Here is a 144,179-nt window from a genome sequence, read left to right on the forward strand (position 1 = left end):
TTTTACTATAACAATAAGAAATTGTCCAGCATTTATCTACATAAGAAATTAGTTCAAATTGTAGTAATAATCTTGAGATCACCTTTTAGTAACATAGTCTCTCACAGTATTATTGACTCATCCTTGATTCACCATTTGTTGGGTGAATCCTTTGATCCATTTTTCCAAAAGAGGAAAGGAATTTCACTACTACCGTTGCTATTACTATTTTCTTATTCTTCATGTGGTCAGTCATCACTAATTGTGAAAATGCTGCCTTCTGACTTAGTAAATCTGTCTTAACCAGTGGTACTGTGTTCTAATGGAACATGACTCCTAGACAAGAGAGTATAAAAATTTGGGGCAAATCCTGGAACAAAGTTGGGGTGGGGGTGGATAAACCTAGAGATGCTTTCATGAATCACCCCCAAAGGAATAATAACTTTAGCAAAAATGAAAAACTCAGACATTAAAACAATTTGTTAGACATTTACCATTTTATAGAGATGAGAATTATTAGGGAGTTTAACCAAAGGACATTATTAATGAATGTCATAGGGCCTGGAGAGAGGCAGGTAAGAGACAGATGGCATTAAGGAGACAGCTAACTCACCTAGGAGGGTTCACAAGTGGGTTCTGCAGCTGAAGTCTTAGAAGAGCAGAGGCCAGCAACATCCTGAAAACCAAATAGTCACATCAAAGGTGACTGTTCTTCCAAATGTATAAATACCAATTTGCATCCTTTCCTCTTACAGGTACTGCAATATTTTACCTGGTAAACACCTGTCGGTATAATTGGCAGGGGTTATTAGAAGGTCTTGTCATTTCATTAGCCATTAAGACAGCTAACAATAAATCCCAGCATCTTAACAGTTGTTTGGGTTTTTTGCTTTGTTTTTTGTTCTGTTTTTGTTTTTATTTCACTGAAACTGTTTTAGGTCATGAAAAAATTCTACCAAAATCTTCCAAATCTTCAGATCTTTTGGATCTGACAGGTGGAATAAAGTTTCAAAGCACATCTTCAGGCCTCCTGGGGTGTTCAGTTCAGAAAAATCAAGTCACAACAAATGTCTTCTTTCTTATACAGCTTTCTATTGTCAGATCAGGGAGCTGGAAAAGGTCATGCATCGAGAAGAAGGTGAAAATTGGGGAAGTAGATAAATATTCTCTCTAATTCAGGGCTGGTGAAATTAATGTAATATTGGCTTCAATGGGCAGTTTCAATCGCTCTTGTAACTGTCCTCAGAGATATGACACAAGCGGAAACTGAGCTTCTTGAAAATAAAGAACATAGACGTTTGATTTTTTTCAGTGCTTCTTGGAAAGAATTCAGAAGTGCCTCTTCAACCAATAGTAGGTAGGTTTCTAGAAATCTCTGCATTGGGGAATTCATAGTAAAGACAAAGTACAACCTATATATAGAAATGAAACTTGTTGCTAATGGGTGTGCTATCTAAGGACCAGTTACAGGGAAATGTCATTTTGTTTGGTCACTAAGGAGCTATAAAACAATGAGGTTTGTTTGTAAAATAACAGTAACAATACTAGATGATACTTACATATTTAAGTTCCACACAGTGTTCTAAATACATTTAATTTAATCTAAATACATTTAATTTAATCTTCCTAATCACCCAGTGAGGTAAGTACTATAATTATCATCATTTTACAGGATAAACTTAGAAACAAAAGTTCAACAACTTGCCCACGGTCTCACATCTAATAAGTGGTGACACAGGCAGCCTGGCTCCAGAGCCCAGGCTTTTACACAATAAACTCTATCAGATTTTTATATATAAACAATGGTATATATTTTTGAATATAAGGAACACATATTATTAATAATGGAACATAAGGAACACATATTATTAAAAATTTGAGAACGTGAGAAATGGAAGAAAAGAAATGGAAGAACAGTGCTACTAACCTCACATAATTGGACTTTAAACTCTCTTTTTTTCAATAATTCCTCGTTGTTTCCTTTCCATCTTGTCTTTTGTATGGACTATGTTTTGTTTACTTTTATCTTCCACGATTATTTATAAAACAGATATTCTGTTTCCCATTCAACTCGTACCTATATTAAATTGTTCACAATTCACCTTAAGTGCATTCTTACCTAATGATTTAAAAAGAAAAGCAAAACTTGTAATGCTTTCTTAGTTTTCTCCATGTTCTCTTTTCACATTGTGATCATAAGTTAGACTCTTTATTAAAAGTTTTAAAACCTCCTTTTCAGGATTATTTTATTGAAAACATTGTTTCTTTAGTAAAAAAAAAAATTCTAGCCATCAGCATCAATTCTTAATTCACTTCAATGTTCACTATACTTTATTCATTTATTACTTTGTCTTTACCTTCTATGTTAAATTAGCACTAATCTTTTTCCCTGAAATTTCCTATTCTTGAATTTTTGTACTGTCTCACCTCTTAGTGATCTGGAAGCTATCTCTTTGCAATTTTTACAGAAAATAATCTGACACCTTGCAGATTTAAAAATGTTCTTCTGTTGTTTATACATATAAGCCAATAATTGGGTAGGCATAAAACTTGCAGAATCAAACTTGTTTCTCTTAAAATTGTGTAGAAATTGAACTATGGTCTTAAAAAAGTTCTTGTTCTATATTAGAAATATGAAGGCAATCTACAAGAGCACATATATGTTTTCCTAGATACTTGCAGGAATTTTGTTTGTCTTAGAAATTTAAAAATTTACCAGCCTATGACCAGACATTTATCTCTATTCCTTAGTTTTGCCCAAAAGAAACCTTACAGTGTCACTGTGGCTTTTACATGTAGAAAGTCTTCTTCTGGTACAACTTTGATTTTTACTTCTAATCCACCTGCTCTATTTTCAGGTGGATCATTTGACTCATAAATTTTATTTTATTCATAAATAAATGAATTATTTTCATCATTTTGTTCATAAATTCAAGAAATATTTATCTAACACTAACAGTATATACTGTGTTAAGCACTCTGCTGGGGTAGGATTACAATAAGATGTTTATTGTTCTCAAGGAGCTTACAATCTAAGCTAGAACTCCATAACTTGCCCATTTTCCTCTTATCCTTTTAACTTTTATTCATTTTCTTTGGATAGTTAGACTAGTTATGAGGTTTATCTTCTGTATCCCTCATTTCTACTTCTGCAAAACAGAAATTTCACTTACTGAATTTTTTATTTAGTCACAATCTATTCTTATTTTTACCTGTTCTTGTTAAATTAAAAACAAAAGAGTCTGTCCTGCTATATTGTTATAATTGCATTCCTAAGACACCTCATATTATCAAAAGGTTATTATAAAAAACAATTATTTCAAGGAGAAAAGGGGCTAGGGGCTAAACAGTTTGAAATGCACAATAATAAAATAATGTTTACTACAGTAATTTTAATAAGTGTGCTTTTAAATCTGTTTTTAACTCAAATTACAACTAATAAATTTTTATTTCAAAATCAATAAATATAGTTCTCAACATTACTGACCAAGTAATGTTAGACTTACAATGTAAAGTAAGACCACATTTTAGACAACGAGTTCTTAGGACCATGAAATAAATTATATTACAGTTTGTAACTGTCTAAGGTAAGGAAAGGACTACAACACCAACTGAGCAGCCAGCCATTCAAACAAATCTATTCCAATTATTTTTATGGAATAATTTTGCTTCCACATGTAAAACTCTAGTTCTAGACAGGCCATCATGTTAAAATTAACAATAGCCAGTGAAATGCAAACGATATATCTTAATTTATCAGTGGTGTTATCTCCAATTCCATCTACAGAGGAAAAGCTCCCATGCCTTCAATGTACTTCCATGAAATTCCCCTTTCCTTATAAGCTTATGGGGCCAGCTTCTAGCACTTACCAAGAAAGCAAAGGAGAGAACAAAAAAGGAACAAAGGAGAACATTTTGTGATGCTTATATATTTCAAGTCATTGGTGCACAAGGCCCAAGAAGCCATCAAAGGGAAGTCTTATGTTTGACCATTAAAATGCAGTAATGCAATTCTGCCCAGGAGTAACTTTTACTCTGCTATAGCATAGGAAACTCCCAAGGTATGTCAGGGCCAGCAACACTGAAGGCCACAGAAACATGTTACAGTATGAATGTGACAAAGTAGACTCTTCATTCCTTCCAATATCTAGAATATGCTTATTTCTCATATTTTTACTGTTGATGCATAAAATTCTTCTACAGATGGTTTTAAAGCCTTTAAAAAAGTAATTCGGTGGAAGAGTGTATTCATATATTGCAGCTCATTCAGTGTCTTTGCAGAAGTCCCCCAAATTGGAATCTTGACATATGCATATTGGGATGAAAGAAAAAACCCAGCTTAAAAACAGTTTTGTTAAATGTCTGTTTTTCTAATTCAATGAATGATTTAAAAAATTAACTTCATTGTTTTTTAATTTACCATCTGTTAACTCAATAAATATGAGTTCTTAAAGTTAACCTAATTGTCTTGAAATTTGCTGTTTTTGAAGCTGATTAAAGTTATTTAAATTAATTTTATTGTATATTCAGACTAGAACAAGGCATGTCTGCATTTGGATAGATCTTGGCTAATAATTCACAAATAAATTTGCCCATTTAAAAAACGGACTAATTTTGTTTATGGTCCTTAATATATATCAGTCAACTTGCAGAAATACAGAGATGCTGAGGTTAGATAACCAAAGAGATAGTACATCAATACATCAAAATTTGTAGCCATTAAAAACTGACCAAGTACAAAATTTTCATCAACTCTGTCTCTTGTCTAATAAAGAGGAAACGTGGAGTTAATATCAACTAGAATTCAATTTCTTTTCACCCTACATTCTCATAGATGAAAGGAACTGCTGTGTTCTTTAAACATTGTCCTTCCTCCGGTCAGTTTATTGGATTAAGGGTGGTCATGGACCCAAGTGGACCGATCAGACTCTTCCTTGAGAATTGTGAAAGACAGAAAGATGGTCCTGTCTCTGGATGGCTCCATTGGAACATCCATGGCTTGAGAACAACCTGCAACCATGTTCTGCTATGTAACTGAGGAGAGGAGCAGCTGGACAGTCATAAGGAAGAAAGCCAAAGAAGAGATATGGAGAAAGAAGATTGACTGGGTTCCCTCTAGCACTTCAGGACTTCTGTTCTGTGAGGCTGCATTGCACCCCTGACTTTGGATTCCATGAAAAGCCCCAGTCTGTTTTTCCTTTTTTGCTTGAGCTCAGAGTCAGCTTCAATCACTTACAAGTCAAAACGACTTGAACTAATGCACAAGAGAGGAAATCCTCCTGATGGCAATGACTGTTTGATCATGGATTCCCAGGCTTTATTCCTCCCCCTCTTTCCTTTAGATGAGGAGAAACTTTTTTATTTTAGCATGTAATTTATCTATTTTTTTCTTTTATGATTATTGATTTTTTTTGGCTTCTCTAAGAAACCTTTGTCTATCTCCAACTTACGTTTTAAAACATAAAGCTCTACAAGCTTTAGGGCTTTAGCTTCCACATTTATAGCTATAATATGTTGCCAATGAATTGTTGTGTATGATGTGAGGGGCGGATCAAGGGTTTTTTGTTTGTTTGTTTTCTCTATGGATGTCTAGTCATTCTAGCACCATGTGTTGAAAATACTTTCTTTGGCATATTGGGTTGCTTTGGAGGAGATGAAAATGGGGAGGGAGGGCATGGAGAGGCCATCTGAAACTAAACTAATGACTTAATAGTAAAATGAAGAGGTAGACATTTTATTTTGCTAATCTTATTAATGAGTTTAAGAAAACATAGTAGCCTCTTCACTTAACAAAAGAATGGGCTGACAGTCCATTTATTAGAAGTCACTTTTTCCATGAACTTGCACATAATGCACCTAAAACATAACTGATGACCAATAGTTAACTCAGTTTTCTGTTCTATGCTGTTGCCAGCTTAACCCTTTACACTGTTGTATAATGTGCATCCATTCGTGTTCCAGACATTAACTGAGATCTAGACTAGGACTGTATCCATTAGACGGAACAGACTACATTTGCCCAAGAATATTAAATAAAACCAAACTGAAAACCAATTCAAAGTAGGATATAACTGTTGGCCCTGCTTGTTTGTCTGTCCTACTTTTTTGCACCGTAAGGGGAGCTTTTATTGTCCTTTCATTTGCGTAAGCCAACTTCCAAGTTATCTCAGGAAGATCTTAGAAGAACAATATTATTGTGTTTGAGATGACCCCAAAGTGTGAATGATTCTCAAGATCCATTGATTCTCAACGTGCAAGTCACAGGTGAGCTGCATATAAATCATCTTCATGGTGCACATAGAAAATGCTTAATGTTGGCCAAAAACGCTGGGGTAAATGGTTGAGGCAACTGGCTGAGGGACCCTGACCATCGTAAGCCCTTCCCAGGCGCTGTTGGGTCACCTGAAAGGTTGAAGGCCTCAATATCTTGGTACACTGGTCATCCATTTGTAACAGAGCAGTTGGCTTATTCTCATCTAAGTACTTCTAGGAAATGTACAGTAGTGGATGGAAATCTACAGTTTTGACCAATAAGCATCCACTTTCCCTATTTCTGGGAAATTATCCCCAATGTGTCTTGGAGAACTCCCAGACTACCTGATTTGGGTAGTGTGGCTAACACTCTCAAATCCAAGATGGGCATGTGACCCAAGGCTGGTGAGTTAAAGAACTGCAGCCCCTGACCAGGGTGATCAGTGCAGGTCTGGGTACAGGGTGCAATTTGATCCAGTCACAACCAGGTGTAATTTCTGGAAACTTTGAGAAAGAGGAACGCTCTTTGTGCTGGGGTTTCTATGTCAGAAGAATGGAAGCCTGGAGGGAGTAGCTTACTCTAGTAAAAGGACAACCAACCTGAGGATAAAGAGAAAACAGAAGAAAAGAGGACCAAGAGATAGTTGGTTATTATTTGAGCGGCTAGATCTATTTATGCCTAAAGCAGTCCTTACACTGTATTTTCCAATTTATGTGAGTATGTGTGAGAATATGTATGTAGCAGGGAGAATAAGCAATGAAACAAACTTTCCTTTTTGAGTTGGATTTCTGCCCCTTAACAGCCCAAGTTTCTCAAATCAATGTGGATTGCTGGATCCCAGCGTATTTTTTCTACCGAATCTGAATTTATAGAGTTGGAGCCAAGGAATCTGCATTTTAAATAAGCATTCTATTTAATTCCGAAACACTAAAGTTTGAGATCTACTGTTCCAATTTGATGGGTTAGGAAACTGAGACTAATAAAGACTAGGTGTCTTTCCCAAGATCATTCAACAGCATATATTTACTCTAGGTAGGTGGGAACGATGGGTGGGAAGACATAACAAACTAGCTGATTAGTTATAGAATCAAAACTAGAATTCAGTTATGCTCTTGTCTTCCTGGTGACTTTGAGCTTCCCAAGCTTCTGCTCTAATACCTTTCTTCCCTATTCCAACATACTTTTCATCTAAAATAGGAACATTGGGTAGCATTCACAGTATATCAAAATAGGAGGTACTTTAACAATCTTAGGTCAGTGTCACTAGTGTGGATGGTCTGGAATTTGGAAACATTTCCACCAAGGCGAAGGAGGAGAAGGGACAGCAGAACTAAGCAAATGCTGTCTCCAGGCAGTCCTCCCCCCTCCCCTTCCAAGTCTCAAAGATTCTTGCTTTTGTTAAAAATGCATGCAAGGGGACTTCCCTGTTGGCGTAGTGGTTAGGAATCCGCCTGCCAATGCAGGGGACACGGGTTCGAGCCCTGGTCCGGGAAGATCCCTCATGCCTCGGAGCAACTAAGCCCGTGCACCACGACTACTGAGCCTGCGCTCTAGAGCCCGCGAGCCACAACTACTGAGCCCGCGCGCCTACAGCCCGTGCTCCACAACAAGAGAAGCCACCGCAATGAGAAGCCAGCACACCTCAGCGAAGAGCAGCCCTCCCACTCGCTGCAACTAGAGAAAGCCCACGCACAGCAACGAAGACCCAATGCAGCCAAAAATAAATAAATTTATTAAAAAAAACCACAAAACGTTGCATTCAATTCTAGTGTATGTATAACTGTTTTAATAGGAAAAGAATTTCTTCCAAAATCTTTAAGTAAAAAAATAAGTACTCCAGAAATAGAGGCCATCATTATTCTCTGGCTTTGTGTGCCCCTGGCACAGCAGCAAATCACCCAGGAGGGACTTGCTTCTACCCCACTTACATTCCAGTCAATTCATTTTCTATTCTTGTTTAGATCCCAGGATTTCTTTTCTACTAGAATCATAATGACAGCAACAACATTAACAAAAGAAGCCATTGTTAGCCTTTATTGAGTACTAGCTGTTTTGAAACCCTGGGCATTTACTCTCTAGAGGAGGTGGGTACAATTATTATCCCCATCATAAGGATGAGGAAGTTGAGGCAGAAAATTAGGAAATTTGTTCAAGGTCAAACAGGCAGCTGAACCAGGATTAGAATCCAGGCAGTCAGACGCCCAAGGCTGCTTTGCCTATATCTATTCATTTACTATCTATTCATTTACATGAAGTTCATGTAAAATATTATGATTTGCTTATGCTGCTCCTTTGTCTTCAAAACTCATGGTACATATAAAACTGGTGAACTTTATTGTATAGAAATTATACCTCAAGAAAGCTGAGTTAAAAAATGACAATTTGTAGAGCAAGCTGTTAAGAATTTAAAGATTTGATTGCCCGGTGAATTGAGTGGCTTTAAGAATCTGGATGTGCCCATGGGAACAGAACCTACAAGAAACCAATCACATACCTTATGAGAGAATACCTAGCGTTTCTAAAGTTATACAGGCGTTTATGGGAGAGTGTGGGGTGTTCTTGCAGACTGCTGACTGTGGAATGGCAGGCAAGTATGGTTTCAAAGCAGGAAAGGAGCTGGGAAAAAGGAGGGTTTAGTGCCCTCAATTTTTTTAATTGAAAAATTAACATCATTGAGACAGTCTTAGGCACATGGATATAGGACAGACTCTGTATAATATATACAGAGTATATATATATACAGAGTATAATATACTCTGAAGGACAGTAATAAAGAATTTGGCTTTCACTAGAAATGTACATAAGCTATACAAATGGGTCTCTGTAGTTCCACAGAGCCTGAGGATAGTTTTAGGGCCCAGTACAAAATCCATCTGTTTAGATGGCATTCCTCAATAAGGTGGAAAGATCAGGAAGTTTAGTCCCAGACAATACATATTCTGATGCCTGCTGATCTTTGTGTCCTGCACTGAATGATTTACGCATTTTAAAAATCCAATAATATGTATCAGAGAATGATACAGAAAAATTACATCTGATCAAGAAAAGATCATTGTGCATCCATGTTGCTGCAAGTGGCATTATTTCGTTCTTTTTTTTTTTTTTTATTTCGTTCTTTTTTATGGCTGAGTAATATTCTATTGTGTATATGTGCTACATCTTCTTTATCCATTCATCTGCCAATGGAAATTAAGTGAAGTAAGTCAGACAGAGAAAGACATATCTTATGATGTCACTCATACGTGGAATCTAATTTTAAAAAATTGTATAAATGAACTTATTTACAAAACAGAAACAGACTCATGGATTTTGAAAACAAATTTATGGTTACCAAAGGGGGAATGTGGCAGGGAGGGATAAATTAGGAGCTTGGGATTAATGTATACACACTACTATATACAAAATAGATGAACAACAAGGGCCTACTGCATAGCACAGGGAACTCTACTCAGTATTCTGTAATAACCTATATGGGAAATGAATCTGAAAAAGAATGAGTATATGTATAACTGAATCACTATGCTGTACACCTGAAATTAACACAACATTGTAAATCAACTATACTCCAATAAACTTTTCAAAAAGTCATTAAAAAAAAGACTGTTTTGCTCTTGAAAAATAAACAGTCTAGCAAAGGAAGTGTATAACATAAGGAGTACTCAAAATATGTGTCCCCCTTCTAAAACTTCAGTTTTCTTCTCTTTCATTTATTAGCTCTGCAAATATTTATTGGGTACCCCCTATATACATGGGAAGTTGTGTCCTATAAAATGGGCAGTGTTATAAAGGGCTTTGCATCATCGCTCAGATGGTTATGTGGTATCAACTAGACCCTCCCTTCTCCAGCCTTTTCCTATCCACTCTGCCACCTGAGTGACCTTTCTAAAGAGATCTGATGGTGTTACCCCATCCTTACAAGCTTTAATGACTCCCTGTCTCATGAAGTAGGAAACAGGCGACTGACTGGGGGTCCTTAAGCTGATTTTGACCTGTAGATGTTTTCCCTCCACATGGGTTCTTTAAAATGTGGATAAGTTCTCAACATTTAAGATTTCAATTTTTCATAGCAATCTGAATCAGTAGCTCCACATGGGTTCTTTAAAATGTGGATAAGTCCTCAACATTTAAGATTTCAATTTTTCATAGCAATCTGAATCAGTAGCTTCTCTTTAAAAGCTGGAAGATCTGACACTTGGTATGATTGGCCTTCACCATTCCATTTAGGCAGAGAATCTCTCTCCTGCTTGCCATTGTCGCTACCAGCGCTTATGGTCTTTAACTCCGTCTGCTTTGCTCATTTACATTTGTGCTTGGACCAAGGTAATGTAAGAGTTTGCAATCCCTTGATGCCTAAACTCAATAGAGTATGTCTTCAAGGTCCTTCACAATTTGAAGCTCTTTGGTTTCATCCTTTGCAAAGACCCCATGTTCCAGCCACACTGGATTCCCTGTAGTCCCCTAAATGACAAGCTTTGTCATCCTCAGTGCCCTGACTCCTGCTGGACTCTGCTTGAAATATCTTCCCTCCATCTTCCTTTTCTGCCTAAAGGAATCTCATATATCCTCAAGACTTAGTTCAATTCCTCTATGGAACTTTCCTCAATCCTGCCGGAGAGTTATTTGCTTCTACCCAAGTGTTCCCATAGCACTTTGTGCCTTTACTAGCGTTGCAATTCTAATAGAATTCAAAATTCAAAATTCTTTCTGCATCTATCCAATTGGAAAATGTATTTCTTGAAAAGGAGGACTCTACCCACCTCTATATCCCCAACTCTTAATAGGGTGCCTGGCATCTAGTAGGTACACGATGAATGGTTACTGAATGAACAAAAATATGGATGAATGAATGAATGAGTGAATGCATGAACGAATACTTCCAAGAGAATTTTTTTGTGTGTGTCACAAGATTGTGACATTTAAAATAAGTAATGACTCGAGACCAAATTTCAAAGTTTGATAATGATCATGACATCTTCTGATAACAGTTCTTAAAAGTTCCTGTTCATTGTACCCTTTCCAGGAAAACAAGTCTTGAGAAAATATTAATAAATGTATAAAGAGTGACTTAAAACTGATAGGGTGCCACATTTTGGTGGGGGAGGGGTGGGTTATAGGGCTGCATTCAGAGAGTGGATGGTGAAAGAAACCACAGCATGTCTCCCTTTAAGCTGGTGGACTCTGGCAGCGTTTACCCTGAGGAGTGGAACATTTGGGCCACAAAGTGGCAGGAAGAAATCAGTTAGCTGGAGGCGATCATGTGGACACAAGTCACCATGAATATATCAGTTTTTAGAGCTGTGTACCATAGTTCTCCACTTTGGGGCACAAGGTAGGCTGCTCTATTGGGCCTTGTTGTGATGATTCCATGGAGCCATGTCATCACTCTTGGACAATGAGTTGTGTGTCCAAATGATGTGTGTCACTTCTGGCCGCAGCATTTAAATACCAGTACGAGACTCTCCAGAGTGATCTTTATTTTTACCATAGCAACATGAAACATTCAAGGTGGCAACTGTTCCATCTGCCTGCGACCCTAAATGAGGAGACATGGAACAGACCAGTAGACCTGCAGTGGACTCATCGCATAACCAAGAAGACAACCTTTGCCATTATAGGTCACTAAAAATTGGAATTGTTTGTTACTCTGGCATAACGTAGCCTATCCTGACGAATACAATAGATTTGCTCTGTTGTGCAGCAGGTGGCAGAACTAAGACTAATGGCTGGAAGTATTAGGAAGACCGATTCTGTGCAATTTAAGACAAAGATGTCATAAAGTGTACAAAGAATTAACTGCTTAGGATGTTATTCATTCACACAGTGTACACTGAACTCTACTCTGTGATAAGTATTCTGTAGATAAAATCCTTGTCTCTGTGGAGGTAAGTGGTGAGTTTCCCTTCACTCAAGATGTTTGTATTGATGGTCCCTAAAGTTTTCACTCAACAAATCGACTTTAAAAATGCCTTCCAACCTGGAACTTCAGGATGTCTATTTCCTCCGGTCTAAAAAGGAAAAAAAAAAAACTATTTAAAAAAAATATTCCTTTGACTCAAACCATTTACTGATCTGCTGAGTTGTCTTTTCACATTATAATGTCATTTTCCCAGCAAGTAAGTGCCTTGCAGGCCAAGACTGTTTAATTCTTCCTTTGCATCTTTCTTATACTATTTAGTAGGTAATATTTTACTGTCTGTTCTCCTAGGAAGATAATGAGCTTTTGACACTAGCTATTATTATTGACCAATTGATACGTTTCAGATTTAGTTGTCTTTCAACCATTTAAATTAGGTTTGGACTTGTTAAAAAAAAAAAAAACTAGCAGCACAAACGTATTACCCTAATAACTTTCAGGCAAGATGATTTTTCCTTCTGAGAAAAAGCCTTAGCCCTATACTATTGAATTTGTGGCCAATTACAATATTTCATTAACTTATTAATCCAGTAAGTATTTAATGTATTCCTACTATGTGCCAGGGGACAGGGTTTACATTGCGTTTACCAAGATATGTCATTTCATGCAGTGTACCCATCATTACATCACTCTACATCATAACAGTGACTATGAGTTCTCTGTATCAGACTATTTCCCCAGGGGAAAGCAAATTCAAAAGGTTGGGGCAAAGTGTTCCCTTGGTTTCATGCAGAGGACCATATCACACCTTAAATTCTGGGGGCTTGGTTGATAATTTGGAGGAGTAGATGAGTACGTAAGAGTGTGTAAGGGAGGAGAAACAATCCTTTTTTTATATTTCGATTTCTGCTAAGCTTCAGTTCAGGCTTTCAGAATTGGAGAATCAGCTTCCTGCTTCAAGAAATTGCTAATAAGCAGTAATTAAAGACTGAGAATTTATTCTTTCCATTCCAAACCTGATGTAATTCCCAGATGGAGATATTGGTACTCGTTAGGCAAGTCAGCATTTTGGTAAATGAAGGCAGGAGGATTTGGTGTCTCTTGGACCCTGTGGAGACAGAAAGTGGTCCAGGAAGGAAAACTTGTGTTTTATTTTGTTTTGCCCATTGCAATCATTTATACCTTTTTGCTTTAGAACCAGAAGCTGAGGTGGGCATCTGTGTCTTAAAAAAAAAAAACAAAAAACGAGGGGCTAGTTCTCTTAAAGAACGCTAATTCATGAACTTTCTACATTCTTATGTCTTTAGAATTGTCAACTCTGCATAAAATGACAATCAACTGAAAAAGATGGATAAATTCCAGTGAATTCAATACCCATTGATAGAAAAGAACAGGCATATCAGAAACCAGTGTGAATACAGGCAGTATTATCCTTTATTTAGAAAAACCACACAAAAATACAGCACAGTTGATGTACCGTCACCAGGACTTGAAGGCAGAATCAACCACTGTGTAAAAGGTAAAATAAGAGGGCACAGATATCAGGATTTTCCCAGCGTGCTTTATTCATAGACATCTGACAGAAGAGGACCTAACAGAGCTTTGAGGAAAAACTGAATTCTCAGCTCACTGCCACTTTCCAGGAACTTCACTGCAAAACAGTGCTCTGCGCTGGCGGGATGGAGATCTTAGCAATATCCGTCCTGCTCCCATAGTTTCCTGCTCTCTAAATACAATTATTTATGGGGTCTTAATAAGAGAGCGAGCCTTGTGTGAAAGGAACTCAAAGTGCAGCTTCTAAAAATACACCGAGGCGCCTCTACCGTCCTTATTGTTACAAACTGACGTTTTGCAGTTCGAGCTTAACGACTACACACACACACACACACACACACACACACACACACACACGAAGAGAGAAAGTAAAGACTGTGTTTTTTTTCTTTCTGCAATTCTCTTAACTTTGAGTAAACAGTAGTAATTTTCTATTGTCATACTCAGTGCGCATTTCCCAAAGACAACACAACACAAAAGACCTGTTAGCTCCCTTAGAGCTGGGGGTAAGAACGGCAGGAAAAGAAAGCAAAGTTGACCGAGTTCCAGTTTCTCCTTAGCCTGGGGTCCTGAATCTCCAGTCACCTAGATCTTGCAGAGGTGTTTGGAGTTTCACTCCCCTTTTGGAAAGGTTTCCTCGCCCCTTCTCCTCTCCGAGTCCGCTGTCATTTAATCCTCACTTGCCCTTTTTGCTTCCCGCTTTTTGGAGAAATTGGACCTCAGTTTAGGCGTCTTTTGCCAATGGGTTGAAAAGAAGTACGGCTGCCGACGGGAGGATATTAAATAAATGAGCAGGGGCGCGGCGTGGGGGATCTGCAAGAGGGTCCCCTCCTCCTCTTTCCGCCACGTGCTCCGCAGTTGGGGTGCAGCGCTCCTGGATGGGGTGCTGATCGGGGCGAGGGTGGGGTGAAGAGAGGTGCACCGAGCAGGCTGGAAGGGAAGGAGGCCCTCTAGGAAAGATCGTCTCGACCGAACACTGACGAGAGAAAAAAGCTGGCCCACATGCCCCTAGTGGGGAGCGATCCACCCCACGGAGGCTGGCTTGGGGCGGGGAGGGGGGGGTGCGTCGGGGCCTCTCACCTGACTTCCTCCTCCGCTGGCACACAGCTACAATCATCCCCTTCCCGCTCCCCACCCCACCCCACCCCACCCCCCAGGCAAAAAAAATGCCCAGCCAAACAACGAACAACAAGAGGAAGCCGCAGGCGGCTGGAGGAGGGGTGCTCGCGCTGGGGGCCCGGGAGAGGTGTGGGGGGGGGTGGTTGGCGGGCGTCAAGAACCGCGCCGCGCACAGCCAAGCGCTCCCCCAGGCGCCCACACTTACCCTCGCGGCCGAGGGTCCGGTCTCCGGGGCCGATCGCAGCGCGCGCCCCTCGTCCGCCCGCGCCCCTGCGGCCCGCTGCCCCCCACACCCGGGCCGGCGCGCTGGGAGGGAGCCTGGGAGCGGCGGCGGCGGCGGCGGCGGCGACTCGGGCTCGGCTCGGCTCGGGCTCCAGCGCGCCCAGTGTCGCCGGCGGTCGCCGAGGCTCCACCGCCAGGGGGAGAAGCCGGGGTGGGTGCTGGGGAGGCGGGCCGGGCCCTCGCCGCCCCGCCGGCCAGCTCGCGCCGCACACGCTCCTCGGCGGCGGCGGCGGGCGGCGGCGGCGGCTACGCGGGGTCCGCCGAGCCCCCGGGCGCCGCATGCCCGGCCCGAGAGCTGTGGCTGGATGCGCGCCCGGGTTGCTGCGGGCTCCCGCGTGGGGCGCCCCGGCCGCCCCGGTACGCCTCCAGACTGCGGGCGCCGAGACCGCCTAGCAGAGAGCGACTCCCGCCGGCCCCTTCCCCCTCCCGCCCCCGCCACCGCCCCCTCCCTCCCCCCGTTAACATCTCCTCCCTCCCCCCCCCTTCCTTCCCTCGGCCCCGCGCGCTCGCTAGCTCGCTCCTCGCCTCTCTCTCCCCTTTAAACGCCCACTTCGGATGGGAAAAGAAGACAACTTAAAGTCAAGTTGCAATTAACTTCCGCGGCAGCCGCAGCTCCGGCGGCGGCGGCGGCACCAGAGGCAGAAGCCGCCGCCTCGGAAGTCCGACGCCGCCGCGCCCGCCCGGGAAGCTGCGCCTGGTCTCGGGCCGTGCTCGACAGCCACCGCAGCCCCCAACGCCCATGCCTGAGTGAGTTCTGCTCCTTTGCCTCTCTCTCTCTCTTTTTTCTTTTTGGCCCCTACTCTTAACCTTTTATCTCTGTCTTTCTTTTTTCGGAATCGATCTAAACTTCACCGTAGCGCCCACCCACCCGCGGTGCCCGTCGTTGGGGCGACTCGGCTCCCCTCTCGTGGGCGCCCGGGGACAGGGGTCTTCCGAGCCCCTTCTCTCGCGCGCGGCCGGATCCGGAGGGGTGGCCGGGAGAGTGAGGGAGAGCACCCGGGACGGGGGACCTGAAGATGCCATTCGTTCTTTCTCGGGGTGTGGACACCCTCACACACACCTGCCCGACAGACCCTGGCTGAACAAACTCCTTCAGGTCATCGGTAGAACCCCTTTGGGAAGAGAAAAGGGGGATCGAAAAGACCGAAGGAAGCACACGGGGAAAGGGAGACCCTCTCTGTGCGCCCCGGGGCCGGGCTGGCAGAAAGGTGCCGGGCGGAGTAGGCTGGGGAGTGGAAACGTTCCCCCCCCGGATCGCAAGTTAAGCTCAGCATCCTTCCCCGGTCCATCTGCGCCTTCCTCCGCCCCCCGCCGGCGCGGCTGGTTGGGAGCAGTGGCGGAGAGGGGCCTGGGAAGTTTGTGGCAACTCCTCCATCCCGGAGCCACTCGGGCCCCGGGGTGTTCAAGTTGGAGCCGGGAGTTTGAAAGGGGCGGCAGTCCGCGTTTCGAGCCCTCGCCGGTTGTAGTGAGGTCGGTCCTGAAGGCGCTGCTGGAGGGAATGTGGGTTCGGAGTTGGGCTGGAGGCCGGAAGAGGTGCTGCCCTCTTTGCAGGGACAGAGACATCACAGGTGCGGCCTCGGGGTCCGCGCCGTGTCTCCCTCCTGCGGCCCCGACCCGAGCGTGGCGGCCTTCTTTGAGCGCTCCACTACCGAGGCTCCCGAGGCGGCGGAGCGTGGGTTTGGACCACCACGATGAGAAGGACAAAGCAGGCTGGTGGCAGGTCCGGAGAGTGACAGGCGCGTACCGGGGAAGTCCACCGAGCTGGACTCTTGGGGGCGACCCCAGAAGACGGAGAGGGGCTTAGGGCTCTTGTTAGAGATTTTGGCCCTGACCTTAATTAGAGCGTAGCAAATTTCACTTACAAGCGTCAACCACCGGATCGCCCCTCAAAAGTGCCCTGGTTGGCAGCTTGGACCTCTGCGCCTTTCCTGGGCGAACTTTCTCAGCAGCATTCCGGATTTCCAGGCAAATGCTGTTAAGATTTGGACTCCACATGGTTGTAAAGAGACAGAAAAGCTAAAGACGTCCTGTTCTCAGGAGAGAACCTTTCTGCCCCGACTGGCTGGGGGTCCATCCTGGGAGGCCAGGGGACCTGAGTTTCCCAAAAGGACAGAAGAGGGGGTAAGAATGAGTAAAATGCGACTTGCTGGGTGTCAGGATTTGTCCTAAGCAGTCCCTGAAATCTACAGTGTTTGTACTGCTGACAGAGTAACTCATCCCGCTGAAACTTTCTTGAAATTTACACCCAATCTAAAGTGGATTTTTCTGAGATGTCAGGAATTAAGATTTATTCTGTCGTCCAAAGTAGCTGGGGGGAAAAAAAAAAAAAAACTAAGACTGGAGAAAGCCAAGGTTGAGGTGTTTGCTCTAAAGACCTTTAATCTGCTGTGTGGTACTCGTGCTATGATTTAGCAGTGGTCCTTTATTTCTATTGCATATTATTTTAGTAGAACAGTAGTACATTCGTATACTGGCTGCTCCAGTCTGCTGGCAAACATTAGCATTCAGGCTTACATTTTTGACAAATGTGCAGACAGGAATAGCATGAATAGGCATCTTAAATATTAACAACCTAAGCATCTGTTGTGAAACAATTTTAATATATTTACTCTGTTTTTCTCACATTGTTAGAAAAGGTTATAATAAGCGCATAATCTCAACTTTAGTTAGCAGGAGTAACTGGCTGTATCTTTCACTACCTCTCCAAGTGTTTAACACAATCACCAGACATAAATACTTTAACTAACTCGGTTAGGCACATTATTAAATACACTTTAGACAATGTGTATTCTATATAAAATGTAACAGTAGCAAAATATGTATCCTATTTGTGCACATTTTAAATGACTATACATTTTATAAATATACCAGGCATGTTTATTCTTCATCTCCATTTGACACTTATTACTTCATATTTTTCCTAATGGAAACAATATTTTAAATGTAGAGTCGTTCAGTCATATGTAATACATAATATGTAAACAGTAGCTATAAAATACAAAGCATTGTTAAATTTGAGTATGGCTGCATGTAACAAGATTATACAAGAGAAATAAGAATCACTGCACAATTTTGTATTCCTTTCTAAATAATGAATACAAATGATGGATGAAAAAAGAACAAATAGGGATTTCCTTCCTAAAGTACTAGTGCCCTAAAATGTGGGGGGTGTGGGTATGGGGGGACAAGGGGGGGGAATGAAGGGAGGAAGCAGAAAAAAAAAAAGATCAGCAGAGAAAGAAGACTTAAAGAACTTCCAAAAGTCTGAATAGTTATTTCCAGAATCAATGCATTCTTCATTTTCCCACAAGCTGAAATATGTAATAAATAATAGTTCTTTGTATGTAAAAGTATTCCAAAGGAATGCCTTTTGTTCAGTTGTTCTAATAAATTAATATATTCTTTGGTTGATAATCTACAAAAGGAGTTCTTTTGTCTCTCAGCATCTTAAACAAGAACAACAACAAAATGAATAATGGTTTATTTCTGCAAAGAAGCCTGTTGCCAAGCTATATGAACCTGCGATTGAATAAGATGATGTGCTGAGTGATGGTTAGGCAAGTCTGCATTAAATTAGCAAAGACTGAAATCTCTGGGAGAGAGTTTCAATGATTTTTTTCATGTGACAGGTTGCGGATTGTAAATTAGGCCTAAAAGGTCAGGTGACAGGCACCTGTTCCTCATTATTGTTAAAACCTTTTGGTTACAAACACTGTTAAGCTAAATACAACATGGATATACAGCAGGGACTCTATAAAGCACTCTGGTGGTTTTTCATCTGCTCTGTAAATTTCCAAAAGGGCCATACACAGATATGCCCTTTACACAAACACGTCTTTTCTTCTAAGACGTGTTGTCTCGGATGACTCTTGTGTCATATTCGTACCTGGGACTGATGAAGTATATAAAATAAATGCATATGACGGAATCGATCTTCAGACTCTGTCTGGACCTGTTATAGTCAGATGCAAAAATATTGGGTTTTTTTGCATTTGACTTTTACAGTCCACTGATTAATGATCAGAATTTGTTCAGGTTTTAAATAGAAACCTCCCCAAATTACCTTTTATACTTTTTAGATAAGGTAAGTTCTCATCTTAAATGATGCCAGGAGATATTTGGCTTTGTGCTTATGTATAAGGAGAACCTGAGCTGCTCTATACTGTCAGAGCTTTGTGGTATATAGAAAATGGGAAGAAAACCACATTTTACATGAATGCTGTTAGGAAGGGTATCATCATTTGCTCTTCATACTTGCCACTTCTCTCAGGGGAGTTCAGTAATCTTTTGATTAGAATTAAAGAATGTGATCGGATTTTTATGAATGGTTTACCTTTAGATATCTCAGAGAGCAGAAGAAGCATACATATTGAACAGGCCTAAGTAGCGCACAAGGCTGCAAAATATGAAAGTTGCCAGTTGCTTTTAATTAGCAAAGGAGGAGGATTTTGAGTAAATTCGGTAACTGAGATGATTGAATTCTCTATTTAAATATGTTCTTTGTCTCTTTTGGTTTGGTATAGTTTCTGCTTATTATACTAAGTAGTCATTTTTAGCATTTGTGATCAGATTACAGAACAGTCATCCTTCTTGCGTTTCCAGTTGGTTTTCAAACTCCAAAACTCCGGGATGCTTTTAACAAATTGGTTTACATTTTGACAGAACAGAGTTAAGTTAATTAATAGATCAGGCACGAACATCCTCCACGGTAGGGTGTATTTTCTGGTAAAATGAAAGTTGTGCTTCAGCACGATGAGCATCAGGCTTCAGTAATCTGTTCCTCGTGTGGAATGAACACTTCCTACTTCAAGCTAGCAGGCACCTACTGTTTATTTACGCTGCATTAAACTGACAGCTCAGCAATCAGAGGAAAAATATTACTTACCTTCCTGAAGTAAATACCAGTTTATAGGTTAGTGCACGTACTTATATTCCTGTCACCACTAAATAACGGCTCTGTCTCCACTTTAACATCTACCTGTACTATAATCCAGGGCTTTAGACTCTTCCTGGTTGGGGGTAGGGGTCGAGAGGAGTTTTCTTATCATTTCCCAGTGGCTAAAGTTTTAAAAAGAGTCATTTTATCTTCTCATTTTTTTGTCCTGCCAGAATCAGTTGAAAGAAATATTATACATTTTTCCTTTGCATACTTCAACTATAATATCCAAATCCCCAAAGAATCCACATGCCACTTAAAATAGTCATCTTAGAGCAACCTCAAGACAAATATGTTCAGACACATTCAAGTGTACGTTTGCTAAATTAAACTCTCTACAAAATTCCAAAGAGATAACTTCAACTATTTGATTTCTTAGATAATAACTTTGATAAAGTGTCTTCTATTCCCAGCCGTAGATGGAATGCTTCAGGTTTTAAGGGAGGTCTGCAAATATGAGTATAAAGTGGGACACATTGATTGATTGATTAATACTGTTAACTTTCCTCTGAAAATATTCTTGCCTCCTTTGTCTTTTTGTTTAATCTGCCAACCTTGAATTTCAAATTTTTGACAATACTAAATGCATTTGTTGTTTTTCTTCTTAAGTTGAAAGCCCGTTCTCTTTGGAGACCCCTGGAAACTTCAAAATACTGTTAACGTTGAATCCCAAAACTTATTATTAACTTGAGAAAGTGCTTGTTTTCGAGTATGCTCTGTAAGTAGCTCTTACGCTCATCCTGTACACACGGTTGTTAATCTCTTATCACATGTTCCATTGACATCAGAGCAGAATGTGGTCTTAATACAGCATGTAAATCAAATCTGTTACACAAGGTTCTTCTCTTTCTCTCCCAAAGAAAAAGTGTCTACTGTGGTAATTTATATATCATTCCTAAGTGTTATTCTCAATGGTAAGTCTATTTCAACTTGATGTCTTCATAGAGTGTGATCAACACACATTATTTAGTACTTTTGAACTTATGCCAACGGTACCTTTTGCTGTTTATTTTTTTTTAAGTCTTTTTTAAGATCAGATATTTCATTTCAGAGTAAATAGATACAGATTGTGTGTATATATATTCAGGGTGAGATTTAGTAGCGTAGCATTTCTCCAGCATATTGGCCTATTTTTATTCTTTCAAGTTATTCTGTATCACTTCCACAGTTGTTGCTGTCTGAAGGTTCGTAAATAGAAATTCTTATCACCTCTTTCAATGGACTCTCAAGGATGTAATTTAGCTTATGCGGTGATCCAGTTTAGTTATGAGAGATGAAAATTAGTTAACCGGTACGCCAGCATTTATGTCCCTAGATTCAGCTGCAGTTTATTCAGTCCAGTTATTTGATATTTGGTAGTGAAGTGTCTTGTAATCAAACATTAAGAGTTGGTTCAGTTTCCAGTGGAGAAACGATCTTGCTGGATAAGACGTTTAACTGTGCAATGTTTTATTACACTCATCACTCCCTTGAGAGCCTGCGTATTGTGGCACGAGTTGTGGCTGCATCTTAGGGGTGCAGGTCCCCCACATGAAGCTGAGATGCTTGCAGAAGAAACAGACGTCAGGCTGCACTTGGTCCTGCCTTTGCTCGGATGTCTGTGGACCTGCATTTCCCTCCACCCCTTCCTTGGCACCCCTTCCCCCCAGGTGTGCAGGAAATGGAGGGCGTTGTACCCGGTGAAGTGGGTGGACTCTACCCAGAGCTATGACCTGATTTGTGACGTACCCTCAGAACTGCAGTAATGGTCCAGCTGCTTCACAGGCAACTGGTAACCACCTCATTTGGTGATGCTTCTGCCTTGCTAGCAGTGCCAGAGAGAACTTCGTCATTGTCACCTCGTCAAAGACTACTTCTTGAGAGCTCTCTTGTAGGGCTAGATTCGGAGAGCAGCCTCTGATATTTGGAGGGTAAGTGGCAGAAAAGTTCCATATGGGGAATCAGGGCTATAGTAGCCTCAGGGAGAGACCAGCATTTAGTGTCCAGGGGAGGTTTCTGTGTTGGGATGTTGCTTTTTCTCAGCGAGAGATGATTTGGGACCAGATACCAACAGAAATTCTGCAGTGTGAATTCTACTCTGGGTGGTGAAATGTGGTAGAAAGCTCCCAGGAGAAATTACTAGATCTTCTTTCCCTGAGATATTTAAGGAAAAGGTAGTCAGTAATCTGTGAGAGGGGGAACTCTTTAGATGCAGTTTTCCAGGAAGCTGGGCATATAGTAGAGTTGATTGCTAGAGGTTCTTTTCTGGTCTTACTCCGTGGCTTCTGATATGCTGTTAAGAGCAAGCAAAAGACAATTTGGCCTTTTAATGTTTATAATGTTAAGGACTTTAAGGTAAAAGAGGTTTTCTGTTGTAAATACTTTATTGTAATAAATACTATAAATAAAATAGAACCTAGTATATGCAGATATCTTTTAAACTTGAGATAGTCTTGAATATAGTGTGTCCATAATTAGCTGTTTGATGTTGAATGCAATTGAGTTTTCCTTTTCCAGTGAACCAGACAATGGAAATCACTGGGGATTAACAACAGGGCTATGTGATCATTCTTGATATAGCAGACCTTTTTTTCCTGTTCACTGATAAAAATATTTTATCAGTAAAGAAAGCACTCAGTTCAAATGCTTACAGTTTTAAATTTTAAAAGAATATCTAGAATTAATAAAATAATCCAAGTGTTTCTCACTATATTTTCACCAACTGAAATAAATGATACCTAGACGTTCTAATAGTAGACAGATTTCTCCAGGCTGTGAGAGGTTGGAACAATAGTTTAATAACTGTGCTTTAAAATTCTTTTTTTAGAGGTGGGCTCTCTTTGGGGTGGTTTAAGAGGACTCAAAAACAATTTAGAACATTATCTTAAAAGTTTAAAAATGACAGTCTTACTTTGTAAGGAGTCATTGTATTTTAATAATACTGTACACATATTAGTGTTATTGGAGCAGTAGACAGTTAATTACAGCCTTTTCTGAGACATGTTAACTGTATACTAACAGTCATGTTAAAAAAGCATGATGTATACTCTTACATACAAGCTGCTGCTTGCTAGACTCTTTTCAAAATAGTCTTTTAGAATGTATGGAGTCAGATTTTGGGTCCAGAATTATCAGAATGTTTTCTACTAAAGCAACTTTATTTTAAAACTTTTCACTGGGATGTAAGCTTTTCAATTTTCTTCTTTTTTTTTTCTCTTTCTTTCTTTCTTTGTAATTAGCATTGGCTTGATCATTTTTGCCAGTGGCTTTAAAAATCAGAGTCCCTCAGTAGTTTTAGCCTTCCCACATTGTATTTTGAGATGTCTACATTTTTGTTTTGTGATGACTTTGGCCAACATAAGCCATTAAAAGCTTATTGAGTTGATTTAGCACCTCTTAGTACTACTCTTTGTGGAATCGTTTTAGTCACTGTTTCTTGAGCCAAGCTATGTTTTCTTACAATTCTCTGTAACCTGATATTTAAGATACGTTTGAGCAATTGATCATAGCAGTAGTTCTAAGAATATTTTATTTTCCAAATCTAAAGCCTAGGTTTTTGCTTTGGCTTCTGGTATGGCAGAACAATGCGTGACTGAAACTAGTGAGGTTTAAAGCTGGACTGAGCCTGCCTTAGACAGTTATATCAAATTGGTTAACTATTTGAACTCCCTTGGTGAATCTGGATATGTTAACCTTGTAACCAATACAGCACTTAAAAATGCACTAGGATTCCCACTTTACAAATTTTTAGGTGCTGCCCTTATTTATTTCTACAAGGTATTCAACTACAAGAAAAAAATTCAACGTAAGGTACATGTCTGTGTTATAGAAAACAGTAGAAGCTTCGCAGTTAGCGTTCTGTCTTGCGTGGAGAGCACTCGTTAAAGATTTGCTAAATTAATAATAAAATAGTGAATTTAGCTTGTGCTGATATGGTTTAATGGGAAAAGACTTTCCTCTCTAATTTTCTGTTTTTACTCGGGTTATCTGCACACTTAATCTACACATGCCCGTGTTCTGGATAATTGAGTGTTTTTTTCTCCCTGTGCTCTGTCATTTTGGACAGTAGCACTGGGGTTTGTTTTATCCTCACTGACCTTGAGGATGAGGCAAAGTCTGTCTGATTAGGTTCATGGTCCTTTGGTGTTCAGCTGTGGTAACAACAACCTATTCTGGTATAAGCACAGAGCACTCCCTGGAGGTCCTTGCAGTTAGGCTACCATGTAATGGTTTTTCTGATATTCTGGGGCCAAAAATACCATGTGGCCCAAGTCTGATTGACCTCTATCTGTTCTTTTCTACAATAATGATTTTTTTCAGGACCCCACTGGATAAATATCAGCCATGATTAATTGCATAAATAGATATATTTTTAATTGTAGCTGTATCCATTATTTTAAAATGTTTTGAGAGTTAGGGTATTTATATTAATGAAGATTTCACTCCATTCCTTAAGGGTTGTGTTAGATGCATCTAAAACATTCTGAAAAGTTCTGGCCATGCTATGAAAGTTATCTTTAAAAAAGACACTTCCTCTTTAAATTGATTTTCATGTGTGTGGCTCTTTACAAGACAGTGTTAGTTACACAAAGAAAAGTATTCCTGAAGCAGTACACTGCTGTGTGACCTATTCCATTATCATGCACATTCTGTCTCTTTAAAAACAGTCTCCTCTATTTGCCCTATTAATTGTTGATATGTTGCCATCCACGAGACAAAAATTAGAGCTGTAATTAAATAATCATGTGATGCTCCTTTAGTGCCAGTGAGAGCAAACTCATTTTTCCAGGCCCTGATGGTCACTGATTATTGTATTACTACCGGCTTGTTTTTTTTTTTTTTTTTTTTAATGATTCTCTATCTGTAGATTACCTAACTGCTGTCCTTCTTTGCAAAATTAAAGAACATAGAGAACATTCAGCCAGTTAATTGGCTGGAGGTCCTCAGGGATGTAAGGTAGACATACCTTTTTTTGCTTTTGGTCACCTGGTAGGTTCTTTGGGGAGGCTACATCAGTGGTGTGGTTGCCTGCCATTTCATTTACACTGGTGTTTTGGCTGGGATGGAGGCATATGGGGAATGCCAGGAGAATTACAAAAGGAGCCGGGTATTAAAATTCAGAAATGATTAAAATTGAAATAAAAGGATGCTGCTTCTTTGCCAGTACTCTGGCAGTCATAATGACACATAGAGATTAGTTTCCACCTTCATCTTTTCCTTCTTTTTCATTTCCTCTTGTTTATTGTTGACACATTGTCCTTATGTCTGTCTCCCGTCTCTGTATCTTTTTGCACTATTGTGCATTCCTAGTTGTCCCTCTTTCCTTAAGCATGGAGAAGCCTACTTAACCTTATTATAACAATAACAGAATAGGTTATTAATATTTAATATGCACATGATTAAAATTTCTCTCCCTTAAACATAGGTCAGCTGTATTATTATTAACTGGCATGTAATTTTTCATTTAAAATATTCTTATTCTGCCCTTGCTGTTTCTGAAATGTAGTCTACTTTACTGGTGATTTAATACATAATGTTTAGAAAACTGTGGTCGGCTAGTGAGAAAAGAACTTACCAGTCATGGATAATCAATTATGCATGAATTCAGATGTAACAGATGGAATCTGGTGAGTTAAAGTTTCCCTTTGCCTTAGTGGTTTTTTTTTTTTTTTTTAATTTGTTTGTTTGACACCTGTCTCCTATATAGATAAACATCTAATGTGCATGTGAGAAATTTCCTTATATATCTCTATATTCTCTTTAAAGTGAATTTGATTTTTAAAATTGAATTTAAGGGCAGAGAATTTCTTTTTTTTTTTTTTTTTGTGGTCTTAAAGATGATCAGATTCTTTTCCAACACTTTGTAGGTACAGAACTGGGTTCTGCTTGGCTTATGAAGGGTAACTCTTCTACTTGGTAGAGGAAGAAGCAAGACCTGAATCTAGGGTTCCTACCTTTTCTCCGCTTCTTTTCCCACTATGTCATTTATCCTTTTTTGTAGGAGTTGCCTAATGATAGAACACTATTACACTAACTCTGGGTTTTAAAGAATTTCTGATGAAAATTGTGGTTGTCTAGTTTTAAGTTGTGTGACATTCTCTTGTATGACATGCAAATAGTATCTGTGAACATGTATATCATGTTATGCTATATGTATATCATACGTACATTTATTCATACTAGGTTGTTGGCCAAACAGTTGGATTTTTCAAATCTATTGAGAATGCCCCAAGACTTGGCTTATATCTGAAACTACAGCATATGCCAGCCACAAAGATGCCTTTACCCTAGCTTGCGGTGTTGTAAATTCTTAGTGACAAAACCCCTTTGTGCAAAGTGAACCTAAAAGTTAGTTTTGAGAGTCTTGTTACCTCCACAGAGAGATAAGTTTAATTTTCATTAAATATGATATGAATGTGTAGTATTTTTTTCAGTTGCACAAGTAATGAAACAGTGGGTATTGTCCATCTTTAGAGCAATTACAGTCTCAAAACAGTTACAAGCTGGTCCCCATCAAAAATTTTCATAAATATGCTGTTTGTTTCTCTTCCAAGTGTATTTATATATAGATAAAAAAATACAAATGAAAATAGTCTTTACAGAATAAACAAAAATAAATGATTAAAAAATAGCCTGAAGGCTCACTAGTTCTGTTTTTAAAATTATACTGCAGCATTATTTATCAACTTTTTGCTTCATATCAGCTGGGAAGTTGCACGTGTATTTATAGTCCACGTTAGTTATCTAATGAATTAAATTCCACAATAAACACACTAATAAAGAAGGCCACACCTGCAAAATAGGTAACTGGATATGCTCTAGCTACAGTTATGCTGTGAAACTATTTTTTAGTATTTTATTTAGGCTTTTATACCCAATAAGTATGTAATTTTACTTTGGCTTTACTATGTAATCATATTCCTTAGTCATGCATCAGAAAAATACATATATATATAGGAATGAACTTCAATGAGATACAATTTATATATGAATTTCCAGTACATTAAAAATAAAACTCCATCATTAATATAAAAGTCCCTAATATAAAATCAGTAAGAATAGATGATAGGAAACAGAATATCAGACAATATACTGGAAAAAAAAAAGATGATATTACAAATTATTGCATGCAGAAATAAATACTTCAATTGTAATTACTATCACAAAAAGTGACTGATAAAAATAAATCTGAGCGCCTTTTGGACTTTTTATAACAAAAAATATACTCTTTTATTAATAAATAGGATCTAGAATCTTTATATAGAGATAGTTTATAAATTATTACATTGACTACATTTATACGGTTGTTTTACCTCTGTGGCTGGACTGCATAAAAGCGTCCTGCAGATGTTCCCCTGGGACGGTCTACTGTTTCATGAGTATAGTTAATTTTTACTCATTTGAAAAATATCCAGAAAGAATGTTTGGATATTTGAATGTTGGATATTTGGAGTGTTTGGTTTTTGTCTATCCTTCCTCTTTTGCTAAGATACAAGAATATAGAAGAACATCTGAAAAGAGAACCATTTTCTTGCCTCAGAGGACCATCAGATTACCTACTTTGGGTGAGATCTTGGTCTCTCATTATCAATCTATGTTACTTATCCCTGGGTCAGGTAATCATCATATGAATTAATTATCCAGCATAGACTGCACTGTGCTGTCGGCGGGTAAGGACAAAGCAGTGGCGTGTTGGCATCAAGGAGGCAGTTGTCAGTGTGTTGTAGCTTATTGTTTTTCTGTGTGGCATGATAATATACGTCTGCCAATCTTAGGAATAGATGAAAGATTGTTTTGCTTAGTTTTGTTGTTTTTACATTTTTTTAATTGAGGTAAAAGATATATACCATAACAGATGCCACTTGGGCAGTTTGTAAGTGGACAATTCAGTGGCCTTAATTACACTCACACTGTTTTGCACCCAGTGCCACAGTCTCTTCCAAATCTTTGCCGTCATCCCAAAGAGAATGTGCTTTAGTTTTGAATTACACTTCTCCTTCGCTTCAACAAATTTCAAGCATTATAGGGGTATTTAATCACTGTCCAGGTGTGTTGCACTTGTTTCTGGTGGTGGCTTTTCTTCCCAATGAACAACCCCTGTCCACTGCTTTGTGGCGATGGGCACAGCGGTACAAAATCAGATGTTGCCCGTGGCTGGTACTCTCCCCCAAAACAATCTGAACCCGGATTCAGGTCTATTTTAACCTCAAACTCTTTTTCCCTTTAAGTAAGCCGAGAAAGATTAAAATAGCATTCACATCACTAAGATTTGGTTGATATGTCTTGGCTAAATGTTGATTGGGAACAGTTCCTGTTTGACTTCATTGGAATTCAAATCCCCTGAGCTTCCTGAGAGTACCACACAGCAGCTAGGTGCCCTGCCACTAGCTCTTGGGCACAGACAATGTGAACACTTCACTTCTGCTTAAGTGCAATGACTAAGTCTAGAAATGAGTTGAACAGTTTTCAACTGTTGCAAAGGGAGTCCCACTCCAGGTTGAAATTTTCTGGGAGAAAAAGCCTGCTGGACTATGTTGAAGAAAAAAAAAAAAAGAATTAGAGAAAACTGGGATGGTTCTGGCTGCAGTAAATAATAGACTGATTTTGGAACTTTACTTCCACGTGTAATTTTGTGTTTAGTCGCTTATGTCTGTGGTGATAAATCATATACTTGCACAGAATTTCTGGCACCCCCCGTTAAGTCTCTCGCAAGTGCGCAAATGCTAATTTGTCATGGTTCCTCAAACAGCAGACTTTTATTCACCAAATCGATGATCTAATAGCTTGCCCCCTACCTTTTTTTTGTTTGTTTGAAGCAAGTAGCTTGCCTGCACATATATTTCTTAAATTTGGGGGTGAGTGCTGGTTCCTAGAAAAGCCTTAACTTTCCCAAGTGACCCCAGGATCTTCATCTCACTTGAGGATGTCCTAGCAGGTATATTTGATTTCCTGTCTTCAAAACATTACCTAATCCAATAGATGCCAAACTTGGCTGTACACTGGAATCGCCTTGGTAACTCTCAACCACCGCATACCTGGCTCCTACCTGTGGCAGTGGGGTGCAGCCTGGACATCTGGGTTGTTGAAGTAGCTCGCAGGTGATAACATGCAACAGATTTGAGGAGCCACCGAACTAACTTCTGATCTTGCACCTGGCTTTACTGCCCAAGATTGCAAGAATCTTTCTAAGATGCTCACCAGCATTCACTTGTAAGAGCAGTTCCTGGATTCCTTTCCCTGAGCGGGCAGGCACCGTGAGACACTCCTGGAATACAGACAGGAGTCCACCCTCAAGATGTTGACAGACTTACACTTGGGAGGGGCAGACATGTAAATATGAAATGCCACACTGGAGGACAGGGGCTGGGATGGGGCATCGAGAAGGAAGTAGCTAATAGCTGGAGGAGGCTTTGGACAGAAGAGGTACAATCCAGCTGCATGTTAAAGGATGTGGCAGAGGGAGAAGCGGGAGGGCGGGCACTCAGAAGCAATGGGGAGAAGACAAGGCAACCTGAAACTCTTAAGTAATTTGGTAATTTGGCGATAGCTACATAACTATGTGAAGGTCTAAAGAGCATTGCTTTTGGAACCTGGCCCCCTCCCTACTCAATTTTGGAGCTAGTTCTAGATAGAGACGCCAGTTTTCATGGAATAATTCATGGAATTATTACCACTGTCAAGGTTATGCTCCACACTGACATCTATGGAAGGAAAGGTAGCTTTTTAAAGAAATTTGTCCAATCAATTCTTGCTTTAAAAAAGGTAATATTTCTGGGTGAAAGGACCCGATAGCCCATCAGGTTCTAGAATCCAACTATAATGGCTGCTCACTTCCCTTAGCCCACTCTCTCCAAACTAGCTTAAACATTGGCCTTTCTTTGCTTAGCTTTAATGCTCACCTTTGTCTATTAAAACCATAATCCAAATGACCAGTGGGTGTTTACATCCACCTTAATTAGGTAAACAACTTTTTATCACTCTCAGTCTGACTGTAACTGAAACCCCATGTATTAGGGAAAAAACAAAAACAAAAACCTTAGGCCCCCTATTTAGAGTTCTTTATTATTTCTCCTTTATCTCTCTGGAAATATATTCAAGCCTTTTGCTATGATTTTCTGCAGTACACCATTATTTGTTTGGTGTTTGGATACCCTCCCGGTTTGAGTACGTATCTACATTAAAGCTTCCAAAAAAGCCATTTCTAATGGCAACTATGCTTATTTAACGTGGGGGTGGGAGAGAGGATGGCAAGTGATTCTGTGGTTTTTAGCTTCACCTATGAGCTATTTAAATGTTCATGGAAAGCAGCATTTGGGGTAAATGCATATTATTCCAAATGTACTCAAGGATCCTTTCACATACAGACAGGTCTAGAAAGTTGTCTTAAATCTGTGTGCAGCGGTACCCAATTCTCATTCCATGCAACCTTACAGATCTATGGGCTCATTCTAAAATGGAAAATGGGGCCTCCCTGGTGGCGCAGTGGTTGAGAGTCCGCCTGCCGATGCAGGGGACACGGGTTCGTGCCCCAGTCCGGCAAGATCCCACATGCCGCGGAGCGGCTGGGCCCGTGAGCCATGGCCGCTGAGCCTGTGCGTCCGGAGCCTGTGCTCCACAACGGGAGAGGCCACAACAGTGAGAGGCCCGCGTACCGCAAAACAAAAACAAAAACAAAAATGGAAAATGACTTCAATTTGGACATGATTAGAATGTCTGAAAGCCATTCAGCACCTCTAAGACTCCTCCTGGCTAGGTCCTGGATATACTCAGTCATCTTTGATAGAAGTTCTCCAGATAAATGCTGTCCAATAGAACTTTGTGCGATGGTGGAAGTGTTCTATAATCTACACTGTCCCATAGGATAGCCACTAGTCACATGGGGCTATTGGACACTTGATATGTGACTGAGGAACTAAATTGTAAATGTTACGTAATTTCAGTTAATTCACATTTCAATGATATAGCCACTTTTCCCTCTGCTAACTCCATCTCACTTCCGCAATCTCTAAAAGGAATTGTCCTTGCAATTAGCAGTGGAATTTGGTTGCAAGTGACACTGTGAGCGTTTGGCTCTCATTTATTTATTCAGAATGTAAATATTGCAAGGACGCTCTACAAATCCCTGGTGATAGGGCAGTGAGCAAGATGCAGCCACTGCTCTCATAGGGTTTACAGTCTAGTGTGGGAGATATTTATTAAGCCAGTAATTATCCACATTGTTCATTGATGATAACTGTGACAAAGGAGAATTGCCAGAGGCTATGAGAGTGTAAAATGGGGACCAGACCTTCTTGTAAAATTAGTCAGAAAGTTTAATCAAGAGTTCTGTTTATTCACTAAACGCGTGAGCCGGCTTCCCTTCCCCAGGTTCAAGGCTAGGTCAGGCTGACTGCAGGACCCAGAGCTCTCAGAGTAGGGCAGCTACCATGTGCCACGCCATGACCTCCAGAGATGCGGGGTCTATCTGATTCAGCTGCATACACACACGCGCGCACACACACACACACACACACACACACACACTGCAAACTTCTGATGATGTCAGTCACAGATAAGATGTGAGAAGAAGGGTGCAGATGTTTACAGGATATTGCATTTCCTCTCCTATATATGTTTTGACAAAGTTGTTTGGGCTCCAGCCCCAGTTCTTTTTTCCTCTCTGCTCTTACAAATTTATATTTGGTCCATTCAAGAAACGATGTGGAAATCAGTCCTGACATCCCAGACAGACAAAATGAGACACATGACAGCAGAACATATGGCTCAAAGAGACATCCTTATATGGCCAACACAGACCGTATTCCCAGAAATTCATATATGGAAAACACCACCTGCAGCTAAAGCCAAAAAACAAAGAGTTGACACGACAAAAAGAGCAATATGCCACGTAAAATGTGCTGTTTTAAGAGTGTGGAGAGATAGCCAACAGTATTTGAATTTAAAAATTTGAAAAAAAAAAAACCCACCATGTCCTTAGAAAGTGCTAATGGTGGTAAGCACTGCTTTGCTAACACAGTCACTGGCGGAGCTGTCATATCTTAAAAACGTTCAAATTCTAAATACTTTCTCTGTTTATTACAAATGTATGTGCTATTCAGAACTCCGAATGTGTTTTAATGCTTTCGGATATCTGCCTGTACATTTATCTTAATATGTTGCCATCTGAAACATGCAGTAGTCCTTTTATTATTCAACTTTAAAAAAAAATCTTGTCATCTGTTAAAATATTTTATCTCTGCTACCTTTGTGTAGCCAGTCTGAGTGCCTTCTTCTGTGATAAAAAACTGATGCACTGTTTTAACCGTACACCCACAAGTTAAATAGTTCATGTATTTGACTTGCAATATTTCATGTTCTTGAGGTTTTCTATTTTCATAGCTAGATTTATTAAGTTTAACTTTATTCAATACTCTCTTGCATCTTTGCTGCCAAATTTAAGATGCCTGTGTAGAATAAAATTGATGCCCCGCTATTATGATAGTTTATTTTCACATATGCCTGGAAAGGTGGTATTTTCCTAATTACCTTTCTTTTCTTCTTCTTTATTTTAGAATGAGTATTCTAAAGGGGTAGATAATATATAGGAAGTTCATCAGTGTACTGTATCACTTGGAGGACATAAACCTCGGTGCCATTTTACTTATGTCATTTCTTATATAGTTCCTAAATAAAGAAATTATTGCTTGGGGAAAATTAGTTATGTATATGTGATTAACAGATTTGTAATTGTACTATATTGTTTTTTTAAAAACAGTAAAGTCATTATTAGATGTCTTTATCCTCATTTATTCTGTTTATCATTTTCCAAGGCCACATCCGTCCTTACTACACATTTTTATGTTTTGTGTTTGAGAATTAGCTTATAATTCCTGGATAGAAGGTGCTATTCAAATTTAAAGATTAATATTTGAATCCCCACATCATTAGGAGGCTAAGGCAATCAGGAAACTTTTTGTCTTGTTTATTTGTGTAAATAATGGGATAACCATCATTTACAATATTTTATGCCAATGTGTCTTAATATTGATATTTTCAGTCACCCTTTTTTAGTTTCCTTTTCTCTTTGCTCAAATTTTGTTTTGCCCAACAGCTGTCTTCCTTCTCTTTCTTTCTTTTTTTAAACGTTCAACTTGAGTTGCACTTGCATGGATAAATGATTTTTTGCAGTCCACTATACTTTTTCTCTATTTTTAAATTTTGCTATTGTTTGTAAATTTGTACACTTGTGATGCTAGAATGCACTGTCCCTACTGAAAGAAAATCAGGCAGGTTTCAGGGGAACATGTCAGGCATCACCAGCTTGAAGCAACTATTAAAATACACATCTTGGAAATTCCTAATTTGACCTACCATATTGCAAAAATCATTGTCATTCTAAGGATAATTGAGTGTTATCCATGTTTTTCTTTTTGAATATCAAACATTAAAAAAAAAGTTTACATCCATCCATCCACAATACCAACTCTGACAGCAGTGCTGTGTTTTGCCATGTTTATATATTTCCTTACTGACTGTATTTCTTATACTTTAATTAAAATACCCGCCTCCATACTTCCCCACATTTCAACTTTTGAAAATATGTTATCATTTGAGCTTTTTAGTAACGATTGCCTTATGTTTATTTTCTTGTTTAGGATGCTGGGTTTTGTGTTTTATTATCACATTCTTTTGCCCTAGGCTTGGGTTTCTATGTGCCAAGATTTCACTGTTGCCTTCCTCAATTTTCACTAACCTTTCTGGTTTTGTGGGTGAAACGTGGGTGCCATTAGAATGATATATTTTCATTGTGTTTCTCCTAAACTTATCCTCCCTGGGAGGCCATTATTTCCTATACTTTATCTTCTGCTTTACCTTCTGCTTTTCTGAGATTTCTCATGTACACACTAAGAGTGTATTGGTAGTTTTAAAGAGCTTCATTTGCATATTTTCCTCTTATCTCGGTACTTGTGCTAACTTGTTGCTTTTTTTATGTGTAACAAAATGTTTCTCTGATTTTTCTCTTTTCCCTCCTAGTCTATTCTGAAAAATGATTCTTATAACATTTTTGTTTTTGTTTAATGATTAACTGCCTTCAGGGTTCTAAGATGTTAGTACTAAAACCTCTCTATTTTGGGCATGACTGTAATGTTCTTCATTTTTTTAGGAACTAGATTTAATAGATTATCTAAATAAGAGGATCATACTTATGTGCTAATGACCATTTATCTACCTGGGTAATTCACAGTAGATTACAGAAGTATTTATTGCTACAACAGAGGTTCTTACCCACCCCAACTTTCTTGTCTTTCGCCCGAGGTAAATTAAGAATGGTGGCATGTGTTCTTTTGTAATAACTAACTGGTCAGGTCTCTTTCAAGTAACCCAAATTTTGTTTCACTCGGCCACCGTGGGCCACGTACTTCTTCCTCCAACGTGTTCCCTGGCTCAGAAGGGACGGAGTTTTGAATCTACCTCTGACTAGTATAGAAAGGCTCTTACTCATCTTTTTTGATCACTGTCTCTTAATAGTTTAGGATTCCCCCACCTTTGAGGATAAATAGTCGCCAGAGCGTTTCAGGAACCCTGGCCTTTATTTCTCTGCAAACGCTTTATGCACCCTCCGCGCTTCTCCGGAGAGCTGCACCTCCCGATGGTCCCCTTCGGCCACTTCCTTGAAGTCCCCCTGCCTCGGTGCTCGGCGCCCGTCACCTGCCCGCCCGGGCCGCTCTCCCGCGGGCCGGTGCGCCCTCCCTGCCTCGCCAGTCCCCAGGGTGCCCGCCCGCTACGCTCCCGACGTATTCCTTTCGGTGGCTTTTGTGGCGCGCGGGTGGGGTGGTTAGTTTCCCCCGGCCCTACCCCTCTTCTCCCCATCACTTTCCTCCCCCGACACCCCCCGCCGGCCCTGTTCCTCCTCCCGCCCCGCACCCGCGCACACCTGCCCCCGCCGCCTGCGCGCCCAGCGGCCGCGGCCCGGGCAGCGCCCCCCCACCCCGGCTCCTCCTCCCCGCGCGCCCTCCCCGCGCGCCCGGCGGCCGGCGCCGGTCCGCGCGCGGCGCCCTGTTATTCTGGGTATTGTGTGTAATAAACGTCGGGCCGCCTCACTCTAATCAAGCTCATTACAAATTCTTGCGCGCCCGGGGCCGGAAATCGTGCGCTCCCCCATCCCCGCACTCATTCACTAGTTACTTGTCTCGCTGCTTTTTTAACTCGCCGCCCCCGCCCCCTCCCCCAATCCCGGCCCTCCAGCCCGGGTTTTAATCCCCATCCCTTTTCCGCCTGCTCCGTGCACCCTGCCCCCCCCCGCGCCGCCTTCCTCCTCCTCTCCCGCCCCCTCCCCCTCCCCCGCCGCCGCCGCCACCGCCGCCGCCGCCGCCGCCGCCGCCGCCACTGCCGCCGCCACTCGCTCGTTCGCTCGCTCCCGCTCCCCGGACGCGGCGGCGGCGGAGCCGGCCCCGCTGGGGAAGGGCTCGGGGCGGCGGCGGCGGGCGGCCCGGAGGAGGCTGCGTGCTCGGGGCTGGGGCTGCGAGCGGGGTGACTGTGTATTAAAATGAGGAGGAGGAAGAAGAGGCAGCCACAGCGGCGGCGGCGGCGGCAGCAGCAGCAGCAGCGGCGGCAGCAGCGGCGCGGAGGGCTGCAGCGCGGCCGGACGCGCGGAGCCGAGCGGGGCGCGGCGGCGGCCACCGCGCCCGGGAGGAGTCCGCTCCGAATTTGATGGGGGCAGCGCCGGCGGCGAGGGGAAGAGCGGAGCGGCCCCGTCCGGGGACCCGCACCCGCCCGCACGCACACACACCGCCGCGCGCGCGCCGCTCCCGGGGCCACCCGGCGACCGCTGGCCTCGTCGCCACCGCATTAGCCGTGGCCGCCCTCTAGCCCGCCCGGGGGCCCAGGCGACTCCGGGGGGGCGCCTCCCACCCACCCCCAACCCCTCCCCTTCGCTTTCGGGAAACTCCTGCTCAGTTGTGTCGGGGTTTCTGGCTTCCTTTTCCCCCAAGTCCTAGAGCCATTGTGGAGCTCGTTGTTTATTTACCTCGGACTCCGGCTGAGTGAGAGCTCGGCGACTTTTTGGGGGGAGGGGGTGGGGAGTCGGTGGCGGCGGAGGCGGCTGGGGTGCCTTCCGATCCCCCCTCCCTTCCCCCCAGCCCTCTTCCTCGGCCTCACTCTCTCGGCTCCCCAGACGCTCGCAGCCCCGCGTCCATGGGCAGGGAGGGGGTCCTCGGGGCTGTCGTCAGCGAGGGCCGAATCAAAAGTGGCATTTTAATGCCTTGCCGGGGCTTTTTCCGCGACCTCCTGCCCCCCACCCTCGCGGCCCCCCGGTAGATGCCCTGGTCGGGGGCGCGAGGCTGTGGGAAGAAAGTTGAAGGTTTGTTACTATCAGGCCCAATTGTTGGGGAGGGGGAGGGGCGGGGGGCGATCGGAGGGGGGGCGAGCCGGCCTTCCCCTCCCTGCGTTCTCCGGGGTGCCTGGAGAATAAGATTACAAGTGACAGCCAGAAGTAGACTTTCTGTCCTCACACCGAAGAACCCCAGCGAGCAGGAGGGAGGGAGGGAAGCGAGGGGAACCTTTCTTGCCTTTCTGGAGACCTTGTCCGCAGTGATTTTTTTTTTTTTTTTTTTTAAGAGAATCCCCAGTCACCACCTCGTCTCCCCAGCACCGCCACAGTGTACTGCTCTTAAGGGGTTTTGCTTTGTTTTTACGATTTCCACCCCCCCCCCCGAACGAATCACTTGTCAGATCAATTTTATCTTCTCTCTCCTCCCACTCTCCCCTCCTCCCCCATCGAAAACCCCGTTCTCTGAGGTTAGACATTTTACAAACCATATATGTTGTTTTTCGAATTGTGATTTTTTTTTTTAACCCCTTTCTCCCATGGCTACTCTTCCAGACGTTTATCGGCCCTTCCCCCGCTTAGGGGGGCGGGGGTAAGGGAAGAGAAAATAATACAATTTCAGGGGAAGTCACCTTCAGGTCTGCTGCTTTTTTTTTTTTTTTAATTAAAAAAAAAAGGACGTAGAAAACATCATTCTTGAACTTCTCTTCAAGAACCCAGGCTGCAAAGGAAACCTTTGTTTTTGTTATTTATATGCTGTCAAGTTTTGAAGTGGTGAGTTTCAGGTCGGTTTTGCTAATTTCACTCAGTAAAACTGCAGTGTTTCTGTTTCTAGATAGTACTTTGCTTCTTTGTCTCTTTAAAAGGTCACAGTGAAAGCTTGGCCTGGATCGTGCTGGCCATATGGAATGGATAAGGGCACAATCTCTTAAAATGTGATTTTGAGGTTCTGTGGGCCGAGGGAGGCGATCCAGCACGGAACTCATTGAAAAGGCTCCCACGCTGCAAAAAATAGATTCTTGAAACCGGAATTTCGGGCTTGGCTTTCTCTTTTCAAAGGAAATAATTGCTGTGTCTGAGTTCACTGTTTATTTCGTTGATTATCGTATATGGACTTCGTTTATGGACAGGGAAATGGGGTTTTGAGAAAGTAGCCTGCTTTCAATGCGCCAGCCAGACGTTGCAGTAAAATGGGTTGTTTAAATGTGTAACTTAAAAGAAACTCTTCAGCCTGGCATCTGGTGAGACTGTAGTTAGTTCCCGTGCTGTCAGTCCAGCGGGCCCCGTGGAGGTTGCTCTTTGCAATCCCAAACTCAGGTTTGGTGAACTTTAGCCTTGGGCGTAGAGTTTAAATGAGTAAATTGGGCGTTTTATGTGCATGTAATTTTGCTTTATAATTAGAGCTTTTTATAAGATGACTGAGTTTGATAGCTGCTTATAGGTGGGTATTCATTCGAAGGACAATTTTGCATGACCTATATGACGTTTTGATTGTCAATACATTAACTAAATTATCATCTAACACTTTACAGTTTATAACGCTGTTAAGTCTCATGACTACTTAATATGTTTTGTAGCATTAACTTTGATGCTTTTATCTACTCCCCCCTCTTTTTTTTTTTTTTTTTGCTCTTAAATTGCCCCATGGGTTAAGTATTTTCAAGTCATATGTTTTAAAATTCATCTTCCGCTCTAGGGTAAGGCAGCCAATTTCAGGAGAAGCAGCTCTGTACTGTAACCCATATGAAGCATTATAAAGCGTGTTTTGAATAAGTTAATAATCACCACTAATTTTGGCTTTAGACTACAGTTTAATATTAGTGGAAAAGAGTAATCTTGATAAAAAGTGGTTAAAAGAGGCACATTTATTGTTAATGAACCTCATAACCAAAAACAGATGGGACCTCGATCAACGGTAGACCTTTGGTCTCAGTGTGCCACCCTGGAGTACAAGGATAAATAGCCATTATTTCTCTAACTTTATAGTTCTTCAATTGACATTCTTAAGGTTGCTTTTAAACCTACAGATTATCATTGCTCTCCCCTCCCCATCACCTCTTTCCTTGATTATAATGGACAAAGTAATCTACAGTTAACAGAGGGGGAAAAATAAATGCTTACAGAAAGGCCATGCTAGTAACACAAGCTCACTTTCAAATCTGGATCTGAGTAGCTTCTTCGGTATAGTGTGTGTGTGTGTGTGTGTGTGTGTGTGTGTGTGTGTATATGTATATGTATATTTTTTTAAGGGAAAGATATGTCGAATTACCAGACAGCTGGAGAAAAGTGATAATTCTCATATTGTCTCTGGTTTTTCTATATATGCTCCCCTCTCCCTTAGTGTCGGTGAACTCAGTACTTCAAGTACCATGAAAGTTCATAAAAGAATTCTACTCATCTGTTCGTATTAATGCTAGTTAAAACTGTATTTTAAAAGTGAGTTTGATAATGTACTACTTACTTTATTATAAGCAGTATGAAATTGATGTCCAGTGTATAATACAACTGAAAATAATTGTTAATTTTTTCTGAAGTTAATTGAGATGTTGACTTCTTTGCATGCTGAGATTATTTTTGAACACTGGCAATTGTGTTTTACCGAAATTATCAAGATTTTTTTCAAAGCGAGTTTAGCGCTTCAATCTAATGTGTGTATTATGAAATATTTTCAAAATTTTTGCTATTTAAATTGTTAACAGCATTCTATTACTAAAGGACCCCGAAATATTAACCCTAAGACATGTGAGTTGTAACACTTCAGTACCGGGGCTATTTGAAGAAATCCTCCACTTCTATCCATTTGCTTAGGGGTGGAATGATTCAGTCACATGTTTGAGACAAGACTTGACTAAATCTTTAAAACAGGTCATGTAACTCTTGATACTTTGACAGTAGAAAAGTTTTTCTACAAATTAACTGTAAAGCCAATAGAGAGTTTCAAAAGCAGAAGTTTGCTACCTTCTTTTGAGGTGGTGTATACGTATGTAGATATATTTTCTTAATGAGAATTAAACTGCATATAAAAATATAAGCAAAGACATCAGATCAAACTAATATTTTGGACTGTGATAATCTTTCCATCTTTGATTAAAGTGTTGTTATTGTGTTCTGTATTAAGTTTCTAATTTTTTAAAATTGGGACTACATAAATACAATTTATTTTCTCTTTAGCTATACTTGTAAATTCTTGTTCTAAAAGTAAGCCCATTCCACCCGCACCCACCTCCCCAGTTAGTTTTGCTGGTAGGTGACAGATTACCTTTTCGTTCATGTGTGTTGGTACAATTTCCGCAAATTATTCTGTTACCTTGAATGGAAATATAATACTGTGATCTAGAAATAGAGTAACGTCTGCATTATATGTCCAGTTAAGCAATTTTACAAATAAGAGAGAAGCATCCAGGGATAAAACATATACATGGTGTTATATATACAGAGAGAGAGATGTGGAGACCCCCACCCAATTATAACATGTCTTCTTTTTAAATTCTGGCAGGTGATCTTTAGAGAGTAACTGAGTATGGATCATTTGAACGAAGCAACTCAGGGGAAAGAACATTCAGAAATGTCTAACAATGTGAGTGATCCGAAGGGTCCACCAGCCAAGATTGCCCGCCTGGAGCAGAACGGGAGCCCACTAGGAAGAGGAAGGCTTGGGAGCACAGGTGCAAAAATGCAGGGAGTGCCTTTAAAACACTCGGGCCATCTGATGAAAAGCAACCTTAGGAAAGGTAAATACTTTCAATACAAATCCTGGAAGGCTGCAAGCCCTGCACCCAAGGCCACTTGGTGTCCGGGTGGAGAGGCAGAAGGCTTCTTTGTTATGTTCTTTTCCTTGATTCTCTTTCTGATCTGAAGTTAGTTACATTTATGGCTGTAGGTTCAGCCACGTTTGAAAGTGTAGGCTCCGTGCCTGAGCAGAGCATCTTACTCCCCTATAGACTGGAGTCTTCGGATGTTGTGGACAATAAGAACTGAATTAAATGTCATTGTCGTAGTTACACGAGACTTCCATCGAGAAGATGTTATTGTAGTAGAGCATACAGAGTTGGCAATTGCTGAAACTAACCCTGAGTAAGAAGAAGACATGTGGGACTTCCCTAGTGGTCCAGTGGCTAAGACTCACGCTCCCAGTGCAGGGGGCCCAGGTTCGATCCCTGGTCAGGGAGCTAGATCCCACATGCTGCAACTAAGACCCGACACAGCTAAATAAATAAATAAATACTAAAAAAAAAAAAAAGAATAAGACATTTCCATTGTTTGAGAGCCAACCTAGCTTTTTCATAGGATTACTGGTTGTAAGGCAGTTTCACAGATAATGGAAGTCTTCTGCAATATGATGTAAAAGTTTTGTGATGTTGGGTTTTTTTGGTGGTTTGTTTTCTTCAGAGCAAACTCATTATTTAGTAGCGAAAAACCTGAAGATTCTAGTGTCTCCCTCTTGCTGTAATTGGGTATTTTTGATAAGAGAAGGGCAGATCTAGGCAAGTTTATAAGGAGAGGGTATGTCACTGTGTGATTCCTTTCTACCAATTTTATATTCCATTGATGCAGTTGAATAACTTTGCATTCAGCACTGTTGTTTCTATAAATCATTGCCTCTCCTGGGCATAATGTGTGGGCCTTAGAAGGTCTTTATTTGTCTCCGAATAACTGTGTATAGGATTCAGATTTTTCTTACATTTGCTAAAGCAGAGGATAAAAATGCCATCTTGTAGCAACCAAGAATATTAAGTAGATAAAGTTAGCAGGCAGAGGAATTTCATTGTGTTTGATGCATAACATTTATCATACAATCATTTATTTTTTCCTTGGTTTGGCGAAAACAAAGAATATATTGATCCTGAAATGAACAGACACAGCAGTCCGTATTGTTAGATCTTTATCTATTAAAAATGGAAAAACAGCACTTCAGCAAATTCTCTGGCCTCTCCTCATGATTACCCTATTTATTGATTGTTTGCCAAGAATGTATGCATCTTAAGAAAGCCAGGGTAAGAGCATTAAAAATATAATTTATTACGGCTTTTTCAAACAGAGTGCATTAATATTGTACTGCGAAGCACTGGGGCTCTATAAAAAAGACTTTCTGACGCCTGCAAACATGTAAGTTCCATAAATTCCTAAATAGGAGATTTCAGCTGTCTCTGGTATTATGTGATATTTGCACAGCAAACTTTAATGCCAGGACAGTTTTAGACAAGGATTCTACAGACTTCACTGCTCCTTATGGCAGACGTGCTGTTTACACAGGCTCATAAACCTTCAGCAAAAGCTCCTAAGACTGCCTTCAGGTTTAAATCATGGGGTATTTTTAGCAGTCAGCAGTGACCAGCGCACTCCCCTTTCCATGCTGGAAGGTTATGAAGTTGGTGGAGTTGGAAGCCTCGTCCAGCGCTTACACAAATAATCAGTTCAGAGAAGTCCCCTGTTCAGCTTGACTCCCAACATCCGGAGGACAATGTGACAGTTTGCTGGAAGGTTTAGTAGCTAGATTGGGAATTAAAGGCTACTGTTGTCGCTTTATCAGTAGCCACCTTAATGATCTTACAGGGTCCCTCTAAATAAAGTCCAAAACAACCCTCATATATTTCAACAGTTTGAAAAACCTACAGTTATTTCATAGGTCTCAGGAGAAGCAAAGAGCAGAACAGGTCTGTATCATTCTATAAGAGGAGAAATCAATGTGTATGTTTTTGTTGTATTAGTAACCCAATTCTTTGAAGACTTCAGGACAGGGGGAGGAGAAACCAAAGTACAGTAATTTCACTTCCTGCTCGAGTGCTTTTTTTTTTAAGCATTGCATTCATAGTGACATTTTAAAAATGCAGTTTAATTGTAGAAGTTTCTCTGCTTACTTCAAGCAACAAAATTCCTACAGCCTTTTGGTGGTGGTGGTAGTTTTTTTTTTTAATCTTCTTTTTCAAGTGCAGGGTTTCTGTTTGACAGGCGCTAGATAAAAAGTGGGGCCGGGCTGAGAAAGCACACCTTAAGAAAAGGGGTTGGAGGTTTTTGTTTATTTGTTTAGAAGGTTTTGCCAAAGTACCTTCCAGCCAAGGAAGAAATCACCCGTTTGCATACTGCTGTTTTTGCTGTGGCCTCCCCCAGTCTCTTTCTGATCCCTGACGGGTTCCCTCTCTGGTATAAAACAGCCGAACGAGTGACATGAATATCGGCAAGCTCCGCAGCTTGTTTTTCATCCCTAGCCTGTTGGGTCCCTCCAAATGAGTCTGCGAGCCTTTCTAAGTAAACCTAAAGGGGTTTATTTGTCAGAGCTAGAATCTCTTGTGAACAGTTCACTGAAGCTGTGGGGTAGGTGCATACGTAGAAAAATGTAGCTGCTTTTACTGCCGGCTTTGTTCAGCAGCAACAAGCAAAGAGGGCGTTTTTAAAGGGCATCCCTAGTGTCAGGAGGAAATCCTGATTTTTATCTGTGCTTGGCAGGCACTCGACACCTTCAGAAGTTGGTTGGATTCTGTGAGTCCAGAGGGCAGAGCTTATAGAGGCATTAATGTGATAGGACTAATAGGGGATCCTGGGTGCCCTGTTAAAGTAACCCTAGTCATCATTTATGCTAAAGCTGATACCCTCCTGGCAGCTTGCCACAGTATAGTTTAGATGCATCTGCTTTTAACCCTTTTCCGTGTATCTCCGGAAGTCTGACAGTACGCTGCGTAAACACCTCGAGTACTACCACGTTCCGTGATTTCTGTTTCTAGAAACCTCTTTGCTAACAGTGGTGTGGCCTGTGTTTGTTAATCATCTGGCTACTGAGTTATTACGTGGGATTACAGTAAAATAAAGAGAGAACACCTCAAGTCTATGCAGATTCCTGTATCCTAAGATGCCCTGATGAGGCCAGTTTCCTCTCCTCTCATTTTTATCCCATTTGTTATAGCAAAGATTGTTCATTTTAAAGACATGTGGTTACTGTGATATCTTCTTAGTCAGATAGATTAAAGGAGTAGCCATCAGAGTAAAATCTCATTCATCTACAGTATGCACATATTGAAATCGTGTATTTTCAACATCAGTTTGGTTAAGTTTTGTGTTTCTTCTATAGACTCGTTAAAGTCAAGGTCTTAAAAAAGGAGGAAAATGCTAATAATTTTATCGTCAAATATAATTTGTTTGGATACAGACAATGAACGTTTAATGTTAACAAAAGTGTGTAGGAAGCCCAAAGGTGGGTTCTTTCGAGGACAAGTGTAGCGAATTGCGTTTGCACACTGGGTGCCACTCACAGCAGATCAGACGAGACCCTGGCTCCTCTCTCATCAGCCTTATGATTTGATCAAAAAGGTAGTTCTGCATTAATTGAGGTGGGGAAACACACTGTTAAAATTAAAGCAGAGCCCAAGTTACCTCAGGGCCAAGTTCACATTCTGTTTCAGTATTTCTCTTACAACTTAAAAAAATAAAAATAAAGGCAGGTGTATGTGTGTGTGTGCGCGCCTGGATCTCTGTGCCCTGTCTGCCTTGGAAACACAGCCGCCCCTTCTCTCACTGTGTTGAAGATTTATTTTCACGGCTTCGTTTTTCCTCCCCCCAGACTGTATTTCTGAAGATCGTTGGTTTGCGTCTCTTTTTCCTCTGTGTCCTTGATAGGAACCATGCTACCGGTTTTCTGCGTGGTGGAACATTATGAAAATGCTATTGAGTATGATTGCAAGGAGGAACATGCAGAATTTGTGTTGGTGAGGAAGGATATGCTTTTCAACCAGCTGATTGAAATGGCCTTGCTGTCTCTGGGTTATTCGCATAGCTCTGCTGCCCAGGCCAAAGGTAAATAATGCAGACGTGGGGTTGGAAAAATTGCTTGGCATCCTTTGTTTACCTTGCAGAGAAAGCAACTGAATATTTCCATTCAAAAAACTGTAGCCTGTGTGTTACATGGGTTCCTTCTAGACTGTGGCTTTAAAAAATTGGCTTAATTCAGTTTGGTTTAGTTAACACACATTTTGCTCATGTGGAATGTTGAGGTAGTTTTTTTTTTTTTTTAAATTACTTCAGCTGAATCATTAGTATGCTTATTGACCTTAATAATCTGCTCCACTGAGGACCCACAAGGAAGTGAGGAACGTATTTGAGCAGATGGACTGTTGAGAGTCAATTTGCATTTATGACTGAATATCTAGTTCTGTTTCTTTTATTCTGTTTCTGATGGTTTTATGGGCTGTAAAGTATTTTTCAATGCTGATTCCTGTTGCAGTAGAGAATCTTATCTAAATCGTAAAACCATTTAGAACTGGTTCAGCTATGTCTTATTAGAACTTCCTGCAAGTTAGGAAAATGTGGCCTCTGCCTAGGTTTTATTGATGGGGTTTTATTTCCAAAATAATAAACAACCCCACCGTCATTTACATAATTTCACAATTTAGAAAGCTAAGCTGTGAATATTTTCATTGACCTGCCTTTTAGAGGGAAGGGAATCATTCAAACAAATAACAATATTGCTTGTGGTGGGGGGCAATTAAAGAAGAAAAAGAACAAACCTTCTACTAGATATGTTATCTGAAGGGTAAAATAGTTAGTGACATATTCTCTTTATCTGGAATAGGGCTAATCCAGGTTGGAAAGTGGAATCCAGTCCCACTGTCTTATGTGACTGATGCCCCTGATGCTACAGTAGCGGATATGCTTCAAGACGTGTATCATGTGGTCACATTGAAAATTCAGTTACACAGGTGAGTCAGGACAGCAACTCTAGGGCAGAACATTCTACTTACCTGATCATCTGAAATAAAGCATCTCTGGTCACCCTTCAGTTGTGATTTACTCTGTGTTTCAGAAAGGTTAACCCAAATTGATTTTGTTACTTTACCCCTTCTGCTTTATTTTCCTAACTTCAATCTGTCATTAAAAAGCAACCTTCCCCCCAAATGCATCGATCTGTGCAGGTTATCAGACGACAAGACTTTGTATGTGCAGTGGATTAAATGATGCATTACAAGAAGGCATTTTACATAAAGTTTACTTAAGAGAAAAATATTTTTGCATATCATGAACAGTGCCATCTGTGTACATTTTGTGAAAGAATGCCTTATTCGCTATTGCCGAGCTCTTCTTCGTTTATGTATACATATATTTTTTACCATTTTAACTCGTATGAACAGAGTCCTGAAAGGAAAGTGTTCCCACGTTCCCGTGTTTCACCATGGCTCGTGAGAAAGCAGCACACCTTAAATTGTCTTCCCAAGCACATCAGAGCAGGAAGGTAGAAGTAACGTGAAAAAATAGCCACCACAGGCAGCTGATGTATAATTCATGCATCGATACAGCAGATGTGTTGTATAAAGTAATTAACTAATCGGAACAATCAGGAGACCGAGAGCAATCTCCAGATGCATCTGTTTGATGCGCAAAATGAAATCTGTCTGTCTTAAAGGAACGTTCTGCAGCAGGATGCGATCTGGTCATAATCCCCTTTCTAATCTGTGTCTCCAATAGTTGCCCCAAACTAGAAGACCTGCCTCCAGAACAGTGGTCCCACACCACCGTCAGGAACGCGCTGAAGGACTTACTGAAGGATATGAATCAGAGTTCCTTGGCCAAGGAGTGCCCCCTCTCACAGGTACTTGGCATTGCCTGTCCTAAATGATAGGACATTGTGGGCAGCCCTAGTTGGAGGTGTAATAGGGTTCCCTAGTCTAAAGCAACTGGCATCGGAAGCAAGAATCTCCCCAAAAGGCAAAGTGACTTGACCGCTGGTGACTTTCAAAAATATGCCCTATTTGTCCTGAACCAGAGCCTTTACACTTTTTCTCCCTTGGGGAAAAGAGCGGAGGAAAAACAGCTCAGCGGAACTCTACACTAGCTCGGTTGTAGATTCCTCCTCTGGAGTGCTCTGAGCTTGGAAGCTACATTGTCCTGAGAGCCTTTATTTAAGGGAATAAAGGTGGTATGACTTCCAGGCACCCCTAGGTGAGTGGGAAGGGCATTGGAAGTGTTAATGTTCAAAACTGCACCATGCTACCTCAGTAAAACAAGAGTATAGTATAGTTTTTGGATACTTTGTTCATTACCAAAAAAAAAAAAAGAAGAAGAAATAGCATTTAGTAAAAAAAAAATTTTTTAAGTAAGAACAGAAAACAGAAATCTCTTCCCTGTAACTAAAGATTAAATAGTTATTATTTATCAGGATTTTGTCACCAGTTTTATGGCATTGGTTTACCCCCCCCACACCCCAGCTTTTTTTTTTTTTTTTTTTAGTGGGATCATATGTTTTCCTCTGAGATGTCTGTCATACCATCAGGAATTTTTGAAATGAGACAAAGATTTTTTTATTATTGTACTCGAGTTTTTAGAGTGAATTTTGGTAGAGGCAATTAAAACTCTACTGAGAGATTGCCTCTGTTTCTAAATGTAAAGCCAAACATCACTTTTGATGATGCAGAGCTGATTTCAAATAAAAAAGAAAGGATGCTGTGAACCTGCTCTTCATGGGCTGCTCATGTGGTCACGACGTAACTGTGTCGTAATGTCATCTCTCAGTGCCCACACCAGTGAAGGTCATGCCGCCATAGAGTATAGTTGAAGTGCTGGTCTAACTAGATTTTTACTAAATTTTTAAAGTTTTTCTTTCAATGCAAGTTTTAAATGTAAGTGTGCATGTTAGTCTGTCAGTCATTTGGACTTGAACTGTATGAGTGCTGTAAACATTTCTGCAACTGAGATATTCTCAAAATGTGTTTCTAATGTGATGGCCGTGAAGATACGTGGGTACCTTTGGAAGGAAGGTTGTGGCCTTTTGTGCTGCCGTTTCATGGAACCTCCATGTATTGCAGGTTTGCTGCGTTACAGTCCATCAGCTTTACTTTGTTATTTGTTAGCAATTCTAGGAATGAAGCAAATGAATTAAGTTTACAGTTAATGATGGCTTTTTATATGCTTTTAAGGTACGCTATGGCCACAGGTGAAATATTCTCTGGTGTTAAGTGTCTGTTTCTTGAAAATCAGAGCAAAGTCTTTTTGTCATTTTAGCTGATCTTCTCTATCTCTCTCTCTCACCCTTGGAGTAGGCATGATGTGAATTTATAACCATCGAATAAAAGTAATTTAAATTAATTAAACACAGTTAAATCAATAGGATGATATAATGAAGCAGGTGACTTACCTCTGGGGCTTTGGATTTTGCAGACAACTCCAGCTAGTTTGTCACTTAGTTTCAGCATTTGAAAATTTGAAATGTCCTAGAATTAAAGGCTGGTTTATTTGTTTGTTAACTCAGCGTTAAAATACATATAAATACCCAGTATAGGAAACTCATGTATCTTCATGTTACTAAGTGTCCCATTGATTTGGAAAGGCAGAGATTTAAGGCATTTACTGTGAGCCAGAGAAGAGGATGCTAGTATAAGTATTTATTGAAACAGGCAGTGAGAACTAATTGTTAAATGACATCAACATTCAGCCAATAAACTCTACCTCACTATAGCTTATAAATACAATTGTGAGTTTACTTAATGTTATCATGGGAAATGAATTAAATACAAACTATTATAATGTTAAACAGAATTGACAAAATGAAATTCAGGACTTGGTTTTGGAGTCAGACATGGGTGAATTCCTATAGAGAGGCCTCGAGAGGAACATGTATGCCTGGGTAGCTGGGGACCCTGCTGTCATCCTTAAGTGGTGAAACTAGGCTGTAACTTCAACATCAGTTGTAATTACAATCTTCCTTTCTTAAAAAAAAAAAAGAAAAAAAAATTTGTAAAAGTATACATCGTTCAGCAGTGGCAGCAAATATTTGAAATTAATTTAATATTTAATATTATGAAAAAGTGCAACTTGTTCTCTAAATGAGGGGGTTATTTTACATTCTGCTGCATCATCTTCTATTTCTCTAGAATGAATTTGTGAATCTGATGCTCAATTCGGAATGTTTTAATTATGGACTATTTTCCATTTGCCTCTTTATTTTCTCTTCTGTCAGAAGTTATTAGTTAGAGGAAATGCAGACACGCTAAGGCCTCAGCCCCAAATATATGCTGAGCTTGGTAAAACTGCTCTTTTTTTCCTCCCTGGTGAGATTTGGTGATGAAGATGCTGTGGTGAAAAATGCCTGGCAAATAATAAATACAGCCTCAGTCCTGTACAAAATGGGACCTAACACCAAGAAATGCTACAGCTTAAGACTTTTTCCCCTCCTGTGGAGTTGTGATTCATTCACGTGAGAACTCTTAGCATACAATTCAGCATGCCCATTTTGCTGTACATTAAGGACTTGGTTTTGTTTAATATGGTAAAATAGCCCAGTCTTGAATATGGCCATTGGGTCCCTAATGATATGCTGAGCAGAATGTCCACCCTGTGGGCAAGGAGATTCCCTTTACTGAGGAGTGGCCAGGAGGGAAGGGGAGGGGCAGCCCCAGGAATTTGCCTGTGGTGTCCGGCAGGCCATGCCTCCAGTGCTCCCAGGAGGATTGTCCCCTACTTGCAAAGAGCAAGTCCAGTTTGCACTTACAATCTTAGAACTAGAAGATGTTATCTTTCCCAGAGATTAAAGTCAAAATGCTGGTTAGTGACTGACCCCCAAAGTCCTTTCCCAAGGATGCGTTTTAGCATGTTGATTTTAAAATGAAGACTTAGGTTTTCCTGCAGTAATGTTTTCTTGGATAATCTTTGCAAGGTTTTCTCTAGCCGCAGAAATTCCATTAAGTGTGCGTGGGGTTTGATTTATAACTCAGACCTTTATTTCTGTGACTGATTTCCTATCATAAATCTGCCCAAATAGATTGACATCCATTTATTGTTTTTTCTACCACGTGTTTGTTTATTTTTGTAAACTGTTCTAAGGCATAAGAAACCCTTAGCTCATTATGGATCTGAGGTTGGGCGCTGTTTTGTTACTCTTGCTTTTTTCAGTGGATGTGGTTAGGTAAGGTGGGTGTTGTATTCTGACCTGCAAGTAAGGAAGGGAGAATAAAGTCTGACGTGGGGATAAGAAAGCTTATGGTCATGGGAACTTGGAGGGTATGGATTTGGAAGGTCAATTGGGATCTGAAAAAGTAAATATTTTGATGTACGATAAAAATACATTTCATTTTGATTTAAGTTTCCCCTGAAGTTTTAGAAATTGAACGTTAGATAAATATGTATACATTCAGTACAAGGATAGATTCGTTTTGTTAAAAGTATCGTAAGTAAAAGGTCAGTTATTACTTCTGCCAGACTAGCGTCTTCCTTCTAAAAATGTTTAGGTCACATATTCCTAAGGGATTTTAATCTGATATATGTGCATTTTTACCACCCTTCCCCACCACACACACGTTCACATTTGTGTACACAAACACACACACGCTCACACATCACCACTTTCATATTTTTAAGGTGCTGGTTCTTTCTGTTTCATTTCTCACCTGGGAAAAGTAGCTCCAAGCCCGAGTCCTCCATAAAGTGAGAACTGTCATTTTTATTTTCAAGTAGCAAAAGATATATAAAATGAATTTAAATTCGAACGTTCCATTTAGAAGTAACGTGGAGAAAAATGATATTTTGGTTTTCCTTTTTCTGACAGCATCTAGGGGTGTAGAATGTGTCAGACTTTTCATGAGGTACTGGCAAAACAGGCGAAAAAAGAAGCCACCTTGCCCTGCTGAAGCTTGGCGTTTAACCATGCCCATTCTCTGAAACTTGACAGTCATTTCCATAGACATTAATAAACCCCTGTGTTCAGCTGGTTTTCAGTCTGTATTATACAAAGCACCAATTTAAAAAATCCCTATCTTTTAGGATGTAGATATATATATATATTTTAACTGCACTTTATATTATTGTTTTCATAATTTTTGGGCCAAAATGACGTCTGTAAAAAAATTCCAGTAAACATTAATAATCACATTTTCTCCAGAGAATATCCAACATCAGTATTCAAATATTGTATTTCAGATGAGAGTCTAACCTATGAAATTTATTCACATATTCATATATTTGTTCATTCAAAAATATGTATTGACAGTCTGCTGTGTGACAGGCATTCTATTTCCTATGGAGTAATAAGGGTGACACATCTTAGTAGTTGAAATAATAGTAACTTTCATTTAGTACTTTTACAGTATCAAGAGTGTGTCTGTTACCCTAAGTGGTATATGGTTTTATATCCCCATTTTCAGTTAAGGAACCCGAGCCATGGAATGTTTAAGCAAGTCTCATGATTACGGAGTAGGTGAAGCAGAGGGGCGAGAATTCATACCCAGACCCTGTGAGCTTAATCAAGTATTCTTGGATGGATGGATGGATGGATGGAAGGAAAGATAGATAGATAGATAGATAGATAGATAGATAGATAGAGACAGAGGCCTTTTTAAAAAACCTTCCTCCAACTAATTTGATGTTTTATAAAATACATTTCTCTGTAGTACTGATAACTACTTACAGTTTTCCAACTGTATTTATTCTTACTGCTGAAAGTTTTCTTTAACGTATGTTTTGTTTTTGTATCTTTGATTTTGTCATTCTTACATTGACTCACTTTAAAAATACCATCATGCCCCTAATTTAGAGTATTCGAGGGTGATTTAGACCACGGGGACTGATTCCTGGGATAGTCTGGTATTTGGGAGGTTCCAAAAAGTTTGACTGTAAGAACTCTGTTGGCAGTCACTTCTCCCCGTCTTTACATCCTGTCCGGATCAGTAGGTATAATTGCGCTAATAGCCCTTTGTTTTGACCCCCAAGACAACCTTAGATATTTGCATGGGAAACAGTGGGCAATTTCTCGAGTCTATGTGAAAATATAGACCTTAGTCATTCACTGGCTCAGTGTGATGACCAAGGGTATAACTGGCAGCTCTATTTAAAGTTTCCTGTTTGAGATGTGCTTGTAGGATTTTGTACCTGCCCCTTCCTAGCATAATATTGTAAATCTATTGTAAATCTTTCATTAGATATCATATATTTTGAGGAAAAGCTCCACGTAGGAGCTTTTCTTTCCTCTTTTAAATGGCAAAACTTTTCCCAGTTTTTACCTTACTGCCCAAGGGAGTCCGAGGTTATGAATATCTGCTTTGCCAGGCATGGAAGTACTTGATCCTAATTGGATTTTATTACTACTTTCAGCAATTAATGGCGAGATCCATAAAGGAAATGGTACACCAGTCTTAAATGGGCAGTTGTGTGAATTACTAAACTTACATCAGATTACTTTTTCTGTCACCTTTTTTGAACCAGTTATTACTTCACTCTAGTACCTCTTTCAAATTAGACAGTGAGATATCTGTTCTGTGTTAATAATGTAATACGTAGCGTCTACAATAGACGTGTCCTCCAAATTGCAAATTTGCTTTTTTGTGTCTCATCTATCAGGCTCATTTTTAGCCGGTTTATATACATAAGGGTTTTACTGTAGCTTGATATTAGTTCCCTGTAACCTTTCAAAAAAGCCAAACTTAATAAAGCATTAACTTCAAATGGATTGATCTCAGATATTTTATGGCCACTATCTTTTCACAAGAATAAAACATAAAAGAGTTTAAGCCATGACAGTTTAGAGGGTGCTTTGACAATGTGTAAGCACTTCATTTTCACTTAATAGATTTTTACCTATGCTTTGTTTTAGATCTGAACAGGTTTCCTCTGACCTCAAAATCACTAATGCAAGGAAAATTACCATATCATGAGTGCATTTCCCCTATTTTTTTCTGATTTGCAGAATAATAAATACTGCCAAGGCTTAGGAGTAGACATGGCCTGAGAGAAAGCCTATTAAATGCTAGTTTCTAATTTTTTAAAAAAGTTAACCAAATCATGCTAATCAATCAGATTTTCTTGCTCAAACAGAGCTAGTTTTAAAGTGCTTTTGGAGTGTCTTTTGTCGGAATGACTGCGTAAATTTCAAGTTGGGCTTTCTCTGGATTTGCTTTTTAAACCTGTTTTATTTCATGTCAGATTTTGGTCCCCAAAAAACTCATAAACAAACAAACAGAAAACCCTAAATTCAGAATAATAAAAACAGATACTACACGCACCAGATTTTTTCCTCTTTCTTTGGAAACTGCTTGATTGTAAGGTGCTCTGAGTATTAAAAAGCATAACAGAGCCTTTAACGTAACAGGAGAGAGCGTCAGCCAGCCTCCGCAGTTCATTGCCAATTGAAATAAGGAACGCTCTTGCTGTTGGGACTTTTAAATCTAGACTTAAAAGTTATTTGTTCTGCTTAGCATTTTTAAAATGGTTCTGTTAGGAACTGTATGTGCTTTAGTTTTAATTTTAACTCATAATGATTGTAAAGCACCCTGGGATCCTTGCATGAAGGGCGCTACAGAAATGTAAGATTGTAGTGGGTTCTAATATGCAGTATTATTATGGGGTGCTGGAGTTCCATTATGGACAATTCAGGAGGCTGCAGAATTCCGCATTGTAGAGAAGGTGGCTGACTTAAGAATCTTTTTCTTTTCTCTCATTCTTACTCTAAAACTTCATCCTCTTTAGTCGTCTTTTTCTTTCTCCTTTTCAAAAGACTATTCTCTTGTATGGCAATATTTCCCCATGAAAATGCTAATCTAATTTAGTTTACTCAAAGAGGTTAAAGAGGCAAATGATGTTGAAAGTTAAGAACGATTAAAGCTTTAATTGTTAGCACCGTTTGAAATCATATTCTTATCTAGATGACAAGACAGGGTATTTCCTCATTGGATACCACCCGACTGTCCTAGGCTTGTCCCATTTTACTATCAATCCAGCGCTTATTCCTATGCAACTGAAAAACGTGGAGCAAACCAAAACGAGTATTAACTTTATGAAACGTCACAATAAATATTTCCCCAAATGTGTTGAATCTCCTCGATTATGTTAACATAGGGCAGAGCTGAATCTCATTTTCTTTTTATTTCTTAATGGAACTATCTTTGGAAGTGATATATTTCATCAGCCACTGCTCTTTGCCATCACATAATTAGTAAGCTAATAGCACTCGTTCCACGGGAGTCAAGAATGTGAGCTCTGTCGTTACCGCTCTGTAAATTCAGGCAAGTGACTCTCCACGCCTCATTTTTTAAATCTATAAAGTAGCAAGATAATAGTACCAATTTTTCAGGATTGTTAGGAGAATTACATGAGTTAATACTTGTAAAGCATTTAGAACAGCGCTCAGTTCTAAAGTACAGTATACTTGTTTTTCTACAGCCTGGGGATTGAGAGTTTGAAAGGGCACTTGTGGGTCTAAGAAACTTTGTTGCTAACATAGAAGATTTTGGTACAAGTGTCACTTTTTATGGAAACAACCAAGAACTTTTCGTTTGTGAAAAAATTAAAGGGCCGTTTTATAACTAACTCATTCTCACCTGTAAGGAATGCTTTTAGCGCCCTCCTTAGAATCAGTATAAAGGTCTGATGCATCTTAAAATGCAAGTGGGGGAAGACTCAAGCATGATGCTTTAAATAAGCACATTTGAAAGTTAAGCAGATGTGGTATCTTAGACTGGACAGTGTCAAAGATGCCTGGTGTGGACTGTCCTCTGGATGTGAGTTTTCCCAGTGTTCCTTCCTTTAACTACCCTCCACCCCCCACTCCCTACATCCAAGTCTCTGTCCCTCCTTTATGCCCCCCACCAATAGCACTTTGTACTTTGTTTTGTAATTATCTGTGGGCTAACTCCGTTCTCTGAGTACACTGTAATTGATGGTCACAAAGGGTCTAAGTTTTATTCATCATCACATTCAGAGATCTGACACATAGTAGGATCTCAGGAATATTTGTCAAACCTAAACAGACTCATAGAATTTTCATCATGTTTATTTCGTGAGCTTATAAACTATGTCAGTAGTTTTATTACTAGTATTTTATATGTAGTCTTATCTATAATATCCTACTTTACAAAATATATTTCCTATTACACTTAATTCTGAACTTTTAATTTACCTTACCAAGAGCAAATTACTTCTACATTTTCCTCTAAGAAAACCTACTGATATTCCAAGCTGTCCCATATTTTTGCTTATATTGTCACTGTTCTTGAGTGTATGTACAAAACTTCTATGTTTATAAGCAGAACAATAGTCTTGGGAGGTACAAGGGACCCAGAGATCTAAAAACTGCTATAAAAGACCTAATTATACGTCACTGTTAAGCACACTCTAACGACATATTTCCGTGCACATTTAAAATTTTTCTTTTATAATCGACTATGTATTTCAGCTTGGCTGATAGGTTTCATTTTGTCTCAATTGCGTTATATTTGAGATCCATGCTTTTCTAATATTAGTCTATTTATTTATGTTTGTCTATTTCTCATATTTTAAAAAAAAATATAAAGCGGGGGGAATACCAATAGCAGAATCAAATGATTTATAGACCAAGATGCTGACACTGCCAAGCTGGAAATGCCAGCAGTTAAGTACCACCCCGTGTTAGCTCACAATGTCTCTCCCTCAGCTGAGGTTCCAGAGGCCACATTTGGCATTGGAGACTCCGTTTGGGGCTATAAACATCTAGTGTGTAAAAGTCAGCGGTGTGAAGGTCCAGAATCACCTGAATTTAGAAAGAGCTGCAGGTGGAGATAAGTGTTGAGCCATTGCAGAATAGGCCTCAGGGGCTTGGTCTGTCCACCCTTCTGCAGGAGGCACCAGCTCAGCCTGGCTCTCACGCACCCGGTGATGGACTGAGCTCCTTACTTCATGACGGACAGCCCGTCCAGCACATTTTTTTTTTACCATTTCACCATAACTCCCAAAGAGGTGATTACCAGTATATGGCATTTTCCTAAACTGTAAAGCACTTTCATAATACTGATAGAGGTGAGCTAGGTTAATTTGATTTTTCTCTATGACCTCATCCAGAGGTGACATTGGTTTATGTTTATTTAGTAGACGTGGGAAATCTTGGCTAACAACTAACAATTAATAAAACACAGAAATCAAGGACATGACTTAGCCCTCAGTCTCCTGTGAAATCTTGGATCAGATCTGGGTGTGATCCACTGCCCACGCAGTGGGCTCCCAAGGGTTTGTGCAGACCCAGAAGTTCCAAGCCTCTTTTGGGGAGTATATATGTGGGGAGAGCTTCCATCGGTTTCATGAGACTCCCAAAGAAAGTCTTTGGCCCCATAAAAAGCTAAAAAGCAGTCTTACTTTTCTCCCCAGTTTTTAGGCAGTGTGGCTTAAAAATCTAATAGCGTTCATACAAGGAAGGAAGGGATATAAAATCTGTGGAGAGTTACAGAGTCTAATTCTAGTATTTACTTTTGGAAAAATGGATTGTTCAGACTACTTTAGTTTTTTTTTCACTCTGTGGCTTGAAGTTTCTCAAAATGCTTTATTTAGGACCTCTGGAATTTAATACAAATTTGGTATCTTTTTCTGCTATTTCTAAGTACAGATATGAGAAATTTTAATCTCCATAGAGAATGGGAGATTTAACCACACAAGGGCCATCAGAGAAAGAAGAAGCAAGCACTCCCAGTGCTCAGGATTTAGAATCTTAGGAAATGATTTTTGCTATAAAATCAAATAAAACTCATTAGATTTATCTAATGAAAAACTTACGAAAATTCTGTTTGGAGTAGCGTAATGTTTAATGATAGTGAGTATATTTTTAATAATCATATTATAAGCAAGATACCGAGGGACTCCAACCTTCCTAAAAAATAAAACTGTAGTTGGTAATGTCTGCACAGTGAATGCATGATGGGTATAACAATCACATCTTCTTTAGTCACTAAAGAAGACCCTGTAGGACCTGTGTCTGGGAATGCCTACAGATCTCATAGAATCTTCATACTGTTAGAAGGGACCCTGCAGATTATCTAGTTCATTTCCCTTCATATTGCAGATGAGCAAACCTAAGCCTGCAGTTAGTTTGAAATATTACATGCCCTTAGTAACAGTACGCTTTTTAGCAAATATTTTCTAATTTAAGCTCTTTACCAATGTATTCAATTCGTTTGAATAAGAAGGTTTCAGTAGCATTAAGAACGATCTAGATGATACTTATACAAAAAGATAGAATAGAGAATCTGGTCAGAAGATATTATCTGGGCCTTATGTAAAATTAATTATGCGGAAAAGCCATACGAACTGTGAGCCAGCATTTCCTTTAAACATGATGAATTGGCTATTTAAACCATTACATAAAATTCCTGTGCTTCGAAACGGTCACATTTTCATCTTTAGGAAATGTAGTAAGAGAATTAAAACAGAATTGCCCAGGTTCTCTTTGTGCTTCCTTTTGTACTCCTTTGGAGCTTTGTACCGAGTTTCTATTTTTAGCACGATACAAGGGTGACTCTGTGTGACGATGCCATTTTCAAGGCACCGGGATTGATCAAGATGGCAAGAGCGTTAACGATGGCAACTGGAGTTTAAGTAAAATTTAGAAGTGATTAGTCTCTTCTCAACAAATTGAGATGCCGAGTATGCCCCAGTTGTATCTCCCAAGAGAATAGCTTAGAAAGCAATAAAGGATCCAGAGGGAAAGATTTGGGGAACGTAAGCTAACATCACAAAGAGAATGACCCTTAGAAATCCTGCCATTTGCTTCCCATAAATTGAAACCCAATTCCCTTCCTCCCCTCCCTCAATACCAGATGGGGACTACCTGTGAATTTTCAACAAATTCGTTCCATGTCACCATCTCCTATGATGCCTTGTTTGTAGTATTTGATATCCTGTGGGATGAAAAGAAAACCCCATTTACTGAGAATCCCTATTAAAACAGTGTTTGAATGTGGAGTTGATTCCATTTGATCTGAAGTTAAAATTTGACCCTTAAGTTTCCCACGCGCATCTAAAAACCTGCTGTGAAAATTCAGGCCATAGGCAGGCCGGACCTAGAGAAAGGGGAGGGCCAGCCGAGTGTGTGAAGTTACACTTGTCAAAAAATAAAAATGTAAAATAATAGAGAGCCAGCAGTTTGACAGATTGTTCAGTAAATGCTCATTTTATTGAAAATTATAAAAAGGTGCTTAATGTCTCTGTGCCATTAATACAATACATAAAAAGGTTACTGTCAAGATTAGTGTTCCAACCCTGAAAATTAACTGCGGGGCTTTATAAAGCATCACTGTTTATCGCCTGAGAAGTTAAAGGTTTCTGTATATACATTCTGCACGCACGGACATTTATTTCAGAAAACAATTATTTTAGACTTTATGCCAAAGACATTAGCAGTTATGTGCTTTCATTTAAGACATGGATGTACCAGATATATATTACAGACAAGGTAGAACCATGAAAAATCGCCTTACAGAATTAAACCTGTGCAAGATGATTTCCCTTGTGTCTCTGGAGTATTCCAATTCAAAACATACATTCCTTCCTACAGAACAAGATATTCAGATTCCTTAGTTGAAATTAATTAGCATTCAGAAACCAGATAGCATGTTTTTGGGTATTCATGAGATCTCTGTTTGAAAAAAAAATGTTTTTAACTTGTAGAAATGTGTTGCAACACACAGATGGGAAGAAAAAGGAAAAAAAAATCTCTTTAGCAAGCACTGTGTGTAAAAGGAATATTACATTTTGCACGCTCCTGATTGCTCTGTGTAAACAGTTTTTGACATCTGTCTTTATAGTTTTCGAGGAGAGGAAGACTTTGTTAAAAGAATCATTTTTATACAGCAGTCCCCATTTCAGTCTTGCTTTACCTGTATTATGAAAGCAGATGGTCTGCATGTCTTTTGAATATTTATAACTATCAAAAACAATCTCTTGCTATTCACCCTTAGGCTTATGAGATGTCAGGACTGTTCTGGTTGAAAAAAAATCATCTTGGGTGTTTACAGAAAGAGGATTACATTAAGCTGAAATGACTATACATTTTCCAGTTTAATATTTGTCCATCAGCTGTTTAATCGTATTTAGATAATTGTGTAAATAAGATGTTGTAGCTTTTGCCCTCTCTGCTGATGGAGCCTGAAAGCTTTAAACTTGGGTGAACCACCATTTTGTAGAGGTTCTGGCACCTCTTCCCACCTCAGTCAGACCATCCACAAGTCTTTAGTAAGTTTTGATCATGATATCACAGTCCTGTTAAAAAAAAAAAAAAAAAAATTGTGCACGGAAAGCCTGTATGGAGATCCCATGAATGCTAGGGACCTGCTGGCTTCCGGTACAGGCTGTGTAGTTTATTAGAGTGAACTGTAATATGCAAATAGGGTCCAGCGCTCCAATTACCCTTTAAAGATGGCATGGCTTTCTCTTTCTTCTCCATGAGCACGCAGCGCTTTGAGGGTATTTTGGAAAACTTTTGGTATAGTCGGGGTTAACTGGTTTTTAGACTGGAAGCTGAGCAATCAGAGATAACAGATTTTGCTGTGGTTGGTTGATTTGGCAGAAAAGCATGAACAGTTTTGGTTTAAATGATTGAATAACCTGATTAGCATTGTTTGGGGGTGGGTTTTTTTGTTGATGTTAAAGGCACAGCAAAGCAATTTTAAGGGTAATCAGATCACTGCCTTTCCCCAGTTGATGAACCGTTTTTTCAGAAGGCCTCACCTCTCCCCCCAACCTCTTCCTTGGCTCCTAAGATGACCAAGGAGAAAAATCAAAAACTCTCTTCCTTTGGTTTTCTAAATGTGTTATAAATACATACTTAACAGTGTACGTCCTATTCTAGCGGGGGGTTGACAAGATAGAATATTTTGAAAAAATTATGTAACTTCCACCAATTCCTTATGGGTTTGGGGGTTGTTTTTTGCTTTTCAAATGCAGAGACCTGCAGTATTTGAGAGCAAAGGTTCAGAATGTTCTAACCATATCGAAGTCAGGCTGTAGAAAAATTCCACCCTTACCTTTTCACAATTAGAAAGGTTATAAATAATGTATTTGGCTGAAAAGGAAGCTCAGCCTGTGGCAGATGGTATCATTCTAGAGAACCAGGGTTTCTGTGAAGATGGCATTCTTTCAGATCGGAACTCGAGCAGACTCTCAGAAAGAGCCGGAGCTCCTCATAGGGCGCAGACATGTGCTTTATGGATCTTAGAAAAGCTTACAACTTGGCTCCTAGGATGAGAATATTGTGTCACACTGGGGTTAGGAGACCCACAGCCAATTTCTGCCGACTTCCAAACTGTATTTCCTGACGCTGGAAGCTGGGGCCTCTTCCTTGGTTTGTGTTCCTGGGTAGTGTTTGAACTTGGGATTTACACAGAAGGAGTTTTATCAGCCTGGTTATTTTAGTCCCTGAACGTGGATGCTTTCCACAGACTGGCCACCAAATAAGAAGACTTGTCAGGCAAGCCGTGCCCTTTTCCCAGTGCTTTGGAGAAGCTCGTATAAATAGACACCCAGAGATCTGGGAGAACACGAGCACTGAGCTCGGTGACTTCCAAGACATCTGTGAGGAAGTAGCTTCAAAAACCTGGAAGGGAGCTCTTGCAAATTCAAGAACAATGGTTCTTCAAACTCTTTGAGTTTGCGCTTGACAGCTAAAACTGATGGATCGAAAAGATTCCCTGTGACAATTAAACTAACATTACCTTTGACCTTTAAGAAAACAAAGAGAGAAGAGGACTTTCTGGTAGCCTGCAGTAATGACTTATTTCAGTGACCTTTTATCCATCACCAAATAGGTTGCCCAGCCCTGTGATAGGTCCAGGCTATATGGAGATAAGCCCCAAGGCTCACCCACCTAGTAGGAAACAAACAGCGTGATGGGTGCCATAGAGGTTCTATGTACGGGATGTTTGGGCCATCAGGAAGAGCCTTGCAGGAGTCCGCGCTGAAATTGTATCCTAGGTGAGCAGCTGTTAGCTAGAGATGGAAGAGGGCATGGATCAAATAAGTCAGAGGAGTGGTGTGTATCTTCCTGATGTCAGCTACCACCTGGTACCTACTGGCCAGCTTTGGAAGATACCACCAAATTGGAATATCGAAACAAATGGAAATGGTCTTTTTCATTGATGTTTTCCCTTGTTACCCCTTGACCCGACTTGTCATTGAATCATTTAATTTGTATCCTCTTTGTTCTTTCATAAGAAAATTTCTTTGACTTAAAATACATCATTTGAAAATTGTATCTAAGACTCATATGTTATTTAAAGCATAGTCTTTCGACTGATCTGAAATGTGATCACATAATAAAAGCCAATGAAGAGGGAGGCAGAGGGTTGTCATAGTAATTAACTTCTCTTAAGTCCATACTCCGTATGTTCCAGGCTCTGTGCTAATTGTATCACATTCATTGTTTTATTTATTGTCAGTCCAAGTGGAGATAGTATGTCTCTTCAAGTCATTATTTTTCTAGTGACTTGTTCAGTTCTAGGCACATAGCAGGAGTTCCATAGATAGTTCCTGGATGAATGAAAAAAAAAAATGTCCATATGAATAGGTTCTCAGAACAGCCCCAAGAGGTGACTGCTGCTGACATTCCCGTTTAGTACTGGGAATTGTAGTGGTCAGTTAATCTGACCGAGGTCACACTACCAGTGTGTGATACATGTTGGACTTGAATGCAGGTTTAGCTCATTCTGCTTCATCAAATGAACATTTAGTGTGTATTTAATACATGCCAGGCATTTGGGCTGGAAAGGAATACAGAGCCCCAGGACCCCCATGGACTCATAGCTTAGTGAGTAATCTTTTTAGTTAGTGATCTTTTTAAACTACATCCTTTTGATTGACAGAAGAATCCCAAGCCTCTTTCTCAGAAACATGGATCTTCATTTACCTACCCCTTATCCATCCTCAGCCCGTAGGAAAGTATTATCAATCTTGCCTTTCTCTTCTTTGTATTATCAAAACAAGAGGTGTTTCTTTATGAGTTTTCCAAATTTAAGATAGAGGACTGAATGTGATCTTTCAAATACCATGTGCCCCGCCAAGATTCTGAAATCTCTCTTCCCTGCCTTTAAAACTCATAGACCTAGTTAGATGCCATGCCTAAGCCTTCAATGGGGATTTTACCACAGGGAAAAAAAATGTCTCATGCAGTGGCTGCCTGCACAGTTTAGTTGGACATATCACTGCATATTGTTCCAGTAAAAATAGAGGTGACCCCAAGTTACCTGAATTATGGACTATTTCCCGGCCCCCTAAAAGCACAGAAAGATAGAGAATCTAGAAAGTTGCTTCGGCATGTGTCATAACCTGTGGATTAGCCTTTTGACTTATGTCTCACTTAGGCTAATATTTACGTTATTCAGCGTTTCCCTAAGCCCGCACCACTTGACAGAGTAGAAAGCATCCAGAAAGTCACTTAAGGACAGAGCCTACCAATTTAGGGTTAAACGAGGGCAGGGGGAAGCTTTGATGAACACGCACATATGGATATTATTTTCCACATATGGGTAATAATGAACTACATAGCACTGTTACATATGGGCTCTAGTTTTATAAAAATATTTCAGATGTTTTTTTTTTCTTTTTCTCACACATTGTATATTTTTCTTCCTCCCCCACCCCCATATATTTTCCACTCTTGCTCTACTGAATCACATTAAGTTGAAATGATCTGTTTACATGTCTCTTCCTAATAGACGGTAAACTTCTTGTAGGCAGAGGCTGTATCTTATCTGCCCTTGTATCCCTAGTACCAGCCAGGGACGTAGTAGGTGCACAGCAAAGAGCAAATCTCATAGATGGAACCATTGGCAAAGTCAGGTAGCCTGGACATTTGTCAAAAACCTCAGCAAAACTTTGATATTTCAGACTTTTCTGAAAACTAAGACATAAGCTACATCTAAAATTTACATGTACTATTATGTTAACATTTAAGAATCTGCCAGCATGTCTAAGTTGAATAGTAATAATTTTTTAAAAATTGGACCAAAGTAGAAGAACATGGGCTATCACCCATTTGCAGAATCACAGTGATCCATCAGCCGTCTCAGTGGTTTTGTTAGTGTCTGACTTTATTGATCGATCATTAATAGAGGAAGTGTGATTGAAGCTGACGGATTGTTAACTGGATCAGGTAATCTTCTGGGTCCGGTTTTGGCAACCTTGCTAAGTATCTTTTTGTACCTTGGACTGAGGGACTCTCTTAGTCTGGATTAATGGCAGAGTATCGTGAGCCCATTAAGAATGTCTTTTTAGAGAAATGTAAAAATGACTATCCAGTAGAAAGTGTCAAAAAAAAAAAAAAAGAAAGATATCATAGTGCCTCTTAGGAAAGATAGCCATGTTTTACATCAATAATGTAACTCCAGCTTATCCTTCACTGGAAGCTCTTCAAAGGTCCCCAAGGTTTACATATTACAGGAATGTGTGCATGCTACAAAATTAACACTGATGACGGATGTCAGGAGAAACAATGATAATCAAAAGAGCTCTACGTTAGAAGTAGCTTAAAGAAGGTAACAATGTAAAAATACTTTTGTCCCCAAACTGGCTTTTCTGCTTGTTCCCCGCCTTCTGTAAACCGTTTTCACCACAGACCACCTGAAGTCTGAAATGTAAGTTCTCATGTTTCTACACATAGGAGTGGAGGACAGATTGGCTCTGCAAAGTCTAATTATTCCTACGACTCAATGGGAAATTAATTTAGCCACTACTAGAGAATATGAGTGTTGTGGCTGGAAATAACCATGACCAAGTCACTGAAATGACCAGAACCAAAATTTCCTGGGAAGAAAATACTTTTCTTTGTTGAAAATGAGTTTAAAAAAAAAGACAAAACTAGTAATACATCAAGATCATTGTCTTTCTTCATTTTTCTGTGTTAAACTGTTGACTCCATTTTCCAAGCTTTTGTTATTAGAAGCAGGATGAAGACAAGTGACAAAATAGGGCGTTTTCTTTTTTGTGGTATCCTTGAGAGATGAGTCACCATGAAATGCATATTTTAAAAAATGATATGGTTAGTTTGAAATTCAAAACCCAAGCCTTACTATATATGAAGCTAGCAATAAGATTGCAGCATATGTTTTTCTTCTGTTAGAGGATCTTTGTGAATAGTTTTTCTCTTCTTAAATGTGGTCAGTCAGCCTTGCAGCAGTGTTAATTTACCTCCAAGTGAAACCCAAATACCATGACTGGAAAGTGCAAGGGGTGTTTCCCAAACTTTAGTGGGCACACAAATCCCCGGGGATCTGATTAAAATGCAGGTGTTGCTTGACCAGGTCTGGAGTAGGGCCCAATATTCTGCATTTCTAATAAGCTTCCAGATGATGCTGATATTATGGTCCCTGGGCCATCCTGGGAGTTGCAAGGATGGAGAATTTAGTCACCAAACCACAAAGTGGCATTTATTTATGAATTACAATCAGAAAGTCATCTCCAAGTATTTGGATTTATTGGGATCGGTGGAAGTTTGAAGTTTGTCCTCCCAGGAACACGTGACATTGGTGGAGGTCCCATACATACTAGAGCAAAGTCTGTGGGTGTGATCATTTTATACCAGTCTCAGTGGACTGTTGCTTTCTACTTAAATAAAGCATTTGATGCTCTACTTATTGACTTTGAAGAAGTCATGGCTTTAGGCTACAGTGTGAAACAAAAATGTATTGGTACTCAGTTGATGAAAAAAAGTTACAGTTTCCACAATTGAAATCATGTCCGTGTTCTGTCTTGTGCCGCTGTGTATTACAACTGTTTCCATCCCCCTCTTCATGCAGAGTATGATTTCTTCCATTGTGAACAGCACTTACTATGCAAATGTCTCAGCAGCAAAATGTCAAGAATTTGGAAGGTGGTACAAACATTTCAAGAAGACAAAAGATATGATGGGTAAGCAGAAAACCGTTGCAGCGGTGGCTACATACCATTACGTGTCATTTGGGGGTTTATCCAAGTTGCATGTAAAGCCAGGTCTTGTGATTGCCCAATTAGAGATCAATTTAGAATGTTTCTTGGAGGGTGGGGAGTGGGTCTGAGTATAATGAGATAATTAAATTCAATAAATGTTTGTGTTTAAATCAGCCCAACTGACTTGGTTGTCAGACATGCAGGAGATGGAGGCGAGGTGGGGTGGGGGGGGGAGCTGTCATTTTTTAACATCTCAGTGAAGACCTAACCAGGCCTTGAATAACTAATATTGGCTGTGGGTTCTCTCAGAGATAAATCATGCTTTTATGTTTTTTTTTTGAGTTTTCTTTGAGAGAAAGGGAAAGTGCCAGTTTTTACACCCAATTTTTGAGGATATTCAATTGTATTTATAGTCTCCACAGTTGAGATCAAGTGATATTTACAGCTGTTGTCTCCAGCCCCCCCAGATAGGCACTTTGGTGAGCCTATTGCTTTACCATCCATAACCAAAGAACCATTGCATCATTTCTAGACTCTCAATGCCATGGCATCCTATCTTAACGTGTAACTTTAGGTCAATATTTGTTACGCAGGAAATACATTAAAATTATCTGCAGTGTGAAGTGACAGATAAAAGTTGTGTGTTGTACCCTACCTAGCATTTAGATTATGTCATTTCTCCCTGTTGAGTTTGTTAGTGTTCGTTAAAGCAAACACTGTGATTAAGGTTAATGTTTTAATTTCTATTAAGGTTTTCTTTCTTGTACCTACCAAATACAATGTTTTAAAATAATATAGGAATGGGATGTTTAATATGCATAGCATTACGTTGTGTTTTAAGTCTGTTTCTGTTTACTTCCATTACATTCATTCAGTAAAACAATAATAACTTCTCCTGAAGATTTTAAGAGGCAAGAGAACCTGAATTTTGAGCCTGTTTTAGCTTTTAATATTTGAAGCAAAACCATCCATCTACCAAAACAGATTCTTTGCCGTTTATAGCTTAGAGCTGTAATGAAGACAATGCATCATTTTTTGGAATAATTGCTTGAATTACTATTCCCTGTGAATGGCCCACTTGGGCTGATATCACTGGTAGAAATGGAAGGTTTCTTCCCCAATGCTTAGTTATATTTTGCATATATCAGTGACTATAGCAATATGATAAGTTACTCTAAATATAAAGCCTGAATATTTAATAAAAAGAGAAATGATGATTAAAATCAACCCAGAGTCCACACATGGGAAGCATGGTGTACTATTTATTTATTTATTGGCTGCACTGCACAGCTTGTGGGATCTTAGTTCCCCAACCAGGGATCAAACCCGGACCCCGCAGCAGTGAAAGTGCGGAGTCTTAACCACTGGACCGCCAGGGAATTCCCGTGGTGTACTATTTAGAAAGACTCCCCCACTGACCATCCTCAGCCTTTCAGGTCAAGAGCATCCAAGCAGTCTCTTCCCTGTAGCAGGAAAGCAGTTGACACACTCACTATTCACTCTCAGCCAGTCCATGTGAGGGATCTAGCCAAGGGAGAAACATTCGTCCTGTGTGGGTGGTAATAAATTGCAAGATGGTGACAGTATCACCATTGCATCAGAGTGACTCCCTACCCCTTCCTTGAAAGATTGTCATAGCATCTGGTGGTCACAGCTTCTTCAAGAAGCATTTGGGTCTTAGCAACACTGGGTATGCTGGCTTGCGATACATTAAGTCCTTTGCTTCATTCTAAGAAATATTTGCAGCTATACCCATCATCTAACATGATAGTTAGAATTCAGCAAAACAGGACATGTAAGATACCCAGCCCAGGGTTCAACATGCACTCAGTTATCATTACTGATCATTATGACCACTTTTATTATTTATTATATTGATTAGTTTTCTATATTAACAGCTAGGTTCAAATTGAACGTAAGTAACATTTGTGTACTTCTTTTCTTGCAAACTTTTTGCCTGGAGTAGTAACAGTTAATGTATATATTATGAGAAAATACTTGCATATTTCTTTTTTCTACAGTTGCATGTGATCTTTTTCTAGCTCCACTCACTCTTTCTAGTTGCCGTTAAGGAAATAGTGTTCTTCTAGAAGCTATTTGGTTTTTGGGGGGCCGCATGCAGCACGTGGCTTGCAGGATCTTAGGTCCCCAACCAGGGATCAAACCCAGGTCCTCAGCCGTGAAAGCGCCAAGTCCTAACCACTGGACTGCCGGGGCATTCCCTAGAAGCTATTTTAAAATAAATGTTGCCTTATAAGAAGTAAGAGTGAATAATCGTTTGACCCCCAGACTAGTCACATAGACTTTGAAAATAATTGATTTCTGGCCTTAAATCTAAACCACATTATAAAACTAGAAAGCGTTATCCCCCTTTCAAAGTTTGTGCCATGGTGCAGAGGACAAAAGTAAAAGCATAGCCAGTTGCATTCCATCTTGAGATGTTCTTAGTTTCCTTGGACCTTGGGTGTGCCCTGTGCCTTCTGTCTGTATTAGGGAATGACCAGAGATCCTTATCAATGCAGATCATTGTTGGCTCAATGTGATTTTCCTTCTTGTCCACTTCAGTTGAAATGGATAGTCTCTCTGAACTATCCCAGCAAGGTGCCAACCACGTCAACTTTGGCCAGCAGCCGGTCCCAGGGAACACCGCGGAGCAACCCCCGTCCCCCGCGCAGCTCTCCCACGGCAGCCAGCCCTCTGTCCGGACCCCTCTTCCCAACCTGCACCCTGGGCTCGTGTCAACGCCCATCAGTCCTCAGTTGGTCAACCAGCAGCTGGTGATGGCTCAGCTGCTGAACCAGCAGTATGCAGTGAACAGACTTCTAGCCCAGCAGTCCTTAAACCAACAGTACTTGAACCACCCTCCCCCTGTTAGTAGATCTATGAATAAGCCTTTGGAGCAACAGGTTTCCACCAACACAGAGGTGTCTTCCGAAATCTACCAGTGGGTACGTGATGAACTGAAACGGGCAGGAATCTCCCAGGCAGTATTTGCACGTGTGGCTTTTAACAGAACTCAGGTCAGTTTTGTTTTATGTGTAAATGGTTCCTCTCTCTCTTTTTCTCTTCCTTCTTTAATCCCATCTATACTAATGTTTATGCTCTTACTTTGTACTAACATTTTTTTCCTTCTCTCCCTGTGGTCATATTGTCTGTACCTGGGGGTGCCTACATTTTATCATTTCTCTGCTTATCGTAAACCTCTTCTACCAAGAGAAAGCTGTGTACAAATCGATCCTCATTCAGGGGCCTTGAAAGAATAAATATCGAAAATATTTCAAACTGACATTACCTATGCTTTTATGTAATGGAATTATAGACTGTTAGTAGCAGATTGAGAAAGGTTTGAGGACTTGGTCAAGGCCATTTCATTGGTAGGGCTCCAGGCTTCTAGCCCACTATCCGCCTTTCCTAGACCAGGGATCAGCAGACCTTTTCAGTAATAGGCCAGATAGTAAGTATTTTAGTCTTTGAGGGCCATAGCAGCCATAGACAGAAATGCATAAAACTATTTACAAAACAGGCCCTGGGGTAAGCTTGGCCTTGGAGGCCAAGATTTGCATATACCCCTTGTGTTCTCACCTTTGTCCTCCTGGGCAAATTCCTGTGAAGATATTATCAGGAAGGAAGATGTTTAGCAGGATGTGGAGAAAGGGTGATATACAGGAGAAGACCTAAGATAAAAGACATCTGAAAAGCACTAAAAAAATTGATTCCATTGGGCTTCCCTGGTGGTGCAGTGGTTGAGAGTCTGCCTGCCGATGCAGGGGACACAAAAAAAAAAAAAAAAAAAAATTGATTCCATTAAACACTGAATGAGAGAATTTTTTTAAATGTCTTTATTTTTTGAAACTAGTATGATATATACATGGTGTTTATTACACACACACACACCCTCCCCAGAAAAACCCCAGAAGAACATGTAACTTTGATTAGAATGAGGACATTATGTCCTTTTAACTTTTCTTGTTTTGCCACTGTTCTTTCGTCAATTTTTTTTTTTTTTGGCCTGACTCATACTTTCCTTTTGTATTTAAGTTATTTTGTTTATTACATGATTATAAGAATAAAATCCGGGGGCTTCCCTGGTGGCGCAGTGGTTGAGAGTACGCCTGCCGATGCAGAGGACACGGGTTCGTGTCCCGGTCCGGGAGGATCCCACATGCCACGGAGCCATGGCCACTGGGCCTGCGTGTCCGGAGCCTGTGCTCCGCAACGGGAGAGGCCACAACAGTGAGAGGCCTGCGTACCGCAAAAAAAATTAAAATAAAAAATAAAATCCGGGTACAAAAATATCTAGTATTAATTCCTTGCTGGCAGTTTCCATACCTAGGAGAATCCCAGCTGTGACTTATTTTTGGCTTGCCTTCACTGGATTGAAACTTAGGAGGCCTTACAAAACCTTTAACTCAGTGTTTGTTTTCAGTTTCTTTAACTGTTTTTTGTACATCATCTGTCTGTGTTTAAAAGGGTGGTTGCAAAGTTATTTCTCAGGTTAAAATTGTATGGTTTTACCTAGTTTTATTAATATATCTTTACAACTTAAAAATGTGTTCATTATTAGGTGGTAAATTTAATATGACACCTCTATTCAGTTGGAGGGTCATTATTTTTAAAAAATGTTTTAAATGAATGGATGAAAGGATCAAGTCAGCCTTCTAGCTACTCCTGTTTCTGGCAGCATCCTTTATTTTTGTAAATAGCGGTAACTACCGGTACTTCTTAGTACTGGGCAAAAACCAGGCAGGTCTCTGCATAAAAGTTGCTTGTTGAACTGAATTGAAAGCCCACAAAGACAGCACTGACATGGACACAAATGACTCACAGATTCAGTGGAAAGCATTTTGGAAATTGAGCAAATTGTTATTTCTTAAAGGACCAAGGAAAGTGTGTTTTATGTAGTAAAGAGAGTCTAGCTGAAGGTGAAAAGGGTAAGGTCACCACCCATTAGTGTGTTTTTTCTTCTGTGGGGCTGTAATGTCCCAGGCATCATCACCCTGGAGAGTGACCATTTGTCCTCCTTGGGTTTTCATGTGGACGGATTCCACAGATATCAATAGGATTTGTCACTGGAAAAAAGACAGAGTTCTCTATTTTATACCCTATCAATCTCTTCGAAAAGATGGTTTTCTCTGTGGTTAACATTGAAAACAGTGACTTAATGTTTTCAAGGGAGAGAGGAGAATGAAACCCGGGTGCAGCTTGATATCCATCTCTTTATTAATAATAGCCAGTTGAGAAAGCGTCATTACCAAAAAATTGTCTGGAGCCCCGGATGACAGAGGGGTTTGGTTTTAAACCTGTATAGAGGTAATTGGGACTCTTCCGTCGAAGTGGATGATGGGCCATGTTTGAAGCCGTCAGATTTCAATGAGAGTCATTGTCTATGTATATTTAAGAGTTCACTTTTGGGGAATTCGCTTTGGAACACGCAAGCATGCATGTCTTTTCGGTGGTCATACCAAAACACCACGCACACTCACGCGTACACACACAGCTGCATTTATTTTAATGATTATATATTCATATGAGTGTATGTTTATTTCAAACTGTATGCATTTCAATAAAAGCAGGTGCATCGTGAGAGTGTATGGTGTGAGTGTGGAGGATGAAAATACACATGCTAATGCATATGTATAGAGCAGGAGCTCTGCAGAGTTAAACCGCACAGACACATTTGTGTGTACTTATTACAGTGTGCAATTCCGGCTCCAGGTTTTAAAAAAGTTAATGTAAAATATGTACATACACATGCAAAGTTCTCTGATGTGATCGGATAAAGACACTGGCATCCTATAAACAGTATGTTAAAACATTCATTTTATAGATAATGCTGTTGTGAGTTGAGAATATCGACAGCTCTGTATAACTTTAAAATCCTGGGTCTCATCTTTCAACTCTTCATTGGAGAATTTTCTCATCAGCTTAATTGGGTCTCCTGAATTAAAACATACCCCTCTCTTTTAAGACATTCCTGTATCACTATTTTTTAAAGTCGAAACAAAAGAAAACAAAAAGATGAAAAAAATGTCTACCTTTTCTGAAAGCTTGTGATGAAATTTATATAATTCCTTGTTTTAAGGATGTTTCCGCCTTCTGAATTGATGGGCATATGTTCTTTAATTGCTACGGAAGGTACCAGCTTTTAGCATCTGTCATTCATTCAGTTATGCCTACTTGATGTCTTTTTAATGGAAACCCATGGCTAAAATTAATTGCTGAAGCTTCTAGATTTATACTTTTCAATTCACTTCTCTGTATTACTGCTACTTAAAGGTCGTGATAGAAGAAAATATATTCTTTAGTGCTCCCCCCGCTTTTTAAAATAAATCCCATAGTTTAACTCTGATCCCATTCTGTGGCTTTTCCCCTTTTTTCTCCCCCCTCCTCTTGTCTTTGGCACACTTTATTTTCCAGTAAAATAAAGAATGAAGATGGATTATTCAAAACTGATAACAGTAATGGACCATCATGTAATGTTTTATTGAATTTGAGTTCTGTAAATTATGTGGTGGAGAGAAATTTGCCTGCTTAAGTATAACAGAAATTGCTACTGTGTTCCTATAATTCTTCACAGTGTAATTTAAGAAAAGTCCACTCTCCATATCACTATTGAATAAAAGGTAAAAAGGTGCTATTACCCCAACGTGACAGCTCTTGTTTGGCCTCCCAACCGACAGAGATAAATGTGTCTGCTTATAACTTGCTTGGCCTGAGTCCAAGGTAGGAGGTGGAGTTTGAAAGTAGTCTTTCACCTGGACATGTGATTAAAAATTCACCAAACAAGAGGCAGGTAGCCTTGAAGAATCTTCTAGGTGTTTTATTTTTAGAGGGAGGTTTCATCAAATCATATTTTCCTTCTGAGGGCTTTGAAGTTCCACGAAGCTGATAAAAATCTATTTGAATCAGTGATTATGTTCAAAGAGGAGACAAACGGGAGGCCAGACAGGCTTTTTGTTCATATTGGCAGTCTCTTTCGCTTATCTGCTGTTTTAAAGAATTCATAATTAGCTTTTGGAAGTACTGATAATATTTATTGAAGGTTTTTCTTTCTTTTCCAGTACTAATGAATTTTACTTGTAAACTCTTTCTGGAATGTAAAAAAGGTTTAGGTATTCATCAGCAAGTTCACTCTTTAATTGAAAACATTAGAAATCTCACAACCACTATGGAATGGCGATGCAGAATAATTTTACGTTTTCATGTATAGAGCACATATTGAACAATTTGAAGATGTGAAGTGCCATGAAAAGCAGCTTCTCGTTTCCCATAAAATTGATATCCATGAGATGCTGGTAACATACTACATAATACACAAAATCGCAAGTTCTTTTTGGAAACAAAAATGACTAATGATTTTGTTTAATTTCATTCAGCACATTTATTGAACACCTATGGGGCATAATATTGGTAAATATTTTAGTCCTGGTATTTCAGCAATAGCAAGTATGGTACATGATGACCATGACATGTTATTTTTTAGCATGAAGAAAAGTTTTTGGTAAGAGGTCTCTCTTACTATCCACCATGAGGCATTATTACAAATGACCTTGACCTAACTTGGCAAGTCTTAACTGGATTTTCAGTCATGGGAAATGGGAAACAAGGGCCACATACATCTTGAATCCATAAATGTAGCTACTCAAATAACAACAACCCAAACAGGACCAAAACGTGCATTCCCATATCCGGATTCTAATGCCAGTCGTTTCACATTCAGAATTTTCTCAAGTGACATCATTCTCTTTAAAAAAGTAATTAACACATTCTAATCAAAACATTTTCTAATAATATTTTCAAGCATTTCCACCAGGGGGCACTCCCCTCATTGAAAGCCTGGGCCAAAAAAAAAAAAAAAAAACACACAAAAACCCGAAGGTTTGTAAAGTACCTGAGATTGTCTACACTGTCTGCTTTTGAGCTCTGTAAATGTCCCAGGAGTTAAAATATCAGTCTAGACCTTCAACACATCCCAGGCAGAAAACCTTCACTCGCTCTAGTTAGAATAATTAAGTGGAAATAAAATGCTTTGCCCGGAAAACATTTCATATGCTCAAATGGGACGTCATGCTAATGTCAAAATATGAGTAGAGAAATTGCTAAATTCTCTCCCAGGTGACCTTCTATCTGTTACTTTAAGCCATACAGGAATGACTCAGTCTCATGTTAGCAAGACTTGATATCATTATGTATTTTTTCATGTGTTGGCTTTCTCACTGTAGTTCTCTGCTGTCTCGGGAAACATTTGTAATGGAAAGAGATGACATTTTGTTATCTCAGATCTCTGAATGTCTAATTTCAAATTTCCCAAATATAATAACATCTGTTTATAGGATCTCTTTTGACCTAAAGTGTTTTGTTTTTTTTATTGAAGTATAGTTGATTTACAATGTTATGTTAGCTTCAGGTGTACAGCACAGTAATTCAGTTTATATATTCTTATATATTTTTTTTCAGATTCTTTTCCCTTATAGGTTATTACAAAATATTGAGTATAGTTCCCTGTGCTATACAGTAGGTCCTTGTTGATTATTTTATGTATGTTGATAGTAGTGTGTATGTGTTAATCCCACACTCCTGTTTTATCCTTTCTCCCTTCCTCTTTGGTAACCGTAAGTTTGTTTTCTGTTGTGTTTCTGTTTTGTAAATAAGTTCATTTGTATCATTTTTCTTAGATTCCGAATATAAGTGATACATGATACTTGTCTTTGTCAGACTTACTTCACTTAGTTTGATAATCTCTAGGTCCATCCATGTTGCTGCAAAAAAATTTTTTTTAATTACTGGACAATTAGTGTAGATAAACGTCTTACAAAGTGCCACATAACTTTCCACTGAAGGCTCACCTTGAGTACATTATTAATGACCATTAGAATTTTCCCATGGGGAGCATATCTTGTTAAGTTTCTGTCACCCATTTGGAATTTTTTCCTTCTATGGTCTGAATACACATAATCCATTTAGTAAATATTTATCAAACACTTACGTGGCAGGCATTGTGCTGGGATGACAAAAAAAGAGTATTAGGCTATTGAACTCAAGGAATTTATAATGTATTTATGTGTACTGTATGTTTCTCTTTCTGTAGAGTTAAGATATATTGCTTTGTGAAATACATCTTTTAATATCTTTAAAATTTTTTTATCCCCATTTGGTAGGGAAGAGTTTAGAGCAAGGGCTGTTTTTTTTACACCTATTTTCAAACATTGTTTCTGAGACCTGTATTTCTTGGTTTCAACGTGACACATCAAAAACACAGTCAATCTAATTAGTCGGCCTTGCGCAAATTAAATAGCTGGGTGATTGACTGCCTGTTTGACTGAATTTTAGTTAAATTGACTGGATGTTTTGCTCATGTATAAACACAGTTGCAACATTACTTGTCAGTATTATAAATGAAAGGACAAGTACCCTTCATTATTCAGTCACATTTCTTAGGGTGAAACTGGCTTCCCTTGCATAGACCAAATGAGAAACTAAAATGTACTCTTAAGCCCCCGAGCCTATTGGAGGATCTTTTTTAATAGCAGCCTATATAGATCGTTTTTGAAGTGGACACTGCTTTTATATTGTCTGTACCCAACTGTTATCTTGGGGCAATATGCTACATTTTCCTTGAGGAATTGGGAACAAAGCCAGGTTTGCGCTTCTAGGAAACCATGAAAAAACCCCAATGTTACAACGTTGGGGCTTGGTTGTTTTGACATGACACTTTACCTCCCTTTCCCAAATGTACCCTGTTGCCATTTCTGCAGGGTTATTAGAAAGTGAAATTTGCAAATGATATAGAGATCTCCACAACATTTTATTCTGAGCCATATTGTGATAAACTGAAATGTAGAAAGCAAACACGTCTTGGCATTCCAGGCATTTTTTCATGCGGAAGGTTGAAGAGGTAAGGCCTGCTCAGTCCTTATCAAATGGGCAGAAAATGTTTCTAATCCTTGTATTTCATATAAGCCCTTAAACAAAATTGTGGAGAAACACCCATTTTTAAAATGCATTCTTCCAAAAATTAAAGAAGTAGTTAACAATTCTCTGTTATTTGGGGAGGAATACCATAAAGAAGTTTACTAATGGTTTGTGAATTTCTTCTGGCACTATTAAAAATGTTTATTCCTCAAGAAATTTGATTTTTACAGAATTTGGTAATATTCTTTTTCTTGGCATGCTATGATGGATTTTTGCAGTGTGGAAAGGGGGTTATGTATTTCAAATTTAAAGGATGGTTTCTGAAGTTCAAATTTTCAACCTGTTACTCAGGTATATTGTATAGTAAGCAGTATAGTTTCCTTAAGCGGTAAATAGAAAGAATCACTTGTCATTGACTCCAATAATTTGAAAACCAAGGAATAATGTAAAATATTGCCTGCAAAAACATAGCATAAATCTTAGATGATGCTTTAGTGATATTCTTTTTCCTAGTATGTTACAATTCATTTTCGAGTATTTTCTTTGTAAATCCTACTTCTCTTGAAATGGCTTTGTATCTTTACATATTGGGCTGTTGGCATTCCACTGCCTTTGTGTTGGCAGCTTGAGAACTATACAGTTCAGTGCTGTCGTATTATGAGCATTTCATTTATTCTTAACTTGCCTCAATCCTGTCTCTGTGAAAGATTTCATGGCAAGTTAAGCTACTCAAAAGAAGGAGACAAATTAGGCAGTTGCAGTTTATGTTATATGTAAAGCAGACGCTTAATAAAATTAAGAATACAATTGAGGCTCTCTTCTCTACCACTTCAATTGTAACTAATATATTCCTATGTGGAATTAATGCTTCTGACTGTTCATTTTCTGAACAGTGAAGAAGAAAAGGAAAGGTTCACCGCGGGCTGGGCAGAGCATGGGGGCAAGCTCACCCTGTGCCTTTCATTCCCTGCAGGGCTTGCTTTCAGAAATCCTACGAAAGGAAGAGGACCCCAAGACTGCATCCCAGTCTTTGCTGGTAAACCTTCGGGCTATGCAGAATTTCTTGCAGTTACCGGAAGCTGAGAGAGATCGAATTTACCAGGATGAAAGGGAAAGGAGCTTGAATGCAGCCTCAGCGATGGGTCCTGCCCCCCTGATAAGCACACCGCCCAGCCGCCCTCCCCAGGTGAACTCTCTTTTTCCTCCTCACCTTTCTGCTTTTTGTTTTTGTTTAAAAGAAAGAAAAAGTCGAAGGAAGAATCTCAACAAGCATGAGAAAGGTAGATGGATAGGGATTTTTTTTTTTTAATAGTAATTCATAGACTTGCTTGAGGAGAATTTGGTCCCAGCTCACTAATTCTGATATAAAAACAAGTAGCTACTAATTAGATAGAGGGAAAAAAAATTACTTTGTGTTGCTTCATTTGGGGAGTTCTTTGGGGGTGAAAAGTCATCTTGAAATGGGATATTTGGCCCTACTACTATTAAGTAAAAAGGTATTTTAAACTCAATAGGAAAAAAAAAAAGTAATGAAGTCCATTTTATCCCTGCGCGTTTTAGAACCACCATTTGAATAGTAAATAAATAAAAATAAATAATTCCATTTGTATTTATGCTTTCCAATACCAACTGCAGCTGGTACCAATTACGCATCATCTCGTTTGTAATCTTTCATAATTAAGTTTAATACAATCCTTGAAGGCAGCTTTAAATGGGGCTGATAAGGAATTCCATCCATATTCCCAGAAATGGGCACATTTTCTATTTTCCAAATTTTTGCACTTTTTAGAAAGGACAGAAGTCACCTGCCAGGTAATTTTGTGTATGCGCATCTGTATTTTTTTTAATCAAGTTTAAAAGGTAGCCTCAAAACTATTATGAGAATTGAGAAGTTAATTTTCAGTACAACTATTAGAAACAAATTTGAGAGTGGATTAGATGTAAGATCCACAAGCAAATATATTTCTTACACATTTAATTTGTGGCCTGTGCAACTCTTAACAATGAGGTCAGCTAAAACGATGGAAAGTAAATATGGAGTACTAATTAAAAGTGCTTATGTAACATAATGTCATAATGAAATTATCTCTTAATGTTAATTTCATCAATAGTAAAAAATGGTCATCCATTTCCAAGTATAGAGATAAAACTCACTCAACACTAAAAGTGAAACTGCCATAGATACTCCATAAATAAGAAATAGACATAATATACAGCCACTTGTGGAGGGTCTTAAACTGCATATTGTAACGTTCTGAAATGATTGTTGTTTGGAACCATCCCAAAGGTCCATTTTCTCCATTTTATTCAATGAAAATCAATTAAGTCTTAATGTCTATAGGAGCAGACGATAAAGAAGGCATTGCTGTAATTTTAAGAAAGATACGTTTCTCTAAGCAGAAAAGAATGGCACCCAAATACATGCATACATATCCATCTGCCGACACACACACTTACTGAATTTGATCTGTTAAGCCTTCAATACAATATTTCTTACCAAAAAGAATGAGGAATTCTTTATATACATATATGACTTTTGTAAGAGTGATTAAACAAAAAATACTTGGACTTGATTGAACACTGAGTTTGTGGTGTTTAGAGTTATCATATATACCATCAATAGTTAATTTTGCTGTTGCAGCCATCATTGGAAGGCCTCTGGGCAGAGTTATTTTACTTATCACTTAATCTTGCAATACTAACAAAAGAAGGGCTTACTTAAGACCAGTGTGAATTTAAGCGTTGAGCTTCTTCTTTTGTTTTGTTTTAATCTATCCAAATATTTGACTTAGTAGTTCCTTAATACAGCTTTTGTTTTCTAATTTTTCTAGGACTTTAATGCTTTTATTTGTTTTCGAGATATGATTCTGCTTTCCTTACTCATCGTTTTTTGTTTTTTTAGCCAAAATTACATTAATTCTTAATTGTGATATTTATTTTTGTATACTATTAAGATACTCTGGGTTGCTTTCCTATATGTATGTCTAAAGACTATACCTGCTGATAAGTTGGGATAGAAACTATAATTTATTTTGGCCTGAATTACTGAGAAACTGGTTGAGCCACCCTCAGCTGTATGTGTTTGTTCTCAAGAGGGGGTTGAGACCAAGCCTTTGGCTGGGATATTTAGCCAATGATGAATGTACTTAAATACTGTAGATTCTTAGTGAAGCTCTTTCAAAGAAAAAAAGTTTCTATTAACACAATATTATTGGCCATCTAACCACATTCTGAAATGATTATCTGATATGTGTGAATAATTTTATTTCACTGCTTCATAGAGAATCCCTTTGCATTCCTTAATTTTATCATAACAGAGCTCACAACCAGTTTGTTCACCTTTTACCCTTTGACAGTGATTCAATGAATTAAATTTTAGGGAATTTTTAATGTATTAAATGTATTATCAATGTAAAATGAGTACTTAGGATTTGGAAAAACGGGTTATAGAGGAGTTGAGTTAGTACTGTTTTGCAGCAGTTGAAATCCAGTGCTTAACCTGGAACCAATATACCACACATAAGGTTTTCATGTGCTTATTTACAAATGACTAAAATCGAAGGGGTTTAGTAAAGGAGGAGACCACAGGTATAGAAAAGGACTGCAGGATTTTGTCTTTTTATATTTTGCCAGAGAGGAATCTGTGTGAAATCACTGTGCATTTCATTCCCCCCCATCCCTGCCCCCCCACAATGAAGATATTCAAAATCTGTTTTGAGACTAGTCTTTGGCTTGGGTTGGACCGGAACAGGATTTCTTTCTAATGCTTGTTGAAGGCAGAGGTCCCTTGTGGCTCACTGAAGACCCAGGACACCTTAAGGCCTGAGAGACTGGATTATCTTCCAGCTTCTCTGAAGAGTTTAGGTCATATGGAAGATGATTGGATGTCCCTGGGTCCTGCCAGACCAAGGACCTAAACCATTGAGGAGCTCAGGTTATAAATCATCTTCAAGAAGGGGCTTCCTTCAGGCCCTGGGTGTTATTCTTAGGAGAACCTCACCAGGGAAAACCTAGACCAGCCTCAGGAAGCTCTTGGCTGGCTCTGCCTTGGCGAGATGGCTCCTGTGCACTCCTGTCCCTCAGGCTTCGGTAGGGGTAGCCACACCAAGAGCTCTGTCTTCTGGCTGGGGCAGTAGGCTCTGGGCCAGAGCTGTTGGTTGAAAGCATATTTTCACAATGAACATGCTCTGATTCAAGAAATATGAATACCTTGCACTTGACAATGATTCACAGTTTTCTCAGCACCTTCACATGCATGAATTCATGGAATCATTATACCAACCTTTTGGTATGAGAAAAATGAGAAAAGTCAAATACTTAGTTTTCAAATCCCCTATTCAGTCGGATGCTCTTTCCCCTACCTCAAGCCACGTCCTCAGAAGACAGACATTTTAGAAAGGAGAAAATGAAACTCAGGGACTCTTTCTGTTTGTCAGAGAGGATGAGAAGTTTTCTTGTTAGATTAGAAAAAGGAACACATGTGAAATATTCTTCTGATAGAATACATTGAATATTTGACAAATGGTCCACTTTGGAGGACTTTAGACAGTTGGGCATTTCTGAGATTGTAGAGAAAAGAGCCCTTTCCAAACTTTGGTGGTAAGTGTATCTGGGAGAAACCAATCCCTCCAAAGCTCCATGGCCTTAAAGATTTCTTTTCTGACTATCGCTTAGCAAATTTTCCAGATGAGTTTACAAGATGAGTCTTATTAATAGTAATTAATTATTATTTTCTGGAAGTTGTCTGTTGCACTAAACATATCCATTTTAAGTTGATGGTTTCTATTTAGGTGTGCACTTATGGGTTTATTTGTGTGTTTTAAGATGTGTGACTTTTGGAGTTAAATTAGCAATTTCTGTCTTCATAAGGACCATTTGAAAGCCTATAATTATCAAGTTATAACTTTTACATGAATTATATAATATTTTTTCTTTTTTTAACATCTCGTTATGGCATTCTTTGGTTTCTTCTGAAGATGGGACATTTTATAACAATGTTTTAGAAAATGTACAAAGTTTATATCAATAGAAGCGATATATAATTAATTTAATCTGGTAGTTGCACACTTCTGTCTCTTTACAACACATTCTTCTGTAGTATAATAAAACATAGGTTCAGTTGTGGGCAGGAACTTCACACTTGATAAAAGTTTTATTTGTTATGAATCCCTTGACCAGCTTTATTTTAAGATCACATATGTGCTTGGAAAACACTTCTCATTAATGGTCATCTTTTAAAAGCTAGAGGACTTTTGAAAGTCTAGATCTGGAAAATAACTAATATGGTTTCTACAAAAGGAAGAAAAGTGTAAAAAGATAGAACCATGATACTCAAAACAGTGTTAATATATAAAAGTATGAAAATGTGAACTGTTTTCTATCACCAATAGGAATTCCTCAAAATAGCATGGATTTTTTAAACTAATGATAAGACCATTCCCTACTAAAAATTAGACATTCATGAGCTAGATTTAGCAAAGGGCCACCAAAAAGCAGGTGCAGCATGTCTTAAAAAATAATAAGAATTTTCCCAAATAAAGAAGTCCTATATAACATCATACCCTCAGTGTATTGCAGTGATTCCTAAGATAAGCATTGGTGTTAGACTTAAGTTCAGTTCTCAGCCTTGCCCCATGGACAAATTACTTAACCTCTTTGTTAGCTTCTCAATTTAAAAATGGGGCAGTAATGTGACATTACCTACTCAGGGCTATTATGCAGGTTAATGTATGCTAACACAAGGCCCAGCTCATAATAAACAACTGATAAATGTGAGTCTCTCTTATTATCATAATTATTATTAAAACTACATCAAACTTTAATTGCATATGGGCATGCCCTCATGCATGTGTGCAGTATGAGCTTGCAGGCAATTCCACTTGCATCAAGGAAGAGCACAGACGCCAGTCAGGACCACAGTAGAGTCCATTTTGTGTAGCCTGTATGTAGTACATATATAGTACGTATGTAGTATATATAGTTCATTTTGTAGTATGGGTTGATGAATTCAGCAGCGGTAAAGGAGCAAAAAATTCTCATGGAAAATCTGTGTTCTTCTGAACAATTGTAGTGAAATAAAAAGCACACCCTAGTGCTACACCCTCTCCCCATGTGGGAGGGTAAATATCAGAAGCTCCAATTCTTAACAATTTCCCTGGCGCCACCGTAATGATGGAGTGGTACACGCTACCTTGATAAATGCTATTCAGAAAGCAACTGCATTTATTTTACCTCCTGTGCTATTTGCAGAGAAGAGCTGAAGAGTAGTTTGTTTTGCCTGGAATGAACTACTTTATGAATTTTAATGTGTGATATAATATTAAAAGCTAAACCAGGATTAAAGAAGATTTTTTTTGAGCTAAGCTAAAATAGTACTTAGTAGAGTGAGGTATAAAAGATTTTTGTTTCCATTTTTACCTGGGGAAAATTTTCAGCTTTCATATTTTTGAAAAGCTGTCCAAGTCAGTTCCCCTTAAGCAATACCTTGTGTTTAGAGAAAAATGTGGTTCCAGAATTCTAATAGCTTATCTCTAATAAGATGCATACCTGAGCCAACAAGATGATGAGGAAGAACTTTTCTAAATATTTTTTAAATGAGTAATACAGTTTCTTAAAATTTTTAAAAGTTGTTGCTCTCACTTTTTTTTTTTTTTTTTTTTTTTGTGGTACGCGGGCCTCTCACTGTTGTGGCCTCTCCTGTTGCGGAGCACAGGCTCCGGACGTGCAGGCTCAGCGGCCATGGCTCACGGGCCCAGCTGCTCCGCGGCATGTGGGATCTTCCCGGACCGGGGCACACCCACGTCCCCTGCATCGGCAGATGGACTCTCAACCACTGTGCCACCAGGGAAGCCCTCTCACTTCTTTTTTTTTTTTTTTTTTTGAAAGAACTTTTAAAAAGTACTTTAAAAAACAAAAAAGTACTTTTCATTGTGTTGGCTACTAGGAGATGTTTCTTTTTTATGATTTAAAATGTTTGCTTTTTGGTTCAAGTTGTAATTGCTTTATTAAAAAAAGAAAAATTGGGCCTTCTCTGGTGGCGCAGTGGTTGAGAGTCCGCCTGCCGATGCAGGGGACATGGGTTCGTGCCCCGGTCCGGGAAGATCCCACATGCCGCGGAGCAGCTGGGCCAGTGAGCCATGGCCGCTGAGCCTGCACGTCCGGAGCCTGTGCTCCGCAACGGGAGAGGCCAGAACAGTGAGAGGCCCGCGTACCGCAAAAAAAAAAAAAAAAAAAAAAAACCAAAACCAAAAAAAAAAAAAAAAAGAAAAATTAAACCAAAGAAATTTTTAGAAACAAAATCACAGGGTTGAAACAAATGATTATAACCCACCTCGAAGATAAATTCTTAAACATCATTTTTACAAAAGAATGAAAATGATTTTCAAAACACACTGAAACACCAAGTTTCCAAAGCCTGCCCTCTTAACTGTTGCTAAGCAGATGATACCAAGGAACTGTTTCTTCCAATGCCCTGAACTTCATGCCTCCATTTCCATAACATTCAATGTTCAAAGCGATTGAAATGGCTTTTCTTTTCTCTTTCATTTAAGCAGTGAAAAAAAATAGGTATTAAAAGGGACCCCATGTGGTGATCAAATCTATCCTTCTGCCTCAAAGCAAGACCACCCCAGAGCAAAGTTGCAAATCTCAGCAAAGCAACTTTGTAGGCAATTTATGGTAATGCATTAACTCTTCTGGCTCCTAAAGTGGTGTTTAGCCGATTACTGCTTCAAAGCCCTGTGTCTGTGCCTACTGGTCCCCAGTCCTTAAGATGCCTCCGTGAGTTAGTGCCCTTGCTTACTGGAGTGCAGAGCTGGCAGGGGAAGGCTGAAATCCAGCCTCTGCTCTTGCTGTTTCTGTCTGCGGATTATGCTTTAGGAGAGGCCAGTGAGGCCAGCCAGTGGGTCCCTTGTCCTGCCTCACCTTTTGTGTCCTCACTGGGGGCCTGTGGTCCAACCATTTCCCAGCATTATCCTTTCCGTGCTCCCAAGCGTAGTGTCCAGGTGGGAGAGTCTAGCTGCATCCTCCAGAGGTGAGTTATTTTGCTCACCAGGTAGAAGTTACGAGTCAGAAAGCACGTTGTCAAGGAGACTCAGCTTTACTCTCTAAGTGCAGGGAATTAAATGGCTTAGGATAACCTCTGCCCCTCTTTTGATACCAAATATTTGGGGGCAGAGTGAAATAAACATTAGAAGACTTACTGTATGACTAAGAAGGTGTGTCATTTAGTGCCCCAAAATCATTTGTTTATCTTAAAATGAGCTTCATTTTCTGTTGTTCCTAGTGGATGAGAGAAATGGTCCAAGATGGTAAGTTTCTTGAGAAGGAAAACCTGGATTCTGTAAAGGACCCTAAGAAACGTGGTCCTTGATGAATCACTTTGCCAGGAGAAATGTGGTCCTGCATCTGGACAACTTTTCATTTATGTTTTCATCAGTTTCCCAGTAAAAAGCAGCTACATGGTTCATATGTGAATTTCCCAGGCTGGTTGGTTCCTATAAATGCTCAATAAAGATCAGATTTTTATTTTAAAGATTTAAAGTTTTAAAGATTGTTTTTAAGTTTTGAAGATTAATCATGGTATCAATAAATTCTGAGGTTGATTTTCCCCCTAAATTTTGTGGCATTTTTCTGCAGCTCTCTGCTTATCATTATTACCAAAGGCATTTATATTAATTTCTCACTCAAGATTATACATTTTGAATATATTTGTAAGTCACTGTTTATATATTTTGTGTAACTTGCATTCATGTTCTATTAAATATTGTGAAACTTTTTCTTATTGTCTGGTTCCACCAGTCAAAAGGAAAGAGTTATATACAGCGGTGCCAGGAAATGATGAAATGATTATACAGGACAGCTTGGACATGCATGTGTAAAATGCAACCAGCCTTTATGATAATTAAGCAAGGCACTCTACCTGTTTCATGGATGGATAGAAGATTTAAATGTGCAGCTCTGCAAATGGCTTTGTTATGGAAGATTTTTTAAATGAAACATAAGAGGCAAAGGCATTAAAAAAAAAAAAAGAGTCTAAAATTAAAAAGGCCGTAGTATGTAATAGCTATTAGTGATGCAGTTGTCTCTTAGGCATCGGGTACCCAGCGAAGATAGAAGATACAGCACTGTGCATTATGATTTTAATTGTGAATTTCCTTTGTTAGAATTGCCGTGGAAGGTAATTGGGAAACAATGAGTTTAGGGTTTTCAAGTCTTTGAAACTATTCCATTTTCCAGAAAACTTACTTTATGGCATTATAATTCCTGGTTGTCAGCTGGTAGTTGCTGTCGTATTACAGCTGCAGTCACCTGTGACACTATGACTTCCTTAACTTAAGCAATCTGATATCCAGCTAAGAACTCATGTTGAATGACCGCATTGTTGATCACCTTGATCGTAAAAGGAGCAACAGGATCCAGTTTGGATGCCGAGCCTGAGAAGCTTCAAAACAGCTTGGCCAGTGGAAAATGACAGGCATGTTCAAAATGTTTTGTAGGTGAAAACAGCTACCATTGCCACTGAGAGGAATGGGAAACCAGAGAACAATACCATGAACATTAATGCTTCCATTTACGACGAGATTCAGCAGGAAATGAAGCGCGCTAAAGTTTCCCAAGCTCTGTTTGCAAAGGTGGCAGCAACCAAAAGCCAGGTAAGAACCTCTGTTAGGCATGGAGAATGTTTATCTGCGATGCCTGTGAAAGTTCCTTCGAAGGGGTGTCTATTTGCAAGTTGAACTTGCATCCCTGAGAGGTCACGGTTTCCAGGATTATTGACAGAGCTCATGATGAAACAGAGTGTTCAGATTCAGGGAACAGAGACGCTTGGTTGTGTTTCCTCCAACATCTACTGTCCAGACCACAGATTTCTCAGGAAATCCCTGAGTCAGTTAATAGTTGTTTCCAGAAGAGTAATGTATAGGAGGTTTCTCCATCTGGTCTATTGTAATGGAACAAATAACTTGAATTATTATTATTTCATTAGTACTTAGGTGACCTTGATTTCTATCCTAAAATACTACGAGCATTGTAGTTTTTTTCTGTTCCAACTCAGGCATCTACAACTGTTAGGTGTGCTTATTAAAACCAAGTGACACACACACACACACACACACACACACACACACACACATACAGCTTTGTAAAATAATGATTTTAGTTTTATATATATATATATGTATATATGACACACAAATTTAATTATAATTAGAAAAATTGTCTATATCTTTTGAATTATAAATGAATCGAATTGAATGGGAAAAGTGACAGATCCCTACAAGACATAACGAAGGATAGATAATGCAGTCTTTTTGTCATATATTGATAATTTATGTTCATCAAAAGTAGAGTCATCTACATGAACAAGCTCACAGTTATCTACAAACCCTTGTTCAAGGCCAGGAATACTTTTTAAAGGACCAGAAGAATACCGGTCTTGTCCAGTATAAGTCTTGTCCCCTTTGCAGAAAGATTTGATAACACTATCAAAGTGAGATTGAGAGGCAATCAAGGAAATTTTAGACAAATATATTTCATTATCGTTAATGAACTCTCCTTTGTAAAACAGCCTGGCTGCTGTCAGCCTCTGATAAAATTATACAGTCCTGGGACTATTTACAATATGATGTATTTACAATACAGTACTTTCATTATTAGGTTTTTCTGAAATTTCACTCTAGCAACATTAATAGTGGTCCTTGATGGGAGTTTTGTTCTTGTTTAAGTTGTAGGCTGGCTGGAAATACGTAAGGGATATCTTGGAAATGTTATATAAAAATGATTAAACTCAAGCTGTGGACTGTAAAAATTATAGCTTTATAGGCCACATGCCTGCGTACCCTTCAATCACTGTCAAAGTGATAATTTCTACAATAATATGTTTCTTTTATTGTGAGATTCTAAACATCAAGTGCTGTTTAAACATTAAACTGAATTGTTTATGTTAGTGCCATACTCGGCGTGTCATACATCAGGCCACCGTAATCTCTCATGGAATGTAAAATTCTGTCATGAATCATGGCTTGTATATCGGAAATTACTGTAATTTCGATTGGAAATTACAGGGCTCTTGAAATGTTTCTAATTATGATAGAATGTCAGAGCCGCTTCAAACCTGTGTGCTTCTTCAGATGTCTTCATTTACATGCCAAGACTAGGCATTAAGGAGAAATGTCCTGTTCGTACATCGCCCCTCACCCACCCACCCTGCACCTTCTTCTTTTGGCTATTTAGTCTAATTAGGATGAGGATCTCATGTTTCAACATAGTTTATCCTGCTTTTCTTTCTGATTCTGCATCTCTTCTGACCTTTCCAATTAAATTATCAAGAATAACAGACTGTCTTCTTACAAGGCCAAACACTTTCCCCCAATCTCCAGAATAGATAAACAGAGAAACTAAACATGCATTATTGTGATAAGGGGCAGCCTTAAAACCAACAAACAAAAATAGAATATTAAAACTTTTGGGTAAGTTGGCATCTGTCATATAATCACCACCACCCTCCCTTTCCTTTCTGACGAGAGCATAGCTCCTTCTGGCTAGCAGCGTTTTTGCTACCTTCATTCTTTCTTTCTTTTAAATGATATCCCCAATTCTCCCCTCCTGGGCTGAGTACTGATTTTGGAGCTACTCAGACAGTGGTAGCAATGGGTTGGTAATGTCATGTGAGTGATGTTCTAGGGGTTTTTTTTAACATCTTTGCTCTTTGGACTCCTGTCCTACGAAGATCCCCATGAGTCACTTTCAAAGATGTCAGTTGCCAACTTCTGTGTATCTGCCATGATGGTGTGTTCCCCAGAACCCCCAAAGCTGCTAGCTCATCTCCTCATTACTGGTTGAAAGAGATTCCAAGGGGCCAATTGTAGACTACTGGGGTCCAGCAGACCCCACATGGTTATTCCTAACTACTAATTCACTGGAACTTCGTTAAAAAGCATTTCTGTAGCTTTCTCTTAGCTGTTCAGTTTAGATGTTAGCACTGCCCTCTTTATGAAAATCTAAAAGTTGATGATTACTGAAAAATAAGTCCAAAAACTGTATATATCCCTAAGAGAAGAGATCTAACTTAACAAGGGCAGGTAGTCCATTGACTTAAGTTCTGTTCACCTGCCATGATTTTTTGTGAAGGAAATAGAAAAACTAGAAAACAAACCAAAACCAAAAAAAAAAAAAAAATCTTCAAATCCGACGTACCTTTCTCATGGTCAGCATTCTTAACTTGTGCAAGAGTTGTTTATGCCTTGGAGATAGGTGCCAAGGCTTGTCAGCATGGGCAGAGGTCCTCCCAAATGAAACATGTGTACAGTGTGCTGGAGCCATTTTATCTCAACTGGTCCAGCCCCATCTGCTTCTGTATCTCGCCCTGATTCTCTGTGTTGGCCTAACATTCACTACCTTTTTTGTGCTAGACCCCGTCCTGCGTTATATATTATCTGCATTTAGTTCTCAGTAACCCTGTGGGCTGTAACATTGATTTCCTCATTTTACACGAGGGTTACTTGACTAAAAAGTAGGAGAGCCAACCCCAAATTCTGCATCTCAGCATCACTATTTCAGTGTCTCCTCAGGGTTCCAGGCAGCATCAGGACCTAAGGAAAGAGGAATTAAGGATGCTGGACTAATTGATAGTGGAATGGGAGGGACTTTCCTTTCTTCACTGACATATTCATGGAATATGGGTTCTTGCCAACATAGGGCCCTTAGAAGCCAAGCTTTTTCACGTCTGTTTGGGGTTGGGGGTGTAGGGAAGGGTACATGGTGGAGGACTCAAAGGACGCTACGGTCCAGGCTGAGTCACTGCTGTTCTGGTATTGGGAAATGATTTAACCTTTTTGAACCCAAGATTTCTTTTAACATGGGAGGAGCTCCCATGCTGTCATGCATGCAGAAGAGCTTTTAGATTTACAACACTGTAACACAAATAGATAATGTCTTACGATGTGCTAAGCAAAAGACTCGGACCTGCACACAGAGTAACTTATTTATTATCTATTTTTGTATCTCAGATACTTTTTATTTTACAAAGTAAAGCTTTAGGTAAATCCCCTGAATGGCAGAGAGCAGAATTATTTTGAAAAGATAGTACAGCCCCAGAATGTGGTGGAACCAGACATGTGTAGCTGTGGTCTGCAATGACTAATGCACAAAGTATTTTCAGGAAAAGAAACCAACTTTTCAGATCCCACCATTTCACATGTATTATACTTTCTCTTCGATGAGTAATAGAAATGAGATTGTTTTTCACGTTAATAGAAATGTCTGGGTGAAGTATGCAACTGCAAACTGAAGGTAGGCTACTTTTTGTGCTTGGGTAGGAAAGCAGGCTAATGCAGACTTTAAAAAGATGATATGCTTTGAACATAATGTGAATCGCTACAAATGGATACACTGTATACTGTGGGTATTCAAACAAGCAGCCTTTTTTCCAAGTGAATCATATTAGAATTTTATCAAACATTTAGTCTGATAACATTCCAATAATTATGAGAGCAGAATTCGCTAATTTTACTGTTTAAAAAAAAATAGTTGATTTGGGTAATAGCCATTACGGTATCAAGGTTCAGTTACTGTTCAGTGGTTATAGTGTTTTCATATGGGAGACAGAAATGGAATTTTTTCCTTAATGGTGGCAGATGTTGGAATCTAATTTTATTCCACAGCAAACCTCCTGAGAGCTCTGAGACTTAAGGTGTATGTCCAGCAAGGGGACATTAGCAGTGCCGTAGGCCTTGCCTTGTACATCGAATTGTTACATTGATTTTCATGTTTGCAGAGGTGGAGCTTGCAGATACAGTAATGCAGTCAGAATAAAGGGCTTTTCCAGAGCGGCTGCATCCCTACTTGTGTTTAGAAAATGATTTCTCTCTAGTGCGTTATTGAACAGGGTATTTCTTTTAGTTAAAGCAGCTAGATGATGGAAATTCTATTTGACTGAACATGCTTTTCAATAGAATCTTTTGCAGTCTCTACCTACCAGTCCTGTAGTTACTGGACTCTTTGGCTGCAGCAACTTCGACTGCCTGATAGGTGTGGTTTTTTGCACTAAAAAAAGAATTTCTGCCTCTGTGAAGATGGCACGACCAGTAGAAGAGACCAAATAATTCGAAGCCTTTTGCTTTCTTCCATCTACTTTTCAGACAATTTTGTCATTGAGATTCAAGACCTCTAGGATGAGAGAGAGAGGGGAGAGTGAAGGAGAAAGAAGAAAGCTTTAGTGCTCTTTGGGCTTGTAGGTAAAAAAAAGAAAAAAGCATCTTCAGATTTGGTAATTCTTAGATGGTGATGGGAATGCCTTAAATACGAGTAAGACATGATATGTCACAAATCATTAGAGGTAGAAATAGGGCTAAGAATGTCATTTTCATTGCTGGTTATAGGAATCTACAGTGATAAAATCCAGGAAAAAGAAATCACGGCACCATGACTGCATTCTGTATTCTAGCATGTCAGCGAAGCCATCTTTTATTTTGTTAGCATCAAATTACACTTCACGGAAACTACACTTTGAAGCCCTGTGCTGATTCAGTTTTTTGGAATGTTCACATAACAGACTTCACTGCAACACGATTTCACCTGTGTAGCCTCCTGTTTCAGATCCACAGGAGGCCCCTGCAGATTTGCGAGTCACGGTTCCGGTTATTTCTGGTGTCACATGATTTTCTAGCAGCCTGTGGGAAGATCTTTACATTGTGTCCTCAGAGCCCCTTCTCTTGGGCTAATAGAGTTGCCTTCAGCCAGCATCTAAGGCGAGAACTGCCTCTTCGTACATTTTCCATCTAGTGCCTTATTTTATTTTACTTTATCCATTTATTTATTTATGTTTTACTGGGTGGGAGCAGATCCTGTGGAGATACAGGTTAGGTTTCCCTGGATCAGCTTCCGGGAAGAAGGAAGAGGCCAAAGGAATGCTTGAAGGGAGAAGAGAAGTAAGACAGCCCAGCGTATAGCATCTCAGGACTGCCTGTATTCAGGTTTACCTACATTTGGGGAGGGCCCGGTGCTGCCTTCTTGATAAAGACGTGGAGACCCGTCCATCTCCTATTTAAGGTGTTCTGTGGGAGCTATCTCTAAAAATCCCTTCTGTCTAAATATTGGGAATCCATGTTGGATTTAGTTTTCTGCAGTGTAGACCTATCTTTATGTCTCTAGGGGTTGCTCAACAGGACTTTTGAAATTAATGGCTTTAAATACATAAACATTGACATAATCTAGCGGTTTAAAGGTACATGATTGTGTTATACGATGTTTTAAGCACTAAATTTGTGAATCTGAGCCCTTTCCACATTTCTATGTTATAAAAACAAGCATATGTTTTAATTAATCTAGGGTTTGATCAAGGAGGTTCAGAATTATTAAATAGAACACGTACTTGCCGATCATATTTTTGGCTAAAAAAAAATCACGTAATGGGGTGTTTTTCCCCCAGGCACTTGATATTGTCTATTGCAGCAAGTCGAACCGAAACTTCTTGGTTATCTTATTGCCACCTTCAAATTATTTAAAAATTTGTTTTCCTCTAAAATTTAAAATTCGGTAACTAGAGTGATATAAATGCATCTTCCTCATTCTCCCGTTTAATAAGTTCACTGTAACAAGTATAGTCATAACTCATTAAGCCCAGTTTCTCCAACTTTCAAAAAATGTCATAGGAAAATATTAGTCAAGATTTGAAAAGAAGCAGTTCGTGAATATTGAGCCAACTCTCTAAAGAGAATTATCACGTGAGGAAGTTCCGGGAAGGTGACCACAGGAGTGGTCCACTTTGAAGCAGACCAGTGTAATGCATTCTAAAGCATGAGTATAGCAAGTACATATTCGTAGAATCTGCTTTAATCTAAGGCCACCTTTTGTCCTAAAATGTAGTATAAGTTGAAAAGTGTGGACTCATAATACCCTATGAAAGTCCCTCTCTTTGGAAGCCCTTCTGTAATCGTCTTTGACAATTGAAGGGTTACAGTTCTTCCGGACAGGATCTGGTATCTACAGAATGGGAGTAGGGAAGAGACCAAATCCATGGGGTTTGTTTTATTTTTACATCTTTATTGGAGTATAATTGGTTTACAATGGTGTGTTAGTTTCTGCTTTATAACAAAGTGAATCAGTTATACATATACATATATTCCCATATCTCTTCCCTCTTGCGTCTCCCTGCCTCCCACCCTCCCTATCCCACCCCTCCAGGCGGTCACAAAGCACCGAGCTGATCTCCCTGTGCTATGCGGCTGCTTCCCACTAGCTATCTACCTTGCCTTTGTTAGTGTATGTATGTCCATGCCTCTCTTTTGCTTTGTCCCAGCTTACCCTTCCCCCTCCCCATATCCTCAAGTCCATTCTCTAGTAGGTCTGTGTCTTTATTCCCGTCTTACTCCTAGGTTCTTCATAACATTTTTTTTTTCTTAAATTCCATATATATGTGTTAGCATACGATATTTGTCTTTCTCTTTCTGGTTTTAACTCTTAAGTAGGAATGAATTTCAAAACGGAATGTCATTCAGTTAAACTTCACACATAATTATAACACTGATTTCGTCCTTTCACAAACTACCAAGTGAAAAGACAAAGTGTTTCTCAGAAGTCTCAACAGTTGTCTTTTATGGTTTGGGTAGTAAAGGTAGGTTTTATTTTAGCTTTATCTTCTTTTTCCCTCATATGAGAAATGAAAATAAAAGCCCCATGAAATGAATGAGCTCTAAAAATGCATTTATGCAAAATGACAGTAGAAAAATAGCTCTGGAAGAAACTGCACTGTTGAACTTTCACATCAGTGAAAGGTACGAAAAGAGGGATGGAAGAACTTATGTTGGTAATAGGGATCTGATGTAGAATTTTTTGGCCTTGCAAGACCTGCACCTTAAAAAGTAACCTTTGAGATTGTTCATTTTTATAACTATAGTTGTTATGCTTTTGCACATGCAGTTCTTTTGTGTGACAAAATGACACAACTAAATCATAGACCACCCATTTATATATATAAAATATACATATTAAAAATGTTTTATATAAAAACATATTTATAAATATATATATTTATATAAATATAAATACATAAAACACACATAAATAAATAATTTATATATCATATAAATATAAGATGTATATGTATATTATATATATATAATATATATGTATTTTAGAGATTAATAATAGAAATATAGCCACTTTATAATTTGTCATTAAATACCTTAAAAAAATATAAGCTCCAGTCTGCTGATGGCGTCGCCATACAATTGCTAAATTGATGAAGGTGTCCTTTTTCTAAGACCTAACCTACTTCTGTTGTCCGGTCATAGAGAATCTGTTCTCCTCTGATTTCTTGCTTCAACCATTGCAGTGGCCTTTTGTGTAATTTTTTTTTTTTTTTAAACAATCCCCTTTTCAACCCGTATGCCTCAGGAATTGGGTTGAAACACACTGTTTCATAAACCGCCAGCCTCCTCGGCTGCCTCGGTGCCTCTGATTCTGTAAATCAGATCATAGGCAGCATGCTGTCGTGTAATAAGGTGTCTGATCCTTATTACCAGTTTGTTGATGCACAGCCTCCTTCAAATTGACCATTGCAACACATGGTTTCCCCTGAAACTAGCTGTGATAATTAGCGTGGTTCTAATGAGACAGAATGTCACTGATCTTGTGCTGAACTGTCGAGTCTTGATGCTACGGATGGGAACTGTCAGAGCCTGCCATCTGTGACAGCGCTTGGCGTATTCCGGTGGCAAGGTAGAGCATGCTCAATAGACTAGTTTCAAACAAATGGCCCTTTTCTTGACGAGGGCTCTGTGTTCTGTTCAAGTCAAGAATGTTTGCCCCAACTTCAGCCTACGCCAAAACCCATTTTGCGATCCAAAGGGGAAAAAATATTTAAACCTCTGTTATATGTTACAAAAGAGAGGACTCTTTTGTTTAGCAGGTGAATTTTAAGTGGCGTTCCTTCCCTTGGGCTTTTTTTTTTTTTCGGCCTCTCCCAGTGGCCCCATATAGTCAGTAAGGTAGTCCTGGAAGAGCCTTTCCCCCAATTTTCAAATTGCCTTGTTTAAAAGAGATTTGTTAGGGAGTTGGGCTGGCTGGTCATGATGGAGCAGTCAGATTTAGCAGAGAGAGGGGAAACGAAAGGAATAGTTGAGAGTGTGTCTAGGAATACCAAGTTGAATAGCAGAATGAAGATGGACAGGAAGTTAGATCTGTAGGCTCCGGAGAGAAGTGGAGATTTTTTTTTTTTTTTTGCTAGAGTACAAGTCCAGCGCTGCTTATCATTCCAAAATATGCTTTGTTGCTTTTTATTTCCTCTTCTCTGGCAGACCACACAGGGCTTGTTCTGAAGAACATTTTCACTAATCTGATCAGGCAGCCAAATACGCCGGGAAAACTGCTTTAATGATCCCACTAATTACCTCAAGTCAATATGAACTGTATTATTAGACTGAGGGAAAATATTCCATTAGGTCTCCCCCTTGGGAGTTCCTCCGCTTTGTGATGTCACCGAAGCCTTCACCCTCTCGCTTGTAATTAATTTTATTTACACACGCAGGCACGCACAAGGTCACACCTGCACAACCGGCGCTGGCCAGGGAGCTTGTGGCACTCGGGCTTAATCAGATCTGTCATAATTACCATTCTGCATGTTTCTGACACACGCTGTGAAATATTTCAATTTAACTGCCGCTACCAGCACAACCAGATGTAGTGCGAGTGTGGCTGCATTGGAAATATTATTCCTCAGGATAAACTCTCTCCTCCTCCTCTTTTCCTTCCTCCCCCCCCCGCCCCCAATTTACAGCTAATGTAGCACAGAAGCTGATGGGTCCTGTAAATCTTGAATGCAGTGCTAGATTGATAACAGGCGATTAGACAGTTTAACCACAAACAGCTTGTTCATTTTTCACAAATGAAAACCACATGTGGTGTAACTAAAATTTCAGGCCCCTTTTTTTTTTTTTCAGAGTTGGGGTCTGTATGTGTGTGTGTTGGAGATGTGCTTAAATAAAAATAAAATGCAATGGAATGAAGTGTCTAGAAAAATGGAGAAGTTGCCTAGTTTTTTTCCAGGTGATTTTATCAAAACCATCATCAAATTCCATGTTTTCACTTTTGCCAAAACTCGAATGGGAAAAAGATGGTACTCTCTGTTTCCTTTTTTTGGTACAATTTTTCTTTTCTCTCTCTCTCTCTTTTTTTTTTTTTTTTTTTGTATGGGAGGGGTAATATCCTTGGAGTCTCTGCCTTTTTTATTTTGTCAGTGTTAAGCCTTTTATTTGAACATAAATTTTGAACGAATTTCTACAGTGGGCATATGCAGTTTTTTAATGGACGGTTTCCCTTATTTTTGTTAATGAAAAGTTGTTAGTTTAGGCGTGCTGGTCATATCCCAGACAATCCCAAAACAAAAGTGGACCCAATCAAAAAATTTATTTCCTAGAGAGTTATGTTAATTTGCAGAATAAGTTTGAAAGGTAGAGTTGAAAACCAGTGAATTCTGTTGCTGCAGAAATAGTGGAGATGACCTGGCAGAAAGTGCAGGTGTGGGGTAACCATATAAGGCCAAAGTTATCACCAGTCTGAAGAATTCAGCCATAAGAAAATTAAAGTATTGGAGCCATAAGAAGGCAAATAAGCTGGTGGAAAACTAAAATTAAGAGAGGAGAAAGGAACAGGATCATTGGTGATTTAGAATCGTACCTCTAAAGAAAGCTTGCAACCATCCACTTTAGAGAACATTTAAAACATAGATCAAGATAATTAAGTGTCTTTTAATGCCAAATAAAATACACTCTCTCTTTTTATCTTTATTTTTGTTTTACTACTAAAGTTATGAGCCTCGTTTGGAAGCTTTCTAAAGTTCTATGGTGATTCCTATTACTGATAAGAGGTATCATTCCCCATAGAATAGCAGATTTTTCCCCTTTATTTCCTTTCCTTAACCATTTTTCCCTCTTCCTTATTTCCTCACATTAAAAAAAAACTTCCCAGTTTTTCCCTGTTTGCTTAGTGTTTGCTCCATAATATCTTCCAACTTTGAAATTTAGCGTTTTTATGCCTATTCATATTTTCTTCTGGCCTAATATCACTTTAACGGAAAAGAAGGTATTTTCTTTTTAGTTAGAATCCTCTTTCATCTCAGCTGCTAAGCAGTTTACATGGTTAATACCAAATTATTAGGTCAGTTTCTTCGAACAGTCTTAATCTACCTTTATAATCATTTTGCAAGATACAGTTATTGTGGAAGATTTGATTCAAGCCTCACATTACCTGTCACATCACTGTTGCGTACAGATATAACCTCAGAATCCTTCTTAGCACAGAAGTGAAAGCACCCCTTACTAATCAGTGAGATCCACGCACAATGGCTTGCTGTCACTTTTTATTTAGGATTCCCAAGAAGAGGTTTGATACATAGAGTTGTATGGGGATGAGTCCAAGAAATAAGAAAAGTAGAGGTTAAAAAAAGTACAGCTTATGACTTCATTGCTCCTGCCCTTGCTTTAATGACCCTGAAGATTTTGCATAGCTACTTCAAGATAGGTTAGTCAGCGTGCAAATTGAATCACATTTTGCAGTCATTGGTAACACTCGCCACTTAAAGGAAACTTGCCTTGTTTTTTTTGCAAGTGAAAGATTTCATTTATAACCTGAAAAATCATCCCTAGCTTTCCACATTTGCAAACTTTAGTTTTCATGTGTTAGGATTATCTTTGTGTCTAAGCACACCTGTAGATACAAAAGGAAAGATGAAAGAGAACCAAAAAAAAAAAAAAGAATTGCTGTTTAGGGATGCTGGGGTATGTGTGAAGTTTGAGAATATTCAATATTTTGAGTATGAGGGAAGAACATGTCTTTCCATTAAATTTAATGAGACTACAAGAATCTCATTATTCAAGGAAAATATTGTAATTTTCTTTATGGACCCTGCTGGGACCCCGTCTAACGAAAGGACAGTTTTCATGTATCTGTTAGCAAGTGCCGGTGAAGATTCGGTTGAAAAGGAATTTATAAACTTGATCCTGCCTTTCAGCTCAGTCCACCTTTTTCAGCCACTCTGCAGTCGCTCTTCTCCACTGCCCTCAGATCCTTAGGAAAATGTACAGGAAGGAGAATTAGTTTCTTTGAATACTTTCTGCTCTTTTCTTTTGGACCCACTGTCTGCATTTTTCATCAGCATTGTCGAAGTCATCAATATCGTCTGCTAGTGTAGCTCACATTTTCATTCCAAGCTGAAAGGAAGGGGAGGGCATGGTTCCTGATTATCTACATGAGAAATAGGATTGTCCATAAAGTCACACGTGGTTTATATAACAACTTGTACATAAACTGCATCTTTCAGAGAAAGCATTGAGGATTGGCAAAGAGTGGGGGGTGGGGGTCCCAGTTTCCTGTCTACCATGTTGTGGATTTCCCTGGGCAAGTTGCTTGACCTTTCAGGCTTCTAACTTTCCCTTCAGGAAGGTGACATAGATTGGGTCGGACTCTGTAATGTCCCGGGCAATTCCAGGTTCTGTGAGTTTGTTGCTGAAACAGGTGCAGAAGTGTGAAAAAGGATGCTATTTTGACTGAAGGTCCTGCTGACAGGTGTGTTAGTCTGGGAATGAGTCACAAAGGAGGCTAGGTTTTGAATAATGGAAGGGCTTAGTTTGTGGGAACAAGGTGCTATTTTGAGGTCTGTAGCCCAAAAGGGTTACTTATGAGTGGCATATAGTGAGGAGAACTGATTGTTTGCAATCCAGGGTATGAACTCCATGTTATACAGTGTGAGATGAGCTCAAGATTGATAATGATCTCATCTGCGACTTGTTGCTAGAAAACTGGAAGATCCCCCTCTCTCATCAGGGACCTAGCAAAGTCAGGACACTATAGAGAGGAGGTGAGCTTCATTCAGTTGGGTGTGGGCTTGGTTTACTATGTGGTGAGGTAGTGGTTGCCAACACCATATGACTTACAGATTGCTAAAGAGTTTCCCCCTTTAACATGTCTTTTTTGGGTTTTTAACTGATGCCTGAAAGTCCACCTTTAACTTCTCATTTTGGGGGATTAATGCAAGTTCTTCAGGGGCAGGATAGCACATCAAAGAGGAAAAAATAGACTCAGTCCGTGAGAAATCACAGGTTTGGAAGAGGTTCGTGAAATGGAGAGTAAACCAGGAGGAGGAAGCAGGGAATGGCTGCTGATGTGAAGGAACGTCTTGAAGCCCATATTTGCAGTTTGTAACTTGGTACCTGTAGCAAGCGTTTAATAGCTGCTGAGGAGTGCCCATCCCCAAGTGTGTCCTTTAAATGTTTACCCATTTTACTCCTGGTACCAACACTAGGCTACTTGTCAGGGTGTTACTTGGCTGGTTCGTTCATTGATGGAGTATTTGGTGGTTTAAATGCAATGCAGATTAGGTAAAAATAAATTACTTTCAGTACGGTCAAGAAAGTGAAGGCTATAAATAAAATATACATTCACAAACAGACAAATGCTATTAGGAAATCCAGCTCAGTCCATGCCAAGCTGTTACTGTCTAAATTGCCTTCTTTCTTCCGGGCTTGCAATTAATTTTTGCTTGTGTGTTTGGAGATTGGGGGAAGGGTAATAGCCTAATGGGTAATGATTTTATTTTAGTATTTTGATTAAAGAGACTAAATAACTTGGATCCTGGGTAGCCATGAGGACTAAAGCCTTATCCATCAAGCTTAATTTCTAGGCAGAAAATTGTGTTTATATTTTTGGATAAACTTAGCACCGCGTTATATATAATATAAAGTGATGAGATGGCTATGTGCTCATTTTCTACCTATCCCCACTTCCTTTACCCTCTTTCCTACTCACTTTCTTTTCTTTCTTTAATCCTTTGACTAGCTTCCTTCTGCCCTGTTTTCAAATCTTAAAGGCGTGTCCTTTGTGACCGTTTGCTCTTTGAAGAGGTGATGAGAGGAAAGACCAACCATTGTTTGATTTGTAAGCCTTCCCCCCTCTACCTCCACCCCCCAACAGCAAGCACCTGCCTTAATTCCATTCCTTTCCCCGCCTCCATCCTGTACCTGCCCTGCTACTTTATCCTCTTCTATTTGGGAAACCCAAGTGTCTTTGGAAAATTGATAGTGTTCCTATCCTGGCACATCCAGACATTTCTCAAAGGATACTCTACTGATCTTGCTTACCTTTATAGTTCTTGGGGTGGTAGGACGTTAGTTAACTAAGTCAGGGTATGGATGCTTTCTTTATTCAGAGGTGGTAAACCCATTTACTGAGTTTGTAACAGGACCAGGGAAAAACAGTGAGGTATATATATGTGCTAGTGCAATTGTCAATCAAGAAATTTCAAGCTGTAAAACTACTGTTTTATGAACAAAAGCTCATCCAGAACTGAAATACGTAAATGGGATAAAAGTCTTCCCCCGTTCTGATTGACTTGAGGATTGGTTGGGGGCGGAGTGTTCTCATCAACACCCCACCCTACGTACACACACAACCAGGGCACTGCTGAAACACCCCTGGTGGAAAGCTGGGCCTCCTCAGGACACAGTCTCGGAACCATTAACTCGTGATTAACTCTTTCCCTCCAACCCATCTCTAAGAGGCATGGTCCTTTAGTGGCAAAAAACAAACAAACAAACAAACATGATAAGCAGATCTGTTCCAAGAACTTATAAATACCAAAGTTTTGTAATCTACTAGGAGCTTACATAAGATAGTTCTGGAATAATATTTGAAATATATACGTGTATGTATCTATGTATGTATACAGACACATATATATTGGAGGGGGCACCCTCTTCAGGAGTTCTTAACCTCTGTCCCATCTTCCCCCAGGGGGTCCATGCATGAACTTGAATAGAATAAAAAAACTTTATTTTCACTAATGTCTTTACTGAAATTTGACATTTTATTTAATTATCAACATAGGCAACAAGTCACAGTAGTATTAGCAATACCTATGAATTTGTCACCAATAAAAATCACAAATATTGGGCTTCCCTGGTGGCGCAGCGGTTGGGGGTCCGCCTGCCGATGCAGGGGACACGGGTTCGTGCCCCGGTCCAGGAGGATCCTGCATGGCGCGGAGCGGCTGGGCCCGTGGGCCGTGGCCGCTGAGCCTGCGCATCCGGAGCCTGTGCTCCGCAACGGGAGAGGCCACAGCAGTGAGAGGCCCGCGTACCGCAAAAAAAAAAAAAAATCACAAATATTTTCATATCACATTTTTATTGCAGATATCTCAAAATACTATTTTTGCTCATCCCTCTGAAATTACGGTAGTTATTAGATCTCTTCCTAGATCTTGCTATTTGGTACGTTAATAAAGAAGCGCATACATTACTGTATGATGCAATTTGGATGACTGTATTTCAGTACAGTTGGTTTTCTTCGTAATTTTATGCATTTTATTTCAGGCACATAAAAACATTGTTCTGAAAACAGTGGGCTTTACCAGACTGCCAGGAGGGTCCATGGCGCAAAAGAGATGAGACCAATGATTAGATAAGTTGTGTGTTGGAAGAAAAAAATTATATGTTTTTTTAACATGCTAGCTGAGGAATTCTTGAATTTGCCCGGGAAAGAATTGTGATTTGTTTATTACATTTTCGATGCTTATTTTTCAAGTGCCCTTCACTCCAGAGCATGTAAGCAGGGTTTATGATCAGATCATTGCAATGACATTGCAAGCAACAACAAAAACCTTACAGGCAACCTTGCTCCAGCGTTCTGATGCCCACATATAGTGCTGGAATTCGAGGAGAGAGTACCTTTGCCCTTAGGCTAGAAACTTTTTGCTAGTTAAGCTACACCTTTGCTATCAGCTTGCACATGAAGTTCAATCTGTTCTTACCTCACTGGACAGTAAGTGGCTGGGAGAAATAATTCCCTCTTACGTCTGTCCCCGCATCTCTTAGCCTCACAGTAGATGGCACGTAGATGGCGCTTTCTAGTTTTTTTGTAGAAGGGTGGAATGATTCAGAAGCAAATTCATCTGATCACAATTTTGCCCTCACAAAAGTGGGCATATTCCTCAGGTAGTCCCAGCGGGGGACCCTGTGCTCAAAAAGACAGGATAGGGCCAGTCTCCACCCTGTCCTTCTGCCCCGAGCCCCTCTCTGGACTTGCTCTCCCCAGTGTAACACAGGACCAGTGGTTGTGAGGTGCAGCTGCTGGCCTGAGTGGCCCCAGCCTCCCTTGTCTCCTTTCATTGGTAAATGTCTAACCTGGCCATGATCACTGGGACCCCCACGGTGCTTCTAGAGATATTTACGCTTTCTTTTTTTAAAGCCTACTTGTGAATCCCAAAATTTGAGTCCCTCAATTAAGCCGACTTCTGATGAGTCGGTTTGCATAATGGGTAAAATGATGTGGTTTTGGGCCACAAAATGGGTGTTACTTTACCATCAAAATCATAAGCAACTTGGGAGCTTGTAATGACCCTGCCCGCTTGATTGTTCCTCTAAGATATGAGTCCCATAACTTTTACAATCCCGAATTGCCTTCCCCTGGTTTTAAAAATTCTTTTGTTATCTCTCCTAGAATATCATAGAGGGAAGATTTAAATTTTTAATTCCCAGCCCCTCAATATGCATAGTGGAAAGTATAGCTCATCTGAGGAGATATCTGCAATATTGAAAAGTTTTATATAAATCAATTAAAAATGCAGTGGCAGAAATATTTGTTTAAATTAACCTGACAATAGATTATTTTTGTCAGCAGACACACCAGTGTATCGAGTCAATCATAACCTAAAAATTATTCATTTTATAGGTTCGTACTTTTATAGGTTTTTTTTTTTTGCACATGGCATATACAGATATTCAGTTTTTCTTAGTGATCATCATAACTTTGAAGAGAAGAATAAATCTTGTAAATTTTTCATAGTGACTTAAGAATACAACATGGTAAGAAATTTGCTTCATAATATTACAGTATAAGAGCACATATTTATTGGGGTCAAGGGATTTGGGAAAAGGTAAGTTTCCCAGGAAGCTTCTGCTTTAAACAGTCTAATGTATTTGCCTTTGATAGAAGCCTTTAATAGTGCTTCTCTGCCTCTTACACCTACTAGGCTCAGCTCGCTTTGAATCTTATTCCTTTGAAATGCAACGTTATTATGAATGTAAGTTGTTGGACTTTGCTACAATACACAATACCCTCAGGAACTGTAGAGGTGTGTACAGTTTTTTGCCACTAACTAAATGTCCCAGACTGTGCTGTTTTTGTATTTTCCTCTGATCCCCCAGCTTACTGCTGCTTCAGTGTTGCAGGAAATCTTTTGCTATATTTTTACACTCACTCATTCAAGTGTGAGCCTTAAAGCATCTCCAAGCCCCTTGGGTGAAGGAAAGTGTGGAGTATGCTGTTCAGGGGGCTCTTTGCATTGACATTTGTTTATGATAAATGTAACTCAGGTAACAGAGATGGGGGTGGATTGGTATAAAGAAACCCATCAGCCTTAGTTCGTGGAAGAAATGCTGAGGGCCTGAACCAGAGCAGTAGGAATGGAAAAGAAGGAACAAATTCAAGACGCCTTCTGAAGGAGTAGAATTGACAGGAATTCATGATTGTTCACTTATGGAGGAAGCAAAGAAGAAAAATCATATTTTTAAATAGAAGCCGTTTGCTGTGTTTTTTTTAATTAAAAAACAGTACTAGCCAAACTAGAAAAAAAAAATTTTAATGCAAGCATAAAGGAGGAAAGAACATAAGAAATAACCATAATCCTAATTAACTAGTGATAACCTGATTTATGTTCTTTGCATACACACATACGTGCGTGCACATGTGTGTGTGCATATATATGCCTTTCATTCATTCATATGCTATACCCACCTTTTAATTCCCTATTGAGGTATATTTAAGTTGTATTCAACTTTTGCTATCACAGATAATGCTAATGTGAACATCATTATGGTTAAATATTTGTATACATCTTTATTATTTCCTTATGATTAATTCTCAGAAGTAGAATTATTGGATCAAAAAAGGCATTTGTGTCTTAAAGGTAATTGCTAGTCATTTCTACATTCGAACATTTCCACCTTGCGCTTCAGAAAGTATATACCAATTTATACTTCAAATCACAGCCTTTCAGCCCAGGTGACTGGGTGAGTGGTGATGCTGTTAATCGAGGATATATAGGAGGAGCCTCGTTTGTGGGAGGAAGATAGTGGGTTCAGGTTGGGATGTGGTAGCTGAAGTATTTTCATTAACTCCCTAGATATTTCACATTCCTTTGCATTATCTTTGTGATAATGACAAAATAATAAAAATAATAACAGCTGACATTCATCATACTGTTACTGTGCGCCAAGCCCCTTGCGTGAATTCTCTCACTAATTCTTACAACACTGTGAGTGGTGGTAACATTACCCCCATTTTATAGAGGAGAAAATTGAGGTCTAGAGAACTCAAGGAACTTGACCAAGGTTACAGGGCTAGTCAGTAGTAGAATAGGTGTTAAAATGAAAATCCAGGCTTTCTTAACAAATAGATCTTAGAAGCACATTATAAAGACGAGACGAAGTCACAGTAATTAAGTTGCATCCTCAAGAAAGTATGGTAAAAAGCAATGACGAAAGAATGGATTCCAAAGCAACTAGTAGTCTACCTATTTTTCCTAGCATATTGCTAATTCATCTCTTTTTTTTTTTCATTATTCTTCCCACTCTAAATATTGCCCATTCTTAAAAGCCAAACCAACATGACTCTACATCAGCAAAGACTTCCTTGACCACCCCAGTGGATCTCTTCTTCCTCTCCTCTTGGTTCCCACTGGATGTCTGCCCCTCACTGACCTTCACCGCATACTGCTTTGCTCTAGTAGTTATTTTTGAATGTCGCCTCTTCCCGAATGTACTGTGAGCCATTTAAGGGAAATGCTTTTGGTTAAGTCCATCAGACCTTTTTGTAGTTATCACGGACCAGGCACTGGGCTAAACATATACTATTTCATTTGTACCAGCCACAGTCTTGTGAGATGAGTACCATTATTATCTTCACTTTGTAGAGGAAGATCTGGGGCTCAGAGAGGTAATTTGCTCAAGGTTGCATACGTAAATGCCTGTAACAGGATGTAACCCTTAACTGGTATACTGAGGTAGTTGAGAGTAACTGGAAGGACCGTTAGTATTCGGGTGGGCAGAAAAAAAGGGGAGAGCGCTTTCCTGTTCGAGAGAACAGTATAGGAAATGAGAGTAGAATGTGGGGAAATGGGCAACCGTTAATAAATGGTCCGATGAATTAGGACCTAGGTGTGATTGAAGGAACCTTCAGTGACCTCTAGGGAGGATGACCTTTTTCTCTGTCTTGGGAAGCTTTGAAGGTCGTTTTGAGCAGTGGGATAACCTTGGGTAGTTTGAAAGCAAAGACCAGAGCAGTGGTTTTCATCCCAGCCTCCCTTTCCAAGGGCATCTCAAAGAGGACTAAGGGGATTGAAGAAAGCGTAATTAAACCTGTGTATTTACCTATCAGGAAGTTCCACAGGCCAAGTCAAGCATCGTATTTATTTGCTTCTTGTAGGGATCACAACTCTCTATGATAACCCTTGTTTTCTCATTCTTCCCCAAAGCTCTAGTCATCATTGGTATACACTTTCCCCTAAGTTAAGAGAGGAAAAGGAGTGATTACTTAAAGGCTGTTTTGTTCAGAAATTAAGATAATTGTCCATTGGACATAATTAAAAAGAGTGTTTGGTACCTAAGAGCATCATTCAAGGAAAATGTACCCCAGCGCTGACAAGTCAGTGGTGGGCAGAATGGAAAGGAGAAGACGATTCTTTATGGTAGAAACAGAGGTGAAAATTGATGCAAGTGTTACAGCATGAACCTTAGGGATATGGTGTTTTCTGTCTTTTAATGACACTTGCTATGAAGAGTGAGGAGAGAATAAGAACTTAAGATTTTTTTTTTAAACAGATGTGGTATTTTATTTTTTTGGATTTTTTAAAACTGAAGTATAGTTAATTTACAATGTTGTGTTTCAGGTGTACAGCAGAGTGTTCAGTTTCATATCAATATATCTATTCTTTTTTCAGATTTTTTTCCATTATAGGTTATTACAAGATACTAGGTATAGTTCCCTGTGCTATGCAGTAGGTCCTTGTTGGTTTTCTATTTTGTATATAGTAGTGTGTGCATGTTAACCTCAAACTCCTAATTTACCCCTCCCCTCCCTTAAGATTTTTAAGACAGAGAGTATAAATGTTAAACAAGAGCCAAACCATATCACTGAAACTTATGTAATGTCAAAAATACATCCTGGATTGAGAGGGAAAAACAAATTCTTTTCAAAGTCTGTATTCAAGTATCGGACAGGTAAGCCAGATTTTTATTTGTTTCATTTAAACTTCGAAGAAACCATCCTGAAAGCAGCTTTGAAGCCTATGAAAAAATAATCTTTAAATTAGATATCTTCCAAATATACTTTTTTAAAAGTAAAATGAAGGCTTTCTTTGGAAATTCTCTGTTTCAGTCGAATTAAGAGATTATCTTCTTGCCAGCTAGTTTAATATGTTGTATAGAATTTCATAGTTTTACCTTCAGTCCTCCTTTTTCTCCTTCTCAGATTCTTCTTGAAAATATTCTTTAAAACTTTCCTGACAGTCTTAAGTGAGAACGATCTTTATGTTTTTATCTACCCTGGCCATCTGATAATCTTGTTACGCACCAAACAATCTATAGGAAAAGAAACAAAACACCATATTTACGTGTTCCCTCAAGTCAGTGGCTTTGAGAAGGTAAAAAAGAGGTGAACGATCAAACCACAGAAAACAAGTGATGTCTTTTTTTTTTTTTTTTTTGACTTGGTTAAATTTTAAGCAAAATTGAAAAATAAAAATCATTTACCAGTGGTTCTGAATATTCCTTCTAAATTCACTGACTTTTAATGTGAGCTTCCCCTAGATTGTAGAAACATTTCTTTTCGCAAATGCCAAACCTCCAGAAACTCTGCTAGATGCTCTTAACCTCTTAAAGACAAAGTGGCAAAAATTTACTCAAGTGGGAAATTTATGGGTAGCCATTTTATGTCCTATTACTACCGCAGTATGGAAACCCACGGATTTTTGGCTAAGATATTGAGTCCCTTAAATAAACTATAGAGTCTGGAGAGAGTTTAAAACAGTAACAGTTTAGACATTTAAAATAGTAATAATTTAAAAAACTAGTATGATTGGGGTTCTTTTCCCCCAGCAAAAATACAAGCATCAGAAACCACACCTTGAAAATAAAATATATTTGGGGATACACACACATATACATATATTCCGTTTAAGTAGGTTTCTTTTTAAAACCCATCTTTGAATAAAGTGAGTATAATGTGCTACTTTTCGAATGGCAGATGCATTTATTGCTGCGCCTCTGTTCAAATTTATTTCCCATGTTTTCTTGAATCCAACCAATGTTAACTTAGCAGGAAAAAGTTACTTGTAGTGCCTGCTGAAATTCTCTTTACACAAAGTAGAAATTAGTAAACTGGGAAGGAAGATCCATGTATTTCCTGCTAATTCCATACAGAACATGTATCTTTATTAATGTTAATGGTGGGGACCTCTCATTATGTTATAGAATAATCTGCTTTAGCAAAGGTTTTTCTCCTCAAGAACTTCATAACATTTAAAGGTTAATATGTTAGGTAAAGAACAATATCTTAAGATAAGCGTTTTTATTACAGGACATGATGGGATGGTTTTTATTAAATTATATGATGATTTGAATGGGGAGAAAAAAGTGCATCGCTTCTTTGCCCTCAACTTTAATGCCTTTAATCAAATAATGACCTTCTGGAAAATAGTTAATTTTCAGCATTTGGAAAGATCAATACCACTTTGCCACCAAAAAATGGCCCAGATGATGAAATCTGATGTATTTAAAGTATCATTTCACCCTTTTAACCTAGTAAATAATTGAAAATGCTTTCAGTAGTGCTTTGCCGCTGTTTTGTTTCTCACTGTTCAAAGTGTTAGGATTGTTCTTGAAAAAAAAGGTTTAAAGTTGGTGTGTGAAGGAAGGAGGCAGGCCTCAACACCCAGAAGTGGGATTGTACCCTCATCAGGCCTTGTGTGTCTCTGCATTAGGGGCATGGAAGAAGTAATATGTTTTAATACTATATTTGAGGCAGGGTGTATATAAAGCACAAAAAGGGTGGAAATGGAACCTGTCTGGAACATTCAAGGGGTGGCTTAAAACATCATTAGTCACTTTGCATCTTTTGTGATATCTTACAACCTTTATGTTGGGGTAAAAGATTCAGTAGTTCTGACAATTAGAACCCATTTCCCCCCCCACCCCAGCTTATAGAACATTGATATGAAATTACCCACGAGCACAGATAGCTTTGTAAATTAAAAAAAAAAAAATTGCCCTCTCTTAGCATGTTTGTGGGCAAATTAAAAACTGTCTTCATTAGCATAAGTAACAGATTCTTTTAAAAGTAGAAAATTATTTGCTGAATGATAAATTGCTAGCTCTCTAGTTAGTTGTTGTTGAAAATGTACTCATTCAAAATGCCTGGTGTAGTTTAGTCTACAATACTGAAATTTTTTTGTGTGAGAAGTACTATTTAATGGCTTATGTACTTAATCCTGTTCCTACTACTTGCTAAACTGTAATTCATGCTTTCCACTAGAATGTTTGTATCAAATACCTCCCTATTTAGATTGATTTCTTTTAATATCATATATTATTATACTATATGCCCCAGAGATTGGAACAAAATACTCCTGCAAATAACACATGAAAGATGAAGGTAAGGGGTGGGAGAATAAATACAGACTGTGAAATGTTTTGCTTTTTAGAACTCAAATTACCCATTCCGGTTTGTTTGTTTTTTTTAATGTTTTTTCCTTCTTAGTTGCAGGGAGAATTATTTGTCATTTTTCTTTCTCTTTTTATAACTCTTGGGTTTAAAATGTATATGTACATAACAATCATATATGCATATCTGTATATTGTATTAAGTGACTTTGTTTTTTCTCTCAGAGAACACTGAAGTCTCTTTTCCCCTGGAAAACTAGTTGTGTTTCGTGCTCCCAGCTCTGTCACAGACCAGGCCTTGTAAGGGTTCTCCTTTTATGTGTGTGAGGCTTCCTAGGTACAATAAATTCATTCGTGAAACGAGGTTGCTTTCCTGACTCAGTTAAAAATCACTGTGCACCCCTTATCTGTTAAAATGATAGAAGCAGCAAATTGACTTGAATTAACTGTTCTAAAAAGAGTGGAGTGGAAATCAGAGATTGAGTTTGGGTAGAAATTAAGCAGCTGAGAGATGAAGGTGCCAGGATTTTTATTTCAATGTGGTACAACAAGATTCTGTCGGTAAAGCACATCATTAGAATATTGAGTTTAGAACTGCTAATTTTTCCTTTAAAATGAGCATACAGTCATGTGTTTCATGGACCATGATAAATTGCCATTGTGTTGTCATTGAGTTTGTTTTGCTTTTTTTCAGTACTGGTTTGGCAGTCGTTCTGCATTTTCTCTTTTCCTTTTTCTCCCCCTCTGATCTTCCATGTCTTTCATAGATTCCCTAACCAAAACCAGTCCGAAGAATGTTATTGATTTCATACAGTCTGAGGTTTAACATCTTTACCGTTTTCTTGCTTACAGTGGCAAGACATTTACAGATGGTTCTTGGTTCCTATAAAGTACATAACAGTATTTCCTTTGTGGCAGATGGATTCAAGACTTTTAGTTCTCAATAAATGTAGGTTTACAATACATAACTTTACAGGATTTGTGTTGTATATAACAGGTTTGAACATATTATCTCAGAATTCATCTGCATGGCATTTTCAGCTTGTTCAGGGTCCATGCCAGTTTTTTTAAGTAATAGGGGAAGTGCTGTGATTGATAGCAACAGCTCAAGGCGTGATTTTGAATAGAAACAAAGGGTTTAGAGCAGAAGGTGTCAAACTTTGTCAGTTTGAAAAGTAGGAACATCCTGAAAGTTTTACTTATTTATTTACATGTGGCTACTGTTTATATTTTGCCCTCTTTATATTCAGCGTAATGTTGCTTGGCAAAATTACTACATTTAAAGTTTAGGTTGTTCCTTGTGCCATTTTAGTTTTCTGAGAATAGATCATTCTCATTATTTTAAGGCTGTTAGTCTCCTGTCTTTTCTACTGTTCAGAACAGTTGTGATCTAATTTTAATTGTCAGAGCAGTTCCCTACCCCCGCCTAGGGTCTTATGATATTTTAAGTCCCAGAGACCTGGCTTAAAAGGTAATTATGTTCACATTTTGCAACAAAGTGCAGCACCTTATTCACCTCCTCCACCCAGTAAATCTACGCATGTATCATTTAAAAAACCAATCTAGTACATAGGGAAATCGTTATTTTTATTTGTTACATATTACCAGTATTCTGACATATCATTGTCTTTATTTGCCCTAATAATATGGCTTATGGAGAAGCGACCTAGGAAAAGGTACTGGGGAATTGGAGAGCATTTGGTTTTTTTCGTCACTTTCTGCAAATCATAGATCAGATTACTGTCATCATTAATAGAGTCTCGATCGATAGGATTTGAGGGCGTCAGAATATTCCGACGTGTTTAAATGGTATTATAATAAATTGATCTTCTTTCTGCCAGTGTGAATTGGGAATGAGCCAGTTGATTTCTCTGCTGACAAAGAACTAGCCCGTCAGAATATCTGTCTTCCGTTATTTGTTGAGGGCGACACACAGCATACCGCTCCTCCCCCCATTTTTGTTTTTTGGAATACCCTTGTAGAACTAACAGTTCCCAGCTGCATGCACCGTTAAATATTTTTCTAAGAAGCATCTGATTTCAGTCTCTTAAAATCATCACGTCTCTTGAAAGGCTAGCGGAGACATGCTTCAGATTTATAATTCATCGCATTATTTTTAGATAAGGAATTAGAAGTATTATTTAAGGGCAGAGGTTAATAGCAAACTACTGGAAATGTTATGTTAGTCATGCGTAATTAATAAAAATAAGAATCCGTCTCATAAGTATAGAGACAAAGAAGTGACAATATGAGCAAAATATTTGTTGAATGAGTCAGGGCTCTTTTTCTGAAATATTTGTGAAACCAGCATGAGTGTGATTGTTTAGGAATTAACTATCATTATTAGCCGTTTTAAAAGAACTAATGATTTTCTTTTCCAAAGAACATCTGTGATCCACATGTTTGTTTTTTTTTTTTCACATATATGCAAGTGCTAACTGATCTCTGTGTTACTTTTAAAAGTTTCTAAAAGGATTCGAGAAATTATTGGAGTTCTTCAGCTTTCTCTGAGAAGATTTTCTTACATGAATCGTTCTTAATTTAACTTTTAGCAATTTTTAGTTACAAGCATTTATTGCTAAAAAAAAAAAAAAGACATGCTCAATGTTAAGCACTTATTGCAATAGTATAATTCTAGCTAAGTAAAGGAAAAAAAAAACTGTTCTGTTCTTGATGAACCTTCTAACATCTCTTGAATGGTAAATAAAATTGTAGCAATTTGCTGTGTTTAGGCATGGGGGCCTGTCAATTGCCATAGCTGAAGAATGGAGACGGGTTGGGGGGGGTAATCTTAACCATAGTTAATACTCAAGCCTTCAGGAAGACAGATCTAAAACCTGCCCTGCATCAAAACATAGAGGTAAAGTGTAAAGAAATAGCTTAGATGTAGGAAAATATAAAATATTTTCATGGCTTAATCGAGAGAGCAAATATTTGTCAGTAAGAGCTAAATAAGCATCTCTGGGGCACCATATGCAAGTGGGTCTCAAATATTTCAAATACTCAAATACAGTTTTGTAGTTAATGTTCTATTCACATAAATAGAGCTAAAATGTGACATGTCACCATATGATTCCAGAAAGAAGCAAAGAACTGCCATGGTTAGAAGAGAAGCACGTTCAGTGGCACTGTCATCACAATTACTTTTATTTTTTATTGAGCTAATATTTTTTCAGGTAAATCTTCAGTTTACTGTCTGTTCTCTTAGCCTGGAATTATGCATTCAGTAGCATCAAATGAGTGCATGATTACATGACCGTCTGTAGGTTAATTATTTGTTCAATTAAACAACGTGTTGAATGGAGAATCAAAGGCCTCTTAGTTAGGGTTAAGGCTAGTAGATGCCATGAAGTTTAGCAGCTGTCACCCTTGACTGGGTGGTAGGTGTGCCTTGGGAAGCTAGTGTTATCAGTCTCCATCTTTCCTTTTAAAATGTTTCAAATAGGCCATTTCAGGGAGAATAGGCCTTGCTTCTTCCCACTGTATATTACAGTTAGAAGAGAATTTCTCCAGTGGTTCAGTTTGAGGAAAGGAAAGTCACACCATTTTCTGATGTCACCCAGAGGTAACAACAACAAAAAAGCAACTCCCTTTGGCCAGTTCTAAAAATCAGATACTAAACTGTACTCTTTCCATTCCCATCCAACTAATTTACTTAGAATTTCCAAGAAACCCCTTTGTCTTAGGTCGAGTTCCCTAAAACAGAGGCTAAGATAAGGGATCAGGGGCTCATGATTTGGTGGTGAGGGACCCGGCAGGCATTCAGGAGGACAAGAAAGTGGAAGGGGTCAGGAAAGAATGTGGTCTCAGGTAAAGTCTGTATTGATGGGGAAAGGCAATAAGAAGGTTGGGGAGGGCCATCTCTGGCCAAAGGGTAGAGTGAGTCGTCACTGTGGGGCAAGAGGGTGGGTCAGCCAGTCGCGGGCCACCCCAGGGTGAAGGGGCTAGTGAGGGGTGGAGTAAGCATCCGGGCATCTCCAGGTGCGATGGCTCCAAGACATTTGTCCAGAAAAGAGTATGGTTGTAGGCCGACAACAGGCAGCATGGCAGCTGGGGCTGGTTGCCTTGGCTGGTGAAGGGGGTGTGGGTGGGACCTCTTCCCTCTTCCTGTCCACCCCATTGCAGTCCACCCCATTGCTTAGTGTCCATCATGGCGGCCAAGATAAAGAAGGTTTGAGATGATGATTAGAGAATGTGAGACATGAGAATGTGAGACAGCGTACTCTCTTGGACCACTCGGTTCTTGAGAATCTGAGGATCAGAAACTGGGCCTTAGGAGGCATCAGAGAGGTTCAGGTTTTGGCATTCGTTGGACGTTTCCTTGTCTCTTAGCCCAGGAATTCTATTAAAATGCTCACTTGATGAACCATGTGTGTACATAGCAGCAGGCAGGACTCTGAGGTGTCTTTCTGGAAAGTTCCGTCTTGGAGAATTCTTCTAATGCTCATTCTAAATACAGTGCCTTACCTTGGACGACATTCTTGCTCACGTAACTGCACACGTCCTTTTTCTCCCTTTCCTGCACACTCACACACACACATGTTCACACAGAGTTGCCTTTCTAATACAAAAATTATAAACTTAGGGAATCCTTTTAGAAAACAAAATTATTCTAAAAGCCTGTCCTAACCCTTCTTAAATACCTTCAGAACCTCAGATGGCCACTCAGCAGACAAGAAGCACACTCAGCCTTGCTTTTCTCCTCTGACACATTCTGCAGACTCCATGGTAAATGGGTCTTGCCCTTGGAGTCTGAAAAATAGGACCCTCCTTTAAGATGCAAATCTGAACGTGTATTAGAAACAGAGCCTGCTTCTGCGATAGCCACAGCTATTCTCTCAACAGGTTAAAAAAAAAAAATTTTAGCAGATTGGGATGTTTTTATTTTGTTTTTATTAATTATTTATTTTTAGCTGCGTTGGGTCTTCGTTGCTGCACGTGGGCTTTCTCTCGTTGCGGTGAGCAGGGTCTACTCTTCGTTGCGGTGCTCAGGCTTCTCATTGCGGTGGCTTCTCTTGTTGTGGAGCACGGGCTCTAGGCGCGCGGGCTTAGTTGCTCTGTGGCATGTGAAATCTTCCAGGGCTCTAACCCGTGTCCCCTGCATTGGCAGGTGGATTCTTAACCGTTGCGCCACCAGGGAAAGTCCTGGAGTGTTTTTAGTTTGTGAAAAAAGTTAACTTCACAGCGTCCTTCCTTTTTAGCTCCTGATGGAAAATGTCAGCCGACCCCCTTTCACCTCCCCCTGCCATCAGCCTGAACTGACCTGTTATGCCCTTGTCTCTAAGGGGTGGCTGTGTGAGCTATTACGCTGGAAAGAAGATCCTTCTCCAGAAAACAGGACCCTGTGGGAGAACCTCTCCATGATCCGAAGGTTCCTCAGTCTCCCTCAGCCTGAACGTGATGCCATTTATGAACAGGAGAGCAACGCGGTGCATCACCATGGCGACCGGCCACCCCACATCATCCACGTGCCCGCAGAGCAGATTCAGGTTCGTTTACCTTGGCCAATTCAGTATAACACTCGGTAAATAGAGGTTTAAACTTAGCAGGGAAACGAGCATTTCTCTTCTTTCCGCCAGTCTAAACATAGGCTTCTGAGCAAGAGGTAACAATACGCTGCCATCTCACTCAGGGGGAGAAAAGGGAAATGAACACACGTTTTCCAACATGTGTATTGTGTTCCTCTCCTCTCATCTCCCCTCCCCCAAAGCGGTGGAACCCCCTTCTACACTTATTTGGCAAGTCTGTCTTTGTTAGAATTGAGTGGTTTTGTTGTGTAAGAGCTTAAGAATTTTGTTGTTGCTTTTGAAAAATCAGAATTTTTAGAATGGCACCTCTTTTTTAATGAGTACCAATACTGTCCCCGAGGAAAGGCATGACTGCTGTTTCTGTACAGGAAGTTAATTGGATCACAACTGTATACCTTGGATTCTGTCCAAAAGAGAGGAGGGGAGGGAAACTAAATTGGCTTCTGGCTTCTGACTCCCTGGCCCTGCCTTCACTTTGTAGCTCTATCCTCACAGCCTTAGGGAGCACAGGTTAGGGGTGAGTCACATTTGTCTTTCCTTTAGAGCCCCTCTCCCAAAACCCCTGGGAAAGGAGAGTCTAGAGGCGTTTTCTTGCCAGGCCTGCCAACGCCTGCACCGTGGTGCGGTGCTGCTCCACAGGTGAGCCAGGCACAAGTTAACCTATGCGAGCAAGAGAGGGACACACGGAGAGGGTGGTGCCAATACCTACTCTCTTGGTCAGGATGCTCAACCTTGCAAAGGCCATGCTAACCGTGGCATTGGCCGAAGATCACTGTGCCGGCAGAGTCAGCCTCGGGCTCAGCTTGTCACATCCCGCGACCTGTCTCCACTCATCCACTGAGTGGATCCACTAAATTCATCCCCAGTGAATTCAGATTGGGAAGCTCTGAGTCCAGGTCGTTGTTGGCCTCCATTGCTTAGGAAGTGTGCTGAAATTGAACTTGAGCTGTACAAATTATTTGTGTTAAATCTAAGGGGACGCTTTTAGCTTTCCCCTTTCAGGGAAAATGCCATTGCCTTCCAGAGTCCTAAAATTCTATGCTCTCTTTGTTGAATCACCTACATATTATTTCTTGGTATTGCTATTGGGGGGAGGGGCCGCGGGAAGGGGAGGAATACACACACACATATGTACACAATAATAGCGTTATGCATCCACTAAGGGAAAAAAACCTTTGACTATAAAAGTTAAATTGAAAAAGAGAATCCCTTAGGATATCAACCACTAAAATAATCGTGAAAGCCTGAAAAACTTACTGTTTAGCAAAAACAAAAACAAAAAAGATATGTGTTAAGTTAAAAAAAATAGTACTTGTTTGAAACTGTAAATTGTTTTTAATAAAATTGCTTCTTAGGAGGATTAAGGAGATGCCTAGGGCACAGTACAAACGTTCTAGTATTTTGGGCTTCCTCGGGTTGATTTGCTTTGCTGATAAGAATCTTGGATATGGAGTGTATATATTATGTGCATGTGTCACGCATTTGTTATGTATGATTGTGTATGGAAATTACAGCACATATACAGATACTAATTATGAAAAAGTGTCTGTATACACTAAATTTAAATCCTAATCACATCTGAGTTTAGTATAGACAAAACAATTTGCTAGCCGTTGTGGGATGGATGGAACCTTTATTTGTTGGTAAGAAAAAAACTTGCAGTGTCAGCCCAGTGCAATTTTGTAAGAAATCTGTGTCTGTTAGATTGAAACTGTCTAGTAGGACATTCACACGTGAGAATCTCAAAAACCCTTTGGATTCATAAGGGCTGTGCTGCAGAAGAGCAGAGGCTTACCCATTGTATTTGCAACGAAAATAAGACTTTGTATGCGTATGCTTGCTCAGCGTTTTACCCATCCAATGAAATGGGACAAAACACTCATTTCCTTCCCCACGTCTCCACAGCTCACCTTTCGAAAATGCCTTGGAAATCCCTACTTCCCAATCTTCATTTAAAATCTTTGTCAATTATTGATACCATAATTTACTTTGCTGTCTTCGCCTCTGATGCGTATCCTTCTGGTGAAGTTTATGGCTCACATTTTCAGAGCGCCGAGTTCCAGCCACCGTGAGCTGGCCTAACCTCTGATGAGGAAGCCCAGGAGCCGCCCCAAGCCCTCTTAATTCCACCCTTTCTGGTGATCATTTTGATTTTCTTCCTAGTACTGTGGGCCATTTAGCTGGCTTGCCTTTCCGCCCAGGATCCCTGTCCCCGTCCCGGTCCAGGCAGGTGCATGTGGGATCCCTGACCATGTGCTCGCTCGTTGGGAGGCCGCATGCGCAGTGGGAGAGGCCGCAGCGCAGTGGCCGATCCTGCATGCGCGGTGGCCAAGAACGCCGCTGACCCTGTGCTTGTTTCTTTTCTGCAGCAGCCGCAGGCGCAGCCGCAGCCGGCGCCGCCCCCCGCGCAGGCGCAGGTGCAGCAGCCTCCGGCCGGGCCCCGGCTACCCCCACGGCAGCCCACCGTGGCCGCGCCCGCCGAGGCGGAGGACGAGAGCCGGCAGAAGGTGCGGCCGCGGACCAAGATCTCGGTGGAGGCGCTGGGCATCCTGCAGAGTTTCATTCAGGACGTGGGCCTATACCCGGACGAGGAGGCCATCCAGACTCTGTCCGCTCAGCTGGACCTGCCCAAGTACACCATCATCAAATTCTTTCAGAACCAGCGGTACTATCTCAAACATCACGGCAAGCTGAAGGACAACTCGGGCCTGGAGGTGGACGTGGCCGAGTACAAGGAAGAGGAGTTGCTTAAGGATTTGGAGGACAGTGTCCAAGACAAAAATGCTAACACCCTTTTCTCGGTGAAACTAGAAGACGAGCTGGCGGTGGAAGGGAACACAGACATTAACGCCGACGTCAAAGACTGAGATGAAAGTCTTCTTTTCCTCCATCAGCACCAGTGAAATTGACTAACGACACGGAAGGTCCACCCTGTACTCGCTCAGCAAACCTTGTTGTCCATTGTTTGGCCAATGAATCTTCAGAAACTTGCACAAACAGGAAAGTCGAGAAAGGATGATACAGACTGCACTAAGCGTTTTGCTCTCTTTTACAAACTGCTTGGCAGCCCCAGGTGAAGCATCGGATTGTTTGGTATTAAAAATGAAAATTTGTGTTCACGGAACACACCCAGGTGTGTACCCCGTAAGCATGATACCAGTGATTTTTTTTTTAATTATTATTCTGGAGCCTCAAACAAGCATTATAACTTCTGTGATTATTATTTCCTTCCTTTAATTATTTCTGTAACACTTCACACTGATCTTTGGAAACTCACCCCTCATTTAAAAGAAAAAAAGAAAAAAAGAGTTTGTTACTCTATTGTATGTTACAAAAGAACTATAGACTGTGGAATGCAGTTTAAAGATGACATATGCCAACAAATGCCTTGTATTATATGGCACTGCCGTAATTCAAATTTGTTTTTATTTTGGAAATAAAAGTTCACTGTAATCTTTTTTTCATTCTCATTGTTACATGATTTTTTTAAAAATGAAAAGAAAATGTGAAACACAGTTTAGTCCTCATTATTTATTTGTAGATCCTGCAGCATCATGTTGTAATTAATTTTTTGGAAGTTTCCGTTAAATGTAAAATTGCTTCTCTTGTTACCATACTGATTCTTTTCTATTTATAAATGTATTTTGATGGGCAGTAAAACAAAGTGTCTTAAAAGTTTTAAATAGATAAAATGTGCTTTACACAGTTGCCTATAAAAAGTGCTCTATGTTATCCAAGCAATTCATACTATAAGCTTCACTCTTATTGTTGTATGCAATTTTTACTATCATGCAAATAAGCTTAGGTAAATAAAACTAATAGATCACCTTAGAAAATTATGCAATTAATGTGAAAATAATTGATGTTTGCAATGTGTCTTCCTTTGGTTTACAATCAATTTTAAAGCTACATCTGTATAAAATTTCTGTATAAAGGTGTTATTTCATTTTTATGAGTTTATGGCTATGAAAACACCAGCTATTTTGTTACAGCTGGCTGTTTTTATAAGTGTATCACAGTTTTCTTTATGCAGAAATGTTCTGATTAGGAGTGGTTATTGACTGTAACTACACAATTAAAATTGTTTGTATGGTATGACATGGTAGGGTTTGTCTGCTTATGTGAAGTACCTTACAGAGTCCAAGATGGCCCTCTAAGTTAGATGCATGTTAATACTTTCTTGATATTTTGCAGATCTGAAAAAGAGCAATTGAAAAGTCAGTTGAAACACTGTATATTTAAATCACAAATACATGCTCACTTTTTAAGTTTAACAATGAAGACAATAACCTGTTTTTGGTTAATATATTAAACAGAGATAGGAGGATGGTCAAAAGACTCGCCAACAAAGACATCAATTCAGTCTCTAGCAGATAGGTGCTTAGAATGGATTCATCTGCATTTACTTCACAATACTTCCATCATGGCGACACTTTTTTTAAGCTGATGTATGAATATTTTTAAAGGCCATTAATAGTAACATAAGTAGGGGAAAAAATGGACCTTCTGTTTAAAAACTCCTTAGTAAGCCATGTATTTTTTTAAGTTGTAAATGGAATATAACTTAATAACTCTGAGCTTATTTGGTTGTGTATGTCATAACTATAAGACCTCCGTGAAGAAAATAAGAATAACATGCCTGGAACTGAAACACGCACTTCAAAATTCTCGCAACATGAAACTCAGTAAACTCCAAGATATAGAGTGAGGTGTGCTAATGGTCATGAAAAGGATTGGGGCCAGTGTTGCAGTTTTTGGTTATTTTTTTTTTCACATTCACATTATCTTTTGCTTCTTTTTAAGATTTCCTACTTGTTAGCAGGTGTCTGTTTTCCTTTGCTTCTAAAATCGCCCACTCTGTTCCTGCCCATCTTTTCCCTGAGCCCTGATGAGCCCATCGGTGGGCAACTGGACTGCTTTAATGCTGAATTTAAGAAAATAAAATGGGATGGCTGAAAACTCCCAATTCAGCTTTCAAAGTTACTATTTACTTTTGAAGCACAGCTGAACTACTTCAAAGGCACCTGGTTTGCTATAAACTTAAAATTATATTGGAAAAGTTTTCAGTTCTTTTCATTAAATGAGAGAACAACTTTTAAATATTCTTGCTTATTACTAGGGTTCAGAAAATCATTTAAGCAAAAGAAATTTGAGTTAAAATAGAGAGTAGATAGTGTGTATTAAAAATAATAATTAAATAGAGTAATATGCCGGGAAGCTTAAAGAAAGACAACCTATCTTCTTTTTTTTCTCTGAGTTTAAAGGGAAAACCTAGAGCAGAGGGTAGTTTTTTTTTTTTTTTCTACACCAGCACAACACCTAATGTAAGGTGTCACAGATTTAATAACATTTAGAAGGAGAATTTGGGTTGCAAATAAGATTTTCTCATTCCCAGTAACCTCCTAACTTCTTTGGAAATAACATTTTCAATGAGTTGCTGAGTGTGTATAAGAAATCAACATGACAATACTAATAAAATTCTCACTTAGGCCCCTTAACTCAAGCAACATGATCTTGCTAATATGACTTTTTAAACCAAAAAAAGGAAAAGCACATGTGTATAAACAATGACGGTCATGATGGAGTGAGCAAAATTGTTTTCAGGGAAGATGGCACATTTTGCAAGAGGTTTGTTGGGGTAACCTTCCACATGGCTCCCCCAACGTCATATATTGCTCATACCAGCCCCAGTGTTGCCAGAGACTGGTAAAATTCCTTGAACAAACTTCACTGTGTCCATGTATTTCAGAGACTTTTAAAAGATGGGCATGACATAGCGCTTCGTGCTGTTAAGACCTTAGCAGAGTCAGGTAGTTTACGGGTAATATTCAACCTTGTGCATCTGAATCTGTCGTGGATTCCTTCCCTCAGCACTTTGCCACTAATTTGTATTACACTCTGTGGCCATATAATACTTGCACATTATGCAAAAAATAATGTTGATAGTATCTCTTTGGCACATAATATGCAGAGTTGACACATAACATTTGAAAACCAAGGTAACTGATATGTGTGCCCTAGTTGCGTGGCACTAGGTTACAAAGCCTGTACATATTATATATAAAATGTGTATTGATTAACAATTAGTCCTAAGGAATTCTGAGCTTAAAAGAAGTGGGTTTTTTTTTCTGCATTAGTGATATCTATATCTAACTGTGCTTATCTAAAACATATAGCTTGAGTAGAAAACATTTTCCAGTTGTTCAAGGTTGAATGAAAACGACAATCTCATACATTCCATTATTCAATTCTGCCCTATTCCGTATTGTTATCATTGGCTGATATTAAGGTCCTTGACTGTCACGATATTATCAATAAAAGATATTCTGCACTGCCTGGTGATATTTTCAAAAAGAGCAATTAAAATGTGTATACCTACGCTATTATATAGCCAATGGAAATTGGACTATTGTGCTAAAGCAAGCCAGAATTTGCATGATAGTGTGAAAACTAATAGAGGTCCAAAAATACTAATCCTTTCTAAAATATCAGAAGATACTGATACTGTAGTTAACCTTACAAATAAATATTTTTTACTTTTTAAGGGAGCATATCATGGATTCAGCATTTCTGAGACAATCCATTTAATGTAAATACTAAATACTTGCATGTCTTTCGACAAAGGCTGAACTACATCTGTTAACGTGCACATTTTTGATGAAATATGAAGTACCCTCATTTAAGAAATGTGATAGAAAGTATATGTCCAGTATAGTATTACCTGTTTAACAATACCACGTGTTAAGTAAAAATAGTTTGGAATTCATGTTTAAATGATGAACAACATTTTAAGCCTTCCTTACATTACCCCCCTTATGTGGATCATACGTATTTCCAAGTTTAATTTTATCAAAATAATTCTACAAAAATCCCATTTTGGTTTCTTGCCCTGTATCAAGGTTGTATATTAAGTCACCTTCTTCTGTCAACTATTTCAACTGCTAATATCTCTCTTGTGATCAAAAGCACATGACTAGGGCCCTGTTCTCTCTGATACTAGTTGATGAGGTGGTGGGTGAGGAAAAACAGAGCAGTACATTATTTTTGTTGCCTTGCAAAGAAAATACAGAGAAACTCTAAAGTGACATTTTGCACTGAGTTAAATGTTGCCCATTATTTTTTTACTCTTAGTTGCATTTTTTTTTACTGTTATTGAATATTTGCATTTTATGGTATTCAAATAAGTTTTCATGACAGTGACAGTCTCTTTTCATGCCCTTATGCGCCCCCCCCAAAGAAAGGATGTCCCATGGGCTGCTTTGATTTTCCACTCACAGAAGAACCATCAGTACCTGTTAAATGAGAACGCTGAGAAAGTTCAACTATTTAATTGTGTGCATTAATTCACTGAGCCTGTGGCAATGTGATACAAAATAAGCATTTGTTCAGCACACAAACCTGTCCAACAGCCTCTTTCACCTACTCCACCTTTGTTTCCAATTTTAATTTCCAAATATTTGTTCTACCAGATCTCATACCAAGGCTTTCTACCTTCTGAGGCCCCTCCCTAGCATTTCCCTCAAATATGCTTAAAATGATAATAGCAACAACATTGGTAGAATGCTTCGTTTTACAAGGCACTGCCACACCATCTCTGTTCCACTATGAGTACTTAAGGCAGTTACAAGGGAGGAGAAAGTCAAATAGGGAAACTGATTTGTTCAGCTGTTAAGTGGCTATATTTGTTTCAAACCCAAGTCTTCTATCTACAAATTTCTATCTCTGTTTACTGCTTAATAAGAGCTTTCTCAAATGCAGAAAATATAGAAAAAATTAAATGCAATTCGATATTGTCAGAAATAGAATGTAATGTATTTTACTAATAAGAAAAAGTCCATCACTAAGTAATTGAAATCAAGTGTATGAAATATTAACCCCAAAACTCTGCTGTAAAATCCATATACACCGATTTTTTTAAACACACATTTTATTATAGGAATTTCCGAATACACCCAAAAAAGTAGAGAGAATAGTATTTATAATGCACCCGCAAGGATTCATCACCCAGTTCAACCATTGTAACATTTTTCCATTAATAAATACTTTGTGAAACTTGTTAAAATTTTGATGAAACGTATGAAAATATCGAAACTATTTGATGGGTTTTGCCCATAATGACGTTGACATCATCTTGCTTTTGCAAAGTAATGAATTTTCTGGTTTCTAAAGAAAATATTAAAATGAAGTTTTCCTCGGAGCTCTCTGAGAATTTTCAAAAAGCCAGTTTTAGAGAACTTTTGAGAATTCCACAAATATTTGTAACAAAAACAGAGAGGAAAACCAGCCGCTCTTTATTTATAAACAATACATGCTTTCATATCACTGTTGAAACTAAAGTATATAATTTTCAGTTATGCATAATAAAATATGTAATTAAGCAACATTCCATGGTGGATTAAAGAATTAAAAGCTTCAGGTGCAGAAAAGAATTTGTTGGCATTTTCTTTTTCAAGGTGGTATTTTGAGATGTTACTTTTCATTTTCCTTTGACATCTTATACACAAATAAATAGCTAGAAACAGGTGAGAGGCAGAGAAACAAAGAATTGGCTTTACTACAATGGACCTGAAAAACAGAGTGAGGTAGAGTATTTGCAATGTGCCCATGAAGGCAAAATTAAAAAGGACAGAAAAATCTTCTTAGCCTGGGGAGAAAAAAAAAATCTCTTAATAGGGGCATGTGCTCCAAGAAATAGAAATAACATACAAAGTTAACTGCATTTGGTAATTCCTATATTTCAAACTACATTAAATTAACACACACTCCAATTGATACAGTCCAGTAAGCTTATTTTTCAAATGAAGAACTGAATCTAATTAATAATTCTCTGCTAGAAACACTGAAGTTCATAGAGGCGTTTGGCATGTATCCTATTTTTAAAAAAGGGTAATACATCAAATAAAATCAAACCACTCAAATGTCAGAATGTGTCAAGATGATTCTGAAAATAAATTATTCTACTGAACATCTAAGAAAAAAAATAACATAGAGGTGAAACTCTGCATCTAGCACCAGGAGAACTTTCTACCTAACATCGGCAGTTTTTCGTGCAATGCTTTAACTACAGTTACAATCAGCCATATATGAACAAGTAAATTCAACATTTTTTGTTTATATTACTCAAAGAAATATGCACTTGTGAGCAAATAAATGAATGAATGAGATCAGACCATTTAGAAGAAGTGTTGGGGTCTGGTATGGAATGAGACCCGTATCCCATGGACAATCCTCTTGGTGGTGGGTTTTTTTAATTAATTAATATATTTTTAATTGAAATATAGTTGATTTACAATGTGTTAATTTCTGCTTTACAGCAAAGTGATTCAGTTATACATATATGCATATATATACACATTATTTTATATATATATATTCTTTTCCCTTATGGTTTATCATAGAATATTGAATATAGCTCCCTGTGCTATACAGTAGGACCTTGTTGTTTATCCTTTCTATATATAAAAGCTTATATCTGCTAAACCCAACCTCCCACTCCATCCCTTCCCCAGCCCACTCCCGCTCTGCAGCCACCTGTGTCCGTGAGTCTCTTTCTTGGTGGTGCATTTTATTTAAATTGATGTTTGTACAGAGGATTTGTTAGCCTTTAACATCTCATGGTCCTGCTGAAATATGGCATTGTTGTATTTGTTTGTGTGTGTTTTTATACCCCATCTTATTACAAAAAGAATTTGCTAAGACTCTCATATATACTACACTGACATAGGATAAAAAAGAAAAAAGAGAACAAAATTAATCCAAAATTTGGATAGAAAATAACACAAAATGAAAGGTACGTTTGACACACTGAACTACATATCCTGAGAGCCTATACAATTTATTAGAGTGGGCTACTAAAATTGTAACAGCTTTATTGAGGTATAATTGATATATAATAAACTATACATATGTATAGTTTTGACATGTATGTCAAATACAAATATGATAAGTTTTGACATGTATGTCAAATACAAATATGACACAGACACACACACACAACTGAGAACATAACACACCCAACATTCCAGTAGTTTCCTTGTGTGCTTTTGTAATATTCCCTCCCCCTCACCCCTCCCATCCTCATCTGTCACTGTCCCCATGAAACCGCTGATTTGTTTTCTGTCACTATAGATCAGCTTGCCTATTCCAGAATTTTATACAAATAAGATAATTCGGAATGGACTCACTTTTTTCTGGCTTCTTTCACTAAGCATGATTATTTTAAGATTCATCCATGTTCATTCCATTTATTATTGTGAAATATAACCTTTTTCAGCTGTAGCAGTTTGTTCATCCGTTAAGCATTTGATGGATATTTGGGTTGTTGCCAGTTTTTGACTGTTATGGATAAAGATGTTATGAGCATTTATATGCATACCTTTGTATAGACATATTTCATTTCTCTTGGGGAAATTCCTAGGAGTAAAGTAACTTCTCATATCATAGGTATTAGTTTAACTTTATAAGAAACTGAGAAACTATTTTCCAAAGGACTTTACTGCTTTACATTCCCAACAGCAGTGCATGAGAGTTCCTGTTGCTTCACATTCTTGTCATCACATGATATGGTCAGTGTTTTTAATTTTAAACATTCTCATAGGTGTGTCGTGATATCTCATCATGATTGTAAATTGCATTTCTGTAATGAATTGCATTCCTCTAATTGAATATCTTTTCATATGATTTGGTATTCATATATCTTCCTTTAAGAAGTGTCTGTTCTTTTACCCATTCTTATCAGGTTGTTTGTTTTCTTATTATTGAGTTTTGAGGGGCCTTTATATATATATATATATATATATATAAAATATATATATATTATATATAATATATATATTATATATTATATATATATAAATATATATATATTTATAAATAATATTATATATTATGGTTGCAAGTCATTTGTCAGATATATGATTTGCAAGTATTTCCTGTCGGTCTATGGCTTATATCTTCATTCTCTTAACAGTGTCCTTTAAACAACATAAAGAAGTTCTTGAATTTGGTGAAGCCCAATTTAACAAATTTTTTCTTTTATAGGTCTTCCTTTCAGTGTTGTATGTAAGTAATATTTGCCTAATACAAGGTCACAAAACTTTTCTCCTATCTTTTCTTTTAGAAGTTTTGTAGTTTTAGGATTTACATTTAAATCCATGCTCTATTTTGAGTTAATTTTTGTATATGATACAAAGTATTAAGTTATGCAGCAAAACTATTTTTTCTTTTTTTTTTTTAAAGATGTATTTCCAATTGCAACAGTACCATTTGTTGAAAAGACTATTCTTTCTCCATTGAATTGCCTTTACATCTTTGTCAAAAATCAGTTGGCCATATATGTGTGTGTCACTTCTGGACTTTCTATTTTGTTTTGTTGCTCTATCAGACTTTCCACCAAGACCGCACTGTCTTTATTACTATAGCTCTACAATAGTCTACAGGTAATCTACATCTTCTAACTTTATTCTTCTTCAAAGTCAATTTGATGATTCCAGGCCTTTTCATTTTCCTGTGAATTTTAGGTTCAGTTTGTCAATTTCTACAAAAAATCATATGCTGGATTTCGATTGGAATTGCTTTAGCTCTATAGATCATTTGGGGAAGAATTGGCATTTTAACAACATTGACTCTTTAGACCCACAAACAGGATACAGCTGTTCATTTATGCAGGTCTTCTTTTATTTCTCTTAGCAATGTTTATAGTTTTCATTGTATAGTTCTAGCACATTTGTCAGATTTATCCCAAATAATTTTATATTTTTTATTTCATTGGGTATGATGTTCTTTAAAATTTTGACTTCCAATTATTTATTCCTGGTATAGAGAAACACAATTGATTTTTTGTATATTGATCTTTTATCCTGCAACCTAGCCTAAACTCAATAGCTTTTTAATAGATTCTGTCAGATTTTCTACATAGACCATACTATTGTCTACAAATAAAGACAGTAGTAGCTGTAGTTTTTGCCTTGGCATTCACTGTTTTATCCTTACTTACCACAAGGGTGACAGCTTCAACACTCAACTCCTGAGTAGGTTGTCAGGCTAGGCCCCAAAATACCTTTTTTTTTTTTTGCGGTACGCGGGCCTCTCACTGTTGTGGCCTCTCCCGTTGCGGAGCACAGGCTCCAGACGCGCAGGCTCAGCGGCCATGGCTCAGGGGCCCAGCTGCTCCGCGGCATGTGGGATCTTCCCAGGCCGGGGCACGAACCCGTGTCCCCTGCATCGGCAGGCGGACTCTCAACCACTGCGCCACCAGGGAAGCCCCACAAAATTCTATTTGACCAAAGTAAAGTTGACATGTGGAACAAGAGTAGGAGAAGGATTATGCCAAAAAATAACCCAAAGGGAAGAAAAGGAGATCTAGGAGAAGGAAGAGGGACACAGAAAGAGAAGGGTAAAGATGTTGGGGAGGAAATAGGAAGACTTTGGCTGGTAAGTGAGATTACTCAAAGGGAAAGTATATCTTCTGCATATTTCCATGTAATGAGTAGAAAGAAAATCAGGAACCACATGGCAAACTGACCTCTTTTAGTCATTCTAGAAACACTGCCTATTTTTAAGTTTGGGGCTTCTAATAAGTGCTCTAGTTTTGGATAAAGAAAATATTTTTATATATAATATCAGAGGGGATCAAACAACAGAATCAATGCCCTAGATCAGTGATTGGCAAACTATGATACGTGGGTCAAGTTTGTCCTGCTGCCTGTATTGTAAATAAAGTTTTATTGGAACATAACAAGGCCCATTCTTTTATGTATTATCTCTGGCTGCTTTTGTGCTCAACAGTAGAATTAGAGTGGTTGGGAAAGAGACCACATGGCTCCCAAGCCTAAAATATTTACTCTCTGGCCCTTTGTAGACAATGTTTCTCACCCTCTGCCCTAGGACATTAAGCTGTGCCTAGGTTTACAAAGGTCAGGAATTAAAGCAACTTTCTGGACAACTTGTGTCAAAACAAAATAATCGTTTTAGTGTTTTTCAGAAGAGTTGGAGGCTCTATTAACTAGAAAATTCTTTTTTTCTCAATTCCACATTTCACTTGATGTGTATGAAGAACCTAATTCTTTCCTTCTACTAATTATCTCATTGGGCTACACAAGAGCACAAGACCAGAGATGCTACACCCTGTTACTCACCAGTAACTGTTCTATAAATTTAGAAAATTATTGACTAGAAATTTCACCCCTTCTTGATAAACTCAAGAAGTGTTAATATTCTTGGCAAAATTGTTTTTGTGCTAATTGCCGTATCCATCTGCTCTGTGAGATGTATTAGACTGTGAGAACATTTGCTCTCTCCTGCAGTCCGTGCTTCCTGGCCCCGCAGAAAGCTAGACCTGTCTTATTTCCACCCTGAGAAAAGCACACCACTGACAACCGTAAACTTTTCCTTTGGGAATCTGAGATTCAGTTGGCACTGCCCTTGGCTTGATGGCGCTTAGGGAAATCATTCTGTCTAGAGAGAGTTCTGTTGAAGGAAACCAATACAACAGGGGTTTAAATGATTTCTGCTTACATAGAGAACCTCCCCTATTTCAGAAAAGCTCCCATATTTCTATAGATCTGGTGGTTGGGTACCAGGTCTTGGAGAAATGTTCTACTCATCACTGGAGAACACAGGAGGAACAAAGGCCCCTGACCTCATCCCTCTTAACTCTTGGGCTCATGAAACCTGCAGAAACTGAGTAATGCTGTCAGTGTGTCTACAGGAAAGAAACCTCAGGTCCAAATCTGTCTGGACTGGACCCAATAATTTATTTATTTATTTATTTATTTATTGCTAAAAAAAAAAACAAACCCTGTCACAACAGCCTATGGGTTAAAAAAAATGGGGTGAAATTTAAGAAAGAAAAACTTAAACATTTATCCAAAAACAGCAGCAAGCTCCTGCCATTACAGTGTTCCTCATGAACCTTACTGCAACACTATATTAGACATTTATCCCAGAACTTACATATATGCAGTTCAATGTCCTACAATGAAACAAACAACTTGATTTCACAGATCAAGTGTGAAAAGACACCTTTGTCTGCAAACCAACAGAAAAAATCTGAATAGAATTTCGTTTAACAAAATTTTATACTCTCCTTACTATGGGCCAGATAGTGTGAGTTTAAAAATCACCATTGCCAGAGAGGAAAACTAGAGCAGGAGTTTCCACATGCTTGTGTCTCCATGGGTACTTATGTAAAATTGAGTTTCCATTGGACCAGAGGGAATTGAGAAAAATGAAAAAAAAAAAAAGAAAATGGAGGTAAAATTTTTTATAATGCTATATTATACATTTTAAAGAACTGCAACTTCTGAGATGTTTTGCTTCTTGGTGGTAAACCATCTCTTTGGTGAAAAAAATGGTGATAAATTATGAGAGGACCCATCTTTTTTTTTACTGTCTTTGATTTTTACCATCTTGGTGTCATGCAATGAATAGAAAGCAATCTTATTGAGACTACATTTTAAAATCCTTCATTTGCTTTTGTTTTGCATATCCATGAAATCCAAAACCTAAGAACCTTTGAATTTAATCAGAAGTTCTCAAATCTTTTGGTCTCAGGATTTCTCTGTACTTGTAAAAGTTATTGAGACTTCCACTTCTATGAAAATAGAGTAGACACAATTTTTCTTATTCCTCCTGCTGTGTACAACTAAAACCCCTGGACATTACATATAAAACAAACACTGAAAGGCTCCAAAAGATGGCTGGAAGGCAGACCAGCTAGAGACCTCACGATCCAAGGAACAGCATAGTGACAAGTTCCCCAAGTTTCTTTTTTGCCTCATACATCCCAAACTTGGAGTTGAAGAAGCCAGCAACCCAGAAATGCCAATGGACACAAACCAAAGAAATCCCTAAAAGCCTGCCTTCTCCAGACAAAGAAAAAGAAAAGGGGCAGTCTAGCAAGATAGAAAACTTTTAGGCAATAACTGACTTACTCCAGACATACAACACAGAAAACACTGTGCCCTACCCCTACCCAGGCCAGCAAAGCTGAATAGAGAGTCAAGATTTCCACTCTCAAGAGACTGTAACAATTGCCCCAGCCTCCCCAGGGGGGTGGTGTCAAAGGTGGTCAAGAGGACAGTCAAGAATTTCATCACTGCCCAATGGTGACAAGACCATTCCATACCCCAAAATGGCATCATGGAGGCCACTTAAGGAACAATAACAAGGTACTCCTACTTCTCCCAGCCAGGGAGAAATTCCTGGAGTCCTACTAGGGAGCTGGAACTCCCCATCCTCGATGTCCATAAAAGCCAAGTAGGGAAGCAGTCTTAGTGCATTCTCTCTATTTAATGTTCTATTTGTCATGTTTTCTTTTTATGAAACGACATTTTAAAATCTATCCAACAAATATGTATTGAATAACTACTGTTTTATTTTGGATTCCCATGAAAACAGATGCCAAGACTTAGACTTGGTTTCCAGCAGTGTATTTTGGGAGAAGGAGCTGTCAAAGTGAGACACGGAAGGGGGAAAACCCAGTGGAGTGTGTGTTAACCAGTGGATTACAAGGAGAACAACTAGGAATGAGTCTCATTAGAGACTCAGAGGAACCATGTAGAATGAAGCTCAGGATTGTCCCCTGAGTGACGGGAAGGCTGAGGTAGTTATCCACTGATTTCCACCTCTCACTGGTGCTAAGTTGCATTTGGGTCTGTTTAATCTCCATCACTATGGTAGCTATTCTTAACATAGTTTTATTGGCAAAGTGTCTTCAAACACAGCAGGAAATTCCAGGACTACTAGTAACGTGTTTGGGGGGTAACAGGCTAACTGAACATATTCCAGAGAGCTACTTACCTGGGAACATAAATAAACCACATATTGATTACAGCCATGGCTTTCATAACGTGGTCCAGAGAGGAATGCTGCTCTGGGTGCTTTCAGGAGAGTCATTCACAGTGAAATTTAAGAGCAATGGATTGGGATACCCCAGCTCCTGACATGAGATTCTGTTAATAGGGAAAGTATGGCACATTCGAGAAAGATTTTTTTTTTCGTTCTTGAAAACTCCATATTAGAGGCTACTAATATGCATATCAAAGCCCCAACCCTGCATACCATTATATCTTCCAGGACATCTTATTACATGTGAAAAAAAAAATCATGAATAGAAAATCCTGAAATGAGGAAAATACTACCATAACATAGAGAAATATTTCTCTCTAGGAAACCCATCTCAAACCTTTATTTCTGAGAAGGTTTCGTGGTTGCTTAACTGTTTGTAAAATCTTACCCAAATATGAAGTTCCCTTTCCTACTGGCTGGAACAGATAAGGTACAGGCAGGGTGGAATGGAAATTCTATTCAAAAACCAAAGTACACTATCCGCATGACTCCCCAAACAATAAACTTCTAATGAATGAAATATTTCTTTCAAATTTTTCAACTGATGATAAATATACAAAACAAGTTCACTTTCATTACAAACATATGCTGGAAATGTATCTTTACCAATGTTACTGAGGCATCATATTGATCTGATTTTAATCTATTCCAGTGAACATTTCCATATTTAGAACATTTGTTTCACTCAAATAGAAATTGCTGATTAGATGACAATGCAAGAAACTAAGGAGAGCTAAATTTGAGAAAATCAAAATTATACAAAGTATATCTTCAGATGTAATGGAATTAAACTAGAAATTGCTAACAGAAATATAATAGGAAAATCTCCAAACACTAACAAATTAAACAATATACTTCTAAATAATCCATGGGTCAATGAGGAAGTAGCAAAGGATATTAGAAAATATTATGAAGTGAACAAAAATTCAAATATAACATGTCAAAACTTGTAGAAGCAGCTAAAGCAATGCTTAGAAGGAAATTTATAGCATGAAATGCTTATGTTTTAAAAGAAAGAAAGTCTGAAAGAAATAGCTTGAGTTACCACCTTTAGAAACTAAAAAAAGAAGAGAAAAATGAACCCAACTGAGTAGAAGGAAGAAAACAATAAGAAGCAGAAAGCAAAACAGAAAAGCAATAGATGAAATAAATAAAACCAAAACCTGAATCTTTAAAAATATCAATAAAATATTTTTAAGTCTAGCAAGAATAACAAAGAAAAAAAGACACAAATTACCCATATCAGGAATAAAGGAGATGATATCACTACAGACACAGCAGGTAAAAGGATAATAAAGAAATACTATGAACAACTCTGTGCACATAAATCCTACAACCAAGGTGAAATGGACCAATTCCTCAAAATTGACAAACTGCTAAAGCTCACCCATGATGAAGTAGATAACAGAAATAGTCCTATAATTATTAAAGAAAATGAATTCAGAGTTTAAAAAAAATTATAAAAAGAAATCTGCAGGCCCAGGTGATTTCACTGATAAATTTGACCAAGCATTAAATAATACTAAATTTGCACAATCACTTCCACAAAATAGTAGAGGGGGAGATACTTCTCAACTCAATTTATGAAGCTAGCATTATCTCATACAAAACGAAGACATTAAAAGAAAACTACACACAAATATCTCCCAAGAACATAGACAAAAAAATCCTCAAAAAATAGCAAATTGAGCCCAGCATTATGTAGAAAGAATAATGTATCATGAAGAAGCAGAGCTTATCCAGAGATTGCAAAACTGCTTCAAAATGTGGGAATCAATCAATGCAATCCACTACATTAACAAAGTAAAGAGGGAACCCACATGGTCTTATCAATATGCAGAAAAATTTTGAAAAAATCCTACTCTTAGCAAACTACTAAATAGAAAGTAACTTCCACAATTTGATAAGGAGCCTCTACCAAAAAATCTAAAACTAACATCATTCTTAATATTGAAAGGATGAATGCTTTCCCCCTACTATCAGGAAAAAGCAAGGATGTCCTTTCTCACCACCCTTATTTTTTGCAATAAGGCAAGAAAAAGAAATAAAAGCCATAGAATTTAGAAAAAGAGATATTAAACTGTCCCTGCTTGCAAATAACATAATATTTGAATGTAGAAAATTACAAGGAATCTACCAAAAACCTTCTAGAAATAATAAATGAGTTTAGCAAGGCCACAGGAAATAAGGTGAACAAATAAAAATCCAATTTCTGTAAACAAGCAATCCAATATTGGAAAAAGAAATTTTAGAAAGCAAGATCATTTACAGCAGTGTTAAATAGATGAGGTGATCTGGGACTTTCTCTTGGCCAGTACAGTCAGACACAATCTGAACAGAAGACATTGATGGGATAAACTGCTTTGCTTCCTTTTTCCTTTTATTCAGACAGTTCTATACCTGTTCTTTGAAGGCAGACACTTTTGGGGGAGCTGAGAAAGCTCAGTGAATAATGTAAAACAGAAGAAACAAAGATTTAGAGAGCCTTCACTGGCTTTTTAAAAGCTGGTACTAGGGCTTCCCTGGTGGTGCCGTGGTTGAGAGTCTGCCTGCCGATACTGGGGACACAGGTTCGTGCCCCGGTCCAGGAAGATCCCACATGCCATGGAGCAGCTGGGCCCGTGAGCCATGGCCGCTGAGCCTGTGTGTTCAGAGCCTGCGCTCCGCAACGGGAGAGGCCACAGCAGTGAGAGGCCCGCGTACCGCAAAAAAAAAAAAAAAAAAGCTGGTACCAAATGGTCCAGCTATCTCACTCCTAGATATTCACCCAAGAGAAATGAAAGCATTATTCACATAAAGACTTGTGAACAAATGTTCACAGCTGTTTTATTCATAATTGTCCTAAGCTTTAAACAACCTAAATGGCTGTCAATTGGTGAACAGACAAAAAAAATCATGGCACATCCGTACTATGGAATACTACTCAGAAATAAGAAGGAATGAATTACTGATACATACTACAGGGTGAATGAATTGCAAAAACACACTGAATGAAAGAAGCCAGACACAAAAGAGTATATACCGTTTGATTCCATTTATATGTAATTCTACAACAGGAAAAATCAATATACAGTGACAGAAAACAGATTAGTGGTTACCTGAGGCAGTGGGTTTGGGGGGATTGAGTATAATGGGGCATGAGGGGTGAGGGAGGTGTTCTATCAACTGTGCTTGCTAGGTAAATAACTTTGTCAAAACTTATTGAAGTTGATCTACTTCAAATGGGTGATTTTTAACATAGGTAAATTATATCTTATTACTGTTGACTAAAAAGAAAATGGACAACCACTTTTCTTTACTGTCTTCTACAAATCTTAGGGTTTTCTTCCTTTCTTTCCTTCTTTCTTTCTTCCTTCCTTCCTTTCTTCCTCCTCTCTCTTTTTTCTTTTCTCTTTTTTTCAACTCACAACCCCCTCAAACTGCAGGTGGTTCCACTCATCTTGCAATAATAAAGAAAGCAATACCCTCTGGTCAACGAGCCCCACCTGGAATATGAAAAGGATCTGACAGCTGGCTGCAACTATTTGGAGTCAGGTATGATGAAAACATATGCAGTCAACTGGTTGAAATCATGAATCAGATCTGTTCATGTATTTCTAAAACAAGCTCAAGTTCAGTTAAAAAATGGTGGAGAGATTCCCAGCAGTGATACTGCTGGCAGAAGGCAAAGCTCTTAATATCCAAAGACTGCAGGGGAAGAGGAATGTTTTGGAGGCAAAGGTAGTTATTGCCTATGGCAATGATACTGATTGAACCATCCTAATAGAAAAAACTAAGAAAGATAGCACTTCCTCTTAATATCAGATTTGGCCTCACCACCAGGATGAAAGGAAACGAGAGGGAGAATTTCTCTTCTGGGACACTAAGGCCGTAAGTATGACTTTTTAGCTTTTGCTTTATATGGTTCCAGTGTTTGAAATCTAATTTCTATCTTAACATGAATTTTATTTAGATCAATGAGGAATTGTTCCTTGAGAGAAGAAAACCTCTGCCTGGTTCATTAGGATAATAGTCCTCCTTTATTTTTTTTTAACCATAGATATCAGGACACTTTCAAAGGACAATACATGTAACAGCTAAAACTGCAATCAAAGAAACTTTTTGGCATCACTAAAAACAGAAATTTAACTAATGTAAACTTTTTCCATTTTTCAACAAGTTTTATTTGAAGGAACATTCTAAACTCCACTTCTCCATCTAAAATTCAGTAGCAGAGAGGAACCAGTAAGATTGTATCAGCACATCCAGGTGAATGCACAAATCAATTTGGCCTTGACAGACAGGACCGGTTATGAATGTGGGTCATGATGATAAGGTCAGGAGTGTTCTTTTCTAGTTCAGTGGACAAAGCCACATAGTGGTTGAATGGTTTGGCTAAACATCCCAAGGGAGTAGGCACAAGGGATACATACAAGTGTGTGTGTGATTGTTTCCTGCTCCCACAGGCTAATGACTACTTCTTGAAGCAACAGTCACTGAAATGTGACTGGAAATGTCCATTTATTTATGGTAGCTACACCCCACTAAGAAGAGCCAAAAGTCTGATAATCAAAGAATGACCTAAAAAGGACAGAACGACACTAGCAGATGACATTAGCAGAATGATACTATTTCCTAGCAAAAGAGAGAACATTTTCATTTCTGTGCAAAAATTATTTTTTAATTATAAAAACATATTGACAAAAAAAGTGATTTTGAAAGATAAAAGCCTAATGTTATCACCTTAATAGGATTGTTATCAATTTTGTGCATTTCCTTACTATTGATTCATAAGAATGAAGATGTCTTCCTTTTATTAAAGTCTAGCTTACTTATAATTTTGTTTTATGATTTTGTCATTTAGCAATAATTTTCATGAAGTCTAGAAATATTATTTTTAAAGGATTTTCTTAGCTGGAAACAGGCATATGGATCATTTAATCTAGGCTTTCCTAATGTGCTTTATCTGGATTTTAATAGGTGGTAACCTGAAAAAGTATTCCATGATTAAATAAGTTGGCTGACTTCTGATATTGGCCACATAGACTTGAGAAATGGCTGTTGATATGACATATTTTTAAACCTGTTTGGATTATAGGCCCCTTTTGAAAAGCAGCAACACATAGGATTTATGTTTCCCATAATTTGTTCTTTACAAAACATTATTTAAATCAATTTCTCTATCAGGAAACTGAGGCCCAGAGACATTAATTACATTATGCAGTTAATTTGTGATAGAATGCAGACCAGAATTTATAGATAAGTTTCCAGAAATAAAACTTCAACCAAAATCTCCTTGACTATTTTGACTGAAATATTCCCACACTGCCACCAAAGATTCTCAGTTATTGACAATTCCACAAATATATTTTCTATCATAATGTTCTCCTGTTGGGTCATTGGTATAAACGGAAGCCCTCCTTTTCACCTTAGAACAAAACAAGGTGTTGAAGCTTGGGGGGTAGATATTGAAGGAGTGTCCCAGGGCCCTAGAACCTAGTGATGGATTAAGCAAATCTATGCCTAAATACATACAGAACCGAGCAAATTGTTCATAAGTCCCGCACGTTGGGAAACAAAAGAATGTCGTTGAGAAATTACACCAGGAAATTTTTGAGCAAAAATTTTCTTTTTTTTTGCTGTTATTTCTAAATGTCCTAAAATAAAACTATTAAAAATTTCTGCACTAGACCATAGTTCACAAGGAAAGGAACTGTCTTAGTGAAAGAACAGGTTTTTCTTAGCCCTGTAGTGCTTTAATTTTGATTCTGAAATTCTACACAATATTCGGTCTGCTTGCCAGAATTGATTGATGAAATCCCACTATATTATGAAAGAATGTATTCTTGGCATCACATAGAGTTCTTTATTAAACATTCTATTTGCTCACATACTAAAGTTATTTGAAGGCTACTCTATTAGTAATAGCTTAGTTCAAAACACTGCTCCCTAAATCACATGGTTAAGGTTACTTCTGCTTGTTAAAAAAAAAAAAAAGCATCCCCGCCCCCATTCTCAGGGTGGCAGCTGACATTCCGAAGGTAAATTTGTATTTCTTTTCACTAAAACTGGATCCCTTTGTAATGCTAATATAACCAAGACCTCCTCGGTTTGTAGAGGCCAATGAAATTTCAGGAACCCAAAGTTCTTGTTCTTGCCCTGTCTGCCCAGAATGGAACATTCTTCCTCTTTCAAAATCTCCTCTGAGTAACTCCGGGAGTCCCCAAAGGGCTGATCTTTACCTGGCAGGTACTGGTACACCAGCGATTTACAGCAAGCTTCTGGTCTAATTGGCTGCTGTCAAGTTAAGTATTTATACCCATGTATGTGCTGACAAACTAGGCAGTGTGCTCTGGACAACTGTGTCTCAAATACCCACTCCCAAATGTCACTCCTGCCAAGGTGTGACTTTTTCACACCTTGAAACAGTCTGTCTTCTATGCTCCCAGAACTACTGGTCTTTCATGTGTCATAACAGACTGCAAAGGAAGGGAGAACGGCTCTTGCCATTGCCATGGAGAAATCCATGCCACGCTGTCACCTACACCTGAAGCAGACTTGCTTCTTCCCAGAGCTTCACCAAGTCCCTCATGAAAGTACATGAAGATCTGATTGTAGCTCTCAGACACTTCACCTGACCAACCCACTCCCAGACCCCAGAGCAGGATAAGTCTTAAATGCGTCATCACCTCTTCCAGAGCACCATCTCCTCTCTGCATTTTCTGGACTCTATCATCATCTAAATTCTTCCCTTCTCAACTAGTCACAAAATGAAGATGCCCGTGAATTTCAGTGGCTGCCACCTGAGACTCATGGTGCCTTGGGCGTGAGTGTTGTTCTCACCAGTTGCCACCTGGATCCCAAGTCAAATCAGAAAAATACCCCTTTACACTTATTAAAAAGCATCAGCCCTTGGGGGGATAAATGGGCACATTGGTGTATATATAAAAAGACTTGCATAAGTAACAAGGGAGAGTGTGGAGGGGTGGGAAGGCTGTGATGAAGCCATCTGGAGCATTTACATTGAAATAGCTGTTTCTTGGATATTTAATGAAAGCATTGCCTGTTGACAACATAGACTGTTCTATCTGTACTGAGAAATGACTTCCTTCTTAACTCCACATAGAAAAAAAAATGCATCGGTATCTTTTAATTTTGTTTTAAATGGCAGTAATTTAAGTCACAGAATAATTCCTTCAGACTTAGGGCTGCCACGAAAAATGTGACCTTTGATATTTCCAGTTTTAAAACAATGGATTCTATAAAAGAATGAAAACACTGAGTGCTGACAGCCATGGTCAGGGGAAAACTTGAATGATGTTGGTCAAATTCTATTCCAAAAAGCTCCTTTAAACAATCAGATATGATTCAGCCTTTCAAATAAGTTATGAAGTTTCAATCAGTGGAGCTGGAATATCTCCAAGATTAAAAAATGGTAATAATCTAAAAACTGATTTCACATATTAAATCAATGTATCCACATACTATGACATCTCATGTGACTTTTGCTCTGATTTTTTGAAGTTACCATGCTAAAAGAAATACACAAAAAGTTAAAACACATGTAATACATGTAATACAGTAAATAATTTTAATTTTTATTGGGAATTTTCTTCAGTATAAGCATATGTTGTGATTGCAGCTCTAAAACATACTGTTTTATAAGTAACAATAATGGTCAGTTTCTCTGGTTTGATTTGGACACCAACTCCAGTCACCTTTATGAAGAGGACAAGGGCTTGACAGTGTGGGTTAAGAGCAAGTGAGGGTGCAGGAAATATCTCAGAGGTTCAATCCACAAGACATGGTGGTTGGTTGGATGTGGGTAACCATGAAGAGAACTAGGTTAACATAATTTCCATGCCTTAGAAGCAAGGTGGGTTGTAGTGCCATTTACCAAGGTAGGCAACCTGGGGTGTAGTGAGTGTGAAATGACTTCAAATCCATTTGTTTATAGCAAAAAATGAACTTGTAAAGTTTTTTTTTTCACCACCAAAAATCAAAAGTACATATATTATAAGCCCAGATGTAGCAGAGTGATACTGAATCTTCTGTATCGGGGGTGTTCCCTTCAATGGCTCCATTTCGCCTAGATCCCAGATCAATCCAGTGTTCTATTGTGGTCCCCACTCTCATTCAGTGTGGAATAGCTGTTATCTAATGATTTTATGTTTGATCCCATACTGCTCATCTGGATTTCTTTCCAACAAGGTTTCTTATCTGATTTCTGGTTCCGGTCAATGAGAGGGAGAGTGTTATCATCATATCAGTGACTGCTCTGGCTTCCAGAAGCATTGTTTAGATTCACCTGAAAGTCAGAGGAAAGAACATGTCTTTTTTTTTCCCTCTTTTCCACTTGAAATTAATGTGGACCATAAGCCATTCTCATGAAGCCAATACCTAGGGATGAAGGTTGAACAAACATGAAGAACACCATGGACAACTTCATGAAGCAGAGCTGCTACAAGAGCTCCAACTACTATACATAAAAAAAAAACTCCAAGAGTATTTAAGCTACATTTTTTTGGGGGGAGGTGTTTCTCTTAGAGGAGCTGAACCAATTGTACTTTATACAGCCAGACTGACTTGTATTTGCCTTCCTCTTCTCAAACACCACATGAAAAAATACAAGGGATTTGCCTTCTTTCCTAGTGAAATGTTGAGTAGGCAGAGATTCACATTTATTATCCTTGGACCCCAAATCCCAGAAGAATGACTCTTAGTTTATCCTGTTAGCAAGGTCAAGTTGATGGAGACACACATGCATATAAGGCTGCAGTTCGGTGGTTAGGGGGAAGCTTGGAGGACATTGATTTGGGGCAATGTGTTTTAAGTGGGACCTTTGTACAAAAACAGCTTACCAAATAAATTAAGGAAAAAAAAATAACCATCTTTTTTATTCAGATGTATTTCTGGAAAATAAGTGTGTGCAGGTGGGGCGGAGGATGAGCAACAAGAATACTGCACAAACATTTTAACGTATTCTTACACGTGTGAAAACTTGGAATATTCACTCAGGAGCTGACGGTTCCACCAGGTGGTAAAATGCTGGATAAAGAATTCAGGAAAGAATGTTTAAGGTTTATATTTAGCAAATGATGGAGAGCACTATAAACGTATTCGTTCTAATTCACAAAAGTCTATAATTCTTATGAAACATGCATTTTATATAAAGATGAATTATAATGCTGTACATTTTCTTCTAGAGGCATCTTAGATAGATAAATCAATCATGTACTACTTGGAAAACAAAGCTGCTTAATTTTTCCCCCAGTAACAGTGTATTCAATATAGATGCTCAGTACATTAAAATCCCACGTCTGTGAATCAGACTTAGGTACAAATCCTGACTCAACCACTTGCTAGTGTATGATTTGAAAAAAGTTACCTAAATTTTCTGAGCCTCAGTTTCCTCACCTGAAATTGCAGGTAATCATATTGGTACTAGAGGGTTGTTATGATGATTAGGGAATATAATTATGTAAAATGCTGAGCATGTTAAAAGTGCTCCGTGAATTGTGCTTTTTGTTATTATTATTGCTATTTCTAAATGATAATTTCATTATAATAAAGCTTAATTGCTGTGAGTCCCCTCTCCCATGTTTCCTCTTCTTGGATTTTCTTGACCCTGGTGATTTCATGTTTTTCAATATGAATATTGCATTTTAAATTAGAAAAATCTCAATTAAAATGTAAAGGGAATTTCTACTTGAATTAAAATCAGATTGAATATTTTCTTAAAAGAGGAGCGACAGAGAGAGAATCCAATTCATATAGAAAAATGCAGAAAACAAAGGAATAAAAAAGATATTATAAATAACAGGAAACAAAAATGTAAGATCCTTAGTACTTTGTCAGTGCCCAATAAATATTAGGTGTCACTAGTGTGAAGTATTATTATTGAAAAACTGTGCATCAACATAAATAGAGATAAGTTTTTGGAAATTCAAGGAATAATATACAAAACATTATTTTACTAAACGACTTAACCCATTCAGCCTTAAACGGACAATGCAAGTAAAAAGTAAATAATGATGTATGGGATCCATGCAATATAATTTCTATAATCGAATAGAGTTAATGTTATATATGCATTAATCTTTAGACCTTTCAGAAAATACAATTACTTTAGGCAACTATAGAACACGTATAAAATATATGAATCAGAGGATCTTTACTACTTCTAAAAAGCCAAACTTATACAGGCTCTGAATTTCAATGCAGAGAAAATAGAAATTCATTGAAGTTAAAAATTTAAAGCCCCACCTACTCAAAAAATTTAAAAACAACTTTTGTGCTAAAGAGGAAAAAAAAGTACAATTTCAAAAATACTTAGAAAATAGTGGTGACAACACTGTGTATTTGTAACTGTGCACTGTGGTCAAAGGTATACTCAGAGGAAAATTCATATATTTTCATTTTTAAATAAAAAGGAATTTAGAAAGACAAACAGCTGTTTAATGCAAGGGCGAGGGAAGTTCGCTGAGACCCTAAATATCTTTAATCAGATAACATTCACTTTAATCAGATAATGTGTATCCTGTATCTGTCATTTTATGACTAGAAAATCATATTGGTTTCCAATGAGATTTACTTTGAAATTATTGTATATGTTCATCATGGTTGGCTGCAGGTCTGTGCCCTGATTCCCATTTCCAAGGTGGTGAAGCAGACCTTAAGGATATGGATCATGGCACAGGAAAAAAGAGAGCATGGCCGAAGCCATGCAGTGGTTCTTAAAAGTTCTGTTCAGTGGTGGTGCATGGATCTTCTGCTCATGTATCATGACAGAAACTGACTTCAATAGAGCATGAATGTGTAATTCAACCACGGGAAAGGACAGCAAATATTTTGAACAATAATACAATCTTACCATGGTCTTCTATCTTGGTCACAAATATTTTCTTCCTTCTCTTGTGCATGCAAAATACACTCAGTCACTCCCTAAAGGAGACAACATAGAAGTCTCCTCCAGTCAAAGGATCAGACTCAAAAACCCAGAATTCTTGTGCTAGTCTCTACCCCCATTCTGCATGTGGCTTCTTCTGATCTGGAGATTATGAACGAAAAAGGAATCGGTGACAGGATAACCATAATAAGCAGAGCCTTTTGGAAAAGGAGTGAGTGGGAAGTCCACGGCAGCCACTGGTCCATCCATAACAATGGTGAAAGCCCACTAGACATGCTAGCCAGGATCCTGACCCATGGCACTAGAAACTATTCCTTGAGCAAGTCCTGGGTTCTGGCCCCTGCAGTAGATGCCCAGTCCAATATTCTCCATGGCTCTTGGTTCTATCTCTGGGAGGTCCTTTCCTTCCATCTTCCCCATTGACTACATGTACATTACCTTGGGGGAACTGGTTCTCCCTTGGGAGCTGAGAAGCTCTCTTGACCTGCTTCTTGGCTATAGAAACACGAGGATATGAGTGTAATCTTCTGAGGTTGGGGTGGAGGGAAGCAGAACATATTGTACAAAAATACAATTTACCATGTATGATTAAAGGTGTTGAAACCTTCCATGGAAAACCAGTTCCACTGGCTTGGGGCCATACTTGGATTCCCTTTAGAACATGTGTTTCAGGTGCTAAGTTTTTGGCTTTTTAGTGAGCTTACAACTTGCCTTAGAAAGAAGCTCTTTGGGTTAATCAACTTACCCTCCAGTACACCCACATAGTTACGCTGACTTGGTGTTATTAGATCTCAATTGAGTCAGGAGCTCCTAGGAATTTATTCCCCACTTCTGCACCTGTCCATCAAGTCAGAGGACACTGAAATGTATCAAGATATGATGCTCTTCTTGCCTTTTGCTGCAACAGCCTTGGAATAGTCTACCTGCAATGAAAAAGGGGCTCCCATTGAGGCACTGCAGTATTTTCCTTAACTGAGTCCTAAACCTATCCCTCAAAATTAGGAAATATGAGTGATGGTTTTAGAATGAAAAAAAAGGTATTTCCTTCACATTACATTTTTTTCTTTAAGGTCGTTTCTGAGTTGCTTCATGGTTTCATGTTTCAATTTGATTCAAAATTTACCTTTGTTTTCAAAATAGAAATACAGTTGACCAAATAAAACAAGAGGAGTTTGCAGAGATCTACGTTTACACGGATACTTTTCAGTAGATACACACTACAATACTACAGATCTTGTTGGTTGAATTCACAGATGCAGAACCCAGGATATGAAGGGCCCACTGTAAGTTATACTTGTTTTTTTCCATTGCTCAGAGAGCCGGCACCCCTAACCCCCATGTTGTTCAAGACTCAACTGCATATTTATTATCTTTTCTGATTATAAAAGTATAGCTGCTCATTTAAAAAAACAATTAACAGGGGCTTCCCTGGTGGTGCAGTGGTTGAGAGTCCGCCTGCCGATGCAGGGGACACGGGTTCGTGCCCCAGTCCGGGAAGATCCCACATGCCGTGGAGCGGCTGGGCCCATGAGCCATGGCCGCCGAGCCTGCGCGTCCGGAGCCTGTGCTCCACAACGGGAGAGACCACAACAGTGAGAGGCCCGCATACTGAAAAAAAAAAAAAATTAACAGTATGAAATTGACAAGCCCTGACCTGGTCACCTCACCTGCTGGGAAGTAGAAATTTCCATCTGGACACCTCACATATGGAGCAGAGGCAGGTGGATGCCATAATCCAAAGATGGGCCCCATGCTTGCAGCCAGCCGGTGCTTATTTAACCAAGTCCAGTTCATCACCAGCTAATCGACAACACTCAGAGATACTGCTTTCTTAATATGAGAACAGGTATGTGCAATGTTCTGTCTTCAGAAGACCTTCCCCAATTGTTCTAGCGTGGCTCCTGTTCCCCAGAGCCTAGACTCTGTAACTGGATTTCACCTTTGGCAGTAAAATTTCTCCACTCTGCACTCAATCTCTGAACTCTTAAGTTTTTTATTTTCTTCAACAAAAATGTTTTTATGATCTGCTTGATAATTTCAACATCTGCTTCTTATCATTACCAGTATATGATTTTTCCTTTTTTTCTGTTTTCATTATTTTATATGTTCTTTTTTAAATTTGAATTTGTAGGAGTAGTATCCTTTTGTGAAATATGTTCCAAGCTTCTCTCCAAGTAGATGATTTCTTTATTGTGTTATTTTGTCATATAAAAATTAAACTTTAAAAAGTCAAAACTTCTAATTCTTTCTTTTATTATTTATGATTTTGGTGTCCCAAATTATACTATATTTTCCTTACTTTTTGTCCCTTTTTCTTTTTTTATCAACTTTAGGGAAAAAGTTTAAAACTTGCACTTAATACATCTGTAATTCCATTTTATTTATAAGAATGTCCACTTCATATGTGTAGCTGTAATTTTATTTGGTAGAGGAAAGTTTATGATTTTTATATTTTCTCTGTCAAATATAACTTTTTTTTAATATAAAATGACCTTTCAAGACAAGCAACTCCTTTATCTGTAGCACTGAATTCTACTTTGTCTAATATTGGCCCCTCAACATTGTTTCCTGTGACTAGCATTCATTAAATATATTTTTACCTGTACTTTCATGCTTAATGGCACACTTTGTGTCAGGTTTTGACGTGCATCACTGTGGGTATATAGCTGGATTTTGTTTTTGGCCCAGTAAAAAATCTTGGCTTTTCATGTGGAGATTTAATTTATTTATAATCTTTGTTACTACTTATTGACTTTTAAATCTATCACTTTATTTCGTACAATCTATTTTATGCTTTCTCATTTTTCCACTCTTTTCTTACTTTTGTTATATAAGCTATGATTTCATATTTCATCATTTTCAAGGTATGTAAAGATAGGTTCTGATTTTAATTATATCATTGGTTATATTTAATAGTTTCAAAATAAATATTTAATCTATTTTTCTCTAATCTTCAAAAATCTTAGTGAAACAGCAAATTTTGAGTTTCTCCCCACCCCTTCATAAGTAAAAGAGTTCAGTACACCTCCTGCCCTAGACCTCACTTCTCAATTTTTCTTAATATAATCTGGGGTTTTAGATGCCCATTACTATATTTACTTTTTTTCCAGTTACTATATATCTTCAATTTTGAAAACAATTCTTGACAATTATAATTATTTAATAGCTAGTTTTTAATAATATCATAATGCTTTATATTTATTGATACAGTCATTGGCAGTGCTGACTATATCTTGTATCCGTTTCCCTCTTTCCTTGAGCTTTTTGTTTCTTCACTAAGTGATTTGGAAAATATCATTATTTTTTTCCAAGAAGGACATGTGGTTGGTATATTTTAAGAACTCTTGGATCTCTAAGACTGTCTTGGCTCTGGATAAAATCATCAAGTCAGAATGTTTTCTCCAAATTCAGTAGATATTCCTTTACTAATATCTTCCATATAGTGTTGTAGAAGAGAAGTCTAAGGCTGTTTTTATTTTTGTTCTCAAGTAATTTTTAGGTAGAGTACCTGTTTATTATCAGCACATAACTGTTTTTCATTATATATATATATATATATATATATATATATAAAATGATATATGATGATTTTTGTGTTAGCATGTAATAAATTCATAATTCAAAAATGGCATCAGGGTGTGTTAGCTATCTATTTCTGTGTAAAAAATTACCCCCAAATTTAGAAGCTTAAAACAACAAACATTTGTTATCAGTTCTGTGGGCCAGAATCCAGTAGACGCTTAGCTGGGTAATTTTGACTCAGTGTCACTGGTGAGGTTGCAGCCTAGCTGTCATCTAGGGTTGTAGGCAGCTGAAGGCTTGCCTGAGGCAGGAGGATTTGCTTCTAAGATAGCTCACTCATGGCTGCTGGTTGTTGACTGGAAGCCATAGTTCCTTTCTGGGTGTCATCAGGATGCCTCAGTTCCTTACCATGGGAACCTCCAGGCAGGGCATCTGACTTCCCCCAAAATAAGTGATGGGGGGGGCAGGTTGGGAGAGAGAGAGAAAACAAGAAACTGTGGTGCCTTTTATATCCTAGTCTCTTAAGTCACACACTGTCATTTCCACCTTATTTTATTTATTTTTTAGAAGCATGCCACTAAATCTGGTCCACACTGAAGGGAAAGGGAAGTAAGATCCACCTCTTGAAGGGAGGATTATAAGAGAACTCGAAGACATTTTTTAAAAAAATTACCACACAGAATAAGTCATTTGTGGGTATGGTTTCAGTGATTTCCCCCCCCCGCCGCAAATTATTAGCCTATGATTTCTGAGTTTTATTTAGTTTGTAATTTTCTTTTCCACTAATATCTTTGGCATTTTCTTCCATTGTATTTCTTTAGCTTTTCTTCATGAATTCTAATTACTCTACAGTATTTCTTTCAGCTTTCTATTCTGTATAGTTATATCTCTTTTGTAACTTTCACATCTGTGATTTTTTCCTTTGAACTCTGGTAAAGGATCCCAAGTTTGTACTTGACATAAATTCTGCTCCTTTTGACCTCCAATAGCATTTTAAATCATGCTCTTGTTACCAACCAGGGTTCTTGGCCTCCTTAATCAATAGAAATTGATCAGAGACCAGACAAGAAATTCAGGCAAGGCTTTATTGGAACCCCTGCTGAAGCAGGAGGGTGTGGAGAAAAGGGAACCCTCTTGCACTGTTGGTGGGAATGTAAATTGATACAGCCACTATGGAGAACAGTATGGAGGTTCCTTAAAAAACTAAAACTAGAACCATATGACCCAGCAATCCCACTACTGGGCATATACCCTGAGAAAACCATAATTCAAAAAGAGTCATGTACCACAATGTTCATTGCAGCTCTATTTACAATAGCCAGGACATGGAAGCAACCTAAGTGTCCACTGACAGATGATGGATAAAGAAGATGTGGCACATATATACAATGGAATATTACTCAGCCATAAAAAGAAATGAAACTGAGTTATTCATAAGGAGGTGGATGGACCTAGAGTCTGTAATACAGAGTGAAGTAAGTCAGAAAGAGAAAAACAAATACCGTGTGCTAACACATATATACGGAATCTAAAAAAAAAAAAAGACTGGTTATGAAGAACCTAGGGGCAGGACAGAAATAGAGACACAGACATAGAGAATGGACTTGAGGACATAAGGAGGGGGAAGGGTAAGCTGGAACAAAGTGAAAGAGTGGCGTGGACATATGTACACTACCAAATGTCAAATAGATAGCTAGTGGTAAGCAGCCACATAGCACAGGGAGATCAGCTTGTTGCTGTGTGACCACCTAGAGGGATGGGATAGGGAGGGTGGGAGGGAGATGCAAGAGGGAGGGGATATGGGGATATATGTATACATATAGCTGATTAGCTGATTCACTTTGTTATACAGCAGAAACTAACACACCATTGTAAAGCAATTATACTCCAATAAAGATGTTAAAAAAAAAAAAAAGAACAAAGAACAGGTTCCCATCTTGCTCGCTCCCTGAGGAGGAGAGAGCTGGTTCCTCATATGGGGTGAGGGGAGGGGTGTGCCCAGGGGGGTCGGGCAGGAGGCGTGGCTTAGGTGGTTTGCCCACCCCTTTGGTGGTGCTGAGTGCAGAGGGCATGTGCAGTATCCTGCTTTTGCTCCCAACACCCTGTTTTTGCTCCCTGCTCTTCAGAAGTTGCAGTTGGGTTTTGGTCTTTTTGTATCTTGTTGTCCATAATTTGCCCCAGCTGGATATGCACGCAGTTAATTTTAGTCCCTTATAGTTTCTTTGTATTTTGTTACTTGAGGAGACGTTTGTCCAGGTGCAAGCCCTGCTGCAAAGGGTCCCAGGTCCCAGGTCCCAGCCTGTCTCACTATTATTGTCTTAATTTATCTTCAGTCCGTCCACATCTATTTTTAGCTCTTAATGTTGCCTTTTCATGACAACTTGTTGGCTTTCTTCCTCGGTTATTCTCACCATACACATTTCGGCTCCTCCTCATTGAAGTAATTTTTCCTTGTATCAATTGAAGATGCCAAAGAGTTTCATGAAATTTTCTTCATGAAAATTTCTTCCAACTAATAGTTTCTTACAACTAGCCGTTGATAATTTTCATAATTAGACTCCTCCTCTGAACTTTCCATATTAGCGTTATTTCTTCATAGGCTTAACGGTCATTTCTTTTCACTTTTGTTATAACCTTGGCATATGTCAACAAACAAGATGTGTGGCTTCCCTTGGTTCTGTCCACTTGCATAATGGTGACATTTTTTACTTATGACAACTAGAGGGTAAGTTGATGAGTTTACTCCAAGTTCAATACCTACCTTCTAGAAGGCACCCATCTGTTTCAGCTCTGCCTTATTGAGATGCATCTACTATTGCTACTCTCTGGCTTTATGATGCTGTCAACAGGCAGAAATCCTGAGATATACATGTATACTCATTGATACA

The 144,179-nt window shown here is 38.9% G+C and overlaps 2 protein-coding genes across 5 annotated transcripts; one reads left to right on the forward strand and one right to left on the reverse strand.

Moving 5' to 3' along the window:
• Positions 1-13,516: 13,516 nt before the first annotated feature.
• LOC116753172 (translation initiation factor IF-2-like) lies at positions 13,517-15,782 on the reverse strand. Its single transcript, XM_032630693.1, has 4 exons — positions 15,637-15,782; positions 15,556-15,590; positions 14,965-15,464; positions 13,517-14,570 (listed from the first exon to the last, which is right to left on the reverse strand). Exons 1-4 carry the CDS (start codon positions 15,780-15,782, stop codon positions 14,310-14,312), a joined length of 942 nt encoding a protein of 313 aa, XP_032486584.1. The 3' UTR covers positions 13,517-14,309.
• Positions 15,569-117,447, forward strand: SATB1 (SATB homeobox 1). Of its 4 annotated transcripts, none has more exons than XM_032630084.1 (11): positions 15,569-15,788; positions 39,759-39,993; positions 43,871-44,047; positions 44,823-44,949; positions 45,713-45,836; positions 63,757-63,868; positions 66,452-66,906; positions 74,772-74,984; positions 83,296-83,451; positions 110,790-110,993; positions 113,402-117,430. In XM_032630084.1, the coding sequence occupies exons 2-11, from the start codon at positions 39,783-39,785 to the stop codon at positions 113,897-113,899; spliced, it is 2,277 nt and encodes a 758-aa protein (XP_032485975.1). In that variant the 5' UTR covers positions 15,569-15,788; positions 39,759-39,782; the 3' UTR covers positions 113,900-117,430. The 4 variants fall into 4 exon arrangements, with proteins under 4 accessions (XP_032485975.1, XP_032485979.1, XP_032485976.1 ...); XM_032630088.1 differs by lacking the exon at positions 15,569-15,788 and adding an exon at positions 21,747-21,887 and having other exon boundaries at positions 113,402-115,315; XM_032630085.1 differs by lacking the exon at positions 15,569-15,788 and adding an exon at positions 36,871-37,036 and having other exon boundaries at positions 113,402-117,431.
• Positions 117,448-144,179: the final 26,732 nt, after the last annotated feature.

Source organism: Phocoena sinus, chromosome 4 (genome assembly GCF_008692025.1).
Source record: "Phocoena sinus isolate mPhoSin1 chromosome 4, mPhoSin1.pri, whole genome shotgun sequence".
Lineage (NCBI taxonomy): Eukaryota > Metazoa > Chordata > Mammalia > Artiodactyla > Phocoenidae > Phocoena > Phocoena sinus.

What these genes read in the sequence shown, in the direction of transcription:
- LOC116753172 (XM_032630693.1), bottom strand. Translation starts at nt 15,782, where the DNA reads ATGGGCGTTGGGGGCTGCGGTGGCTGTCGAGCACGGCCCGAGACCAGG. An exon ending in GAGCTGCGGCTGCCGCGGAA is followed by an intron (nt 15,591 to 15,636) that starts GTTAATTGCAAC and finishes TCCCATCCGAAG; the next exon opens with TGGGCGTTTAAAGGGGAGAG. An exon ending in CCGGACCCTCGGCCGCGAGG is followed by an intron (nt 14,571 to 14,964) that starts GTAAGTGTGGGC and finishes CTTCCCTTCCAG; the next exon opens with CCTGCTCGGTGCACCTCTCT.
- SATB1 (XM_032630089.1), top strand. Translation starts at nt 39,783, where the DNA reads ATGGATCATTTGAACGAAGCAACTCAGGGGAAAGAACATTCAGAAATG. An exon ending in AGGAGTGCCCCCTCTCACAG is followed by an intron (nt 45,837 to 63,756) that starts GTACTTGGCATT and finishes CTCTTCATGCAG; the next exon opens with AGTATGATTTCTTCCATTGT. An exon ending in GAAGACAAAAGATATGATGG is followed by an intron (nt 63,869 to 66,451) that starts GTAAGCAGAAAA and finishes TGTCCACTTCAG; the next exon opens with TTGAAATGGATAGTCTCTCT.